This window comes from Oncorhynchus keta, unplaced genomic scaffold (genome assembly GCF_023373465.1).
Source record: "Oncorhynchus keta strain PuntledgeMale-10-30-2019 unplaced genomic scaffold, Oket_V2 Un_scaffold_17407_pilon_pilon, whole genome shotgun sequence".
In the NCBI taxonomy this organism is placed as follows: Eukaryota; Metazoa; Chordata; class Actinopteri; order Salmoniformes; family Salmonidae; genus Oncorhynchus; species Oncorhynchus keta.
This window is the reverse complement of record NW_026290822.1, coordinates 276462-419757: the sequence shown is the minus strand read 5'-3', so window position 1 is coordinate 419757 and position 143296 is coordinate 276462. Positions and strand designations below refer to the sequence as shown.

Sequence of the window (143296 nt, the reverse complement as noted above, 5' to 3'; positions counted from 1 at the left end):
AGAGTGGCAGGTAGTAGAGGTCATGACATAAACAAACCAATAGAGAGAGTGGCAGGTAGTTGAGGTCATGATATAAACAAACCAATAGAGAGAGTGGCAGGTAGTAGAGGTCATGACATAAACAAACCAATAGAGAGAGTGGCAGGTAGTAGAGGTCATGACATAAACTAACCAATAGAGAGAGTGGCAGGTAGTAGAGGTCATGACATAAACTAACCAATAGAGAGAGTGGCAGGTAGTAGAGGTCATGACATAAACAAACCAATAGAGAGAGTGGCAGGTAGTAGAGGTCATGACATAAACTAACCAATAGAGAGTGGCAGGTAGTAGAGGTCATGACATAAACAAACCAATAGAGAGAGTGGCAGGTAGTAGAGGTCATGACATAAACTAACCAATAGAGAGAGTGGCAGGTAGTAGAGGTCATGACATAAACAAACCAATAGAGAGTGGCAGGTAGTAGAGGTCATGACATAAACTAACCAATAGAGAGAGTGGCAGGTAGTAGAGGTCATGACATAAACAAACCAATAGAGAGAGTGGCAGGTAGTAGAGGTCATGACATAAACAAACCAATAGAGAGAGTGGCAGGTAGTAGCATGACATAAACTAACCAATAGAGAGAGTGGCAGGTAGTAGAGGTCATGACATAAACAAACCAATAGAGAGAGTGGCAGGTAGTAGAGGTCATGACATAAACTAACCAATAGAGAGAGTGGCAGGTAGTAGAGGTCATGACATAAACAAACCAATAGAGAGAGTGGCAGGTAGTAGAGGTCATGACATAAACTAACCAATAGAGAGAGTGGCAGGTAGTAGAGGTCATGACATAAACAAACCAATAGAGAGAGTGGCAGGTAGTAGAGGTCATGACATAAACAAACACATTTAGAGTTTGGGACCAAAAGGTTCTGTCTGCATAAAGATTATTCTGAGATAATTGGCTTTACATTTTCCTCGTTGATTTGAATGGTGTCAGCTATTTTTTATCTTGTATTCTTTTGAACTTAACATGAATTGGGGTATTTAGAGTAATATATATATATATATATATATATATATATATATATATATGTTGAGAACATTGAAAAGAACAAGGCTAAATGTCAATAACTCAATTTGAACAAAAATACAGATAGACGCTTAACAAACATTGAAGTAAAACAAGCATATATTTGGGGTTCTGATAGGGGTATAACACTTGAACTACACTCATGAGGAATTTATAAACATTCAAGAATCAATAAATATCATACATTTATTAGTCATAAAATGATTGCCCCTTTAAAGCAATAAATCATGTTTGAATGAGTGGTGAGGCAGAGAACAGTATAAAAGAGTACTTTTGCCTAAAATGTATTTGATCAATACAGACTTATTTGCATAACAGGATTCTCAACAACAAACAATTTCTTCCACTTTCTTGAGTCACAGGAGCAACAAACAGTTGATGCAAATGTCTATATCACAGAAAAGTGAATAAGAATGAACCAACTGCATTTGTGTCGTAACGTTACAGTATTCAGTATGTAAACTAGTGTTCATTTGTGTAGTTAATGTTACCGTATTCAGTATGTAAACTAGTGTTAATTTGTGTAGTTAATGTTACCGTATTCAGTATGTAAACTAGTGTTAATTTGTGTAGTTAATGTTACCGTATTCAGTATGTAAACTCGTGTTAATTTGTGTAGTTAATGTTACCGTATTCATTATGTAAACTAGTGTTAATTTGTGTAGTTAATGTTACCGTATTCAGTATGTAAACTAGTGTTAATTTGTGTAGTTAATGTTACCGTATTCAGTATGTAAACTAGTGTTAATTTGTGTAGTTAATGTTATTGTATTCAGTATGTAAACTAGTGTTCATTTGTATTAATGTTAATTCACTAGTGTTAATTTGTGTAGTTAATGTTACCGTATTCAGTATGTAAACTAGTGTTCATTTGTGTAGTTAATGTTATTGTATTCAGTATGTAAACTAGTGTTAATTTGTGTAGTTAATGTTATTGTATTCAGTATGTAAACTAGTGTTAATTTGTGTAGTTAATGTTACCGTATTCAGTATGTAAACTAGTGTTAATTTGTGTAGTTAATGTTATTGTATTCAGTATGTAAACTAGTGTTAATTTGTGTAGTTAATGTTATTGTATTCAGTATGTAAACTAGTGTTCATTTGTGTAGTTAATGTTACCGTATTCAGTATGTAAACTAGTGTTAATTTGTGTAGTTAATGTTACCGTATTCAGTATGTAAACTAGTGTTAATTTGTGTAGTTAATGTTATTGTATTCAGTATGTATAGTGTTCATTTGTGTAGTTAATGTTAAACAGTATGTAAACTAGTGTTAATTTGTGTAGTTAATGTTACCGTATTCAGTATGTAAACTAGTGTTAATTTGTGTAGTTAATGTTATTGTATTCAGTATGTAAACTAGTGTTAATTTGTGTAGTTAATGTTACCGTATTCAGTATGTAAACTAGTGTTAATTTGTGTAGTTAATGTTATTGTATTCAGTATGTAAACTAGTGTTCATTTGTTAGTTAATGTTAAAGTTATGTAAACTAAATTTGAAATGGTGTATGCTTTTCATTTGTTGTTTAAAAACTAAAAGAAAGGTGTGCTTTTTTGGTAAACCAGAAGTGACCCTGGTCAGGCACAAATCCAGTTACATTTCTCTAATCATATGCAATGAGAGCCTCATGTTCTTCAGCTCTGCTCTTCTTCAAAAAATAGACCACGACCACTGTCAGCAGAATCAAGGTCATGATGAACAGCCCCAGCGAAGGCGATGGTTCCCCATGTCCGATCTGAGAAAATATGTAGCTTCCACATCTACAACAGGAGCTGCAATCAACAGCAAAAACAACCAAATAATGTCATCAGAGTAATGGGAGTTTATATTTGTTTAGGAAAAAGCAGGCAAGGAAAAGCAGTCATGAAAAAGTATTGGGACACAGACCATCAAGTCAGCATGTTCAGAGTTCAGGGTTATGTTTTAGGTCTGGTTAACCCTATAACCTCATCCTAAATGCTTCAACATAATTGTCTGGGACATACTGGTGTTTTTCTGGTCTAATCCTGATCGGAATGAATCCTTTACTAAGAGGGTGAACGTTATTTATAATAACGGTTACATGGAGAAAATCAGACCACTCTGAAAGGAAAATGGATGGCCCTCCCTTCAGCAAAAGATACACTACGAGGCCAAAAGTATGTGGACACCTGCTCGTCAAACATCTCATTCCAAAATCATAGGCATTAATATGGAGTTGGTCCCCATTTGCAGCTATAACAGCCTCCACTCTTCTGAGAAGGCTTTCCACTAGATGTTGGTACATTGCTGCAGGGACTTGCTTCCATTCAGCCACAAGAGCATTAGTGAGGTCGGGCACTGATGTTGGGCGATTAGGCCTGGCTCGCAATCGGCATTCCAATTCATCCCAAAGGTGTTCAATGAGGTTGAGGTCAGGGCTCTGTGCAGGCCAGTCAAGTTTTCAACACCAATCTTGACAAATAATTTCTGTATGGACCTCACTTCATCATTGTCGTGATGAAACAGGAAAAGAGCCTTCCCCAAACTGTGCCACAGAATTGGAAGCACAGAATCGTCTAGAATGTCATTGTATGCTGTAGCGTTAAGATTTCCCTTCACTGGAACTAAGGGGCCAAACCATGAAAAACAGCCCCAGACCATTATTTCTCCTACACCAAACTTTACAGTTGGCCCCACGCATTCAGGCAGGTAGTGCTCTTCTGGCATTCGCCAAACTCAGATTCAACCGTCGGACTGCCAGATGGTGAAGCGTAATTCATCACTCAGAGAGCAGCGTTTCCACAGTTCCAATGGCGGCGAGCTTTACACCACTGCAGCCGACACTTGGTATTGCACATGGTGATCTTAGGCTTGTATGCGGCTGCTCGGCCATGGAAACCCATTTCATGAAGCTCCCAAAAAACAGCTCTTATGCTGACGTTGCTTCCAGAGGCAGTTTGGATCTCGGTTGTGAGTGTTGCAACTGAGGAGAGACGATTTTAGGCGCTTCAGCAGTCGCTGGTCCGTTCTGTGAGCTTGTTTTGCCTTCCACTTCCCGGCTGAGCCGTTGTTGCTCCTAGGTGTTTCTACTTCACAATAACAGCACCTATAGTTGACCTTTAGCAATGCAGTAACTTGACGGACTGACTTGTTGGAAAGGTGGCATCCTACGACGGTGCCTCTTCAGTAAGGCCATTCTACTGCCAATGTTTGTCTATGGAGATTGCATGGCGGTGTGCTCAATTTTATACACCTGTTAGCAACGGTGTGGCTGAAATAGCAAAATCCACTCATTTGAAGGGGTTCCACATACTTTTGAATATATTGTGTATTTTCAACGATTTCAGTTATTTTACAGAGTTACAGTAAATCAGTCAATTTAAATCAATTAATTTCCTCCCTAATCTATGGATTTCACGACTGGACAAGAACAGAATCTCCATATCAAGCTGAACAGAACAGAACATAGGCTATAGGGGCGGCAGGGTAGCCTAGTGGTTAGAGCGTTGGACTAGTAACCGGAAGGTTATAAATTCAATCCCTGAGCTGACAAGGTACAAATCTGTCGTTCTGCCCCTGAACAGGCAGTTAACCCACTGTTCCTAGGCCGTCGTTGAAAATAAGAATTTGTTCTTGACTGACTTGCCTAGTTAAATAAAGGTAAATGAAATAGGCTAGTCTGACCGCAAGTTGGTGCATTTGTTGGACTAGGCCTAATCAAACAAAACATTTCAGAGGAAGCCTTTGACTCTCTTCCTGAACTGCCACAATAGGCCTACAGAGCACAGCCATTGGTTAGGATAGGCCTACAGAGCACAGCCATTGGTTAGGATGGGCCTACAGAGCACAGCCATTGGTTAGGATAGGCCTACAGAGCACAGCCATTGGTTAGGATGGGCCTACAGAGCACAGCCATTGGTTAGGATAGGCCTACAGAGCACAGCCATTGGTTAGGATGGGCCTACAGAGCACAGCCATTGGTTAGGATGGGCCTACAGAGCACAGCCATTGGTTAGGATGGGCCTACAGAGCACAGCCATTGGTTAGGATGGGCCTACAGAGCACAGCCATTGGTTAGGATAGGCCTACAGAGCACAGCCATTGGTTAGGATGGGCCTACAGAGCACAGCCATTGGTTAGGATGGGCCTACAGAGCACAGCCATTGGTTAGGATGGGCCTACAGAGCACAGCCATTGGTTAGGATGGGCCTACAGAGCACAGCCATTGGTTAGGCAGAACACCGTTTTTTGGGGGGAAGGGATGGTCAACAAGAACAGAGCAGGCCGGGGCTCAGGGTTGGAATATCCATTGCAGTGTGTAATGCAGCCTAGTTTGATTTACACCATCCCATCAGCTATCTGTGCTTCTCCCAGCATGCACTTCGTTGCCTATAGACTATGGATCATTTGATTGAGACCACTCTAAACAGCCTATAGGCTACGGATCATTTGATTGAGACCACTCTAAACAGCCTATAGGCTAGGATCATTTGATTGAGACCACTCTAAACAGCCTATAGGCTATGGATCATTTGATTGAGACCACTCTAAACAGCCTATAGGCTATGGATCATTTGATTGAGACCACTCTAAACAGCCTATAGGCCTTTGATTGAGACCACTCTAAACAGCCTAGGCTATGGATCATTTGATTGAGACCACTCTAAACAGCCTATAGGCTATGGATCATTTGATTGAGACCACTCTAAACAGCCTATAGGCTAGGGATCATTTGATTGAGACCACTCTAAACAGCCTATAGGCTATGGATCATTTGATTGAGACCACTCTAAACAGCCTATAGGCTATGGATCATTTGATTGAGACCACTCTAAACAGCCTATAGGCTATGGATCATTTGATTGAGACCACTCTAAACAGCCTATAGGCTATGGATCATTTGATTGAGACCACTCTAAACAGCCTATAGGCTATGGATCATTTGATTGAGACCATTGAGACTCTAAACAGCCTATAGGCTATGGATCATTTGATTGAGACCACTCTAAACAGCCTATAGACTATGGATCATTTGATTGAGACCACTCTAAACAGCCTATAGGCTATGGATCATTTGATTGAGACCACTCTAAACAGCCTATAGGCTATGGATCATTTGATTGAGACCACTCTAAACAGCCTATAGGCTATGGATCATTTGATTGAGACCACTCTAAACAGCCTATAGGCTATGGATCATTTGATTGAGACCACTCTAAACAGCCTATAGGCTACGGATCATTTGATTGAGACCACTCTAAACAGCCTATAGGCTATGGATCATTTGATTGAGACCACTCTAAACAGCCTATAGGCTACGGATCATTTGATTGAGACCACTCTAAACAGCCTATAGACTATGGATCATTTGATTGAGACCACTCTAAACAGCCTATAGGCTATGGATCATTTGATTGAGACCACTCTAAACAGCCTATAGGCTATGGATCATTTGATTGAGACCACTCTAAACAGCCTATAGACTATGGATCATTTGATTGAGACCACTCTAAACAGCCTATAGGCTATGGATCATTTGATTGAGACCACTCTAAACAGCCTATAGGCTATGGATCATTTGATTGAGACCACTCTAAACAGCCTATAGGCTATGGATCATTTGATTGAGACCACTCTAAACAGCCTATAGGCTATGGATCATTTGATTGAGACCACTCTAAACAGCCTATAGGCTATGGATCATTTGATTGAGACCACTCTAAACAGCCTATAGGCTATGGATCATTTGATTGAGACCACTCTAAACAGCCTATAGGCTATGGATCATTTGATTGAGACCACTCTAAACAGCCTATAGGCTATGGATCATTTGATTGAGACCACTCTAAACAGCCTATAGACTATGGATCATTTGATTGAGACCACTCTAAACAGCCTATAGGCTACGGATCATTTGATTGAGACCACTCTAAACAGCCTATAGACTATGGATCATTTGATTGAGACCACTCTAAACAGCCTATAGGCTACGGATCATTTGATTGAGACCACTCTAAACAGCCTATAGGCTATGGATCATTTGATTGAGACCACTCTAAACAGCCTATAGACTATGGATCATTTGATTGAGACCACTCTAAACAGCCTATAGACTATGGATCATTTGATTGAGACCACTCTAAACAGCCTATAGACTATGGATCATTTGATTGAGACCACTCTAAACAGCCTATAGGCTACGGATCATTTGATTGAGACCACTCTAAACAGCCTATAGGCTATGGATCATTTGATTGAGACCACTCTAAACAGCCTATAGGCTACGGATCATTTGATTGAGACCACTCTAAACAGCCTATAGGCTATGGATCATTTGATTGAGACCACTCTAAACAGCCTATAGCCTCACTTGATATTGCGTGTCCAGTGGAGAATCAGAGATGAGGGGTGGCATCAGGCACACATCGATATACAGCCTAATAAGAAACTAATTCAAAAACACTGAGAAATATTTACATTTCATCAATTACATGACCCTCCCCTGGACTAAACCTCAAAAACCTTCCCCTTGACTGAAATAGAAAAAGCATAACCCTCCCCCTTTTCCTCCAGGTACCAATTCTGTACATTTCGATCCATCACTAACAGTGGGGTAATTACCTGCACGGGTCTTTTCACCTGCACCTGTCTTCTGGTCTGCACTGGGCTGGGTCTCTCTGACCACACGGAAAGGACCCTGGGTAATGTAGTGCCTGTCTGTCTCTCCGTTGGGGAGATCTCGCCTGCGCCTCCGCGAGGCTTTGTTCAGGCAGCCCTGGTCACACCTAGAGTTGGGGTTTCCTACCTCACACAGGATGACGGTACAGGTGAGGAACACCTGGAGGAGGGTCATGGGATGTGAAAGGGGAGATGATCATCCAAGAAGATGTTCCTAATACCGGATCAACATCCACAATCAACCAGTTGGATTGATATTTGTGAAATAAACATTGAGGTTGAAATCTGTGTCTGAATAAGACCAAACCTGTGCGCCTTGATGTCGTCAGGTAAATTCCACATTGACGCAACATGATTATTCTCTAATAATGTCAGTAAATATAACAAAAGTAAGAAAGAATGTGAAGTCAAGTCATTTTGATGTTGGGTTTTACCTGGTCGTAGCTCCCAGTGAATTTGAAGGCCTGGACCTCAAAGTAGAATTGGGTTCGGTTCCCGGGATAAACCTTGACTGTCTCGTCCTTTAGACACCTTCATTGTAAAAGAAAGAAAGGAAGTACATTTTTACTGAGACAGGATGGAGACAAATTCATTCATGATTACGTTTGTGTAATCTCTCAGTCCCATTTGAAGCTTGCCAATAGCATTATGTGCTTCTCTTAGTCAATAAAGACTGGTAGACAAATAGCAACTGTGGAAAACAAAACAAAAATATTAGGGAAAACAAAACAACATTGTTTACCATTTAGGAAGGTGACATTATGTTGACTGTTACCTGTTGTTTACCATTTAGGAATACAACATTATGTTGACTGTTACCTGTTGTTTACCATTTAGGAAGGTGACATTATGTTGACTGTAACCTGTTGTTTACCATTTAGGAAGGTGACATTATGTTGACTGTAACCTGTTGTTTACCATTTAGGAATACAACATTATGTTGACTGTTACCTGTTGTTTACCATTTAGGAAGGTGACATTATGTTGACTGTAACCTGTTGTTTACCATTTAGGAATACAACATTATGTTGACTGTTACCTGTTGTTTACCATTTAGGAATACAACATTATGTTGACTGTTATCTGTTGTCACACATTCTTTACTCTTGCAGGTAAACAAAATAAGATGAGCTTTTCAGGCCACATAATGCAACAGGGGTGGTAAACAAGGAAAAAGGTTGTGTGTTTCCTATGCTGCCTTGAGTGTGTAATAGTTTGTCATGCAGGGCTCCCTTGTAAAGCAGACCTTGGTCTCACCGGGACTCCACCCTGCCTAAATAAAGGTTCAACATGTCAGAAATACAGCACGACGGCAGATTCCTGCAATTCCACTTTCACAGCTTCAAGCCCACAGCCTTTCTGTGGGACCCCTGCCTCACCCGTCTTTGATGAGGTCATAGAAGAGACTGCTGCTGGCGCTGTCATCCGGAGTGGCTTTGCAAGACTCCACCAACAGCTGTACCTTGGGCAGATCGGCCTGGGCCTGGATGCCCATGTACAGCCTGTCCATTAGCTTCACCTTCACTGGGTAAGCACTGGGATCCACCTTCTGGGTGAACTTACTGTCCTTGAAGACCTCAAAGGTGTAGCCGAAGCTCCCAAAGTTGGACTCTGTGAACATGTAGTTGGAGCTGTGGATCTGGTAATAGTTGGAAATGCTGACGGTCTTGGGATACCGGCAGGAGAAGCCGATGTTGATCCGGTTACGTCGCGTGATGGTCGCGTTGACCGCGTCGAAGGAGTTTATTTCGTTTTTGAACACCATGAAGTCACCTGCATCCTAGATAGAAGCAGAGAGAGAAACCAGATTTAGGAAGATAAGAAACAAAACACAAGAAAGGAGAAAGAGATGGCACACCTCCAAGTATGTGTGTGAGTGTGTGTGTGTGTGTGTGTGTGTGTGTGTGTGTGTGTGTGTGTGTGTGTGTGTGTGTGTGTGTGTGTGTGTGTGTGTGTGTGTGTGTGTGTGTGTGTGTGTGTGTGTGTGTGTGTGTGTGTGTGTGTGTGTGTGTGTGTGTGTTCGAATATTTCTCATACCTCCATCTTTGTGCCACAGGTTTTGAGTGACATGGTGCCCATGATGTGTGTTTGGTTGGAGGTTAGGGAGCAGGATGAGTCGGCTAGCCGCAGCCACTTCATGTCCACCCCAGGCAGATAGGCCTTGCTCACGGCGATGCTGATCCTATTCTCTGTGCACGAAACAATCGCCTCACCTGTACACAGAGGAAATGATGTGTTATGTGTGTGTCATCACGTTAGGATTGGATCTTACCCTGTAACATACATGGAAGTCTATCTAGCAACAGTGCAATGATTGAAGGGGGTGAAAATCAACTTACCTGTAAGTGCGAGGGCTTTGGCCACCACCACAACCACACATCTCATCTCTGACTGGCTGAAATGAAGAACAAATGAGAACAACAATGACCACAACAACAACAACAACAACACGTACTGTAAATGTCCCTTCAACGTACCTCTCGTTTGTCTCGGCAGTGAAACAGATGGGAATGTTTTGTCTCAGGTGTCTTTCCTGCGGGATCCAGCCCAGGAAGAGCCTCGTGACACCAAAGCCCTCATCCCTGATCTTCTTGGTCATGTTGGAAGGGCCGCTGACCTGGAAGTCAAATGTCCTTTGAGGAAGCAGAAAGACAGACAAGTTACAACCCCTGGACAAGTGTGAGGATGCCAAGGAGTATTTTGGTTATATCAAACTCTATTCATCTCATTCAGTTTCAATTTTCATGTGCTGTTTTCAAGCTGGTTATAAAAAACAAGCATTGCTAAGTGTTGTGGTCTCTGCAGTCAGTCAGTCCAGAGGTGAGACAATGGGGGAAGTCGATGGACTTTGGACAGTAAGGTGATGTAGGTGAGAGAGGTACTCTTACTTGGCATGAGCGGTTTTTACTCGGGCTTCGAGTTGGTACAGGAGACCCACAGCGGCATGATGGACATCCCCATGTGAAGGTGTTGGAGTCAAGAACTGTGGTCGTATGTAGCCAGGGAGACAGTTGGACAGAGCTGGCTGGACTAAAACCACAGAAAGGACAGGTTGTAGATACAGTACCAGTCAATCATTTAGACACACCTACTCATTCAAGGGTTATTTATTTATTTTTTTACTATTTTCTAAATTGTAGAATAATAGTGAAGACATCAAAACTATGAAATGACACATACGGAATCATGTAGTAACCAAAAAAGTGTTAAACAAATCTAAATATATTTTATATTTGACATTCTTCAAAGTAGCCACCCTTTGCCTTGATGACAGCTTTGCACACTCTTGGCATCCTCTATGTAGCCAGTGAGACAGTTGGCTGGACTAAAACCAGAGAAAGGACAGGTTTTAGACATCTAGTGTGTGTGTTAATAAAGGGGCATTCTGGGATTGCTACATCCATTATTATACTATTAAATTAATGATATATAGACATTGATTCTTCAAGACTATGACTTATAGAAATGCCTCAGGAGCTTAGTTCAACTGTCTTAATAAATCACTAGCTAAAAGACAAGCTTGTTTTATTTAATCTAATGTTTGTATAGTTTTATAGCATGGTTAAAGCTATCATTTTGATCTCATGGATGGTCAGTCCTTGTATCCATAGCTATCATTTTAATCTCATGGATAGCAGTCCTTGTATATCCATTTTAATCTCATGGATTCAGTCCTGATGGATAGTCATTTTGATCTGATGGATAGTCAGTCCTTGTATCCATAGCTATCATTTTGATCTGATGGATAGTCAGTCCTTGTATCCATAGCTATCATTTTGATCTGATGGATGGTCAGTCCTTTTTTAAAAATGTTTAATTTGACATGTCAGTTAAATAAAATTAACTGTGAGACATGCTACTTACTCTCCACGGCAAACTGCAAGGGCACGCGGCTGAACGGGGTCGGAGTCGGGTTATTGGCATAGGACTCGTTCAGGGCCTTTCTGGTATAATTTGATTTATATCCCGTCATGTTGACGTCTACAGTGGGGTGGTCCTGCAGCAGCACCTCAAATACATGCAACCCTGCAGCCAACTGGCCTGTGGCATGCAGAGTGCACTGGACCTGGAGGGATGAGATGATAGTGAATTAACTGCTGATCTAGGAACAGTTTCTCCCTGTCCACTGAATCCTATTCATTATGATCTGAAAAGGAAAAGCTGATCCCAGATCAGTGCACCTACGCCATGTTGGATGTTAATTGTGCTCAATTGGATTGAATGTTTATAATAAATAATAATCAACAAGGGTCTTTCACACTAGACCAGGGATCTTCAACATTATCTTACCCAGGGACCCGTCCCAGGCAAACTGGCGACGCAGGGACCCGTCCCAGGCAAACCAGCAACCCAGGGACCCGTCCCAGGCAAACCGGCAACCCAGGGACCCGTCCCAGGCAAACCAGCAACCCAGGGACCCGTCCCAGGCAAACCAGCAACCCAGGGACCCGTCCCAGGCAAACCGGCGACGCAGGGACCCGTACCATGCAAACCGGCAACCCAGGGACCCGTCCCAGGCAAACCAGCAACCCAGGGACCCGTCCCAGGCAAACCGGCAACCCAGGGACCCGTCCCAGGCAAACCGGCGACGCAGGCACCAGTCCCAGGCAACCGGCGACCCAGGACCCGTCCCAGGCAAACCGCGACGCAGGCACCAGTCCCAGGCAAACCAGCAACAGGGACCCGTCCCAGGCAAACCGGCGACGCCACCAGTCCCAGCCAAACCGGCAACCCAGGGACCCGTCCCAGGCAAACCAGCAACCCAGGGACCCGTCCCAGGCAAACCGCATGGGACCCGTCCCAGGCAAACCGGGGCGACAGGGACCTGTCCCAGGCAAGCCGGGCAACCCAGGTCTCAGGCAAACCGCAACCCAGGGACCCGTCTCAGGCAAACCGAACCCAGGGACCCGTCCCAGGCAAACCGGGCGACGCAGGGACCCGTCCAGGCAAACCGAGACCCAGGGACCCGTCTCAGGCAAACCAGCATACCCAGGGACCCGTCCCAGGCAAACCTGCAACCCAGGGACCCGTCCCAGGCAAACCGGCAACCCAGGGACCCGTCCCAGGCAAACCGGCGACCCAGGGACCTGTCCCAGGCAAACCGGCAACCCAGGACCTGTCCCAGGCAAACCGGTAACCCAGGGACCCGTCTCAGGTGAACCGGGAGGGACCCGTCCCAGGCAAACCGGCACGCAGGGACCCGTTGCAGGCAAACTTTGGCAACCGGCAACCCAGGGACCCGTCCCAGGCAAACCAGCAACCCAGGGACCCGTCCCAGGCAAACCAGCAACCAGGGATCCGTCCCAGGCAAACCCGGCACGCAGGGACCCGTACCATGCAAACCGGCAACCCAGGGACCCGTCCCAGGCAAACCAGCAACCCAGGGACCCGTCCCAAAACCGGCAACCAGGGACCCGTCCCAGGCAAACCGGACGCAGGCACCAGTCCCAGGCAAACCGACAGGGACCCGTCCCAGGCAAACCGGCAACCCAGGGACCCGTCCCAGGCAAACCGGCGACCCAGGGACCCGTCCCAGGCAAACCGGCGACCCAGGGACCTCGTCCCAGGCAAACCCAGGGACCTGTCCCAGGCAAACCGGCAACCCAGGGACCTGTCCCAGGCAAACCGGTAACCCAGGGACCCCTCAGGCAAACCGGCAACCCAGGGACCCGTCCCAGGCAAACCGGCGGCAGGGACCCAGGCAAACTGGCGACGCAGGGACCCGTCCCAGGCAAAGCAGACCCGTCCCAGGCAGGCAACCCAGGGACCCGTCCCAGGCAAACCAGCAACCCAGGGACCGTCCCAGGCAAACCAGCAACCCAGGGATCCGTCCCAGGCAAACCGGCGACGCAGGGACCCGTACCATGCAAACCGGCAACAGGGACCCGTCCCAGGCAAACCAGCAACCCAGGGACCCGTCCCAGGCAAACCGGCACCCAGGGACCCGTCCCAGGCAACCTACGCAGGCACCAGTCCCAGGCAAACCGGCCCCAGGGACCCGTCCCAGGCAAACCGGCAACTCCAGGGACCCGTAGGCAAACCGGCGACCCAGGGACCCGTCCCAGGCAACCGCGAAGGGACCTCGTCCCAGGCAAACCGGCAACCCAGGGACCTGTCCCAGGCAAATCGGTAACCCAGGGACCCGTCTCAGGCAAACCAGCAACCCAGGGACCCGTCCCAGGCAAACCGGCGACGCAGGGACCCGTCCCAGGCAAACCGGCAACCCAGGGACCCCGTCCCAGGCAAACCGGCAACCCAGGGACCCGTCCCAGGCAAACCGGCAACCCAGGCACCAGTCCCAGGCAAACCGGCGACCCAGGGACCTGTCCCAGGCAAGCCGGCAACCCAGGGACCCGTCTCAGGCAAACCGGCAACCCAGGGACCCGTCTCAGGCAAACCGGCAACCCAGGGACCCGTCCCAGGCAAACCGGCGACGCAGGGACCCGTCCAAGGCAAACCGGAGACCCAGGGACCCGTCTCAGGCAAACCAGCAACCCAGGGACCCGTCCCAGGCAAACCTGCAACCCAGGGACCCGTCCCAGGCAAACCGGCAACCCAGGGACCCGTCCCAGGCAAACCGGCGACCCAGGGACCCGTCCCAGGCAAACCGGCACCCAGGGACCTGTCCCAGGCAAACCGGCAACCCAGGGACCCGTCTCAGGCAAACCTGCAACCCAGGGACCCGTCCCAGGCAAACCGGCGACGCAGGGACCCGTTGCAGGCAAACTGGCGACCACAGGACCCGTCCCAGGCAAACCAGGCAACCCAGGGACCCGTCCCAGGCAAACCGAACCCAGGGACCCGTCCCAGGCAAACCAGCAACCCAGGGACCCGTCCCAGGCAAACCAGCAACCCAGGGATCCGTCCCAGGCAAACCGTTGCAAACCGGCAACCAGGGACCCGTCCCAGGCAAACCAGCAACCCAGGGACCCGTCCCAGGCAAACCGGCAACCCAGGGACCCGTAGGCAAACCGGCGACGCAGGCACCAGTCCCAGGCAAACCGGCGACCCAGGGACCCGTCCCAGGCAAACCGGCAACCCAGGGACCCGTCCCAGGCAAACCTGTTTGGGACCCGTCCCAGGCAAACCGGCGACCCAGGGACCTTCCCAGGCAAACCGCAACCCAGGACCTGTCCCAGGCAAACCGGCGACGCAGGGACCCGTCGCAGGCAAACCAGCAACCCAGGGACCCTGTCCCAGGCAAACCGGCGACGCAGGGACCCGTACCAGGCAAACCGGCAACCCAGGGACCCGTCCCAGGCAAACCAGCAACCCAGGGACCCGTCCCAGGCAAACCGGCAACCCAGGGACCCGTCCCAGGCAAACCAGCAACCCAGGCACCAGTCCCAGGCAAACCGGCGACCCAGGGACCCGTCCCAGGCAAACCGGCGACGCAGGGACCCGTCCCAGGCAAACCGGCAACCCAGGGACCCGTCCCAGGCAAACCGGCAACCCAGGGACCCGTCCCAGGCAAACCGGCAACCCAGGGACCCGTCCCAGGCAAACCGGCGACGCAGGCACCAGTCCCAGGCAAACCGGCGACCCAGGGACCTGTCCCAGGCAAACCGGCAACCCAGGGACCCGTCCAGGCAAACCGGCAACCCAGGGACCCGTCTCAGGCAAACCGGCAACCCAGGGACCAGTCCCAGGCAAACCTGCAACCCAGGGACCCGTCCCAGGCAAACCGGCAACCCAGGGACCCGTCCCAGGCAAACCGCGAAGGGACCCGTCCCAGGCAAACCGGCGACCCAGGACCTCGTCCCAGGCAAACCGGTTTACCCAGGGACCCGTCCCAGGCAAACCGGCAACCCAGGGACCCGTCCCAGGCAAACCGGCGACCCAGGGACCCGTCCCAGGCAAACCGGCGACCCAGGGACCTCGTCCCAGGCAAACCGGCGACCCAGGGACCCGTCCCAGGCAAACCGGTGACCCAGGGACCCGTCCCAGGCAAACTGGCGACCCAGGGACCCGTCCCAGGCAAACCGGCGACCAACATCATACAGTTAGCAAAAAGTGGTTTTCCTTCACATCAGGTAAATGATAATGGAAAGGAGAAGTAATCAACATTTTAAAATGAAAATATTACGTAGATAATTTTCATTATTTTGATCTCCCCACATTATAATTGGAAGAGGAAGTGTAAACTCTAACATAGCCTATTAGCTAGAAAGGTAATTCCAAACACATTTTTGCTAAGAGCGACTGTTTATCTGGTTAAACAAAGGTCAGCCATGTGTTGGCAAAGCATTATGTCCAAGTCAAGAAAGCAGCAGTGGCACTGGTAGCCTGTGCCGCATTCACATGCTATCAGAGTTATCGGAAGTGGGAACGGCCTTCTAAGTCGGAGTTACAAGTGGGAACGGCCTTCTAAGTCGGAGTTACAAGTGGGAACGGCCTTCTAAGTCGGAGTTACAAGTGGGAAGCTTGTTGTTTCCCGAATTGCCATGTAGCGACGTTTCACCACTGACATTTCAGCTTTTCAACCAAAAAATGACAACAAATCCCTTTTTGACAATTACAACATTATCAATGTGGATAATGTAGCTAGTTTGACCATATCGTCAATGTTAAGCAAGCTAATTTTATAATTAGCAACGTTAGCTAGCTTATCAAGCTAGCTAAAATCGTATTTGTTAAAGAATCGATCTAACTTCAAAGGCATGTGAACACATTCATGTCGGACTTACGACTTCCCACTTCCCAGTTTCCCATTTCCCACGAGCACATGAAGCCACCCCTATTCGCGTGTGCTTTTTAAAATCCGAAATCAGATACTCCAGTGAGTGTCATTGGATACCATGAGTGTAATTTGCTTAATGTTCAGAGTTGAGAAATAAAGTTGACATCGTTAGAAATAAGATATTCTCCTCTTGTCTACTGTGGGTATGTAATAATAAATGTGTTTATTCTGTTGTTGCTATAGCGATATTCATAAAAACATTGAGAGGGGGAGCCTTCTGCAGTACCTCCGCAGGGATTGTTCACGTGCCTTTGAAGTCGGAACAATTCTTCAACCGATCTGATTTTAGCTATCTTAATAATACCCCACGCACTAAACCGTTAATAAACGGGCTTGATTTCATCTACATCAATCTGCAGGGAGGGATATTGTTAATTTTATTACCCTGTCAAGTGTAATGTTGGGGTGTGCGACGTTCACAGGGAAGTGGCACCTCACGTCATCTCCATCCGGGTCATAGGCCAAGAGAGGAAGAGTGGAAAAGCAGTTCTGAGGAACTCTACTCATGACATCACAGAGAGAAACAAAAAAAAAACACTTTCATTAGTAGTTCATAATCCCAGATAACAGCGACGTGACTGTAGTGTTATATAGATGTAGAATAAAACAGAATGTATTGTTTAACCCTTTAGACGACAATAGAATTCTAGAATGCTGCTGTAGATGACTGAGACGGCCCCTATGGGTTCTAAAGGGCTCAGGTTGAAATATGCCACTAAGTTTAGTGTGTGGTTATTTGGCAGAAGCTCTTTTTGGTACATTCAGTTTGCTTCCCTCGTGGTCGTACCGCAGGGTTGGGACAGTTGCCGTGACAGGAGGTGTGTTTTGGGTTGGAGGCCCCGGGCTGACCCGTAACCCCAAATCCACCTCGGTGTGTATTGTCCAGTTGGTCTTTCCATTGACATTGGAGCCCCAACAGCAACCTGAGTCACTACAATGAGAGGTTGAATCAGTGCATTGAAGTGGTAGATCAGCATGACATCATTCTGACAGATACCAGTATTTTCTAGTGATTCCATCCACATCATCAATATAACTGTTATTTCCACAGTGGTCAGATTGCAATGTTATGTCTTTCCAACATTAAAATCCAGCAAAATGTTGTTTGATGGGATCGAGCACAACAAACACAGCAACAGTAACTATACAGGGTTTGTGTGTGTGTCGGGGGTGGCTTGGGGGTGGGGGGCGGAGCACAACAAACACAGCAACAGTAACTACACAGGGTTTGTGTGTGTGTCGGGGGTGGCTTGGGGGTGGGGGGCGGAGCACAACAGACACAGCAACAGTAACTACACAGGGTTTGTGTGTGTGTCGGGGGGTGGCTTGGGGGGGTGGGGGGCGGAGCACAACAGACACAGCAACAGTAACTACACAGGGTTTGTGTGTGTGTCGGGGGTGGTGGCTTGGGGAGGTGGGGGGTGGCGGAGCACAACAAACACAGCAACAGTAACTACACAGGGTTTGTGTGTGTGTCGGGGGTGGCTTGGGGGTGGGGGGCGGAGCACAACAAACACAGCAACAGTAACTATACAGGGTTTGTGTGTGTGTCGGGGGGTGGCTTGGGGGGAGGGGTGGGGGCAACAGTGGGTTTGTGTGTGTGTCGGAGGTGGCACAACAGACACAGCAACAGTAACTATACAGGGTTTGTGTGTGTGTCGGGGGGTGGCTTGGGGGGGGGGGCGGAGCACAACAAACACAGCAACAGTAACTATACAGGGTTTGTGTGTGTGTCGGGGGGTGGCTTGGGGGTGGGGGGCGGAGCACAACAGACACAGCAACAGTAACTATACAGGGTTTGTGTGTGTGTCGGGGGGGTGGCTTGGGGGTGGGGGGCGGAGCACAACAGACACAGCAACAGTAACTACACAGTGTTTGTGTGTGTGTCGGGGGGGGGAGGGGGGTGTCAAGATGCCTGGATGATGTGCTTATTACTCTTCAAAACAGCATTCAACAGATGACTTCCTGTCTCTAACACCCAGAGGCTGACGACAACCCCCGCCCCTTCCTCCACCACACCCAGAAAATCCAAGTTTACCTCAGGGTGTAGGATTGGGTTTTCTGGTCCCTAGTGAAGTTTCTAGTGAAGTGTCCCTCCGACTGGCACCAGAGGCTTTGGCCGGACTGGTCCTTGTCGGTGGTCTGCACGACAGGTCCTTGTCGGTTGGCACTGCCATTACAGTAGCCGCTGGTGCACTCCCAGGAGAACTGCTGTTCACACCTGTCCCGGCCATTCTCACGGTAATGGAATTGTACCTGCCAGCACACAGGTTAGGATCCATACTCACAGACAGCCTCAGAGTAGGAGTGCTGATACAGGATCAGTTTTGCCTGTTAGATCATAATGAATAAGAGTATACGGACAGGGGGACCCTGATCCTAGATCAGCACTACCACTCTGAGAAGCTTTTTGAATATATGGCCCTGCTAGGGGAGATAGGTCGGTTTGCATTAAGAATGTTTAGAAATGGTTGCATCCAGACAGAATGAATAATGTTTACATCAAGATAGAAAGAATGGTTACATCAAGATAGAAAGAATGGTTACATCCAGACAGAATGAATAATGTTTACATCAAGATAGAAAGAATGGTTACATCCAGACAGAATGAATAATGGTTACATCAAGATAGAAAGAATGGTTACATCAAGATAGAAAGAATGGTTGCATCAAGACAGAACGAAAAACGGTTGCACCAAGACAGAATGAATAATGGTTACATCAAGATAGAAAGAATGGTTACATCAAGACAGAATGAATAATGGTTACATCAAGATAGAAAGAATGGTTACATCAAGACAGAATGAATAATGGTTACATCAAGATAGAAAGAATGGTTACATCAAGACAGAATTAATAATGGTTACATCAAGATAGAAATAATGGTTACATCAAGATAGAAAGAATGGTTACATCAAGACAGAACGAAAAACGGTTGCACCAAGACAGAACAAATAATTAATACATGTTTGATATAATATATTAGTTAATATTGTTGAATAGTTATCAAGAGTGCATTAGATGGTAAATGTACTGTAATATTGTCCCATGACTCAAGCTATTTCTCAACTTGAAGATCTTTCCCCCAAATTCTTCCACAGAGTTTACGTAAAGAAACTGCTAAATCAATTTCCTCCATCACCTAGTTTATGTAGAAAAGCTGCTAAATCAATGTCCTCCATCACCTAGTTTATGTAGAAAAGCTGCTAAATCAATTTCCTGCATCACCTAGTTTATGTAGAAAAGCTGCTAAATCAATGTTCCATCACCTAGTTTATGTAGAAAAGCAAATCAATTTCCATCAGTTTATGTAGAAAAGCTGCTAAATCAATGTCCTCCATCACCTAGTTTATGTAGAAAAGCTGCTAAATCAATTTCCTCCATCACCTAGTTTATGTAGAAAAGCTGCTAAATCAATGGTCCATCACCTAGTTTATGTAGAAAAGCTGCAAATCAATTTCCTCCATCACCTAGTTTATGTAGAAAAGCTGCTAAATCAATTTCCTCCATCACCTAGTTTATGTAGAAAAGCTGCTAAATCAATATCACCTAGTTTATGTAGAAAAGCTGCTAAATCAATTTCCTCCATCACCTAGTTTATGTAGAAAAGCTGCTAAATCAATGTCCTCCATCACCTAGTTTATGTAGAAAAGCTGCTAAATCAATTTCCTCCATCACCTAGTTTATGTAGAAAAAGCTGCTAAATCAATGTCCTCCATCACCTAGTTTATGTAGAAAAGCTGCTAAATCAATTTCCTCCATCACCTAGTTTATGTAGAAAAGCTGCTAAATCAATTTCCTCCATCACCTAGTTTATGTAGAAAAGCTGCTAAATCAATGTCCTCCATCACCTAGTTTATGTAGAAAAGCTGCTAAATCAATTTCCTCCATCACCTAGTTTATGTAGAAAAGCTGCTAAATCAATGTCCTCCATCACCTAGTTTATGTAGAAAAGCTGCTAAATCAATGTCCTCCATCACCTAGTTTATGTAGAAAAGCTGCTAAATCAATTTCCTCCATCACCTAGTTTATGTAGAAAAGCTGCTAAATCAATTTCCTCCATCACCTAGTTTATGTAGAAAAGCTGCTAAATCAATGTCCTCCATCACCTAGTTTATGTAGAAAAGCTGCTAAATCAATTTCCTCCATCACCTAGTTTATGTAGAAAAGCTGCTAAATCAATTTCCTCCATCACCTAGTTTATGTAGAAAAGCTGCTAAATCAATTTCCTCCATCACCTAGTTTATGTAGAAAAGCTGCTAAATCAATGTCCTCCATCACCTAGTTTATGTAGAAAAGCTGCTAAATCAATTTCCTCCATCACCTAGTTTATGTAGAAAAGCTGCTAAATCAATTTCCTCCATCACCTAGTTTATGTAGAAAAGCTGCTAAATCAATTTCCTCCATCACCTAGTTTATGTAGAAAAGCTGCTAAATCAATTTCCTCCATCACCTAGTTTATGTAGAAAAGCTGCTAAATCAATGTCCTCCATCACCTAGTTTATGTAGAAAAGCTGCTAAATCAATTTCCTCCATCACCTAGTTTATGTAGAAAAGCTGCTAAATCAATTTCCTCCATCACCTAGTTTATGTAGAAAAGCTGCTAAATCAATTTCCTCCATCACCTAGTTTATGTAGAAAAGCTGCTAAATCAATGTCCTCCATCACCTAGTTTATGTAGAAAAGCTGCTAAATCAATGTCCTCCATCACCTAGTTTATGTAAAGAAACTGCTAAATCAATTTCCTCCATCACCTAGTTTATGTAGAAAAGCTGCTAAATCAATGTCCTCCATCACCTAGTTTATGTAGAAAAGCTGCTAAATCAATGTCCTCCATCACCTAGTTTATGTAGAAAAGCTGCTAAATCAATGTCCTCCATCACCTAGTTTATGTAAAGAAACTGCTAAATCAATTTCCTCCATCACCTAGTTTATGTAGAAAAGCTGCTAAATCAATTTCCTCCATCACCTAGTTTATGTAGAAAAGCTGCTAAATCAATGTCCTCCATCACCTAGTTTATGTAGAAAAGCTGCTAAATCAATTTCTTCCATCACCTAGTTTATGTAGAAAAGCTGCTAAATCAATTTCCTCCATCACCTAGTTTATGTAGAAAAGCTGCTAAATCAATTTCCTCCATCACCTAGTTTATGTAGAAAAGCTGCTAAATCAATTTCCTCCATCACCTAGTTTATGTAGAAAAGCTGCTAAATCAATGTCCTCCATCACCTAGTTTATGTAGAAAAGCTGCTAAATCAATTTATGTAGAAAGCTCCATCACACCTAGTTTATGTAGAAAAGCTGCTAAATCAATTTCCTCCATCACCTAGTTTATGTAGAAAAGCTGCTAAATCAATTTCCTCCATCACCTAGTTTATGTAGAAAAGTTGCTAAATCAATTTCCTCCATCACCTAGTTTATGTAGAAAAGCTGCTAAATCAATGTCTTACTTTCATTGGACGTGGAATTGATGCGTAGTGTTGTTTTCATTTTTTATAAATTGCACTTAAGATTTTCCATTTGCAAATCTACTAACAGGAAATAACTTGGAATTGACCACAAACTACACTGTAAAACCCAAGGCATTTTAACTCAAATACTACTCGTAAGTTGAACTCAATGAAAAGTCATTAGTGCTTTAAATGTTTATGTAGTACTGACTCAAAACTAAATGATAAGTCACATCAACTCCATTAAAAAAAAGAATACATCTGGGAATTTGGGGAAAGTTACCGGAATTTTGCAAATCTACTTGAAGGCCTTATGTGGCCTGTAAACCATGAGTTTCATGCCAATGTATTAAAGTATAGCTAGGATTCATAATAAGGCTTTATGAGATATGTAATGTATTGTCATAATGAGTTTTATTATAATGATAACATTCACCTAGGAACTCACTTGGTGAAGGCCACAGGACTGAAAATGAACGAATTCAACAATCATGTCTCTGTCACTAACAAGTACTGTCATGGGTGGTAAGTCTACACTTCACTCTGAAAGGCAAGGTATGCTGGTAAATTATATTGGAGGTGTGGCTTAGTGGGGGCATTACTCTAAATGTTCATGTTGATACAACTCAAATCTATTGTCACAGTGACAATATCACTTTAAGTAACTGTACTGAGATACAGCGGTGAAAAAAGTACTAAATTGTCATACTTGAGTACAAGATACCTTAACAGAAAAGTAATAGTCACCCAGTAAAATAATACTTGAGTAAAAATCTACAATGATTTGGTTTTAAAAATACTTAAGTAAATGGAATTGCTAAAATGTACTTAAATATCAAAAGTAAAAGTATAAATCATTTCAAATTCCTTATATTAATCAAACCAGATGACACAATTGTCTTTTCATTTTTAAATGTATGTATAGCCAGGGGCACACTACAACACTCAGACATCATTAACAAATGAAGCAGTTGTGTTTAGTGAGTCCGCCAGATCAGAGGGAAAAGGGGATGATGACCAGAGATGTTCTTTTGACAAGTGTGTGAATTGGACAATTCTCCTGTCAAAATGTTATTTCGGAATGTATTGAAGTAAAAGTAAAAGTTGCCAAAAATATAAATAGTAAAGTAAAGTACATAGACCCCACAAAATACTTAAGTAGTCATTTTTTAAAGTATTGTTTACTTAAGTACTTTACACCACTGCTCAGATATATTAAGTGCAATGAGTTTCCTCACAAGTTTTGAGTATCTGGATTTACAGTGTACTGTTATCAACCCTAGCTTTATCTCCTTTCTCTCTTCCTCCCCTCTATCTTCCTTTCCCTCTTCTTCCTCCTCTATCTTCCTTTCTCTCTTCTATCTTCCTTTCTCTCTTCCTCCCCCTCTATCTTCCTTTCTCTCTTCCTCCCCCTTCTATCTTCCTTTCTCTCTTCCTCCTCCTCTATCTTCCTTTCCCTCTTCCTCCTCCTCTATCTTCCTTTCTCTCTTCCTCCCCTCTTCTATCTTCCTTTCCCTCTTCCTCCCCCTCTATCTTCCTTTCTCTCCTCCTCCTCCTCTCTCTTCCTTTCTCTCATCCTCCTCTTCTATCTTCCTTTCTCTCTTCCTCCCCCTCTATCTTCCTGTCTCTCTTCCTCACCCTTCTATCTTCCGTTCTCTCTTCCTGTCTCTCTTCCTCCTCCTCTATCTTCCTGTCTCTCTTCCTCACCCTTCTATCTTCCGTTCTCTCTTCCTGTCTCTCTTCCTCCTCCTCTATCTTCCTGTCTCTTTTCCTCACCCTTCTATCTTCCTGTCTCTCTTCCTCCTCCTATATCTTCCTGTCTCTCTTCCTCACCCTTCTATCTTCCGTTCTCTCTTCCTTTCTCTCTTCCTCCTCCTCTATCTTCCTGTCTCTCTTCCTCACCCTTCTATCTTCCGTTCTCTCTTCCTTTCTCTCTTCCTCCTCCTCTATCTTCCTGTCTCTCTTCCTCCTCCTCTATCTTCCTGTCTCTCTTCCTCACCCTTCTATCTTCCGTTCTCTCTTCCTTTCTCTCTTCCTCCTCCTCTATCTTCCTGTCTCTCTTCCTCACCCTTCTATCTTCCGTTCTCTCTTCCTGTCTCTCTTCCTCCTCCTCTATCTTCCTGTCTCTCTTCCTCACCCTTCTATCTTCCGTTCTCTCTTCCTGTCTCTCTTCCTCCTCCTCTATCTTCCTGTCTCTCTTCCTCACCCTTCTATCTTCCGTTCTCTCTTCCTGTCTCTCTTCCTCCTCCTCTATCTTCCTGTCTCTCTTCCTCACCCTTCTATCTTCCGTTCTCCTCACCCTTCCTGTCTCTTCTTCCTCCTCCTCTATCTTCCTGTCTCTCTTCCTCACCCTTCTATCTTCCTGTCTCTCTTCCTGTCTCTCTTCCTCCTCCTCTATCTTCCTGTCTCTTTTCTCTTCTATCTTCTTCCTGTCTCTCTTCCTCCTCCTCTATCTTCCTGTCTCTCTTCCTCACCCTTCTATCTTCCGTTCTCTCTTCCTCCTCCTCTATCTTCCTGTCTCTCTTCCTCACCCTTCTATCTTCCTGTCTCTCTTCCTCCTCTCTCTTCCTGTCTCTCTTCCTCACCCTTCTATCTTCCGTTCTCTCTTCCTGTCTCTCTTCCTCCTCCTCTCTCTTCCTGTCTCTTTTCCTCACCCTTCTATCTTCCTGTCTCTCTTCCTCCTCCTATATCTTCCTGTCTCTCTTCCTCCCCCTTCTCTCTTCCTGTCTCTCTCCTCCTCCTCTATCTTCCTGTCTCTCTTCCTCCTCCTCTATCTTCCTGTCTCTCTTCCTCACCCTTCTATCTTCCTGTCTCTCTTCCTGTCTCTCTTCCTCCTCCTCTCTCTTCCTGTCTCTCTTCCTCCTCCTATATCTTTCTTCCTTTATTATTTTACCTGATACTCCATCAATTGATAAAGATTGGTCAGACTTCTGTTTTACATGTCTGACCAGTTTTCTTTAAGAGTTGCTAAAGAAAAGGCATTTATGAACACCACCTGTGTCATTCAGAATCAGAGCTCGTTTATAGATCAGTGTATTTCTTGGATGTGCATGTCAAACCTGTATGATCACATGATCTCCTGACATTCATTTTCATTTCCATATAAAAAAAATATTTAAAAAAATCTCTTCCTCCTCCTCCGCTACATAATTTCAACAGTTTTATTCCCAAACATAGAAGCAAGACAGAAATGGTGTGTTTCTTTCACTGCCAGAAATGGTAAATGTACCTTGTGAAATTGGTTATGAGCAGTGGTGTAAAGTAACTAAGCAAAAACAATGTTTTGGTTAAAGTGTAGACAGTCAGCTTGAGTGAGAAAGATGCACAAATATCGTGATTCATTCAGGATTATCCGTAACCATAGTAGCATCCACAATGTGTTTATAAACATGTTATATGCTTATTTCAATAAAAGTGACTCCAAAATGACACAATACATTTTTTTCCCGTTTCCCCTGTTAAAAAAAATATGTACTTTTTACTCGCTTTACATTTTCCTTGACACCCAAAAGCACTCATTTCGAATGCTTAGCAGGACAGGAAAATGGTCGGATCGGGAACAAGCGGTCATCACTACTGCCTCTGATCAGACCGACTCCCTCGACGCAAAAGCTTCGTTTGTAAATTATGTCTGACTGTTGGAGTGTGCCGCTGGCTATTCATAAGTTTTTTTTAAAAATTGTGCTGTCTGGTTTAAAAAGTCATTTGAAATGATACATAGCATTTACTTGTACTTTTGATACTTCAGTATATTTAAAACCAAATACTTTTAGGACTTTTACTCAAATATTATTTTACTGGATTACTTCACTTGAGTCGTTTACTATGTTTACTTTGACTTAAGTACGACACTTGGGTACTTTTCCCACCACTGGTTAGGAGTGTTATAGTATTAAAGGCACTGGCAGGTTTGGCATGTACTTTGTAGACTATTTATTGACTATTTATTGCAAATCAAGTTATTCAGTCATAGGAACCTACCTCCCCTGTCCATTTCGAGTCTGGGGGCATGTATCCCGGCACTGTACAGCGCACAGTCCCGCCATAATACGTTGAATCCGCGCTGTGGCAGACGGCACTGCTGAGTACCAGCAGGAGCAGCATACCAAGGTCCATGATGTCTTTCTCTTAGCCTATCTGTCTGTCTGTCTGTCTAATCATCTCCTTCAAGTTCCTCGTTCCTATTCATTTATATAGTGGAGGCGTGGGGTAATTCAATGACTGGAATAACCGGGTTTGTGATGCACTTTTTTTTTTAGAAAAAAAATCGCATTGTTTGATCCTGTGTTGCCTCACTTCATAATTAGATTGCTATAATCATTATATATATATATATATTCCTTTACAATGAAAGGATGCCATTGAGACTATAATCTTATTGGTGATTTGGTTGTTGTTGTTGCAGTGACCTATGAGCTTCACTTGTTTAGACCGGCTTGCAAGGCTGGGCTGGTTAGACCAAACCTACACATTTGAAAAGTATTACTATGCATGTTTTTTAAACGCTAAAGACTTGTTTTTAAAATTGTAATTATGATGAATAATGGCTGTGGATATATGATTCGGCTATTGGTATATAGCCTGTACATATGCCTATTCTTGTGACAATTATTATTTCGGCTTGTACATATATTTGATTTGAAGAATTATAAATATGGTCCAATTCTTAAAAAAAAAAAAACGTAATGCACAAACGCACTCTCTCACCCCAGCCGTTTTCAAAACGAATGCAATTAAGTTTAACCTTGACTAAACTCCTCTCACAGGGTGAACCGAGCGAGCTAAATTGCAACTTCCTCTGAGTTGGCTCGTCGTTCAATAGGGCGCTGTTGCTCGGTGTCATGATTGGGCCTTCTGTCGCATTTAAGTCCTAGTCGGAACTAGGAAACTCGGAACTTTCCGATTTGCTAACTGGTTGTAGTTATACACTTGCCGCGATCAACTAGTTAACAAGTCGGACATTTCCGGGTTTCCTAGCATGTGAAAGCGGCTTTAAATCGAAGAACGGAGTCCTCAGTGTTTTCACATTCAAAAGTTTTTGCTCTTATAAAAACTTATATAGGCCTATCCCAAGGAAAACTACTTTCAAAATTGTAACATGTGTCACATATGTTTCTGAATGATTTATCATGCTGTTTTGTTGACATTATGGCCCGGTGATGCTCGATTTGAACTGGGCCCTTCCTCGAAGTAACAAGCCAACGCCAGATTGAAACGCTATTAGCGCGCACCACCGCTAACTAGCTAGCCATTTCACATCTGTTATATGAGCTGACAAGTAAAAAATCTGTTGTTCTGCCCCTGAATAAAGCAGTCAAAGAACCCTTTGGGGTTCATTTTTTAACTACACTCCATTTTAATAATATAATGCATAACAATAATGACAATATTTTAGTTGTCAGTGCTTATTATGATTTTAGTGGCAAAGCAGAATATTTTTATATTTTTTAAATGAGGTAAACTCCCAGCAGAGTCAAGTCTGGGTATTTGTTCTTAAATGACTTGCCTAGTTACATAAAATGTAAAAAAATATTCACCACATAAACCAAGGTATGAATAGTGTCGCGTGGATGTTAAAAAAAAAGAATCTGTACAATGACTCTTTTTGGGATATAACAGGGAACCTGTTCAATCACCATGTACTGAAAAACCCTTCTGGCTGTGGATACGGAGAACATCAACACATGTACTGAAAACCAACACATGTACTGAAAAACCCTTCTGGCTGTGGATACGGAGAACATCAACACATGTACTGAAAAACCCTTCTGGCTGTGGATACGGAGAACATCAACACATGTACTGAAAAACCCTTCTGGCTGTGGATACGGAGAACATCAACACATGTACTGAAAAACCCTTCTGGCTGTGGATACGGAGAACATCAACACATGTACTGAAAATACCAACTTACTGGCTGTGGATACGGAGAACATCAACACAAAAACCCTGGCTGTGGATACGAGAACATCAACACATGTACTGAAAACCCTTCTGGCTGTGGATACGGAGAACATCAACACATGTACTGAAAAACCCTTCTGGCTGTGGATACGGAGAACATCAACACATGTACTGAAAAACCCTTCTGGCTGTGGATACGGAGAACATCAACACATGTACTGAAAAACCCTTCTGGCTGTGGATACGGAGAACATCAACACATGTACATCAACACATGTACATCAACACATGTACATCAACACATGAACATCAACACATGTACATCAACACATGTACATCAACACATGAACATCAACACATGAACATCAACACATGTACATCAACACATGTACATCAACACATGTACATCAACACATGTACATCAACACATGTACATCAACACATGAACATCAACACATGAACATCAACACATGAACATCAACACATGTACATCAACACATGTACATCAACACATGTACATCAACACATGTACATCAACACATGTACATCAACACATGAACATCAACACATGAACATCAACACATGAACATCAACACATGAACATCAACACATGAACATCAACACATGTACATCAACACATGTACATCAACACATGAACGTCAACACATGAACGTCAACACATGTACGTCAACACATGTACATCAACACATGTACATCAACACATGTACATCAACACATGTACATCAACACATGTACATCAACACATGTACATCAACACATGAACATCAACACATGAACATCAACACATGAACATCAACACATGAACATCAACACATGAACATCAACACATGAACATCAACACATGAACATCAACACATGTACATCAACACATGAACATCAACACATGTACATCAACACATGAACATCAACACATGAACATCAACACATGTACATCAACACATGAACATCAACACATGAACATCAACACATGAACATCAACACATGAACATCAACACATGAACATCAACACATGAACATCAACACATGTACATCAACACATGTACATCAACACATGTACATCAACACATGTACGTCAACACACCATTGGACTTGGCTCTGCTGGGAGTTTACCTCATATTTAGAAAAAATATATATTCTGCTTTGCCACTAAAATCATAAGAAACACTGACGACTAAAATATTGTTATTGTTATTCATTTTATTATTAATAATAACAGGGGAGGAGGGGGTGTAGTTAGAAATTAATCCCAAAAGGTTCTTTGAGGGGCTCCCGAGTGGCGCAGCAGTCTAAGGCACTGCGTCTAAGGCACTGTTCGGTTCCAGGCTGTTTCACAACTGGTCATGAATGGGAATCCCATAGGGTGGCGCACAATTGGCCCAGCGGCGTCTGGGTTAGGGTTTGGCTGGGATAGGCCGTCATTGTAAATAAGAATTGTTCTTAACTGACTTGCCTAATTAAATAAAAACATATATTTTTAAATCCATTAAAGGGGTTCTTCAAAGACCTTATAGGTGTTCCCCCACAGTTTTAATTTGAAGAACCCCTAAGGATAGTCCAGGAACCTTTTATTTTTAGAGTACACCAAACATGCCAAAATGCGTCGCCAGTTTGTAGAACTGCGGCCAGGCAAATAGGCATACAAAAAGTTTAAACAATCAACGCTCTTACAAAACTCTTTGTTTCCTACTTTACGAGGCGCATATGAACGCAGCATCACCTCTGATCGAACTTCGCGAACAACCCAGCATTTTTGATCCCCACTGGCACCCGTACCTCTAGAAAGGTAGCAAGATGGCTGCGGAGCCGAGCAAGACAGAAATTCTGACCATTTTTAAAAGACTACGGTCTATTCCAACTAACAAGGTAACACGAATAAGTGCTTAGTGTCTATTCACTCGTTTATTGATCCATTATTGGAGGTGGAACGTAGACCAGAAAAATGATCACGTCCATCCGTCTACGGTAGCAAGCTGGTCTCTGCCCGGGCCTTACGACGGCCAGCAAGAAGCTGACACTAGCTCACTAGGCTAGCAGAGCAGCTAACTTTGCTTATCTAAATCGGCCACGTATACTATGCTATGTATCGTCAACGCACCCTGCTTTTCTAACCTAGTTAACCAGTCTGGTGGCTTGTTTATTTGAGCCAGAACGAGTAGGGCCGGGGCCAATGTCTGAAAGAGATTGTCTAACGTTAGCACCAAAGCCAACGTAATTGGATTCCTAGCAAACGTTAGCTAACTAGCCATTAGGTTATTTTCCTTTCAATCCAGATGTCCAGCTAATAAGCTATTACCAAAATGTAAAAGTTGCCTAGCTTAAACGTACCAAGCTAAATTCCCGGGTCGACTAACGTTGCCTCATCCATAGCCGAGAACTACCTTTTGCGACTGATGTGATCTTCTTCCCAGGGGAACTTTAAGAGTATGAACTTGAACACGCATCACTTGCGCTACGGTTTTTGGAAATAAGGAACCTATCTTTCATATCAGCGAGAAATAATTTTCAAAAAGGTAAAGTACTATACACCTTTTTATATTCGTCTCCCCACACGGCGACATCTCCATGTTTACGGCGTGTGTTGACGGAAGACTGAGGCGACCACCTGTGCTTCGTGTGTAATGGAAGAAGGCCACCAGAAACGTGTTGTAACCGAGAAATACTGTCGGCAGCAACTGTGAAGCCGGTTAAAACGGTGTATGTGTATATTTTGCAGATGTGTTATGAACTTAAGGGATTTATGTTTTTAGAACCGTATCACAATTGAGAATCAATTCCTGTTTAGTTTGAGTATTTTGCTGTTCTGGCTGCCAGAGCCAGTTTACCTCTGAAAACATCCTACACTGAACAAAAATATAAACGCAACATATAAAGTGTTGGTCCCATGATTCATGAGCGGAAATAAAACAATCACAGAAATGTTCCATGTACAGGAAAAGCGTCTCTTCTTTGGCACATATTTGTTTTCATCTCTATTGGGGAGCATTTCTGGTTTGCCAAGATAATCCATCAACCTGACAGGTGTGGCATATAAAGAAGCTGATTAAACAGCATGACTACTGCACAGGTGCATCTTGTGCTTAGGACAATAAAAGGCCACTTTAAAAGGAGCAGTTTGATCACACAACACAATGCCACATATGTCTCACGTTTTGAGGGAGTGCGCAATTGCCATGCTGACTGCACTAGAGCTGTTGCCAGAGAATTTAATTTTCATTTCTCTACCATAAGCCGCCTCCCAATGTCGTTTTTTAGAATTTGTCAGTATGTCCAACCATCCTCAACTGCAGACCACCTGTAACCATGCCAGCCCAGGACCTCCACATCTGGCTTCTTCACCTGTGGTGGGAGGGGTTGGGTGCTGAGAAGTATTCCTGTCTGTAATAAAGCCCTTTTGGGTTGGAAAAACTCATTCTGATTGGTTGCCAAGTGGGTGGACCTATGCCCTCCCAGGCCCACCCATGGCGGCACTCCTGCCAAGTCGTGAAATACATTGATTAGGTCCTAATGAATTTATTTAAATTGACTGATTTCCTTAAATGAACTGTAACTCAGTAAAATATTTGGAATTGTTGTGTTTATATTTTTGTTCAGTATATAAGGTCACTCATTGGACCTTAAGGACTAACGGTAGGCTTGCCTACACTCCTTAAGAGTAAATTCTTGGGCTAGGGGTCGACTGGACCAGAAATGGGCCTCACAGGAGACGTTGATATGTCAAATCTCCTTTAAGCCCAGGAAGCAGGCATTCAACTTGCCATTATTGACTATTACAACTCCCATATAGCGGCTACCAGAGGTTACAGACATTACCCGGGTTCTATGAGTGAAGCGCAATTTTGTTGTAGTTTCTTTCGCGACCCCATTTTTTTTCAAATCAAGCAACCCCTAGTTTGGGAAACGCTGCATTATGTTGACCAGATGGTCAAGTGGTCGCTCTGTCATTGGAAATACAGTCGTGAGGAGGCGCGATGAGGTGGGACCATTCTAGCCAATGGCGGCGGCAGAGTAGCCTAGTGGTAGAGCGTTGGGCTAGTAACCGAAAGGTTGCAAGTTCGAAACCCCAAGCTGTCGTTCTGCCCCTGAACAAAATTGTTAACCCACTAGGCCATCATTGAAAATAATATTTTTTTCTTAACTGACTTGCCTAGTTAAATAAAGGTAAAAAAATATATATATATATGAGAGAGGGCAGATGGTCTTTGCTATCTGGGATCATTGGGACGTCCCAACTCTGACGTTACTCCATTGAAGTTGACATTAAATAAGGTTGGGGTTTAGGCAGGGATGTCTGGATAGCACTAAACCAAGCAGAACTCCGATTATAAAGTGTTTTTTCCCCCTCAAAGTTGCCGGATGTCACATGTCCTACTTATATCAGTAGCAACTTAAATATTACAAAACGTCAATTAGATCCATTACGGCTCATGTAGCAAATAAGCCATTACATTTTGTGTTGACCAAATTCAACTCTCATTGACCTTCGACTCTCAACGCCTCGCTTGGTGGGCAAGTTTTTAGTTGAAAATTGCCACCTGATGGAGGAGACAGATTTTTTTTCTAGCAGTTTCCCCTCTCGCTTCGCCTCTTCCTCTGATGGGTTGCATCTCAATAGTCTAAAATATGTTACTTTTCCTCTCGCTTCGCCTCTTCCTCTGCTGGGTTGCATCTCAATAGTCTAAAATATGTTACTTTTCTGTGTAATCTTCCTTAATTAAAACAGCTGATTTAAATAGGATGGAACACTATCAGTCGGTCTTCCTCAGCAGTAGAAAGAACTACTTATTGAGATGAACTCGCGGCCATTTTTAACTCAGCTATACGTTCACTGATAGCCAAGTTTAAAAAGCAGGAAAGCTATTGGACATCCAAACCTTGAGGCGCCGATAATATGTAGGACCTGAGATCTTGTGTAAATAACTCTTGAGTTTAGTCATTGACAATGAACAGGGCTTTATGGTTAATGTACGAGTGTGTCCCATGTCTGTTAACTACACAGCTTGTTCTCTTCCCTGTTTAAGACCACATCCAGACATGTCTGCTGTATGTATGTAGCTAGCTAACTAGGCAGTGTATTGTGTGTTTGTTTCTGTGCAAGGCGTGCTTTGACTGTGCTGCCAAGAACCCCAGCTGGGCCAGTATACCATATGGAGTGTTTCTGTGCATCGACTGCTCTGGCATCCATCGCTCTCTAGGAGTGCACCTCAGCTTTATCAGGTAGCCTGTCTCGTCTGTCTGTCTGTCTCGTCTGTCTGCAGGTCTGTCTGCAGGTCCCTCTGTCTGTCCCTCTGTCTGTCCCTCTGTCTGTTTGTCTGTCTCACACACCATGGCTCGACAATCACAAGTTTTACTGTCATACACGGTCAATGAGAATGATTTGATCCAATCCCCATGTTGTTTTGTTCTTCATCTCAGATCCACTGAGCTCGACTCCAACTGGAACTGGTTTCAGCTGAGATGTATGCAGGTCGGAGGCAACGCCAACGCGGTACGTCAACACCATAACATTCCATTATATATAGACGTTGAACAACACACACCTTTAAACGGGGACCTGCTCTGGATCTGACTCTCTCCCTTCTTGTCTGTGTCCTCCTGGTGAAGACGGCCTTCTTCCGCCAGCATGGCTGCTCCACCAACGACACTACCGCCAAGTACAACAGCCGCGCGGCACAGATGTACCGAGAGAAGATCCGACAGCAAGCCAACACGGCGCTGTCCAAATATGGGTCTGACGTGAGTGTGGGGCTCAGCTTCAACGGTCACCCAAACGTACCATACCTTATGTAACAACACGCCCTTAACCCTGCGTTTTAAACCAGGCTCACAGTGATACATCCAGGCTCACAGTGATACATCCAGGCTCACAGTGATACATCCAGGCTCACAGTGATACATCCCTACTCCCAAGTTGTGGTTGTAACCACTATACCACTGAACATTGAGCTTTTGGAATTACACCATGTTTGTTTAAATTCCTACTGATATTATTATGTCTTATGGTTATCTATATATGTCTATATATTATTATGTCTTATGGTTATCTATATATTATTATTATGTTTTATGGTTATCTATATGTCTATATATTACTACGGTGATATTATTCCTCCACTGAGAAGGCAACGAACTCCCCCTCTCTCGTCCCTCTCACAGCCACCCATATCAGCTCCACATTGGCCTGTTGAGTCACCAGCGAGTGGGCAAACTCCACGTGTGATGTCACCAGCAGCATTAATTCATGTCTTGTGGATAGACCTGTTCTTATTGGTGCAGCTGCATTTAGATGCACTTCCAGGTCCTCACAAGGCTTTTGCAGATACCAAATCAGATTTGAATGTGCTGTGAGTGTGTAGAGGTGTTTCATATTTTAACTCGCTAGTTTCAGAATCATCAACTATGGTCTTCGGTTTGGGCCAAACTGTTTAAGCAGGTGTGATAGAGCTGAGCTGTTTTTAAAATGGGAAATCAATACGGTCCCTATGACCAGCATATTCCTTTCCCAAATCTAGTGGGTATAGACTCATGATGTCTACATCTATAGAGGCCAGGGGTTGATTTGGCTCTGGGCCATCTAAATCACATGTATTTATAAAGCCCTTCTTACATCAGCAGATGTCATAAAGTGCTATACAGAAACCCAGCCTAAAACCTCAAACAGCAAGCAATGCAGGTGTAGAAGCACAGTGGCCAGGAAAAACTCCCTAGAAATGCAGGAACCTAGGAAGAAACCTAGAGAGGAACCAGGCTCTGAGGGGTGGCTAGTCCTCTTCTGGCTGTGCCGGGTGGAGATTATAAGAATACATGGTCATTAAGACCAGATCGTTCTTCAAGATGTTCAAACGTTCATAGACGACCAGCAGGTTCAAATAATAATCACAGTGGTTGCTGAGGGTGTAGCAGGTCAGCACCTCAGGAGTAAATGTCAGTTGTCGGTGTGAATGGCGTCCGTTAACCCTTCGTCTTTCTCTCTCAGCTGTGGATTGACCAATCCAGTGTGAGCAGCCAGCCTGCCGCCCCAGAGAAGAGACAGACAGACTTCTTTACTGAGCATACTCAGGTAGGCCTGAGGGCTACTGTTCAAATCACACCAATCACACAAGTGTTTTGTGCTTCTGTGTTCATTCTGTGGGTGCAGTAGTGTTGTTTCTGTGTGTATGTGTTGTGTTATTTGATGTGACTGAATTGGTGTGTCTGCAGCCTTCAAACAGCTGGGACATGACGGCTCCTTCCCTGACAGAACACAATGGAACCCTCACTCCTCAACTATTGGAGGACACACCCAAAGCCCCCCACACCGCCAGCACTCGTGAGTCTCTTTCACACACACACACACACACACACACACACACACACACACACACACACACACACACACACACACACACACACACACACACACACACAGTCCCCCCTCTCCTATCCTTTCGTCTGGAGCTTTCCCATATGTTTCTAAGGTTGAATTAGACAGTTGATCTGTGATTGTATTTGATATTCTCAGAGCTGGAGGAAGGACCAAGCATTGAGGGACTGAGCACTGAGCAATCTCCCAAAGTCACTATGGGTAAGTCATCAGCCAACATCCTGTTCCTCCTCTGCCTCCTTTCACATGACAACAGCTCCTCCCCTCACCTCTCAATGATCTTTGCTGACCTTAAAAACAAGGAATAGGTGATGGTTACAGCCATTTACAGACCTCAACATCCACAGTAACCCCCCCCGATATTCTGGCAAGGCTGCTCTTGTTGGCTCCTCCCAGAATTGGAGACTCCCCCCCCTTAGACGTTTGGACCAGGCACCAAATTGTCCCGACCCCTCCCATACATAGCCCACCCTGTAATACAGTCACTGGAGGTTTTCCATATGACCGTGGAGCCCTCAGTAACACCTGTGTCTGCTTTGTCCGTAGAGGACTCCATGCGTTTGTCGTCAGATCAACCACAGCTACCCAAAGGTGATTGGAACGCCTTTTTAAAAGCTGCCGTTAGCTCATTGGCTGGCCAGATTTTCAGGAAGCATGGTTGGTTCTGTGCTTGACTGACACCTCACCTGATTGTGACACGCAAGCTTAAGCCCCTCCCTCCCAGCTCTGACTAAAATGTGCGACTGCCAAGGCTTTCTTCGTTCTTCCAGTCTTCTAACATTAATATAACAGTCAGACCACCCCTATTCAACACGTAGCCTCGGTCACAGACCTAGCAGACTTACAGTGCCTTTCATTCAACACGTAGCCTCGGTCACAGACCTAGCAGACTTACAGTGCCTTTCATTCAACATGTAGCCTCGGTCACAGACCCAGCAGACTTACAGTGCCTTTCATTCAACATGTAGCCTCGGTCACAGACCTAGCAGACTTACAGTGCCTTTCATTCAACACGTAGCCTCGGTCACAGACCTAGCAGACTTACAGTGCCTTTCATTCAACATGTAGCCTCGGTCACAGACCTAGCAGACTTACAGTGCCTTTCATTCAACATGTAGCCTCGGTCACAGACCCAGCAGACTTACAGTGCCTTTCATTCAACATGTAGCCTCGGTCACAGACCTAGCAGACTTACAGTGCCTTTCATTCAACACGTAGCCTCGGTCACAGACCCAGCAGACTTACAGTGCCTTTCATTCAACACGTAGCCTCGGTCACAGACCCAGCAGACTTACAGTGCCTTTCATTCAACATGTAGCCTCGGTCACAGACCCAGCAGACTTACAGTGCCTTTCATTCAACACGTAGCCTCGGTCACAGACCCAGCAGACTTACAGTGCCTTTCATTCAACACGTAGCCTCGGTCACAGACCCAGCAGACTTACAGTGCCTTTCATTCAACACGTAGCCTCGGTCACAGACCTAGCAGACTTACAGTGCCTTTCATTCAACATGTAGCCTCGGTCACAGACCCAGCAGACTTACAGTGCCTTTCATTCAACATCTAGCCTCGGTCACAGACCCAGCAGACTTACAGTGCCTTTCATTCAACACGTAGCCTCGGTCACAGACCCAGCAGACTTACAGTGCCTTTCATTCAACATCTAGCCTCGGTCACAGACCCAGCAGACTTACAGTGCCTTTCATTCAACACGTAGCCTCGGTCACAGACCCAGCAGACTTACAGTGCCTTTCATTCAACATGTAGCCTCGGTCACAGACCCAGCAGACTTACAGTGCCTTTCATTCAACATCTAGCCTCGGTCACAGACCCAGCAGACTTACAGTGCCTTTCATTCAACACGTAGCCTCGGTCACAGACCCAGCAGACTTACAGTGCCTTTCATTCAACACGTAGCCTCGGTCACAGACCCAGCAGACTTACAGTGCCTTTCATTCAACATGTAGCCTCGGTCACAGACCCAGCAGACTTACAGTGCCTTTCATTCAACATCTAGCCTCGGTCACAGACCCAGCAGACTTACAGTGCCTTTCATTCAACATGTAGCCTCGGTCACAGACCCAGCAGACTTACAGTGCCTTTCATTCAACATCTAGCCTCGGTCACAGACCCAGCAGACTTACAGTGCCTTTCATTCAACACGTAGCCTCGGTCACAGACCTAGCAGACTGACAGTGCCTTTCATTCAACATCTAGCCTCGGTCACAGACCCAGCAGACTGACAGTGCCTTTCATTCAACATGTAGCCTCGGTCACAGACCCAGCAGACTTACAGTGCCTTTCATTCAACACGTAGCCTCGGTCACAGACCCAGCAGACTTACAGTGCCTTTCATTCAACACGTAGCCTCGGTCACAGACCCAGCAGACTTACAGTGCCTTTCATTCAACACGTAGCCTCGGTCACAGACCCAGCAGACTTACAGTGCCTTTCATTCAACATCTAGCCTCGGTCACAGACCCAGCAGACTTACAGTGCCTTTCATTCAACACGTAGCCTCGGTCACAGACCCAGCAGACTTACAGTGCCTTTCATTCAACATGTAGCCTCGGTCACAGACCCAGCAGACTTACAGTGCCTTTCATTCAACATCTAGCCTCGGTCACAGACCCAGCAGACTTACAGTGCCTTTCATTCAACACGTAGCCTCGGTCACAGACCCAGCAGACTTACAGTGCCTTTCATTCAACATGTAGCCTCGGTCACAGACCTAGCAGACTTACAGTGCCTTTCATTCAACATGTAGCCTCGGTCACAGACCTAGCAGACTTACAGTGCCTTTCATTCAACATGTAGCCTCGGTCACAGACCTAGCAGACTTACAGTGCCTTTCATTCAACATGTAGCCTCGGTCACAGACCTAGCAGACTTACAGTGCCTTTCATTCAACATGTAGCCTCGGTCACAGACCTAGCAGACTTACAGTGCCTTTCATTCAACACGTAGCCTCGGTCACAGACCTAGCAGACTTACAGTGCCTTTCATTCAACACGTAGCCTCGGTCACAGACCTAGCAGACTTACAGTGCCTTTCATTCAACATGTAGCCTCGGTCACAGACCTAGCAGACTTAGTGTCTATCATAGGTTTTCATGATTTGGTGCTTATCATTTCAGTTCTACTGGTATCAAAGTGTGAAAGTCCAATGGGGTGAATAGTCATTATAGTAACTGTGTGTCCCATAACTTTAGAGTAACGTAAACTAATGAAACTATTTCTGTCAGGTGTATGACAATGGTGCTGTCCTTCAGCTGCAGTGATAATAAAACCCTGCTGACTGTAGCACATGGCTTGTCTTCAAACGGCTCTGACTGGATAAGAGGACCGCTGGGATGCTATTTCTCATCTGACTGGATAAGAGGACCGTTGGGATGCTATTTCTCATCTGACTGGATAAGAGGACCGTTGGGATGCTATTTCTCATCTGACTGGATAAGAGGACCGTTGGGATGCTATTTCTCATCTGACTGGATAAGAGGACCGTTGGGATGCTATTTCTCATCTGACTGGATAAGAGGACCGTTGGGATGCTATTTCTCATCTGACTGGATAAGAGGACCGTTGGGATGCTATTTCTCATCTGACTGGATAAGAGGACCGTTGGGATGCTATTTCTCATCTGACTGGATAAGAGGACCGTTGGGATGCTATCTCTCATCTGACTGGATAAGAGGACCGTTGGGATGCTATTTCTCATCTGACTGGATAAGAGGACCGCTGGGATGCTATTTGTCATCTGACTGGATAAGAGGACCGTTAGGATGCTATTTGTCATCTGACTGGATAAGAGGACCGTTAGGATGCTATTTCTCATCTGACTGGATAAGAGGACCGTTGGGATGCTATTTCTCATCTGACTGGATAAGAGGACCGTTAGGATGCTATTTCTCATCTGACTGGATAAGAGGACCGCTGGGATGCTATTTGTCATCTGACTGGATAAGAGGACCGTTGGGATGCTATTTCTCATCTGACTGGATAAGAGGACCGTTGGGATGCTATTTCTCATCTGACTGGATAAGAGGACCGTTAGGATGCTATTTCTCATCTGACTGGATAAGAGGACCGTTGGGATGCTATTTCTCATCTGACTGGATAAGAGGACCGTTGGGATGCTATTTCTCATCTGACTGGATAAGAGGACCGTTGGGATGCTATCTCTCATCTGACTGGATAAGAGGACCGTTGGGATGCTATTTCTCATCTGACTGGATAAGAGGACCGTTGGGATGCTATTTCTCATCTGACTGGATAAGAGGACCGTTGGGATGCTATCTCTCATCTGACTGGATAAGAGGACCGTTGGGATGCTATCTCTCATCTGACTGGATAAGAGGACCGTTGGGATGCTATTTCTCATCTGACTGGATAAGAGGACCGTTGGGATGCTATTTCTCATCTGACTGGATAAGAGGACCGTTGGGATGCTATTTCTCATCTGACTGGATAAGAGGACCGTTGGGATGCTATTTCTCATCTGACTGGATAAGAGGACCGTTGGGATGCTATTTCTCATCTGACTGGATAAGAGGACCGTTGGGATGCTATTTCTCATCTGACTGGATAAGAGGACCGTTGGGATGCTATCTCTCATCTGACTGGATAAGAGGACCGTTGGGATGCTATTTCTCATCTGACTGGATAAGAGGACCGTTGGGATGCTATTTCTCATCTGACTGGATAAGAGGACCGTTGGGATGCTATTTCTCATCTGACTGGATAAGAGGACCGTTGGGATGCTATTTCTCATCTGACTGCGTTGACATGTTCTTCGTGTCGCGTCTGCTAAGGACACTGAATGTTTGCACCTTTTAACAAGAGGGGAAATGTACGGCGGTTTGTGCGTTCACATGTATGGGGGGGGGCACACCTATGCATTTGTAGGGGTAAAACATTGGTGTGTGTGTAGAACTTGCATTCCTTTTTGAAAGTTATGCAGAGCGATTATAACTCGGGAGTCCCTGGTCTGTCGCTGTCCACCAGTGTTCTAATGATGAGCTTTGTGTTACAGATGTGAAGCAATCCATCATTGGGAAAAAGAAGCCCAGCACTACTAAGAAAGGGGTAGGGTTACACCCCCTTTAGCACTCAGACAGGGGGCTCTGCGTGAGGAGCAGGGTTTTGGCTGGTCACGTGATCTGATTAGGAAACACGTGGAGCACTAGATCTGGCATGTAGTTAGGGCTCTGTGTTGTTCCTGGATAAGTCACGTTGACCAGAAAAACAAATGTCCCAAAATCAGAATCACCAAACCTGGCTAATGAATTAAGAGTGTGTTGATCAAACCATGAATGTAATACTACCACTTGTCCACTGGGGGCAAATAATTTCCTCTATCTGTCCCCAGCTGTGTGTAACCATCTCCTCTGTGCTCCTCTCCCCCTCCAGCTGGGTGCTAAGAAGGGCCTGGGGGCCCAGAAGGTGAGCAGTAAGAGCTTCTCGGAGGTGGAGAAACAGGCCCAGGTAGCCGAGAAGCAGAGAGAGGAGCAAGCAGCTGATGCTAAGAAACAGGCAGAGGAGTCCATGTGAGTGAACCACACAGTTTGACAGTCAGAGAGCATGGAAACGCCTCCGCACCAGATTCTGCTCTTCCTGCTGTTTTAGTGTTTACACTAAATTAATATTTGCTGTCTGCCCCCAGCCTTCCTTCTGTAGCACAGTTGGTAGAGCATAGCGCTTGTAGCGCCAGGGTAGTGGGTTCGATTCCCGGGACCACCCATACGTAGAATGTATGCACACATGACTGTAAGTCGCTTTGGATAAAAGCGTTTGCTAAATGGCATATATTATTATTATTATATATTATTCTCATGGCCAGACTGTTCAGAGGTTGGATAAATAATGCAGCCTACTTCTGCGTACAGAAAATGAATGGAAGGGATCCTTTAGGACAGCAAGTAGTGACATCCGCTGGCTCAATAATCGTATTATCGTGTAACTGACAATTATGGACCATAACCGTGGGGAAAAAATATAATTATTGTCTTAATACATTTTACACAGGGAGGGTAATGTTGGTCATCATTTTACGATGAGAACGACATAGTCGGGAGGAGAATTTCCTAAAATTCCAAAATTGTTGCAAATGAATGTAGAACAATTGACAAATGTCTCTTTTTGCAGTGTGGCCTCCATGCGCCTGGCCTACAAGGAGCTGGAGATTGACAGGAAGATGGACAACAAGAAGATGCAGAACATGGAGGGTAAGAAGAGAGAGCAGGCTGAGAGACTGGGCATGGGCTTCGGCAACCGCAGGTAATCAAACCATGTTTTCAAAGAACAGTAATGTTTCTCTCATGGAATAAGCGTTCCTTGAGCACTACAAATAGCAAATGAGTGCTGCCTGTTTGCATGTGCTACTGTAGGCAATAGCATTCCTGCTTAAACAATACTTTGGGATTTTGGCAATGAGGCCCTTTTATCTACTTCCCCAGAGTCAGATGGACTCGTGGACACCATTTTTATAGTCCGTGTCAAGTTTGAAGGAAGTTAGAGAGTTTTGTGAGCTAATGCTAACTAGCGTTAGCGCAATGACTGGAAGTGTATGGGTATCTGCACACAGAGACATAAAAATGGTATCAAGGAGTTGATCTGACTCTGGGGAAGTAGATAAAGGAGTTGATCTGACTCTGGGTAGTAGATAAAGGAGTTGATCTGACTCTGGGGAAGTAGATAAAGGAGTTGATCTGACTCTGGGGTAGTAGATAAAGGAGTTGATCTGACTCTGGGGTAGTAGATAAAGGAGTTGATCTGACTCTGGGGTAGTAGATAAAGGAGTTGATCTGACTCTGGGGTAGTAGATAAAGGAGTTGATCTGACTCTGGGGTAGTAGATAAAGGAGTTGATCTGACTCTGGGGTAGTAGATAAAGGAGTTGATCTGACTGGGGAAGTAGATAAAGGAGTTGATCTGACTCTGGGGTAGTAGATAAAGGAGTTGATCTGACTCTGGGGTAGTAGATAAAGGAGTTGATCTGACTCTGGGGTAGTAGATAAAGGAGTTGATCTGACTCTGGGGTAGTAGATAAAGGAGTTGATCTGACGACTCTGGGGAAGTAGATAAAGGAGTTGATCTGACGACTCTGGGGAAGTAGATAAAGGAGTTGATCTGACTCTGGGGAAGTAGATAAAGGAGTTGATCTGACTCTGGGGTAGTAGATAAAGGTCCTAAAAAAATCCCGAAGTATCCCTCTAATTATTTACGCTTTTGGTTGGTGTCCCACTCTTTGATGGGATGCCATGTTACAGAGTGTGGCTTTACCTTCAGTGGTGTTTATGTCTTTACGGTGTCTGTGTGTGTGTAGATTGTGTTGCAGTACATTATTGTGTGCGGACATGACTTAAGTGAGTGTGTGTTCTGCGTATTCCAGCACCATATCTCACTCAGTGATGTCAGAGATGCAGGTGATTGAGCAGGAGACGCCCTTGGGGGCCAAGTCCTCGCCTCGCTCCAAACTGGACATGTTGGATGAACCGGGCTTCTCCTCCGGACCCCCTAAGTACGTCACACCCCAAACAGATCGGAATGTCTTCTCCTATGGAGTAGTAGTGGAAAAATGGGTTTCTGTCCAATTCCAAATGGACTTCCAACCCCAAGCTAGCTACCTCCCAGGCACGGGGGTTGTTGTATACAGCTGAAAGGATTGGATTGGTATTAACAATATGGTAATGGATCCAACTTGCCTTCAGATAGGCTTGATAGGCTTGATATACCTGTCTTCATCTTGCTAAGATACCCATCCAATCCTTTCATAATTATCTAAGAGTCTTTGGTCTATGGGTTAGGTGTAGAGCCTTGGGTCTATGGGTTAGGTGTAGAGCCTTGGGTCTATGGGTTAGGTGTAGAGCCTTGGGTCTATGGGTTAGGTGTAGAGCCTTGGGTCTATGGGTTAGGTGTAGAGCCTTGGGTCTATGGGTTAAGTGTAGAGCCTTGGGTCTATGGGTTAGGTGTAGAGCCTTGGGTCTATGGGTTAGGTGTAGAGCCTTGGGTCTATGGGTTAGGTGTAGAGCCTTGGGTCTATGGGTTAAGTGTAGAGCCTTGGGTCTATGGGTTAGGTGTAGAGCCTTGGGTCTATGGGTTAGGTGTAGAGCCTTGGGTCTATGGGTTAGGTGTAGAGCCTTGGGTCTATGGGTTAGGGGTGGAGCCTTGGGTCTATGGGTTAGGGGTGGAGCCTTGGGTCTATGGGTTAGGGATAGAGCCTTGGGTCTATGGGTTAGGTGTAGAGCCTTGGGTCTATGGGTTAGGTGTAGAGCCTTGGGTCTATGGGTTAGGGGTAGAGCCTTGGGTCTGTGGGTTAGGGGTAGAGCCTTGGGTCTGTGGGTTAGGGGTAGAGCCTTGGGTCTATGGGTTAGGGATGGAGCCTTGGGTCTATGGGTTAGGGATAGAGCCTTGGGTCTATGGGTTAGGGGTAGAGCCTTGGGTCTGTGGGTTAGGGGTAGAGCCTTGGGTCTGTGGGTTAGGGGTAAAGCCTTGGGTCTGTGGGTTAGGGGTAGAGCCTTGGGTCTGTGGGTTAGGGGTAGAGCCTTGGGTCTGTGGGTTAGGGGTAGAGCCTTGGGTCTGTGGGTTAGGGGTAAAGCCTTGGGTCTATAGGTTAGGGGTAGAGCCTTGGGTCTGTGGGTTAGGGGTAGAGCCTTGGGTCTGTGTAATATATCCCTTCATCTACCTCTGTTTCCTCAGATCTAATCCATTATGAATGTGTCCTTGTGTCCTACCTGACCAACAACATTGGATCTATCCCTACCTGACCAACAACATTGGATCTATCCCTGCCTCTGTGTGTGTTTTGTTGGGACAGGTACAAGGACAACCCGTTTACGGTGGGCGATGGCTTCGGCTCGCGGTGGGACTCTGATGGGGGAGTGGCCTCCTTCACCTCCTCCTGGGCCCTGGAGAATGAGGAGCCTAAAGAGGAGGTGACAATCTCCAGCATCCAGCCTATCGGAGAACGGCCCAGTCGGCGGAAGGCGGAGACGGCGGCGCCCGTGTCCGAGTCGAGCGAGGCCCGGCAGAAGTTTTCCAACGCCAAGGCCATCTCTTCCGACATGTTCTTTGGCCGTGAGAGCTATGCCGAGGTAAAGTTCCACCACTGTATTACCAACAAATACCAAGCCACCTGTCAACTGAACGGAAACTTAGAAAGCAAAGCGTGCCGCATTTAAATTAGCTGGCTATTAAAGCCAGACAGCTAACGTTAGCAAGCTGACATTACAACATCAGATGAGCTAGCATTAGTAACCTAACCAATTCGCTATAGTACTTCTTCAGGCTAGGTCCTTTTTCTCAATTCCCGCCTGACTGATGTGCCCAACGTAAACTGCCTGTTACTTAGGCCCTGAAGCCAGGATATGCATATAATTGGTACCATTGGAAAGAAAACACTTTGAAGTTTGTATAAATGTTAAAATAATGTATGAGACTATAACACAATAGACATGGTAGGAGAAAATCCAAAGACAAACCAACCAGATTTTTTTCAAGAGCCCGTGCTGTTACAATGGAAAGTATAGGGGCATACTCAATTCCAGCTCCCATATTGCAATTCCTGTGGCTTCCACTGGGTGTCGGTCGTCTTTGTTCAAGGTTTCAGGCTTGTTTCTTCCAAAACGAGTAAGAATAATGAGTTTTACTACAGGGACACAGACTTGGAAATTCGTGTATGCGCGCGCGATGAAAAGGACACGCACTTGCAAATATCGTTTTCCTATTGAACATACTTCCTTCTGTATGAAATATTATTAGTTTAATTACATTTTAGGGAATCTGAGGATTAAATATAAACGTATTTTGACTTGTTAAAACAAAGTTTAGGGGTAGATTTTCGGATTCCTGTCCTGCATGTTGAACGAGTGGATTACTCAAATCGATGGCGCCAACTAAACAGACCTTTTGGGATATAAAGAAGGATTTTATCTAAAAAAAACTACACCGCATGTTATAGCTGGGACCCTTTGGATGACAAATCAGAGGAAAATGTTCAAAAAGTAAGTGAATATTTAATCCCTATTTGTGAATTTATGAAACCTGTGCCGGTGTAAAATATTTTGATATGGGCCGCCGTCCTCAAACAATCACATGGCATGCGTTCGCTGTAAAGCCTACTGTAAATCGGACAGTGCAGTTAGTTTAAGCTTTCAACCGATATAAGACATTTGTATGTACCGAAATGTTTAATATCCATAATTTTTATGATTATTTATTTGAATTGCGCGCCCTCCAGTTTCACCGGAAGTTGTGCCATTCCTCAAGTTATAACACTTTAGTTGCTTACTGGACTCTGGCAATCTGTGTGAACTGTTGATTTGTTAACTAGCTAACGAACTAACTGTTAATGTTTTCCCTTTACAATATGTGGTTCATTTTCAGAATGAGAGAATTAGGTGAAAATGAGGCGTTGCTTGTTAAACAAGTGTATTCAGGGATGAAGTGTAGCTGGAGCTGGGCCTGGTTTAAGCTGGATGCCATTATAGAGGTGAAAGGAAGGCCAGGTGTTCTCTCTGCCTGAAAGAGATGTGCCAACAAAGGGTCTCATGCTCTGGGAAAAATTATATAAATCAGGCCAGGTGTTCTCTCTGCCTGAAAGAGATCAATTATGCCAACAAAGGGTCTCATGCTCTGCTGGAAAATTGTAGAACAGATATCCACAGGCAGATAGTGTACAATGCAGTAATGTGTACCCACAGATATGGCTTTGAACTTGACAGTGACACTTGTGTGTGAATGAGGGGGAATTATTACATTTTTTTACTCAGTGAATGTTAGTTTTGCACACATGTAGCCTTGTGCACTTTATTGATTTCTACTATAGTGGCCACTATAATAGAGCAAATATATAATGCCTGTTTGTTTCATTCTATTTCTACTTTTAAGATTAGATGGTGTTGTTGGTGTTGTCGTGTCTTTGGCATCATTACACTGAAGACCTATTCATCAAATAACTCTCTGTAATTATTATTATGCGATTAAACTGATTAGTCATGTAACTGTAATTAACTAGGAAGTCGGGTCACCATAGAAATATTCAGATTACAAAGTTATAATTTTCCTAATATAACTTTTCAGATATTTTCAGATATGATCAACAGTCTTCTGATTAATGAATTGTTCTTTACCTCACGTTAGTCTCATTCCAAACGTCATAAATTGTTGGTTATCTGCACGAACCCAGTCTTCACTATGAGTCATCCATACATCAATTGTCTTAAAATAATTTATTTACTAACTAAATTCACAGAAATGCATAAACAAACAGTAGATAGTTACAAGGAAATGATAACGGAGTTTCCCGAGTGGGATAAACCAGCATCGCAGCTTGGTGGACAAAAGGGAAGTGGGGGTCGACTGAGATAAAAGACACGACAAAGTTGATAATTATAACAATTGAAATGCTAATCCTTTGCACATGAATGCTCACTCATTCGTGAATAATTGCAATCAATATATATATTTACGCTCAGTGTGTCGTCGGGATCTCTGTTGAAAAGTTTGTTTCTGTTGGAGTCTGTCCGATCTCTCTATCGAGGTTAGAATAGATGGTTCAGAGTGACATTCATTCATGTCTTTGTAGAATAGATGTTTCAGCGGTTGTCGGTATTCGCGTTCAATGATACCGAATTCCTAGCTGCAGACTAGTAATTAATATCAAAGACTTGTTCTTATTCTGTCGGTATCGATAGTCTCAGAGTTTAACAACATGGTATGGTTAAAAGATTCAGCAGTCTGGTCTCAAACCTTGGCCCTCTCGTTATCGAGGTGAGCTGGTCTGCAACCTTGGTCCTCTCGTTATCGAGGTGAGCTGGTCTGCAACCTTGGTCCTCTCGTTATCGAGGTGAGCTGGTCTGCAACCTTTGTCCTCTCGTTATCGAGGTGAGCTGGTCTGCAACCTTTGTCCTCTCGTTATCGAGGTGAGCTGGTCTGCAACCTTTGCCCTCTCGTTATCGAGGTGAGCTGGTCTGCAACCTTGGTCCTCTCGTTATCGAGGTGAGCTGGTCTGCAACCTTGGCCCTCTCGTTATCGAGGTGAGCTGGTCTGCAACCTTGGTCCTCTCGTTATCGAGGTGAGCTGGTCTGCAACCTTGGCCCTCTCGTTATCGAGGTGAGCTGGTCTGCAACCTTTGTCCTCTCGTTATCGAGGTGAGCTGGTCTGCAACCTTTGTCCTCTCGTTATCGAGGTGAGCTGGTCTGCAACCTTTGTCCTCTCGTTATCGAGGTGAGCTGGTCTGCAACCTTTGTCCTCTCGTTATCGAGGTGAGCTGGTCTGCAACCTTTGTCCTCTCGTTATCGAGGTGAGCTGGTCTGCAACCTTTGCCCTCTCGTTATCGAGGTGAGCTGGTCTGCAACCTTTGTCCTCTCGTTATCGAGGTGAGCTGGTCTGCAACCTTGGCCCTCTCGTTATCGAGGTGAGCTGGTCTGCAACCTTTGTCCTCTCGTTATCGAGGTGAGCTGGTCTGCAACCTTTGTCCTCTCGTTATCGAGGTGAGCTGGTCTGCATCCTTTGTCCTCTCGTTATCGAGGTGAGCTGGTCTGCAACCTTTGTCCTCTCGTTATCGAGGTGAGCTGGTCTGCAACCTTTGTCCTCTCGTTATCGAGGTGCGCTGGTCTGCAACCTTGGCCCTCTCGTTATCGAGGTGAGCTGGTCTGCAACCTTTGTCCTCTCGTTATCGAGGTGAGCTGGTCTGCAACCTTTGTCCTCTCGTTATCGAGGTGAGCTGGTCTGCAACCTTTGTCCTCTCGTTATCGAGGTGAGCTGGTCTGCAACCTTTGTCCTCTCGTTATCGAGGTGAGCTGGTCTGCAACCTTTGTCCTCTCGTTATCGAGGTGAGCTGGTCTGCAACCTTTGTCCTCTCGTTATCGAGGTGAGCTGGTCTGCAACCTTGGCCCTCTCGTTATCGAGGTGAGCTGGTCTGCAACCTTTGTCCTCTCGTTATCGAGGTGAGCTGGTCTGCAACCTTTGTCTTCTCGTAATTGAGAGAAACATGGTCCGTTGAGAAATTCTCACGGTGGGGGATCGATCCATAGCATCCCACACATACTCAATGGGCAACATGGAATAAGTGGGAAATTTTCAGCTTCCAGGAATTGTGTAAATATCCTTGCGACATGGAGCCGAGGTGATGGCGGTGGATGAATGGCACAACACCAATATGCTGGGTCTCATCACGGTGTCTCTGTGCAGTCAAATTGCCATCGATAAAATGCAATTGTGTTCGTTGTCCGTAGCTTATGCCTGCCCATACCACCCCACCCCCTCATACCATCCCCCCACTACGTGTGGGGCACTCTGTCAACGTTGAGAACATCAGTAAACCGCTCGCCCACAAGACGCCAAACACGTGGTCTGTGGTTGTGAGACAGGATGGACGTACTGACAAATTCTCTAAAACGATGTTGGAGGTGGCTTATGGTAGAGAAATGAACATTAAATTATCTGGCAACAGCTCTGGTGGACTTTCCTGCAGCTAGTATGCCAATTGCACGCTCCCCCATCTTGAGACATCTGTGGCATTGTGTTGAGTGACAAAACGGCATATTTTAGAGTGGCCTTTTTATTCTCCCTAGCACAAGGTGCACCTGTGTAATGATCATGCTGTTTAATCAGCTTCTTGATATGCCACACCTGTCAGGTGGATGGATTATCTTGGCGAAGGAGAAATGCTCACTAACAGGAATGTAAACAAATTTTGGCACAAAATTTGAGAGAAGTAAGGTTGAGTATGAAACATTTCTGGGGCCTTTGTTTGCCCAGTGTAATTAATACCAGAGGCTCATCTAATGAAACACATTCTAAATCCTTTGTTAAAACATAGCAAAGATTTTTTTATTGCCTAATTTGTGAAATTGCTGTATCCGGCATTTTGTGACTAGACAATTTAGGCAAGGGCTGTTTCCTCGTCTTCTCACTCCACTGGGCTGTTTCCTCGTCTTCTCACTCCACTGGGCTGTTTCCTCGTCTCCTCACTCCACTGGGCTGTTTCCTCGTCTCCTCACTCCACTGGGCTGTTTCCTCGTCTTCTCACTCCACTGGGCTGTTTCCTCGTCTCCTCACTCCACTGGGCTGTTTCCTCGTCTCCTCACTCCACTGGGCTGTTTCCTCGTCTCCTCACTCCACTGGGCTGTTTCCTCGTCTTCTCACTCCACTGCTGTCTCCGCCACATTGTTCTCAACACCAATATGCTGGTTAACTCCGCTATTATCTACATAGCAACATGGTCCAGGAAAAGGCACCAATTCAACAGTGCACTGATGTTTCAGAACCGCGGACAGCGACCGCTATCCAAGAGCATTTGTTATAAAATAATATTTTTATTAGTGTTGCACCATTGTTCTTATGTAATGTAATCGTATAGAATTTCAGTTGCACATGTCTTAGTGATGGACTGTTCCATCCCCCACGGCCTCCACAATGGATCAGTCCAATCAGACATGTCTTAGTGATGGACTGTTCCATCCCCCACGGCCTCCACAATGGATCAGTCCAATCAGACATGTCTTAGTGATGGACTGTTCCATCCCCCACGGCCTCCACAATGGATCAGTCCAATCAGACATGTCTTAGTGATGGACTGTTCCATCCCCCACGGCCTCCACAATGGATCAGTCCAATCAGACATGTCTTAGTGATGGACTGTTCCATCCCCCACGGCCACAATAGATCAGTCCAATCAGACATGTCTTAGTGATGGACTGTTCCATCCCCCACGGCCTCCACAATGGATCAGTCCAATCAGACATGTCTTAGTGATGGACTGTTCCATCCCCCACGGCCTCCACAATGGATCAGTCCAATCAGACATGTCTTAGTGATGGACTGTTCCATCCCCCACGGCCACAATAGATCAGTCCAATCAGACATGTCTTAGTGATGGACTGTTCCATCCCCCACGGCCTCCACAATGGATCAGTCCAATCAGACAGGTGTCAATCATCCAGGTGTCTTGTGCACAATTGTAAAAAATATATAATATTGCGACTGACTGCTCAACTAAAGAAATATTGGTCGACCAGCAGCATATTGACCAAACAATCGACCAGTCTAAATGGGATCAACCCTAAACGAATGAGATTGTGTCGTTGGTGTTGCCTAGTCAAGCGAATGCGATGGTGTTGTCTAGTCTAATGAAATGGTGTTCTGTCATTCCCCAGTATGAGGCCAAGACACGTCTGGAGGGCCTGTCTGGCAACACGTCCATCAGCTCTGCTGACCTGTTTGGTGACGGGAGTGACCGTGACACAGGTAAGGGTTAATGTTGTGTGTTTGTGATCTGTCTCTGTAGGGGCAGCAAGTTATGAGAGTGTGTTTGAGTATTTGTTACTGTTTGTTTGTGATAAAATGATTTATGTTTATAGATAATTATTAAATAATTCTACCCTGAAACTGAACCATTTGGGATTATAGTTTATGTAGCATGGACAAGGAATAATTAAAGTATTAAACATAAGTCCAACTAGGTTGGACTGGGAGGGAGAGAAATGTGTGTGTGTGTGTGTGTAAGTGTGTACCTAAGAAAATACAGAGAACAATTAAACTGTGTTTGAACAGACCTGGCTAGAACTCTGAGGAACTTATGAGGACAGGGAGTACTTCTCAAGGTCTCCCTAATCTGGGGGGAATGGAACTGTCGGCTGGGTAGTGATACACAGTGGTGAGAACTATGGATAAACTTATGAGGACAGGGAGTACTTCTCAAGGTCTCCCTAATCTGGGGGAATGGAACTGTCGGCTGGGTAGTGATACACAGTGGTGAGAACTATGGATAAACTTATGAGGACAGGGAGTACTTCTCAAGGTCTCCTAACCTCGGGGAATGGAACTGTCGGCTGGGTAGTGATACACAGTGGTGAGAACTACGGAGAAGGATAAAACTCACCTACTGTTTGTGTGTATGTATGAGCGTAGGATATCTACTGTTTGTGTGTATGTATGTGCGTAGGATATCTACTGTTTGTGTGTATGTATGAGCGTAGGATATCTACTGTTTGTGTGTATGTATGAGCGTAGGATATCTACTGTTTGTGTGTATGTATGAGCGTAGGATATCTACTGTTTGTGTGTATGTATGAGCGTAGGATATCTACTGTTTGTGTGTATGTATGAGCGTAGGATATCTACTGTTTGTGTGTATGTATGAGCGTAGGATATCTACTGTTTGTGTGTATGTATGAGCGTAGGATATCTACTGTTTGTGTGTATGTATGAGCGTAGGATATCTACTGTTTGTGTGTATGTATGAGCGTAGGATATCTACTGTTTGTGTGTATGTATGAGCGTAGGATATCTACTGTTTGTGTGTATGTATGAGCGTAGGATATCTACTGTTTGTGTGTATGTATGAGCGTAGGATATCTACTGTTTGTGTGTATGTATGAGCGTAGGATATCTACTGTTTGTGTGTATGTATGAGCGTAGGATATCTACTGTTTGTGTGTATGTATGAGCGTAGGATATCTACTGTTTGTGTGTATGTATGAGCGTAGGATATCTACTGTTTGTGTGTATGTATGAGCGTAGGATATCTACTGTTTGTGTGTATGTATGAGGATATCTACTGTTTGTGTGTATGTATGAGCGTAGGATACCTACTGTTTGTGTGTATGTATGAGCGTAGGATACCTACTGTTTGTGTGTATGTATGAGCGTAGGATATCTACTGTTTGTGTGTATGTATGAGCGTAGGATACCTACTGTTTGTGTGTATGTATGAGCGTAGGATATCTACTGTTTGTGTGTATGTATGAGCGTAGGATATCTACTGTTTGTGTGTATGTATGAGCGTAGGATATCTACTGTTTGTGTGTATGTATGAGCGTAGGATATCTACTGTTTGTGTGTAAGGATATCTACTGTTTGTGTGTATGTATGAGCGTAGGATATCTACTGTTTGTGTGTATGTATGTGCGTAGGATATCTACTGTTTGTGTGTATGTATGAGCGTAGGATATCTACTGTTTGTGTGTATTTATGAGCGTAGGATATCTACTGTTTGTGTGTATGTATGAGCGTAGGATATCTACTGTTTGTGTGTATGTATGAGCGTAGGATATCTACTGTTTGTGTGAAAGTACGTGAGTAAGTAAGGAGCAAGTATAAAATGGATGTTTTTGTATAATGGACTGGAGAACGTTCCCGTGAATAAACCATTTGACTATTGTAAGCTCTTGTCTGTTTCATTCAACCAGAATCTTACAAACTCTGGGTTGCAGACTGAGTAGATTAATTGAAGTTTATGAACATTGATAACAAAATTCTCAGACCAGTTTGATCTCTGTCTCTGTAGGAGCAGCAGGTTATGAGAGTGTGCTGCCGACGGGGCCAGACATTGCTCAGTTCAAACAGGGGGTGAAGACTGTGGCGGGCAAGATGGCCGTGCTGGCCAACGGGGTCATGAACACCATACAGGTGACAGGACCAGAGACACCTCAACACAATACAATTACACATACAGAGAAACTCTACAGGACCAGAGACACCTCAACACAATACAATTACACATACAGAGAAACTCTACAGGACCAGAGACACCTCAACACAATACAATTACACATACAGAGAAACTCTACAGGACCAGAGACACCTCAACACAATACAATTACACATACAGGACCAGAGAACCTCAACACAATACAATTACACATACAGAGAAACAGGACCAGAGACACCTCAACACAATACAATTACACATACAGAGAAACTCTACAGGACCAGAGACACCTCAACACAATACAATTACACATACAGAGAAACTCTACAGGACCAGAGACACCTCAACACAATACAATTACACATACAGAGAAACTCTACAGGACCAGAGACACCTCAACACAATACAATTACACATACAGAGAAACTCTACAGGACCAGAGACACCTCAACACAATACAATTACACATACAGAGAAACTCTACAGGACCAGAGACACAGACATACAGAGAAACTCTACAGGACCAGAGACACCTCAACACAATACAATTACACATACAGAGAAACCTCAACACAATACAATTACACATACAGAGAAACTCTACAGGACCAGAGACACCTCAACACAATACAATTACACATACAGAGAAACTCTACAGGACCAGAGACACCTCAACACAATACAATTACACATACAGAGAAACTCTACAGGACCAGAGACACCTCAACACAATACAATTACACATACAGAGAAACTCTACAGGACCAGAGACACCTCAACACAATACAATTACACATACAGAGAAACTCTACAGGACCAGAGACACCTCAACACAATACAATTACACATACAGAGAAACTCTACAGGACCAGAGACACCTCAACACAATACAATTACACATACAGAGAAACTCTACAGGACCAGAGACACCTCAACACAATACAATTACACATACAGAGAAACTCTACAGGAAACTCTACAGGACCAGAGACACCTCAACACAATACAATTACACATACAGAGAAACTCTACAGGACCAGAGACACCTCAACACAATACAATTACACATACAGAGAAACTACAGAGAAACTCTACAGGACCAGAGAGACACCTCAACACAATACAATTACACATACAGAGAAACTCTACAGGACCAGAGACACCTCAACACAATACAATTACACATACAGAGAAACTCTACAGACCAGAAACTCAACACAATACAATTACACATACAGAGAAACTCTACAGGACCAGAGACACCTCAACACAATACAATTACACATACAGAGAAACTCTACAGGACCAGAGACACCTCAACACAATACAATTACACATACAGAGAAACTCTACAGGACCAGAGACACCTCAACACAATACAATTACACATACAGAGAAACTCTACAGGACCAGAGACACCTCAACACAATACAATTACACATACAGAGAAACTCTACAGGACCAGAGACACCTCAACACAATACAATTACACATACAGAGAAACTCTACAGGACCAGAGACACCTCAACACAATACAATTACACATACAGAGAAACTCTACAGGACCAGAGACACCTCAACACAATACAATTACACATACAGAGAAACTCTACAGGACCAGAGACACCTCAACACAATACAATTACACATACAGAGAAACTCTACTCCAGAGACACCTCAACACAATACAATTACACATACAGACCAGAGAGACACCTCACAATACACACAGAGACATACTCTAACCAGAGACACCTCAACACAATACAATTACACATACAGAGAAACTCTACAGGACCAGAGACACCTCAAAATACAATTACACATACAGAGAAACTCTACAGGACCAGAGACACCTCAACACAATACAATTACACATACAGAGAAACTCTACAGGACCAGAGACACCTCAACACAATACAATTACACATACAGAGAAACTCTACAGGACCAGAGACACCTCAACACAATACAATTACACATACAGAGAAACTCTACAGGACCAGAGACACCTCAACACAATACAATTACACATACAGAGAAACTCTACAGGACCAGAGACACCTCAACACAATACAATTACACATACAGAGAAAGGACCAGAGACACCTCTACAGGAAACCAGGAGACACCTCAACACAATACAATTACACATACAGAGAAACTCTACAGGACCAGAGACACCTCAACACAATACAATTACACATACAGAGAAACTCTACAGGACCAGAGACACCTCAACACAATACAATTACAGAGAAACTACAGAGAAACTCTACAGGAAACCAGGACCAGAGACACCTCAACACAATACAATTACACATACAGAGAAACTCTACAGGACCAGAGACACCTCAACACAATACAATTACACATACAGAGAAACTCTACAGGACCAGAGACACCTCAACACAATACAATTACACATACAGAAAACTCTACAGGACCAGAGACACCTCAACACAATACAATTACACATACAGAGAAACTCTACAGGACCAGAGACACCTCAACACAATACAATTACACATACAGAGAAACTCTACAGGACCAGAGACACCTCAACACAATACAATTACACATACAGAGAAACTCTACAGGACCAGAGACCTCAACACAATACAATTACACATACAGAGAAACACAATCAATTACAGGACCAGAGACACCCTCAACACAATACAATTACACATACAGAGAAACTCTACAGGACCAGAGACACCTCAACACAATACAATTACACATACAGAGAAACTCAGAGGACCAGAGACACCTCAACACAATACAATTACACATACAGAGAAACTCTACAGGACCAGAGACACCTCAACACAATACAATTACACATACAGAGAAACTCTACAGGACCAGAGACACCTCAACACAATACAATTACACATACAGAGAAACTCTACAGGACCAGAGACACCTCAACACAATACAATTACACATACAGAGAAACTCTACAGGACCAGAGACACCTCAACACAATACAATTACACATACAGAGAAACTCTACAGGACCAGAGACACCAACACAATACAATTACACATACAGAGAAACTCTACAGGACCAGAGACACCTCAACACAATACAATTACACATACACACATACAGAGAAACTCTACAGGACCAGAGACACCTCAACACAATACAATTACACATACAGAGAAACTCTACAGGACCAGAGACACCTCAACACAATACAATTACACATACAGAGAAACTCTACAGGACCAGAGACACCTCAACACAATACAATACAATTAGAGAAACTCTACCAGAGACACAACAGAAATTACACATACAGAGAAACTCTACAGGACCAGAGACACCTCAACACAATACAGGACCAGAGGACCACACTCAACACAATACAATTACACATACAGAGAAACTCTACAGGACCAGAGACACCTCAACACAATACAATTACACATACAGAGAAACTCTACAGGACACAGAGAAACACAGGACCAGAGACAACACAATACAATTACACATACAGAGAAACTCTAGGACCAGAGACACCTGACACAGACAATTACACACAGAGAAACTCTACACCAGAGACACCTACACAATTACACATACAGAGAAACTCTACAGGACCAGAGACACCTCAACACAATACAATTACACATACAGAGAAACTCTACAGGACCAGAGACACCTCAACACAATACAATTACACATACAGAGAAACTCTACAGGACCAGAGACACCTAACACAATACAATTACACATACAGAGAAACTCTACAGGACCAGAGACACAACACAATACAATTACACATACAGAGAAACTCTACAGGACCAGAGACACCTCAACACAATACAATTACACATACAGAGAAACTCTACAGGACCAGAGACACCTCAACACAATACAATTACACATACAGAGAAACTCTACAGGACCATAGACACCTCAACACAATACAATTACACATACAGAGAAACTCTACAGGACCAGAGACACCACAACACAATACAATTACACATACAGAGAAACTCTACAGGACCAGAGACACCACAACACAATTACACATACAGAGAAACTCTATTGTCCTGTCTAGTAGGACACACAACTGAAAAGGGAAATTGATCATTTGTATTGAACAAGTCCAGGTGGTCTCCCCCTGTTTGTCAGTTTGCTTCAGGTTGGTTCTCTAGTATTGGTAGGAAAACATCACGAGATGGATCTTCGTGTGCTGACCCAGCTTCTTGTGTTTGTGTTAGGATCGCTATGGCGCCTACTGAAGAGACCAGGACGACCAACACCCAGCTACAGGGGGAGAGGGAACCATGACGTCATACTGACAGAGAGTGGAGGGGAGGAGGGGGGGGGGGCAGAGCACATCACTACTGACTGGTATCTGTAGTGAGAGAAGGGAAGAGAGATTGCATGAATGGAGAGAGACCCTACACCCTGTCTGTCCATCCACCTTTTAGAGTGAGACAAAGTTTTATTTTCAGTGAAGAAAGCTCTGGAAGGTGTAAAGTATTTTTTTTTTCTGTTCTAACTAGTCTTGTTTTCTATACTGTTTTGGTCTCTGATTTCAAACAAATATGAATGATATAAAGTATTCTCTAAGAATGATATGATAACCAATCCTCTCTCTGTTGAACTATGCTTTTTGACATTGTTTTTACCGTGTGTTTTCAACCGTCTCTCGCTATTTTAACAGACAGAGCCGTTTAACCATTCAGCATTAACATCATCAAAGGGAAGCAGTTGTCCAGTACGGTTGATTATCTCTACATTTTAGTTACCGTGACAACGGATGACATTCTCTGGTCTGAATGGAGTCGAGTTAATCACACAAAGTTCCATTGTAAGAATGTTTTAACTGAACTCCACACAGCACAGCATGAATCAAAACACAACACCACTCGCTGAATGAGTGACGCAATCTACCAAGGTCAGGAGATGGACGGGGAACGGAGGGGGGTTATATTTTAGAAACGTAATGACCTAGCCCATCTTTCAGTGCAATATGAGTTCTTCACCAGGGTCTGAAAGGTTTTCATTCGGGTCAGAAGAAAGGTTGGCTTTCAGCCTTTTTCAATAGAAAGAGTTTGGTGTGTGTGTTTCTTAGGAATGATCGGGTGCTTTGACTGAATGGTCGATGCTGGTAAGAATGTGGATGGTGGTCTCCTTCAGTCCATGCTTATCCAGTCACTGGGTTTACAGAATCACACCACACAAACTTTGGGGAGCCATATTAACCTCTAATGTTGAGAAACACACTTGTATAGAATACATGACGACCTGGATCTGAGTTCACACGGTCTTTTGTTTCTACCCTAAGATAAGTTACTTAGACATGGGAGGGAATGCAACTCAGCTGTGTTTCTGCATAATGCTCTTTTCTATTGAGTTTCTGTTCTAAATGAGAGTTTGATCCCTCATTCTGTTCTAAATGAGAGTTTGATCCCTCATTCTGTTCTAAATGGGAGTTTGATCCCTCATTCTGTTCTAAATGGGAGTTTGATCCCTCATTCTGTTCTAAATGGGAGTTTGATCCCTCATTCTGTACTAAATGGGAGTTTGATCCCTCATTCTGTTCTAAATGGGAGTTTGATCCCTCATTCTGTTCTAAATGGGAGTTTGATCCCTCATTCTGTTCTAAATGGGAGTTTGATCCCTCATTCTGTACTAAATGGGAGTTTGATCCCTCATTCTGTTCTAAATGGGAGTTTGATCCCTCATTCTGTTCTAAATGGGAGTTTGATCCCTCATTCTGTTCTAAATGGGAGTTTGATCCCTCATTCTGTTCTAAATGGGAGTTTGATCCCTCATTCTGTTCTAAATGGGAGTTTGATCCCTCATTCTGTACTAAATGGGAGTTTGATCCCTCATTCTGTACTAAATGGGAGTTTGATCCCTCATTCTGTACTGTCTTGTTGAATGGTAGGATCCCCCATTCTGCAAATGAGTTTGATCCCTCATTCTGTTCTAAATGGAAGATCCCTCATTCTGTACTAAATGGGAGTTTGATCCCCATCTGTATCAGACTGTTGTGAAACCTGTGACTGGACAGAGCCTGGCTGTCACTCGGTCCCTCGTCGTTTGATGTTTATTTCTGGTGACCTGCCTATGAAAATGAGAGACCGGGTAAGAGGAGTCTACCACCGTTGGTCAAATGGAACCCGGGGGGGGGGTAAATTCACTGAGGTGTAACGTCAAGAACAGGGCTACCTCAGTACTATTTGAGACGGTCCGGTCACTAATGTCTTATGTGGCAAAGAAAATATATGAATGGATGTCACAGGTAGAAATGCTATATAATACATATAGAGGTGACGTGATTACCTCTTGTTCCTGATTGGTGTATGTTCTACACAATACATTTCTATCTGATATCTCATCACGAACAGACAGGGTGTCTGGTATCACAGAGCCTGGAAGGTGGAATTGCATAATAACAACGGTTGGTGTTCCAGGTTGTCTCTTTTGCAGTTGCGCTGTGTATCTCAGAAGATTGATATATAGATTCACAATTGTTCTGCAACTACAAAGAAAAGATGACCTTGAATGTCACCATTGGCAGTAGTAGCGGGGGTTGATCTAGCACCTTCCATAGCTCTAGATATGCACTTGGTTCATTACAGAGTTGAGGCTCTCGTTCCCGGGCTGCATCGCAGCAGTAATGGACTGGAGAAGGTTACTCCCTCGTGGACAGTCCCCTTAGTTTGATATACACCACAGGAGGTTGGTGGCACCTTAATCGGGGAGGACAGGCTTGTAGTAATGACTGGAGTGGCATGAAACACATGGTTTCCAGGTGGTTGATGCCATTCCATTCGCTCTGACCATTATGAGCCGTCCTCTCAGCAGCTTCCACTGATGGACATGTTAGATGGTTGTCTGTTGACGGAAAGGATTCTCAAAAGGCAGCTCCTGTTTCTCTAACAGCCGTGTGTTAGTTGGGGTCAGTGTTTTTACGGTAAGCCCCAAACTTGATCCTGGGGCACCGTTTTGGTTTTTGCCCTGACACTACACAGCTGATTTAAAAATATTCAAAGCTTGACAAGTGTTTTTATTATCAGCTGTGTCGTGCAAGGGCAGGACTCAGTTTGGGTTTGAGTGTGTTCACCCATGACTGTCACCATGGGGATGGGTTTGAGTGTGTTCACCCATGACTGTCACCATGGGGATGGGTTTGAGTGTGTTCACCCATGACTGTCACCATGGGGATGGGTTTGAGTGTGTGGCCTGGTCTGTCCCCCTGGATGTCCCACTAGTGATGAAGAATGGCTATCCCAATGTCCCATCAAAACAAGTTATTTATTGTAGGCTACAAAAAGAGTTAGATTTGTGTCAATAAAGATTGAAATCCATCACTGTGGTTGCTGACTTAAGTTCATGGGCTGTGTTTACAAATGCTGCCCAATTCTTATCTTTTGCAGAGCTGATCTCATTGGTCAAAAACTAATCAGATTTGTACTGTGTGTGTAAACGCAGCTGTAGTAGCACATTACATAACAGCAAATGAATGGTCGTTATGAAAACCTACCTAAGATAAACACAATGACTGGGTGGTACATGATTATTATTCTGACGATTTATTTAACACATTTGTAGGATTCATAAATAAAAAAATTGCACAATTTCAAATAAGTAAATTAGACTTTTCCTTTTTCCTCTGGTAAGTGAACTTTTGAAAGGCACTCAGAGCCACAACATTCCACTTCCCCCAATCATCTTAAACAAAAAAATCACACAGGGAAAACTACCTGGTTTCAATGTATTTCCAGATGGTTGTTCTCAAGTACTCTGGATAAACTACAAAAATCGATTCTTAATTCAACCCCAATTAAGTAACAATTAGATGGGATGGCAGGTCGTCAAGTGGTTAGAGCGTTGGGCCAGTAACTGAAAGGTTGCTAGATCGAATCCCCGAGCTGACAAGGTAAAAATCTGTTCTGCCCCTGAACAAGGCAGTTAACCCACTTCCTAGGCCGTCATTGTAAATAAGAATTTGTTCTTAACCGACTTGCCTAGTTTTTAAAAAAGTACATCTATTAGGAACACAATTAGGTAGTTAATATCAATAATTTAGAATACAGCATATTTAATATACAAATGTTAGATTTCTTATCATGGTCACATACATTGGCACAGTGGGAAGAAAAACAAATGAACAATCTGACAAACAGAAGGGCCCAATTCTCTCCTTCCTCCAATTAACTAGTCGAAAGGAAGTGACTAGCATACGAAATATGGTGGAAACTCCCACGAGCCCATGCCAAATGCCAATCTAGATTTGGGAGAAAGGAGATATTAGGACAGCCCCATAGAGAGAACGTCAACCAGCCTCAAAGTCATTCGCTGTAATGCTGTAGGACCAACAGCACAGAACCCATCAGGGCTGGCTGTAGTGGGTTGTTTAACTGGAGACATTTAGGAGGGATTGTTCCCAGTGACAGACAGCAAAACTGACTGGCAAGATGGTGATCATCCCCAGCGGTGCCAAAGATATCTCATACCACTCAGTCAATAACACCGCTGGGTAATGTAGTTTACAAAAGGAGAAAACTAAATCACACAATTCATCATAATCACTGGTTCAAGATCAGTCTGATGGAAGATATGACGGAAATCACTCAAAATATAAAAATAAAGAACAAGGTGGGAATGCAAAAGGCAAGGATCCGTAAGGTACTCTGGCATGCCCTAGCAACAGAACAGAAGGATCCGTAAGGTACTCTGGCATGCCCTAGCAACAGAACAGAAGGATCCGTAAGGGACTCTGGCATGCCCTAGCAACAGAACAGAAGGATCCGTAAGGTACTCTGGCATGCCCTAGCAACAGAACAGAAGGATCCGTAAGGTACTCTGGCATGCCCTAGCAACAGAACAGAAGAATTCGTAAGGTACTCTGGCATGCCCTAGCAACAGAACAGAAGAATCCGTAAGGTACTCTGGCATGCCCTAGCAACAGAACTGCATGTTGGATCTGATTTGAGGGTCCCCAGTTGAAATACAGCAGATTAACCAGCACAGGTTTCCAGTGAGTCTGTGGGGGACTTGAGTCCCTGTGTGTCTCTGGCTCTGTATTTTACTGAGTCTCCCTCTTTAGTGTCGATCCCTATCCAGCTGGCCAGGAGACCTTCAACCACCTCTTGCCCTCAGCCCCAGTTGTAGAAGTAGATCTTCTGCCAGACAGGTAGGTAATCCATTAGAGGGCCTGGAAGGACAAGTGGAGGATAAGGTTAAGCCAATCAGGACAAAGAACACATTGACTGGCAGAATTTGGAAGCCACAGTGCATGTCAGCAGACAGTGGACCACCAACAATAAGGTAAACAACAGAACAAATGCATCCCGTGTTCAGAGACTTGGTTTCTATAAAACGTCAACACTTACGAGCAACCAGCCCGACGCCGGGAACATTGTCTGCCAGAAACCGGAGGAGGAACAGGATCTTTGTCCTACGTGAAACAAAATCAAAAGGTTTAAAAAGCAGCATACGTGATAGAAAATATGCCATGTTTCAATGGTCATCATGGTAAAGACTTTCTCTAGACAGAGAATCTGTTGGTTTTGATTTGACTGGCTCAGAATGCATTTTATTCAGGGGAATTAACGACCAGAGTCTAGTTTACAATGGTGCCCTGAGGACAACAAAATGGTGCCCTGAGGACAACAAATTACAGACCAGAGTCTAGTTTACAATGGTGCCCTGAGGACAACAATACAACAAATTACAGACCAGAGTCTAGTTTACAATGGTGCCCTGACAACAACAAATTACAGACCAGACAACAATGGTGCCCTGAGGACAACAAATTACAGACCAGAGTCTAGTTTACAATGGTGCCCTGAGGAGACCAGAGTCTAGTTTACAATGGTGCCCTGACAACAGACCAGAGTACAACAAATTACAGACCAGAGTCTAGTTTACAATGGTGCCCTGAGGACAACAATACAACAAATTACAGACCAGAGTCTAGTTTACAATGGTGCCCTGAGGACAACAACAAATACAACCAGAGTCTAGTTTACAATTACAGAGACCAGAGTCTAGTTTACAATGGTGCCCTGACAACAATACAACAAATTACAGACCAGAGTCTAGTTTACAATGGTGCCCTGAGGACAACAAATTACAGACCAGAGTCTAGTTTACAATGGTGCCCTGAGGACAACAATACAACAAATTACAGACCAGAGTCTAGTTTACAATGGTGCCCTGAGGACAATACAACAAATTACAGACCAGAGTCTAGTTTACAATGGTGCCCTGAGGACAATACAACAAATTACAGACCAGAGTCTAGTTTACAATGGTGCCCTGAGGACAACAATACAACACATTACAGACCAGAGTCTAGTTTACAATGGTGCCCTGAGGACAACAATACAACACATTACAGACCAGAGTCTAGTTTACAATGGTGCCCTGAGGACAACAATACAACACATTACAGACCAGAGTCTAGTTTACAATGGTGCCCTGAGGACAATACAACACATTACAGACCAGAGTCTAGTTTACAATGGTGCCCTGAGGACAATACAACAAATTACAGACCAGAGTCTAGTTTACAATGGTGCCCTGAGGACAATACAACAAATACAGACAGAGTCTATTACAGACCAGAGTCTTACAGACCAGAGTCTAGTTTACAATGGTGCCCTGAGGACAACAATACAACAAATTACAGACCAGAGTCTAGTTTACAATGGTGCCCTGAGGACAATACAACAAATTACAGACCAGAGTCTAGTTTACAATGGTGCCCTGAGGACAATACAACACATTACAGACCAGTTTAGTCCCTGAGTTTACAGACCAGAGTCTAGTTTACAATGTGCCCTGAGGACAACAATACAACAAATTACTGACCAGAGTCTAGTTTACAATGGTGCCCTGAGGACAATACAACAAATTACAGACCAGAGTCTAGTTTACAATGGTGCCCTGAGGACAATACAACAAATTACAGACCAGAGTCTAGTTTACAATGGTGCCCTGAGGACAACAATACAACACATTACAGACCAGAGTCTAGTTTACAATGGTGCCCTGAGGACAACAATACAACAAATTACAGACCAGAGTCTAGTTTACAATGGTGCCCTGAGGACAACAATACAACAAATTACAGACCAGAGTCTGGTCCTTCTGTAGCTCAGTTGGTAGAGCATGGCGCTTGTAACGCCAGGGTAGTGGGTTCGATTCCCGGGACCACCCATACGTAGAATGTATGCACACATGACTGTAAGTCGCTTTGGATAAAAGCGTCTGCTAAATGGCATATATTATATTATTAGTTTACAATGGTGCCCTGAGGACAATACAACAAATTACAGACCAGAGTCTAGTTTACAATGGTGCCCTGAGGACAACAATACAACAAATTACAGACCAGAGTCTAGTTTACAATGGTGCCCTGAGGACAATACAACAAATTACAGACCAGAGTCTAGTTTACAATGGTGCCCTGAGGACAATACAACACATTACAGACCAGAGTCTAGTTTACAATGGTGCCCTGAGGACAACAATACAACAAATTACAGACCAGAGTCTAGTTTACAATGGTGCCCTGAGGACAATACAACAAATTACAGACCAGAGTCTAGTTTACAATGGTGCCCTGAGGACAACACAACAAATTACAGACCAGAGTCTAGTTTACAATGGTGAGAATCTGTTGTTCTGATTCTACTCACTCAGAGAATCTGTTGTTCTGATTCTACTTACTCAGAGAATCTGTTGTTCTGATTCTACTTACTCAGAGAATCTGTTGTAGTTCTGATTCTACTTACTCAGAGAATCTGTTGTTCTGATTCTACTTACTCAGAGAATCTGTTGTTCTGATTCTACTTACTCAGAGAATCTGTTGTTCTGATTCTACTCACTCAGAGAATCTGTTGTTCTGATTCTACTCACTCAGAGAATCTGTTGTTCTGATTCTACTTACTCAGAGAATCTGTTGTAGTTCTGATTCTACTTACTCAGAGAATCTGTTGTAGTTCTGATTCTACTTACTCAGAGAATCTGTTGTAGTTCTGATTCTACTTACTCAGAGAATCTGTTGTAGTTCTGATTCTACTTACTCAGAGAATCTGTTGTAGTTCTGATTCTACTTACTCAGAGAATCTGTTGTAGTTCTGATTCTACTTACTCAGAGAATCTGTTGTAGTTCTGATTCTACTTACTCAGAGAATCTGTTGTAGTTCTGATTCTACTTACACTCAGAGAATCTGTTGTAGTTCTGATTCTACTCACTCAGAGAATCTGTTGTAGTTCTGATTCTACTTACAGAGAATCTGTTGTAGTTCTGATTCTAGAGAATCTGTTGTAGTTCTGATTCTACTTACTCAGAGAATCTGTTGGTTCTGATTCTACTCACTCAGAGAATCTGTTGTAGTTCTGATTCTACTTACTCAGAGAATCTGTTGTAGTTCTGATTCTACTTACTCAGAGAATCTGTTGTAGTTCTGATTCTACTTACTCAGAGAATCTGTTGTAGTTCTGATTCTACTTACTCAGAGAATCTGTTGTAGTTCTGATTCTACTTACTCAGAGAATCTGTTGTAGTTCTGATTCTACTTACTCAGAGAATCTGTTGTAGTTCTGATTCTACTTACTCAGAGAATCTGTTGTAGTTCTGATTCTACTTACTCAGAGAATCTGTTGTAGTTCTGATTCTACTTACTCAGAGAATCTGTTGTAGTTCTGATTCTACTTACTCAGAGAATCTGTTGTAGTTCTGATTCTACTTACTCAGAGAATCTGTTGTAGTTCTGATTCTACTTACTCAGAGAATCTGTTGTAGTTCTGATTCTACTTACTCAGAGAATCTGTTGTAGTTCTGATTCTACTTACTCAGAGAATCTGTTGTAAATCTGATTCTACTCACTCAGAGAATCTGTTTTGGATCTGATCCTACTCACTCAGAGAATCTGTTGTAGATCTGATTCTACTCTCAGAGAATCTGTTGTAGATCTGTGTAGAAAAGGCCCATGGAGTTGTAGTGGAATACTCCTTTAAGAATCTCTTTGCCATTTACTCAGCTGGGCCAGGGGCGCTTTAATTAGGTCAGAGAAATGTCCGACTGATCTCAACTCCATAAAATCTGGAGTTCTGAAATCTACCATCGCCTGATCTGTTGTTTCTGATTCCTTAACTCAACTCAGAGAAGTTCTGTTGCGTTCATGAATCTACACCACAGACTACTCAGTAAATATACCACTTAATGGTTAAAGGAATTCCTGCCTCAGTCTCATCCATTCCTCTGTCACCTGACACGTGACCACCTGTTCACCTTCACTGTCAGTCATCCTACCTGTCCAGCTACCCACACAGATTCCAATAATCTTTCAATCTGATTCTACTCACTCAGAGAATCTGTTGTAGATCTGATTCTACTTACTCAGAGAATCTGTTGTAGTTCTGATTCTACTCACTCAGAGAATCTGTTGTAGTTCTGATTCTACTCACTCAGAGAATCTGTTGTAGTTCTGATTCTACTCACTCAGAGAATCTGTTGTAGTTCTGATTCTACTCACTCAGAGAATCTGTTGTAGTTCTGATTCTACTCACTCAGAGAATCTGTTGTAGTTCTGATTCTACTCACTCAGAGAATCTGTTGTAGTTCTGATTCTACTCACTCAGAGAATCTGTTGTAGTTCTGATTCTACTCACTCAGAGAATCTGTTGTAGTTCTGATTCTACTCACTCAGAGAATCTGTTGTAGTTCTGATTCTACTCACTCAGAGAATCTGTTGTAGTTCTGATTCTACTCACTCAGAGAATCTGTTGTAGTTCTGATTCTACTCACTCAGAGAATCTGTTGTAGTTCTGATTCTACTCACTCAGAGAATCTGAGAATTGTAGTTCTGATTCTACTCACTCAGAGAATCTGTTGTAGTTCTGATTCTACTCACTCAGAGAATCTGTTGTAGTTCTGATTCTACTCACTCAGAGAATCTGTTGTAGTTCTGATTCTACTCACTCAGAGAATCTGTTGTAGTTCTGATTCTACTCACTCAGAGAATCTGTTGTAGTTCTGATTCTACTTACTCAGAGAATCTGTTGTAGTTCTGATTCTACTTACTCAGAGAATCTGTTGTAAATCTGATTCTACTCACTCAGAGAATCTGTTTTGGATCTGATCCTACTCACTCAGAGAATCTGTTGTAGATCTGATTCTACTCACTCAGAGAATCTGTTGGTTCTGATTCTACTCACTCAGAGAATCTGTTGTAGTTCTGATTCTACTCACTCAGAGAATCTGTTGTAGTTCTGATTCTACTCACTCAGAGAATCTGTTGTAGTTCTGATTCTACTCACTCAGAGAATCTGTTGTAGTTCTGATTCTACTCACTCAGAGAATCTGTTGTAGTTCTGATTCTACTCACTCAGAGAATCTGTTGTAGTTCTGATTCTACTCACTCAGAGAATCTGTTGTAGTTCTGATTCTACTCACTCAGAGAATCTGTTGTAGTTCTGATTCTACTCACTCAGAGAATCTGTTGTAGTTCTGATTCTACTCACTCAGAGAATCTGTTGTAGTTCTGATTCTACTCACTCAGAGAATCTGTTGTAGTTCTGATTCTACTCACTCAGAGAATCTGTTGTAGTTCTGATTCTACTCACTCAGAGAATCTGTTGTAGTTCTGATTCTACTCACTCAGAGAATCTGTTGTAGTTCTGATTCTACTCACTCAGAGAATCTGTTGTAGTTCTGATTCTACTCACTCAGAGAATCTGTTGTAGTTCTGATTCTACTCACTCAGAGAATCTGTTGTAGTTCTGATTCTACTCACTCAGAGAATCTGTTGTAGTTCTGATTCTACTCACTCAGAGAATCTGTTGTAGTTCTGATTCTACTCACTCAGAGAATCTGTTGTAGTTCTGATTCTACTCACTCAGAGAATCTGTTGTAGTTCTGATTCTACTCACTCAGAGAATCTGTTGTAGAGAATCTCTGATTCTACTCACTCAGAGAATCTGTTGTAGAGAATTCTGATTCTACTCACTCAGAGAATCTGTTGTAGTTCTGATTCTACTCACTCAGAGAATCTGTTGTAGTTCTGATTCTACTCACTCAGAGAATCTGAGTTCTGATTCTACTCACTCAGAGAATCTGTGTAGTTCTGATTCTACTCACTCAGAGAATCTGTTGTAGTTCTGATTCTACTCACTCAGAGAATCTGTTGTAGTTCTGATTCTACTCACTCAGAGAATCTGTTGTAGTTCTGATTCTACTCACTCAGAGAATCTGTTGTAGTTCTGATTCTACTCACTCAGAGAATCTGTTGTAGTTCTGATTCTACTCACTCAGAGAATCTGTTGTAGTTCTGATTCTACTCACTCAGAGAATCTGTTGGTTCTGATTCTACTCACTCAGAGAATCTGTTGTAGATCTGATTCTACTCACTCAGAGAATCTGTTGTAGTTCTGATTCTACTCACTCAGAGAATCTGTTGTAGATCTGATTCTACTCACTCAGAGAATCTGTTGTAGTTCTGATTCTACTCACTCAGAGAATCTGTTGGTTCTGATTCTACTCACTCAGAGAATCTGTTGTAGATCTGATTCTACTCACTCAGAGAATCTGTTGTAGTTCTGATTCTACTCACTCAGAGAATCTGTTGTAGTTCTGATTCTACTCACTCAGAGAATCTGTTGTAGAACGGGGAGCGGAGCAGGTAGTACAGAAGCAGAAAGGCTCTCCTCCTCACCTCCGCCCTCTCCCGCCGGTTCAGAGATTTAGTGTCACTCAGCAAACCAAAACTGTGGAGAAAACAGACCAGGGGTAAGAGAACAGACCAGGGGTAAGAGAACAGACCAGGGGTAAGAGAACAGACCAGGGGTAAGAGAACAGACCAGGGGTAGGAGAACAGACCAGGGGTAGGAGAACAGACCAGGGGTAGGAGAACAGACCAGGGGTAGGAGAACAGACCAGGGGTAGGAGAACAGACCAGGGGTAGGAGAACAGACCAGGGGTAGGAGAACAGGCCAGGGGTAAGAGAACAGACCAGGGGTAAGAGAACAGACCAGGGGTAAGAGAACAGACCAGGGGTAAGAGAACAGACCGGGGTAAGAGAACAGACCAGTGGATACCTCTTTATCCCACTCATGTTTCAGTGCCTCCTTCATGACACTGCTTCTAAATGGCCTGTATAGAAGAGTATGTCTATGGCTATTTTGTTTTAATAGTGGAACACATATCATGTGTCCAGTCAGTGTGTGTATTTATTTAGTGATTCCTCTTAGCACGTGTCAGTGTAAAGAGAAGAAAGCATGGTTACCTGGTCATTTCCATGGCTCCAGACACGAGCCATGGTTTCCAGGAGCCTCTCCCACACATTCCCAGGCAGAGCACTGTGTTTAGGAGCAGCGTTGAGGAAAACACACACACACCCTCTGTGTGACAAATCCTTGAGGTTTCATCTACCATTGATTAGGTCAAATACTGGTATACTGTATATACAGTGCAGTGATGTATTCCACTAGTAAGGGACGTGCTGTTGAGATGAACAGAATGCTTCCAGGCCATACAGAGGTATGATATGGAATCATGCAACCATTTCAGCCAATGTACTTTATAGCTGCCGTACCAGCTATCTATAGAGGCAGTAATCATGTGATGACATTGTGCACGTTTAATTCTCTAGTGTCCCTGTGGCAGAGTCCCAGAGTAGGAAGGATACAGTGTACCAGCGGGCGTCCGATGTACATGGACTCTGCTATGGTCTCCTGGACCCCCAGGGCAGTGGGACTAGAGGTCAGATCCTCCTCCACAGCACACCTCTTCTCCCTACTGGGGGCTGCCCACAGACGGGTCTGCACAGAGGGAGCTGAGAGAGAGGAGAGAGTGAGAGAGAGAGAGAGAAGAGAGAGAGAGAGGAGAGAGAGATAAGGGACAGAGTACATTCCTGATAAATAGTATTGGCACTGTCCTAAATGCAAACATTGTACTGGAACATGTGTAGTCTTACCATTGCCCAACGGCCTCATCACCCTCCCTGACCGCTGGCCTACAAAGGAGCTGTCATCCTGGTGGTCATCGTGGTCCTCATCTGTAAGGAGGGAGACGTACAGAAATATATTTATGTCCAAGTAGTAGTTCCAGGTTGTCTGGATTGTAAACTCTGAAGTATATGGTCCGGTCCCGGTGCGACCCAGGACATTGGCACATTGTTTATAGCCAATGAGGTAACAGAACAAGAAGTGGACACAAAACTGTCCCAAAGTTGTTTTGAATCAAATGAACAAAGAGAGTCATGTTTAAGTCATATTGTTTGGATATAGATGTATCTGACAGACACCCTGCATTTTAAACCAAAAAAATAGAGTTAAACATAAAATATGTCTGACGTGCAAACTCTTGACTTGTGTTACCGTTGCCGAGCTGTGCCTCCCTGTCCAGGGGGGTAATAGGAGGGGAAGTCTGCATGCCAGATTTGTACCAGAAGAGCAGTAGGAAGCGCAAGACGGCTCTGGAGAAATGTTGGACAGAGAGAGAAAGAACACAGAGGGGAGTGAGGTGGAAGGAGAGAAATGGAATGTAACACCATGCAACATAACATCCCAGTAACCATGACGTTTTTCAACAATCAGAGACAATCTAAAGAAAAGCACAGGTTATAATATTAGACCTGCAGGCTTGACATTGTCTTTACTAATCCATGTATCACTGCATATCCCATTGTCTTTACTAATCCATGTATCACTGCATATCCCATTGTCTTTACTAATCCATGTATCCCTGCATATATCATTGTCTTTACTAATCCATGTATCACTTCATATCTAATTGTCTTTACTAATCCATGTATCACTGTATGTTTGTTTTACTTAGTGCACTATACAGCATGTTGTAGATCGATCAAAAGGGATGAAGTTAAAGCGTTGGTTAGATATCGCTCCACGAGGGGCTCCTTCATTCCTTACTTAGTGATCTGGATGAGCACTATGACCAGCCAGCGACCTCCCTCCCCCCACAGCTTGGTGGCCCCCATCTCCAGGAACACCTCCATGTACTCCACCACTGACAGCCAGGTGAGAAGCCTCTGCTGAGAGACAGACTGAACAAACAACCACACACACACACGGTCAGGGATTGCACAGTCAGTTCCGATAGCACTTCCCCGTTTCAGAGTGTTTTCTTCCATGTTGTGCCTAATGAACACAACCCAGCACATATTTAGACTAATGTGATTGACCAGGTGGAGGTGGACCTCACCATGGGTAAGGTTAGACTATTGTGATTGACCTCACCATGGGTAAGGTTAGACTAATTGACCTCACCATGGGTAGGGTTCGACACAGCCCTTTACGCAGAATGCCATCATTAAGCAGCACCAGCAGGTTGGAGGCAGAGTACACTGCAAAAACACACACAACAACAAACTGATCCAACAGTTGAGGTTCCTGAATGCTTCTGGTTCATGGTTCTACTGCGGCCAATAAAACATTAACTGTGAGGTAAAGTGAGGTGCTAACCTACCCAATTCAGAGATTTCATGGGAGTCAGTGAAACGCCCTGTGAAACAGACACAAAAACACTTGAGGACTGATGGTATGTCAAACTGTTGTAATGCTGTTTCAACAGAGAACCAATCAAAGAACTTGGCTAGATATTTCAGATAATAATTACATTTCATATGGTAGAGTTTACACCTGCCATGGGCCATGCCAGACTCTACACAGGACTACTGACAACACTATGTGACAAATAGTTATATTTAAAGCTTGCACTCTGAATCATGCATCAGATGCTTGGCTGTGACTGTTTTTCCTATGCTGAATTAGAGAATAACATTCCTTTGTTTTCATGATCAAACACGAGATTGTAGTGTTGAGAGGCACATTCAGGCGATGCATGGGCAATGTTTTGGGAAGAGGTGTAGTGTAGGCAATGAGCTTGGCAACTTGGATACACTTTATGCTTTGCTTAGAACAGATGGGAACTCAGAAATCTCCCACTTCGACTTCCGTGCGTTCAAAACAAATGGGACCTCGGGGGGGAAAAAACTACTTCCGACTTTAAAAACATTTTTGAACGGTCATCCAAACCGGGGAAATCAGGCCTCTTTCTGTAGCTCCGACTTTCCGACAAAAATATCACTGACGTCATGATTTGACCTCGTATTTTTTCCGAGTTCCCAGATGTTTCTGAACGCAGCAAGCTCCTCGCTCTGGCTCTCACTTTTAAACTCACCTGAAATGAGGTACGACAGCGTTCTTACGGTGCTCTCCAGTTGTCCAGTCGCTGCAGGGTTCTTCGTAACGTACTCCCGATACCGCTCGTAGAGCCGGGTCAGTTTATCGGTGTACAGTTTAGACATTGCACTAAACTACTAAATCAAAACATGTACTGAAACGATCACCTATACATTATACTTCCGCAACTTAAGTCTGCTTCCTGTGACGAAAAACACCGGAAGTAACTTTTTAGTATTATGTTAGAATAAACGTAGCAGGTTATTGAGACTATGGTTAATGTTTGGAAAACGTTTAGGGCACATATCTGTATAAGATTGTTATATCTGTGGTTAGGGTTGGCGAAAATAGTCTAATAAGCTGCTACGATAATCACTTCCGGTCGTAGCTTTATCGAAGGAGCGTGAACATAGTATGTCCCTTCTTGTGACAGGGAGAAAACTGACTGCACAGGTCGCCGAAGGCAAATGTTTTGAGTGTGTTCGAGCAGTAAGCAAGGCGAAGCCGACTGTCGACTAAAGTCGGCGAGTGAGGTCAGGGAGGTGCATCTCCGACAGCCAACAGTCGGACACCAGTGGTTTTCCAACAGCAGGGTTCAGATCAACATGGTAGTGTCAACATAGCTGCTATTGTTTATAACCGTTTTTCTGTATAAATGTCAAAATAAACTTGTGTATACCTCCATATCACACACTACAATGCATTGGTTAGAGATAAGTCTCAAATATAACGTTATGTTGTATTCCCTGTAGCTTTAGAATCGCAATAAAGATTTTTCCTGTTCCTTTCAAGTCTTTGGCAACGTTCGCGTGGGTCAAATCAAACACAAAATTATTGGTTTGCACATAGTGCCTCCCACAATGCAGGTGACTGCATGGTGCAGTTGTTGAGAAGCGACTTCATAAATAAAAACGGCATGACCATTGATTACATGATTTGTCAAGTTAATGCAGTCCACATGTAGTTGCAATTTGGTCAAATTTGTACATAATGCAACACCCTGAAAGTTGGTGATCAACATCTTGACAATGGTGATATGCTCTTGTGCTGAAGACATGTTTTGAAGAGACAGGCACAGGGTACATTAAAGACCGACTGTACTCTCATGGAATTTACAATTGAACGATGGGAAGTTATTTTTTGTAAAGGTTTGTTTCATAAGTCTGATATTTTGGCTTATGCGTTCCTCCCAGGTAGTGTTGGAAAAAGTACCCAATTGTCATACTTGAGTAAACGTATAGATACCTTAATAGGAAGTTACTCAAATATAGTTGAAAGTCACCCGGTAAAATAGTACTTTAGTAAAAGTTTTAGGTTTTAAATATACTTAAGTATCAAAAGTAAAAGTATAAATCATTTCATATTCCTTATATTAAGCAAAGCAGACAGTAACAGTTTGTTTTTAAAATGTACGGATAGCCAGGGGCACACTCCAACACTCAGACATTATTTATAAGAGATGCATTTGTGTTTAGTGAGACTGCCAGACCAGAGGCAGTAGGGATGGCCACCTGTTATCTTGATAAGTGTGTGAATTTCACAATTGTCCTGTCATGCTAAGCATTAAAAATGAAACAAGTACTTTGGGTTGTCAGGGAAAATGTATGAAGTAGAAAGTTAGATATTTTCTTTCGTAATGTAGTGAAGTAAAAGTTGTCAAGAATATAAATAGTAAAGTACAGATATCCCAAAAAACGACTTAAGTAGTACTTTAAAGTATTTTTACTTTAGTACTTTACACCATTGCTCCCAGGTGGGCTTCAAGTCATTGAGAGAGTGTGGAACTAACATGTCGTATATATGTTAACCTTATGTCTTAATTCTAATAAAGCTGATAAAATAGGTTATGTTTTGCTGTATCAACATATATCAACTGATTTAAATGGTTGGTATTGAGTGAGGCCCCCCGAAAGGCTCTGACTGCATGTGGGTATGGATTTGGGTATACAGACCCGTGAGACATTGTGCTCCTCAGGATGAGTTCAGATTGTTTTACGACTCCCATCCCTGGTCTAGCCCCCCACACATCCTGTCAGACCAGCAGGCCTTTACACCCGGCCCAGGACCCCTCAACGTTCCCTTTTATAGCAGAGCATGTTTTGTTGTGACAGAATACATTTAGAAAGCTTTACTGACTGAGGTTGTATATCCTGAGCGGTATTTGTTAGGTTGTCAGAGTAACCATGTTTGGGAAGAAGCAATATCGTTAACTTAGCCTACAATACGAACAGTGGCGGTTTTAGCGTGTACATTTTGGTGTGGAAAAAACAAAAATGGGATGCATACCTGCAAAGCCACGACACAACACAACACTAAACAATACATTAATTGCACTATAACGGTGCCAACAAACTGTTAGGGCCTACATAAATCTGTCCCAACAGCAGTCCCAACACCTTACCACTGCTACAACTGGCTATCAGCAGAGCCTTGTCTGGCAGCGAAACAGTTCATTCAGTCTCATTTACTGCCTTTAAAAAAAACATAGCTGATATGGCTGACTTGCTTCAACAAATGTGATTTCTACTGACAATTGAGTTGTACAAACTATGTCATAAAGGAACGACAAGCGGATAAGAGGCAATCTGTCATTTCGATTAAAGACATTAATGAGCGAGCTAGGACGGACGTAGTCAATATAACAATTTGTTCAGTACTTTTGAAATGTACAGAACATGGGCCATTCTTACAGTGTTCTCCCTGTACACCAAGTCAGAATCATAGGATGAAGGGGGCATATAAGCAGACAATGAAAGCTCTTACAATATTCAATGATTACAGTTCTAAAAAACAGGTTATAGGCTACATGTGCACCACCAAGTCAGAACAGTAGGAGAAATTAAGAGGTGAAAATAGACCAAATTATTAGGGTGAGGCACATAGGCTACTAACAGCTTACTACACAACATACATCACATGCTGACATAATGATTATATCTGAATCCTGGCTGTGTGTCTCTGTTCCATGTTCTGTTATCTGGGTATAATGTCTACACAGCAGGCAGAGTGGGTTGAGGAGGAGGTATTGCCATATATGTTAAATGCAACCTAGATGTCACTGTGTCCATTTCAACTTCTGTTCCGAAACCGTATGAATGCTTAGTTCTAAATGTGGTCCTTGGTCATAATGCACTATTAACGCTAGCGGGAGTTTATCGCCGACCCTTAGATCCGTTATCTGCTCTATGCAAATTGTTTGGAGTTAATGTGTAATTATGTAAACTCTGAATGATTGATTATCGGAGATCTCAATCTGGACTGGCTGATGTCAGCATAGTTTAAATTAAAAGATATTTGTAACAAACTCAATCTTACTCAACTAATAACTATACCTACCCATCCTAATCCAAAAGACCCCCAAAAATCTACATTAATAGACCTTATCTTAACAAATACACCTCACAAATATATAGCTAGTGGGTTATTTTCAAATGACATCAGTGACCACTGCCCTATTGCATGTATCAGAGATACTAGGCTAAAAAACCCTGACCCACATATCATTTTAAAGAGAAATTATAAACACTTCTCAGAGCAAGCCTTTATCCATGACCTTTATTATTCAGAGCTTTTATCCGTAAACTGCATAATGGACCCAGTTTTAGCGTTCTCTTTCTTTTCATACATTTTTACCATCATGGCTGAGTTAGGGTAAAAAAATTGAACTAATCCTTGGTTCTCCTGTGATTTGAAAATCCTTTTTCTGCAAAAGAATCAAGCATGGGCCTTGGTGAGGAAAACTGGTGAAACAGCTGATTGGCTGCTTTTTAGGCAATTGAGAAATAAATGGACCGGAGGATTAAAAAAGGCTAAATCTAGGTATTTTCTTGATGCTCTGACAGAGTCTGCTGGTGATCCTTCTACATTCTGGAAAACTGTCAACTCACTTAAACCAGGAAATTCCTTGACATCCCTGCCGAAGCAAATTACATCGGAATCTGGGATCATCAGTGACCGAACTGAAATTTGTGATGTTTTTAATAAGCATTTTATTTCTGCTGGTTTTCTTTTTGAAAGAAAAAATGGCCAACATGATCCTGACCGGTCTATTGTTTCAGCCCCTCAGCCTTTAGCTGATGTGGAGAACAGTAAGTCGGTTTTTAATTTTCAAAAAGTCACAGAAGATGAGGTCTTATCTGCACTATCTGCAATAGATTCTAAGAAATCATTAGGCGCTGACAATCTGGATCCATATTTACTCAAGTGTGTGGCACCTATTATTGCTGGTGTAGTGATGCATATTTTTAACCAAACATTTGTTGTAGGAAAGATGCCTAAATCTTGGAAAACAGCTTTTGTTTTACCACTCCTCAAGGGAGGTGATGGTAGTGAGTTGGATAATTATCGGTCCATCTCTAAGCTCTCCTGTTTGGCAAAAAGTCTAGAGTCATTGGTGGATAGGCAACTACAATCTTTTTTAACTGTTAACAATACTCTTTCTAGTAAATCAATCTGGCTTTAGACCTAAACACAGTACTATTACGGCCATTGTACATGTTGTAAATTATATTACTAATGCCCTAGATAATAGAAAGTACTGTGCCGCCTTGTTCATAGATTTATCTAAAGCTTTTGACAATGTAGACCATGCGATACTTTTGGTATGCTGTCGTCAATAGGATTGGATGCCTGTCGTTGGTTTCATGACTATCTAAAGGATAGAAGTCAGGCTGTTAGAGTCGACGGCATCCAGTCAAAGCCATTGGAGTTGGTTAAAGGGGTCCCACAAGGTTCTATACTTGGTCCATTACTGTTCACTCTCTACATAAACAATATCGGTGATGAGATAAGAAAGTGTCAAATTAATTTATATGCTGATGACACTGTCATGTACTCTATCGCTTCAACGGCCCACCAAGCATTAACACGATTGGAGACACATTTTAAGATATTACAAGGGTCTTTTAAACAGCTGAAACTTGTTTTAAATAAAAAGAAAACACATTTGATGATTTTTAATAGGTTCAAAAAGTTGGTTGAAAATACACTTGCACTTACGAGCTTAGATGGTTCTCGAATTAATCAGGTCTATGCATATAAATACTTAGGGATATGGTTGAATGATAAACTGTCTTTTAAAATGCACATTGATTAACTTTGTTAACGGTGAAAAATCAAGCTAGGCTTCTATAGAAACCGGACATGCTTGTCCTCTTCAAATAGAAGACAAATTGTGCAAGCTACTTTTATGTCTGTTATAGATTATGGGGATATTATTTACATGCATGCTACGGCATCAACACTTAAATCGCTGGACGCTACTTATCACTGCGCACTTAGGTTTATTACGGGTGCTAGCTCCAGAACTCACCACTGTGTTTTATATCATAATGTGGGTTGGACTTCGCTGTCGGTGAGACAAGAACAACATGCTCTCGTGTTTGTCTATAAAGCACTTCTGAATAAGCTACCTTCTTATTTATCATCACTCATCAATATTAGAATTAGAATTCCTAAAACCAGGTCTCAAGCATGGATTACACTTGAGGCCCATGCAGTTTCCACAGAGTTGGGTATGGCTGCCTTTTCCTGTTACGCTCCTTGCCTATGGAATAGCCTGCAGACTAAACTTAAACTTTAGACTCTGGTCCCCCTGTTGCTCATTTTAAATATTTATTGGAGCATTTTTATTTGTGTATTGCTTGTAACTGTTTTTTACAATCATTGTACCTAAACTATGTGTAAACATGTATACACAGGTGTTACGTACATTGTTGGAATGAGACCAAGGCGCAGCGTGGTGAGCGTACATCTTTCTTTATTTGAATGAACACCAAAAAACAACAAAAGATAAATGAACGTAACTTTCCGCAGGCTACACAGTAACTGTACAAAAACAAGATCCCACAATATAAGGTGGGGAAAATGGCTGCCTAAGTATGATCCCCAATCAGAGACAACGATAGACAGCTGCCTCTGATTGGGAACCATACCCGGGCCAACAAAGAAATAGACAAACTAGAATGCCCACTCAAATCACACCCTGACCTAACTAAATATAGAAATAAAAAGGCTCTCTAAGGTCAGGGCGTGACAGCAGCGACCAGCTGTAAAAGAGACCTTGGTCTCAGTCTGTGTTCCTTGTGGATATAAAGGTGTAATAATACACTTAGTATTACATTCTTAGCTACAGTATACATACAGTTGAAGTCGGAGGTTACATACACCTTAGCCAGATACATTTTATCTCCGTTTTTCACAATTCCTGACATTTAATCCTAGTAAAAATTCCCTGTCTTAGGTCAGTTACGATCACCACTTCATTTTAAGAATGTGAAATGTCAGAATAATAGTAGAGAGAATTATTTATTTCAGCTTTTATTTCTTTCATCACATTCACAGTGGGTCAGAAGTTTACATACACTCAATTAGTATTTGGTAGCATTGCCTTTACATTTTTTAACATGGGTCAAATGTTTCAGGTAGCCTTCCACAAACTTCCCACAATAAGTTGTGTGAAGTTTGGCCCATTTCCCCTGACAGAGCTGGTGTAACTGAATCAGGTTTGTAGGCCTCCTTGCTCGCACACGGTTTCTCAGTTCTGTCCACAAATGTTCTATAGGTTTGAGGTCAGGGCTTTGTGATGGCCACTCCAATAACTTGACTTTGTTGTACTTAAGCCATTTTGCCACAACTTTGGAAGCATGCTTGGGGTCATTGTCCATTTGGAAGATCCATTTGCAACCAAGCTTTAACATCCTGACTGATGTCTTGAGATGTTGTTTCAATATATCCACATAATTTTCCTACCTCATGATGCCATCTATTTTGTGAAGTGCACCAGTCCCTCCTGCAGCAAAGCACCCCCACAATATGATAATGCCACCCTTGTGCTTCACAGTTGGGATGGTGTTCTTCAGCTTGCAAGCCACCCCTTTTTCCTCTAATCATAACGATGGTCATTATGGCCAAACAGTTCTATATTTGTTTCATCAGACCAGAGGACATTTCTCCAAAAAGTACAATCTTTGTCCCCATGTGCAGTTGCAAACTGTAGTCTGGCTTTTTTATGGTGGTTTTGGAGCAATGGCTTCTTCCTTGCTGAGCAGCCCTTCAGGTTATGTCGATATAGGACTCATTTTACTGTGGATATAGATACTTTTGTAGCTGTTTCCTCCAGCATCTTCACGAGGTCCTTTGCTGCTGTTCTGGGATTGATTTGCACTTTCGCATCAAAGTACGTTCATCTCAAGGAGACAGAACGCGTCTCGTTCCTGAGCGGTATGACAGCTGCGTGGTCCCATGGTGTTTATACTTGAGTACTATTGTTTGTACAGATGAACATGGTACCTTCAGGCATTTGGAAATAGCTCCCAAGGATGAATCAGACTTGTGAAGGTCTACAATCTTTTTTTCTGAGGTCTTGGCTGATTTCTTTTGATTTTCCCATGATGTCAAGCAAAGAGGCACTGAGTTTGAAGGTAGGCCTTGAAATACATCCACAGGTACATCTCCAATTGACTCAAATTATGTCAATTAGCCTATCAGAAGCTTCTAAAGCCATGACATCATTTTCTGGAATTTTACAAGCTGTTTAAAGGCACAGTCAACTTAGTGTATGTAAACTTCTGACCCACTGGAATTGTGATACAGTGAATTATAAGTGAAATAATCTGTAAACAATTGTTGGAAAAATTACTTGTGTCATGCACACAGAGATGTCCTAAACGACTTGCCAAAACAATAGTTTGTGAATAAGAAATTTGTGGGGTGGTTGAAAAACAAGTTTTAATGACTCCATCCTAAGTGTATGTAAACCTCCGACTTCAACTGTATCTCCCTGGCACTTGAACAGAAAGGTGGCACGGCTGTCCTCTGAGGGCACATTTTGTCTTCAAACTTTGTCAGCAAAGTCTGGCATTCTCTGGATTTATGGTGCTTTCAAAACAACTGGAAACTCAAGAAATGATCAGTGATCTTCTGGTCGTAGCTCTAGAAAGAGGCCTGAGTTCCCGATTTACAATTCTGAGTTGGATGAAAGATCGAAAAGTATTTTCCCAGTCGTAGCTCGTTTATCCGAGGTCTCAGTTGTCTTGAACTCACTAAAGTCAGATTTTACAGTTCAGAGTTAACAGTTGTTTTGAGCATGGCATGGCACAAATAAAACAGTCACTTAATTGACAGCATGGCCCCAGAAGATGTACTGAATTTAATGTTAATAAAACATGTTAAACTCAAAAGGAAAAAGAACAAAGGTAATCCTCCAAGACAAAAAGGTAAATCCACAAGGTAATCTACTAAAAATAAATAAACAAGAACAAAAAACAGAATTGGGACCACACAGCCAGAGTACTCCACTGAATAGCAGGTGAATGATTGCACAATGGGGGCATTGTGACCAAAAACCGGAACAACCCTGGTCAAATCCTGACAGTTAATTGACAGCATGGCCAATGATTCTAGGAAAATAGACTTCTTAGACAAACAACTCATTGAATGATTGCTTTGCAATGCTTGCAGTTAGCCACTGATTCCTTCCAAACAACTCATTGTTGAACATGCGATTTCCAACTTGCTGTGTAATGTTTATGTCCAATGGCCGATGACCACCGATATGTTTTATCTATAATTTCTCTTCATTATTTCTCTTCATATGACAAGGATTAAAAATGATTTGCCAGTAGATTGTCAAATTGATTCATGATGTCATCATCAAGCCAAGATTTTGACATTATGATGTTGACATCAATCAAATCAAAGCTACTGTAGATATAATGTAATTTGACATTTTATCTGTGGCCAATGACCTTGAGGCTTCCTGGATGGGCACTTCTAATGTAACTCTATGGCAGCACCCAAGGGGCTTGAATTTCTGAGCTCTACCCTTAGACTTGGTGTTGACTTAGTGTCCCCATGGGTGACAGAGCACTGAGCCAATCACGGTGCAACACCAGCTATTTTCTGCTGGCTTGCCCCACCACCACAGAAAACACTGAGCTAGGCTGAAACACCTGCATTTTGGCGCTCCCTTACTGAAGAAAACTAAAAAGAGACTTTTTGTCTTTATTAACTCAATTATATATATATATATTCTTTTTACGTTGTTTGCAAACTAATATGTGCCACGTATTAATGCCAAAATAACATAACAATAATAATATATCTTTTTTGCTAAAAATGTGGGGCTCAAAACAGGCTCTGCCCCACCTGTCCTGAATGACGAGTCGTCATTGAATATGAACATAGTCATTCTCAACAATGATGAACTTTAACCAACTCAACACTTGTCACATGTAAGCCTATGTATTTAGGCCTACGCCCTAATAGGAAACTGAAATCTAGTAGTCACGCCACTTGTGGTTGTGTAAAGTGGGAGGACTCTCATGTTGAGTTAGCTGTGTTTCGCCAATGGGTGGGTTAGCTGGGTTTCACCAATGAACTTCTGGTTGAGAAGTCAGAATAAAAGTCCACTACTGAAACTAGAGGAAAATTAACAAATTAATAAAAAATAAAAAGCAAGATTCCCAACTGAAAAAATGTGTTTGATTTTCTTATTAAGAATTTAATATATTTGAACAATATGGCAATCAATTCAATGAGTTCATCATGAATAGGAAGGTCTATTCTCCTATATCCTGACCCCCACTCACTCACACACACAACAGTATAACTGTAAACCATACCCGGGCGCGAACCGGGGACCCTCTGCACACATCAACAACAGTCACCCGCGAAGCATCGTTACCCATCGCTCCAGAAAAGCAGAGCAAGGGGAACCACTACTTCAAGGTCTCAGCGCGCACCACCGCTAACTAGCTAGCCGTTTCACATCCGTTACACACACACACAGTTTGGAGGAATAGCACGGGGTCAGCGCCCCTGGAGCATTTAAGAGGTTAAGTGCCTTGCTCAAGGGCACAACAGCATGAGTTCATGAGAGCTTTTATTTTGAACCCTGAAAACAGGAAGTTCCGTTTTTGTGCTGCCGGCACATAGGGAAATAGAACATAGGGAAATATTTGGCAGGTGAGCAAAACTCTGTTGAATGAAATACATAATCTGTTACATAACCACAGTCTGTATCTTTAATCTCCAACCCTGGTCAAAGACGCACAATTTGCTGCTGGCAAATTGAGCTTTAAAGTGCTGTCACTTAAATCTAATTGAGTTATGGTTCAATGACTTGGGGCAACGAACCATACAGAGAGGGCTTATCAGACCTGAATCCAGACACAAGATCGCAGCTGTTATGTGTTGGTGGCCATATGTTGGCAGGTGTCAATATAGATCAGTGTTATTTTTCTGTTGTCGGTAGGTTTGCAGACCTTTTTGGTGCCAGAGCAGCAATGTGTCTATCCTGCACTGCCTCTGTAGTCTACTATGGGTTACTAGCGATCGCTGACAGTCCCCTCATGCTCTTCATCCACAAACTCCCCGCTGTCTTAACACAGTTTGGAGGAATAGCACGGGGTCAGCGCCCCTGGAGCATTTAAGAGGTTAAGTGCCTTGCTCAAGGGCACAACAGCATGAGTTCATGAGAGCTTTTATTTTGAACCCTGAAAACAGGAAGTTCCGTTTTTGTGCTGCCGGCAAAAATACTACATCCTCTAAAGATCAAAGTACAAGAACATAGGGAAATATTAAGCGTGAGAAATCATTCCTAAAATTAATCCTTACGAATTGCTTTATTGAATGAAGGATGGAGTTTGAGCGTCACCTTTCTTTTCCGGTGGGGCGCTCATAGTGTGAAATCAACATCTGCATCGGTAGTAACACTTTTGACGGATGTATTATGCATTTATAAGAACTCTGTCTTCAGATAAACTAAGGTAAGTGTATTTAATCTCAATACTTGACAGCCACAGTGTCGGCACTATATTGTCTTATGCCGTTGATTGTTATTTCACCATTTATTTATCCTTGTTCCAGGTTTTCCAGGAGGCTACTGTATGCAAGAGGGTGGACCGAATTGGGTTTAGGCTTAACGTTACAGTAAGAATGTCACGAGTTAAATCAGAGTCACCGACCGCCGTTACCAATGTACATACAGGCTCAAAGATGCAGAGAGTAATTTACGTTACTTACCTCATAGCTGTCCTGGATATCACGTGGATGTTTTTACAGTTTTCCATCACTCCTGTAAGTATTTGTGTTTTAATATCTATTCTATTACCCACGTTACAAAAGTGGTTGTTTTTGTTGTTGTATGATTAGCCTATATGGATTGAGATGAGAAAGAAAACAATGCAGTTTATTTCAATATTTCGATATCAGAATGGCTACAGACGTTGGCTACGTGTGCTATGCATTCATTTGCTGTTATTCAAATGTATTGTACATATTTGCCATTTGCTAGTAGGGTTGAACAGTTATAAATGGCCTTGGGATTGTTGACATAGGCCAACATCTCAAAATATATAGAAAAATGGCCTTACCTGGGCCCCCTTGAGGGCACCATCGTTTTTGATAGTGGATTGTGACTATGCGCATTGTAAGCAGTATATCCATGACAATCTAATATGAATGAATTACAGTGGCCATTTTAGCATGTAAATCTTGGTGGGGCAAAAAAGAAAGAATGTGGGTTGCATTCCAGCAAAGCCACTACACAACACTAAACAATACATCAATTACACTATAACGGTGACAAACGATGCCCACCAACTGTTAGGGTTTACATAAAGCACCTTACCACTGCTACACCTGGCTATCAGCGGAGCCTTGTCTGGCAGCGAAACAGTTCATTCAGCCTCATTTAATTCCTTTAAAAAACATAGCTGATGTCTCCCTGGAAAAGCCAGGCTTAAACAAATGTGGTTTCTACTGACAATTGAGATGTACAAACAATGTCATAAGGGGACGACCAGCGAATAAGAGGCAATCCGTAATTTCGATGAAGACATTAATGAGCGATCTAGGATGGACGTAGTCAATATAACTATTTGTTCAGCACTTTTGAAATGTACAATGACAGAATTCAGAACATGGGCTGTTTTTACAGTGTTCTCTCTGTACACCAAGTCAGAACCGTAGGATAAATAAAAGGGGGAACATAATCAGACAATGAAAGCTCTTACAATGTTCGATGATTACATTTCTCAAAAACAGGTCATAGGCTACGTGTGCACCACCAAGTCAGAACAGTAGGCGAAATTAAGAGGGGAAAATAGACCAAATGATTAGGTGGTGAGGCACATGGGCTACTAACAGCTTACTACACAACATACACTTAGTATTATTTTCTTAGCTACAGTATACATATCTCCCAGGCATATTACATAATTTATGCAGCAGCATATAAGACATTTTTGGTCTCACCTTGTTGTGCTGTGCTCACTTGAACAGGAAGGTGGCGCGGCGGTCCTTCGTGGGAAAATTTTGTCATCAAAGTCTGGCATTCTCTGGATTTATGGTGCTTTCAAGACAACTGAGAACTCAAGAAAAACAAGTTTGAATCATGATGACGTCAGTGATCTTCAGGTCGTAGCTCTAGAAAGAGTCCCGAGTTCCGGATTTACAACTCCCGAGTTTGATGAAAGTTCAAAACGTATATTTTCTCAGTCATACCCTTTTTTATCCTCAGTTCCCAGTTGTCTTGAACTCACTGAAGTCAGATTTTGCAGTTCCGAGTTAACAGTTGTTTTGAGCGTGGCACAAATCATGCTTCATTGACAGCATGGCCAATGTTGAATGTTTATAATTTTAAACTAGGAAAAGAGACCTTTAATCTTAGACTTGAGACCACACAGCCACGCCACTGAATAGTAGGCTAATGATTGCTTTGCAATGCTTGCAGTTAGCCACTGATTGCTTCCAAACAAGTCATTGTTGAGTTTGCGGTAATCACGGCTCAACGTCCCTATTTTCCGCTGGCTGCCCCACCACCACAGAAAGTACTGAGCTAGCTGCCCCACCACCACAGAAAGCACTGAGCTAGCTGCCCCACCAACACAGAAAGCACTGAGCTAGCTGCCCCACCACCACCACCACAGAAAGCACTGAGCTAGCTGCCCCACCACCACCACCACAGAAAGCACTGAGCTAGCTGCCCCACCACCACCACCACAGAAAGCACTGAGCTAGCTGCCCCACCACCACCACCACAGAAAGCACTGAGCTAGCTGCCCCACCACCACCACCACAGAAAGCACTGAGCTAGCTGCCCCACCACCACCACAGAAAGCACTGAGCTAGCTGCCCCACCACCACCACAGAAAGCACTGAGCTAGCTGCCCCACCACCACCACAGAAAGCACTGAGCTAGCTGCCCCACCACCACCACAGAAAGCACTGAGCTTGCTGCCCCACCACCACCACAGAAAGCACTGAGCTTGCTGCCCCACCACCACAGAAAGCACTGAGCTAGCTGCCCCACCACCACAGAAAGCACTGAGCTTGCTGCCCCACCACCACAGAAAGCACTGAGCTTGCTGCCCCACCACCACAGAAAGCACTGAGCTAGCTGCCCCACCACCACAGAAAGCACTGAGCTAGCTGCCCTACCACCACAGAAAGCACTGAGCTAGCTGCCCCACCACCACTACAGAAAGCACTGAGCTAGCTGCCCCACCACCACAGAAAGCACTGAGCTAGCTGCCCCACCACCACAGAAAGCACTGAGCTAGCTGCCCCACCAACACAGAAAGCACTGAGCTAGCTGCCCCACCACCACCACCACAGAAAGCACTGAGCTAGCTGCCCCACCACCACCACCACAGAAAGCACTGAGCTAGCTGCCCCACCACCACCACCACAGAAAGCACTGAGCTAGCTGCCCCACCACCACCACCACAGAAAGCACTGAGCTAGCTGCCCCACCACCACCACCACAGAAAGCACTGAGCTAGCTGCCCCACCACCACCACAGAAAGCACTGAGCTAGCTGTCCCACCACCACCACAGAAAGCACTGAGCTAGCTGCCCCACCACCACCACAGAAAGCACTGAGCTAGCTGCCCCACCACCACCACAGAAAGCACTGAGCTTGCTGCCCCACCACCACCACAGAAAGCACTGAGCTTGCTGCCCCACCACCACAGAAAGCACTGAGCTAGCTGCCCCACCACCACAGAAAGCACTGAGCTTGCTGCCCCACCACCACAGAAAGCACTGAGCTTGCTGCCCCACCACCACAGAAAGCACTGAGCTAGCTGCCCCACCACCACAGAAAGCACTGAGCTAGCTGCCCTACCACCACAGAAAGCACTGAGCTAGCTGCCCCACCACCACTACAGAAAGCACTGAGCTAGCTGCCCCACCACCACAGAAAGCACTGAGCTAGCTGCCCCACCACCACAGAAAGCACTGAGCTAGCTGCCCCACCACCACAGAAAGCACTGAGCTAGCTGCCCCACCACCACAGAAAGCACTGAGCTAGCTGCCCTACCACCACAGAAAGCACTGAGCTAGCTGCCCCACCACCACAGAAAGCACTGAGCTAGCTGCCCCACCACCACAGAAAGCACTGAGCTAGCTGCCCCACCACCACAGAAAGCACTGAGCTAGCTGCCCTACCACCACAGAAAGCACTGAGCTAGCTGCCCCACCACCACAGAAAGCACTGAGCTAGCTGCCCCACCACCACAGAAAGCACTGAGCTAGCTGCCCCACCACCACAGAAAGCACTGAGCTAGGCTGAAACATCTGCATTTTGGAGCTGCCTTACTCAAGGAGACCATGTTTGTATGCGGCTTTATTAACTCAATAATAATATATATATATATATATTTACATTGTTTGCAAACTGATATGTTACACGTATTAATGTCACAATAACATGCAAAACAGGCAAGGCCCAAAAAAATAAAAAATAAAAATTATTATATTTAGCAAAAAATGTGGGGCTCAAAACAGTCCTGAATGACAGGTCACCACTGATTAATTATTATTATAATAAAACATTGTATATGTATTAAAGTTTGACCTCTCACCATTCAGTATTTGGCGAAGAAGCTGGGATTTGACACCCTATGGATTGGCTATTTGCAAACCATGGTTGGTGTCGTCCAATTGTTGGGAGGCCCGATATTTGGCAGGTGAGCAAACCTCTGTTGAATGAAATACATAATCTGTTACATAACCACAGTCTGTATCTTTAATCTCCAACCCTGGTCAAAGACGCACAGTTTGCTGCTGGCAAATTGAGCTTTAAAGTGCTGTCACTTAAATCTAATTGAGTTATGGTTCAATGACTTGGGGCAACGAACCATACAGAGAGGGCTTATCAGACCTGAATCCAGACACAAGATCGCAGCTGTTATGTGTTGGTGGCCATATGTTGGCAGGTGTCAATATAGATCAGTGTTATTTTTCTGTTGTCGGTAGGTTTGCAGACCTTTTTGGTGCCAGAGCAGCAATGTGTCTATCCTGCACTGCCTCTGTAGTCTACTATGGGTTACTAGCGATCGCTGACAGTCCTCTCATGCTCTTCATCCACAAACTCCCCGCTGTCTTAATGCATGGCTTGCCTGGTAAGTGCTGCACTGCCTGTTGTTTATCTAACCTTTATTTTAACAGGGAGTCTCATTGAGACCAAAGTCTCTTTTTCAAGGGAGCCCTGCATGACATGATCAGCAGCAATTACACAATCACAGTTAGAGACAAATATACTAACTGTTGTTCCCTTCATACTCAAACTCCCAGATAAGTCCCCAGCGTATGTACCGTGCCTAGGACCTACTGTACTAGACAGCTCCCTAACAGATCCTATAGAACCTACTGTACTAGACAGCTCCCTAACAGATCCTATAGGACCTACTGTACTAGACAGCTCCCTAACAGATCCTATATGATCTACTGTACTAGACAGCTCCCTAACAGATCCTATAGAACCTACTGTACTAGACAGCTCTCTGACAGATCCTATATGATCTACTGTACTAGACAGCCCTTTAACAGATCCTATATGATCTACTGTACTAGACAGCCCTCTAACAGATCCTATAGGACCTACTGTACTAGACAGCCCTCTAACAGATCCATATATGTCTGTCTATACCCCATATTTTCCAGCGCTACTAATGTGTGTATAAGTCTGACTTGTACTAGGATCTACTCTGAGGCAGCCCTCTAACAGATCCATATAAGTCTGACTTGTTGTGCTCCTCTCTCTGCCTCTCACCAGGAGCCCAGATGGTAGTGACTGACCTGACAGAACCTGACAAGCGGGCAGAGGCCCTTGGCAAGCTGGGCCTATGTTTTGGCATTGGCATGGTTGCCGGCTCCACCTTGGGCGGTACACTCAGCACACGCTATGGGTGAGTGAAGCACCTCAATGCTCACCGATTCTAGTCCAATCCAAGAGCTGGAATCCGATTCTAGTCCAATCGGAGAGCTGTAATTTAGCCGTGTGACATCCCTGCTCTGGCTTTTCCAGGGAGACATTTGCTGCTTGTGTAGCTGCTGGAGGGAGCTTCATCAGCTTCCTGTTGGTTTGGATGTTTATCCCGAAACACACTAAGATACAAGCTCCACAGGACAACACAGACAGTAAGACTCTACACCTACCTCACAACACACTATTCACTCTAAAGGGTTTGTGTGTGTGTGGTGCAAAAAAAAATCAAATTTCTGCTTTATCTGACACTTATTGTGGCCTGTGTGACGTGGGGACATCCATAATGTGTGGTATTTGACACGTGACTTCATATGCGAGTTGCTTGTGACATATTCTCCTGGTCCTGCAGAGAAGAGCAATGCCAAGTCAGTCTTTGACCTGGGTGAGATCACCAGACTGATGAAGTACCCTGGTGTGGCCAAAACCTTCATGGTCAAGATCATCTCAGGTCTGCCATCAGGTGGGTGTCCTTCACTGTTACCTAGAAGAGTTGTTTATTCTCCACCTGTGAGGACGTCTGAGTTTAGACTCATCTGAGGGAGAACTCGTCACTGAGCAGGAATGTGTTGCTGTAGAGCGGGAACCAGTGATGTAGTGAAAGGGTAAAAGAAGGTAACACAGTTCACCTACAGATTTGATTTGGAGAAAAGCATTTAACGCAAATCAATGTTCAGCGCTTAATAAAAACTACAACTCCCCATCTCAACCAATGATCAGTGTTTAACAAGCTTTAATAAAAACTACAACTCCCCATCTCAACCAATGATCAGTGTTTAACAAGCTTAATAAAAACTACAACTCCCCATCTCAACCAATGATCAGTGTTTAACAAGCTTTAATAAAAACTACAACTCCCCATCTCAACCAATGATCAGTGTTTAACAAGCTTAATAAAAACTACAACTCCCCATCTCAACCAATGATCAGTGTTTAACAAGCTTAATAAAAACTACAACTCCCCATCTCAACCAATGATCAGTGTTTAACAAGCTTTAATAAAAACTACAACTCCCCATCTCAACCAATGATCAGTGTTTAACAAGCTTAATAAAAACTACAACTCCCCATCTCAACCAATGATCAGTGTTTAACAAGCTTAATAAAAACTACAACTCCCCATCTCAACCAATGATCAGTGTTTAACAAGCTTAATAAAAACTACAACTCCCCATCTCAACCAATGATCAGTGTTTAATGACCTTTATACATATTTTTATTTTTTATTTACACGTAATTGTCTTTTTAGTGTGTCTGTCTGTGTTTGCATGGAGTCCTTTTTAACAACCTCAAGGGATTCTGTCTCAGGTATCTTTCAGGTCATGTTCTCTGTTATCGCCATGAACTTCTTCCAGCTGGCGCCAGAGCAGAATGGCTACCTTATGGCCTACTTTGGGATCGTGTCAATGGTATGGAGCAAGGATGCTCACGACATATACATTTAGTCATTTAGCAGACACTCTTATCCAGAGACACATTCTATTTAGTCATTTAGCAGAGACTCTTATCCAGACACACATTCTATTTAGTCATTTAACAGACACTGTTATCCAGAGACACATTCTATTTAGTCATTTAGCAGAGACTCTTATCCAGACACACATTCTATTTAGTCATTTAGCAGAGACTCTTATCCACACACATTCTATTTAGTCATTTAGCAGAGACTCTTATCCAGACACACATTCTATTTAGTCATTTAGCAGAGACTCTTATCCAGAGACACATTCTATTTAGTCATTTAGCAGAGACTCTTATCCAGAGACACATTCTATTTAGCAGACACTCTTATCCAGAGACACATTCTATTTAGTCATTTAGCAGACACTGTTATCCAGAGTGACTTACAGTTAGTGTAGTCATCTTAATATATATGTGGTTGTCCCACCCAGCTCAGTCATAGTAGGTACATTTTTCCTCAGTGAAGTAGTTAATCAGCTAAGTCAGTGTTAGTAGGAAAAGACAAGTGTTAGTTTGTTTATTTTATACTCTCATTGTGGCCCTAGCCTCTTTTTATTTTGTGGTGTTTTGCACCTGTGCTGCTAAATCAGCGATGATGTTGTTTGCGCGTCAGCTCGACTGGCGATCAGTGTTCACCACGTTATTCGACCACTACGTTCCTGGTTAGGACAACACGATGTATTTACAGTAATTAAAAGTTTAGATGGCTAAATTCTCCTGAAATCTCCAGGACATCAAATCCCCTTCCTTGTGGGAACAGGATTTGATAGAGCAACTCTGGTGAGAAATAAACTTTTTTGGTCCAATTTTTCCAGGTAATCCAAGGAGGAGTGATTGGCCGGCTGACCTCAAAGTACTCTGAGAACTCACTGCTTCTCCTCTCCATCGGCATGTCAAGTCTGGTGGGCCTGGCTCAGGTACAGAGGATTCATTTCATCTTGTGATAAATGCAGGGTTGTGTATATTCACCGTAGCAACAAAAAAAAAAGGGGGGGGGGGTGTTCAGTCTCTCCCCATTTCAGTCGTTTTATTTCCGCTTGGTTCCTAATGAATATGACTCTTTTGTAAAAACCTTTGATCTTAAAAGGCTAACGTTTGGTTCTCTCCTTGGCAGGTCTTCATGACTAACGTTTGGTTCTCTCCTTGGCAGGTCTTCATGGCTAACGTTTGGTTCTCTCCTTGGCAGGTCTTCATGACTAACGTTTGGTTCTCTCCTTGGCAGGTCTTCATGGCTAACGTTTGGTTCTCTCCTTGGCAGGTCTTCATGGCTAACGTTTGGTTCTCTCCTTGGCAGGTCTTCATGACTAACGTTTGGTTCTCTCCTTGGCAGGTCTTCATGGCCAACGTTTGGTTCTCTCCTTGGCAGGTCTTCATGGCTAACGTTTGGTTCTCTCCTTGGCAGGTCTTCATGACTAACGTTTGGTTCTCTCCTTGGCAGGTCTTCATGGCTAACGTTTGGTTCTCTCCTTGGCAGGTCTTCATGGCTAACGTTTGGTTCTCTCCTTGGCAGGTCTTCATGACTAACGTTTGGTTCTCTCCTTGGCAGGTCTTCATGGCTAACGTTTGGTTCTCTCCTTGGCAGGTCTTCATGGCTAACGTTTGGTTCTCTCCTTGGCAGGTCTTCATGGCTAACGTTTGGTTCTCTCCTTGGCAGGTCTTCATGGCTAACGTTTGGTTCTCTCCTTGGCAGGTCTTCATGGCTAACGTTTGGTTCTCTCCTTGGCAGGTCTTCATGGCTAACGTTTGGTTCTCTCCTTGGCAGGTCTTCATGACTAACGTTTGGTTCTCTCCTTGGCAGGTCTTCATGACTAACGTTTGGTTCTCTCCTTGGCAGGTCTTCATGGCCAACGTGTTCCAGTTCTGCTTCATCGTCCTCCCCATGATGTTTTCTCTCAGCGTGTTCAACGTCATCACTGACAGCATGCTGACGAAGACTGTGCCTTCCTCCGATACCGGTGAGACAATTAAGCGTTTCAAACACATATGTTGAGAAATGTGAAGGGGGCATCAGTTAAACAGTAAATCATTGGCTAACCTAACAACAATAACAAAAAATGTTTAAAAAAAATAAAAATAAAATTGCCTACAGAGAAAATCACACTTGGTGTCGTAACATTCTGAGAGAAACAGTTGCAGTGCAACTTCTGGTCTGTTTTTCTGATTGGTTCCATTCACTCTTCTGCAGGCATGATGCTGGGCCTGTGTGCCTCTGTGCAGTCTCTGCTCCGCACCATCGGCCCCACTATTGGAGGCTTCTTGTATCACAACTACGGAGTGGCCTCTTTTGGGTTCATCCAGTTTGCCGTGAACATGGTCGTGTTTGTGTTTATGCTTAGAAATATGGTCAACAGCAAAGACGAGCGCAGAGAATGACATTCCACAGACTTAAATACATAGGGCATTTTAAAAGTGACCTAAATATAATTTTATATTATCAGAGAATGTAATTATATTTCTATAATGGACAAAAATATACAAATGCAACATACAACAATTTCCTAGATTTTACTGAGTTACAGTTCATATGAGGAAACCAGTTGATTGAAATATATTCATTAGGCCCTAATCAATGGATTTCACATGACTGGGAATACAGATATGAATCTCTTGTTCAAAGATGCCTTAAAAAAAAAGGTAGGGACGTGGATCAGAAAACCAGTCAGTATCTGATGTGACCACTATTTGTTGATTGTGGCCTGTGGAATTTTGTCCCACTCCTCTTCAATGGCTGTGTGAAGTAGCTGGATATTGGCTGGGAACTGGAACACGCTGTCGTACACGTCGATCCAGATAATCCCAAACATGCTCAATGGGGTGACATGTCTGGTGAGTATGCAGGCCATGGAAGAACTGGGACAATTTCAGCTTCCAGGACTTGTGTACAGATCCTTGCAACATGGGGCCGTGCATGAATCATGAGGTGATGACGCTGAATGAATGGCACGACAATGTGCCTCAGGATCTCGCTACAGGGATCTTTGTGCATTCAAATTGCCATCGATAAAATGCAATTGTGTTCATTGTCCGTAACTTATGCGTGCCCCCATACCATAACACCACGGAGCACTCTGTTCACATCAGCAAACCGCTCACACACACGCCGCCATACACGTGGTCTGCTGTTGTGAGGGCAGCTGGATGTACTATCAAATTCTCTAAAACGATATTGAGGCGGCTAATGGTAGAGAAATTGACATTCAATTCTCTGGCAAACAGCTCTGGTGGACATTCCTGCAGTCACATGCCAATTGCACACTTCCTCAAAACTTGAGATATCTGTAGTATTTTTCTTATGACAAAAACAAAAAAAAAACGGCACATTTGACTGGCCTTTTATTGTCCTTTGTAATGATCATGCCGTTTAAATCAGCTTCATGACATGTCACACCTGTCAGGTGGATGGGTTATCTTGGCAAAGGAGAAATGCTCACTAACAGGGACGTAAACACATTTGTGCACAACATTTGAGAAATAAGCTCTTTGTGCGTATGGAACATCTCTGGGATCAGGAACGTTCAGAAGACCAGTCGTTTGCTGGAGATGCCACTTACATATAAAATCATTTGTTGATTCTGCAGATGTGATTTTTGTGTTTCTGTCAAACAGAAGGTGGTGTGTGTGTGGAGAGGGGGGGCAATAAACCCAATCTATTAGTAACTAGTAAATGGTCACTGCTGTAGTTGTGTTAGCTCTACAGAATCTCAATTTAGTATTTGCTCAACCATTTCAAAAACTGATGAAACAAAATAATGTTTGGTTAAAAATCTTTATTTTAAATGTTTATTTCAAGGTCTCACAAATTCCATATTCCTATAAAAGATTTCTCATCCCTCTGCTATCGTTGCAACATGCCAAACACCTGCTCAAAGCATATTATTTTGTTATGTGAAAGACCAAAACCCCCAAGGACGCCTCTGGAACAAATGTTTCTGTGATCATCTCTGCATTGCAATCGTGCATTAATTCAACTTCACTGTGTATCAACCTCACTGTGTATCAACCTCACTGTGTATCAACCTCACTGTGTATCAACTTCACTGTGTATCAACCTCACTGTGTATCAACCTCACTGTGTATCAACTTCACTGTGTATCAACTTCACTGTGTATCAACTTCACTGTGTATCAACTTCACTGTGTATCAACTTCACTGTGTATCAACTTCACTGTGTATCAACTTCACTGTCCTCTCAGTCATAATATCAGAATTTAAAAAAGGAATGATATGCAGTCATGGTGGAGAGAGGGAAATGAAACCTCACTGGACGGTTGTAGGACACGCTGCCAACCAATAACAGCCCTCAATAGCAGTTTCCAGTGGAGAGCTGAAACGATCACTGTGTGACGAGTCAATCTACAGCACATGGAAGCCTGGGTCCACAAAGGGTTTCAGAGGACTCATTTCAACAGACAAACTGTTGTCTACAGGGATAGTTCACCTGAATGTCATCATTTTCTTCAGCTTGCAAGGTTGTCGTCGGGCCAGGGAGTGTCTACAACCACAAATAGTAGGTTATTATTACTTTGCTAAAGCAACCACAGACACACTTTAGCGTCGCTATCGACTACCCCCAGGCGTGGTTTTACGCAGAGTTCATTTTGGCACGCAATTTAGTTAAAGCTAAAACAAGTGAAACTGAGGTTATCAATACCAATCTTAGCCGGTGGGAGCTGTAGGAAAGGAACTGAATCCCAACTGTAGTTGCAGTCAATCACAAAAACAAAACAGAAAATTGATCAAATACAGATTTTGATTGAACCAACCCTTTAAAAGTGACCCCATGGAGTACAGTGCAAAGGAGCCCAGGTTGTGTCTCAAGGTCTTAAAGACACTGGGAGGGTGGATGCACCTCAATAGTCGAATGCAGTTTCATCTCATCTTTCACCTGCTCTAATGTAAAAGAGGTGGAGAGGAGAAAGAAAATAACCCTCCACCGTCCTGACCTGTCCACTCAGGATAAGAGGAGACGAGGAGATCATTCTTTAGACTATTGAAACACACCCAGGGTCTCTCTGGCCTCAGCATCACCAATAGTCAGGCCCTCCAGGAATTGACAGTGATTTTTTTTGTGGAATTTTCTGAGAGAGAAAAAAAAAGCTTCATTTTGCTACTGCAATTCTGCATAGCGATATACAATGATTTTGTACAATTGGTCTGGAAAATAGATATAAAAGTTTTGTCGTGTCGCTTGAATGAACTATATTACGCAGTAAATGTGAGGTGATTGGTTGAAATTGCAAGCTCTCTTTTTGTACTGCGGTGATGGGTACATTTTTATGCAATAATATTGCGACGATTTGACTGCTTTATTTGGAGAGTGCGGTGATTGGTCAAATTTGCAAGCCCTCACATAATATGCAGAGAATTGTTGATTTAGCAAAAGAAAATGATTGGAGGAACTGAATAACGACAAATGAGGACAGAACTATCGCTATGGGCGGAGCGCGGGAGGGGGCGGAGCAGCGTCCTCCAGGGGGCGTGTTCAGCAGGACGCAACGTTTCGGGAACGTTCAGATAGAAATATGCAATGTAGAACAAACATGCTTCTCTCTGACGTGTAGATTAAGGAATCATGTTGACTACAATAGTGGCGTAACCATCTGCAACATTCGAGAACGTTTGACAACTGAACGCGGCCCAGGACTCTCAGCAGCCATTTTGATTGGTCTGGAGATACTCTTGGTGCAGTTTCTCCTGGGCCTCGTGGAGTTTCCGCAGCTTCTTGGTCTGTCCCTTACTGAGATCCTTCCCCTCCACGTCATGCGTGGGGAAACCCTGTTGGAGGAGCAGTACGGGTCTGTTAAAACACTCAATGTTCAATAGAGCCTCGTAGCCACTCCAGATATCAAGGAGGTTTACAGTTGTTGGATATTTACCGTCTCATCAAAGCTGGAATACTTGTCGGTTTCAGAGCGGAACATATCGCACGGGGAGATTTTCATCTTCGCAAGTTTGGCCAACTGTGATGAAACAACCATGAACAGAGACACATCAATATACCTGCATCTGGACATGAGGCTGGTAACATTATTACTGCTCTCAGATCAGTTAGCAGAGGGGACACATCAATATACCTGCATCTGGACATGAGGCTGGTAACATTATTACTGCTCTCAGATCAGTTAGCAGAGGGGACACATCAATATACCTGCATCTGGACATGAGGCTGGTAACATTATTACTGCTCTCAGATCAGTTAGCAGAGGGGACACATCAATATACCTGCATCTGGACATGAGGCTGGTAACATTATTACTGCTCTCAGATCAGTTAGCAGAGGGGACACATCAATATACCTGCATCTGGACATGAGGCTGGTAACATTATTACTGCTCTCAGATCAGTTAGCAGAGGGGACACATCAATATACCTGCATCTGGACATGAGGCTGGTAACATTATTACTGCTCTCAGATCAGTTAGCAGAGACGACACATCAATATATCTACATCTGGACATGAGGCTGGTAACATTATTACTGCTCTCAGATCAGTTAGCAGAGGGGACACATCAATATATCTACATCTAGACATGAGGCTGGTAACATCAGTATTACTGTTCTCAGATCAGTTAGCAGAGGGGACACATCAATATATCTACATCTAGACATGAGGCTGGTAACATTATTACTGCTCTCAGATCAGTTAGCAGAGGGGACACATCAATATATCTACATCTAGACATGAGGCTGGTAACATTATTACTGCTCTCAGATCAGTTAGCAGAGGGGACACATCAATATATCTACATCTAGACATGAGGCTGGTAACATCAGTATTACTGTTCTCAGATCAGTTAGCAGAGGATTCACATCAATATACCTACATCTAGACATGAGGCTGGTAACATTATTATTACTGCTCTCAGATCAGTTAGCAGAGGGGACACATCAATATATCTACATCTAGACATGAGGCTGGTAACATCAGTATTACTGTTCTCAGATCAGTTAGCAGAGGGGACACATCAATATATCTACATCTAGACATGAGGCTGCTAACATTATTATTACTGCTCTCAGATCAGTTAGCAGAGGGGACACATCAATATATCTACATCTAGACATGAGGCTGGTAACATCAGTATTACTGTTCTCAGATCAGTTAGCAGAGGGGACACATCAATATATCTACATCTAGACATGAGGCTGGTAACATCAGTATTACTGTTCTCAGATCAGTTAGCAGAGGATTCACATCAATATACCTACATCTAGACATGAGGCTGCTAACATTATTATTACTGCTCTCAGATCAGTTAGCAGAGGGGACACAACAATATACCTGCATCTAGGACAGGAGGCTGGTAACATTATTACTGCTCTCAGATCAGTTAGTGGAGGACTCGGAAGACAGTGGTCCTGCCATAGATAAAGGACTCTCCCATTGAGGGACTTCCAGCAGAGATGAGTCCTCCTCTATCCATCTCTATGGTCCTACTAACCTCCTGCTCCTGTTTCTTCTTGGCAGCCTCCTCTTTCTTGTTCTTCTTCTCGTCCTCCATCTTCATTTTCTCATTCCTCTCCCTCAGCAGGGTCTCTTTGTCCATCAGCTTCACCACAGTGGGAAGGCCTGACAATGACAAGACAACACAGCCAGTCATCACTGTGGCTGCTACTAGTTTTCGCTGATCTATGGAGTGTGTGTGTGTGTGTGTGTGTGTGTGTGTGTGTGTGTGTGTGTGTGTGTGTGTGTGTGTGTGTGTGTGTGTGTGTACATATTGTGGTCAGTGCATTTACCTTCATGGTCTTCTAGACGCACCCCCAGCTCAGGTAAGGTGTCATTACGGACCACGTCACACAGCTGTAGCACCTCTGTCACTGAGAACACAGACAGAGAGAACACAGACAGTCAGAACACAGAGAGAGAACACAGACAGTCAGAACACAGACAGTCAGAACACAGACAGAGAGAACACAGACAGTCAGAACACAGAGAGAGAACACAGACAGTCAGAACACAGACAGACAGTCAAAACACAGACAGAGAGAACACAGACAGTGAGAACACAGACAGTGAGAACACAGACAGTGAGAACACAGACAGACAGTCAGAACACAGACAGTCAGAACACAGACAGACAGTCAAAACACAGACAGAGAGAGAACACAGACAGTGAGAACACAGACAGAGAGAGAACACAGACAGACAGTCAGAACACAGACAGTCAGAACACAGACAGACAGTCAAAACACAGACAGAGAGAGAACACAGACAGAGAGAGAACACAGACAGAGAGAGAACACAGACAGAGAGAGAACACAGACAGACAGTCAGAACACAGACAGACAGTCAGAACACAGACAGACAGTCAGAACACAGACAGTCAGAACACAGACAGAGAGAACACAGACAGTCAGAACACAGAGAGAGAACACAGACAGTCAGAACACAGACAGACAGTCAAAACACAGACAGAGAGAACACAGACAGTGAGAACACAGACAGTGAGAACACAGACAGTGAGAACACAGACAGACAGTCAGAACACAGACAGTCAGAACACAGACAGACAGTCAAAACACAGACAGAGAGAGAACACAGACAGTGAGAACACAGACAGAGAGAGAACACAGACAGAGAGAGAACACAGACAGTCAGAACACAGACAGACAGTCAAAACACAGACAGACAGTCAAAACACAGACAGACAGTCAAAACACAGACAGAGAGAGAACACAGACAGAGAGAGAACACAGACAGTCAGAACACAGACAGTCAGAACACAGACAGACAGTCAAAACACAGACAGAGAGAGAACACAGACAGAGAGAGAACACAGACAGAGAGAACACAGACAGTCAGAACACAGACAGACAGACAGACAGTCAGAACACAGACAGAACACAGAGAGAGAACACAGAGAGAACACAGACACAGAGAGAACACAGACAGAGAGAACACAGACAGAGAGAACACAGACAGTCACCACGTCTACAAGCCTCACATTTCTAGCAGCAGGCAACTGTGTTCAATTATTAGTATTTTTGTTGAATAACTTGGGAGGGAGGAAGTATTTACCATTCTGTTCTCTGGCAATTTTGCGAACAGATTCTCTGAAGTCTGACAGCACCTTCAGATAGGGCATCACTGTGGTCTCCATCTGCAAGCAGCCTCAGTTAGCTTGACTAGAAACATCCACAGAATCACAACGTCTACGAGAACACCGATATAATGATAACAATATGATTCATTTTAAAATCCAAAGTACCTTAGTCATACATACATGCATGCATATGGGTGATCCCGGGAATCAAACCCTCTATCCTGACATTGCAAACACCATACACTACCAACTGAGCAACAGAGGACCACTACAAACTGAGCAACAGAGGACCACTACCAACTGCGCTACAGAGGACCACTACCAACTGCGCTACAGAGGACCACTACCAACTGAGCAACAGAGGACCACTACAAACTAAGGAGAGATGGTGGTGGCCAATCCCAACAGTAGATCATGTTGAAAGCACCTCGACTGCCGAGAAGCAGCCTGGTATCTCCAAGGCAATACTTACATCCACATGGTGACCATCTCCTCCTACTGGGAATCCAATAGCAGCCTGGTATCTCCAGGGCAATACTTACATCCACATGGTGACCATCTCCTCCTACTGGGAATCCAATAGCAGCCTGGTATCTCCAGGGCAATACTTACATCCACATGGTGACCATCTCCTCCTACTGGGAATCCAATAGCAGCCTGGTATCTCCAGGGCAATACTTACATCCACATGGTGACCATCTCCTCCTACTGGGAATCCAATAGCAGCCTGGTATCTCCAGGGCAATACTTACATCCACATGGTGACCATCTCCTCCCACTGGGAATCCAATAGGCTCGGCCCCTTCGATGGCCCCAAAGGTCTACAGCACAGACAGGGTTAGAGAACTTCATCAGAACAAAGGGATGTGGTCTCCTGATAAGTAAAAGGGACTGAATAGGTTTCTATCTTAGCTATAGTGGTGTAAATATCACGTGACCCAGTTTTCACTTTCCACATCGCCGCTTCTCGTTTGTAATACTGAATGTGTTCACGAGATTTATGTGATGGCACCGTTGTTTAGTCATGCCCTTCAAAATGGGTTTATCTGGAACAGCCCACTTCAGCTCTGCTCTTGTGAGTGTAATACTGGGGTGTATTCACTAGGAACCAAATGGAACCAAACGTAACGAAACAGGGAGGAACTGAATTTGTCCAATAGAAACTCATTTTGGTGGCAACAACATTTTGCAACAGTGTGCAATGAATGAATACACCCCCTGGTGTGCTGCACAAGCTCTCCCTCACCTTGAGCATGTCAGTCAGGTAGAGAGCGATGCTCTTCATCAGCATGCGGTTGGGCTGCAGCTTGGAGCTCTTCCTACTGGCTATGTAGGTGTTGCTCTGGGTTACCAGCGCCCTCATCTCCTCCATGGTGCTGCGCGTGTCCACGTTGTCACACAGCGCCGCGTGGACTGCTGCCTTCCTCTCATAGAAACTACAGACAGGGACAGTGGAGGAGTGGGCGGGGTTTACTCTCATAGAAACTACAGACAGGGACAATGGAGGAGTGGGCGGGGTTTACTCTCATAGAAACTACAGACAGGGACAATGGAGGAGTGGGCGGGGTTTACTCTCATAGAAACTACAGACAGGGACAGTGGAGGAGTGGGCGGGGTTTACTCTCATAGAAGCTAGACAGACAAGCCCTATGCTAGTGGGGGTTTACTCTCATAGAAACTACAGACAAGCCCAATGCTAGTGGGGGTTTCCTCTCTAGTCTACACATGGATCTGCCACCAGGGGGCAGTCATTCAGAACAGATGATTAAGTGGTACATTGTGTGAGTACTCCCTCACACCTGCAACACGGGTTTGTCATAAAACATGACATTACATGGAATGACTAATGACTACTAAGGTCATATCAGAACTCTTTACCAAAATCCTGTTATGAAGCTTGAAGCCTTCAGATGTTTCGAAACAAAGTCGTATCGATTATTAACACCAGGCTTGTGACCTCTCACCTCTCGTTGAGCTCCATCTCTGCTGCCTCCCACTTCTCAAACTGTCCGGTGACGTCACAGGGAGCTCGCAGAATGTCTTTGACGTTGAGGAAAAACTCCTGTTGAGGAGAGGAAGAGGACTAAATGAAAAACTCCTGTTGAGGAGAGGAAGAGGACTAAATGAAAAACTCCTGTTGAGGAGAGGAAGAGGACTAAATGAAAAACTCCTGTTGAGGAGAGGAAGAGGACTAAATGAAAAACTCCTGTTGAGGAGAGGAAGAGGACTAAATGAAAAACTCCTGTTGAGGAGAGGAAGAGGACTAAATGAAAAACTCCTGTTGAGGAGAGGAAGAGGACTAAATGAAAAACTCCTGTTGAGGAGAGGAGGAGGACTAAATGAAAAACTCCTGTTGAGGAGAGGAAGAGGACTAAATGAAAAACTCCTGTTGAGGAGAGGAGGAGGACTAAATGAAAAACTCCTGTTGAGGAGAGGAAGAGGACTAAATGAAAAACTCCTGTTGAGGAGAGGAAGAGGACTAAATGAAAAACTCCTGTTGAGGAGAGGACTAAATGAAAAACTCCTGTTGAGGAGAGGACTAAATGAAAAACTCCTGTTGAGGAGAGGAAGAGGACTAAATGAAAAACTCCTGTTGAGGAGAGGAAGAGGACTAAATGAAAAACTCCTGTTGAGGAGAGGAAGAGGACTAAATGAAAAACTCCTGTTGAGGAGAGGAAGAGGACTAAATGAAAAACTCCTGTTGAGGAGAGGAAGAGGACTAAATGAAAAACTCCTGTTGAGGAGAGGAGGACTAAATGAAAAACTCCTGTTGAGGAGAGGAAGAGGACTAAATGAAAAACTCCTGTTGAGGAGAGGAAGAGGACTAAATGAAAAACTCCTGTTGAGGAGAGGAAGAGGACTAAATGAAAAACTCCTGTTGAGGAGAGGAAGAGGACTAAATGAAAAACTCCTGTTGAGGAGAGGAAGAGGACTAAATGAAAACCTCCTGTTGAGGAGAGGAAGAGGACTAAATGAAAAAGAAAGTCCCCTTGTGGTCAGCGGACTCAAACAGGTGCACTTTGAGTCCTCCGAGCCGGAGAGTAGAAGAAAAACTAAAACAATTTCATGAAAATAAACACTCTGACGCTAACACGCTAACACGCTAACACGCTAGCTGCTCCTGTACACTTCCAGTCTGCAGACAGGGACAATGGAGGAGTTGGCGATGGCCCTATCAGAGCCGGCGCCAGAATGAATCAGTTGGACAGGCATTTGACTTCCACAATTGACAGAGATGCGCTCCAACACCCCTCTGTCTAAGTATGTTTAACCCATGTATCTGATGCTATCTGGCCATCTGGTCATAATTTTCTTTTATGGGTTTTATAGTATAGTAGTAAATGTGGCATGAATACAACCAGTCATGATGTTTTCATCCGATTGTTAAACAAATCACTTTTTAAAAAAGTAGGTTACCTACTTTAAGGTAACCTTTAGGTTACCTGTACATTTGTCCCAAATAATTATTCGGGGCGGCAGGGTAGCCTAGTGGTTAGAGCGTTGGACTAGTAACCGGAAGGTTGCAAGTTCAAACCCCTGAGCTGACAAGGTACAAATCTGTCGTTCTGCCCCTGAACAGGCAGTTAACCCACTGTTCCTAGGTCGTCATTGAAAATAAGAATTTGTTCTTAACTGACTTGCCTAGTTAAATAAAAAGGTAAAATAAAAATGACAGCATTCGAACAGTGCACCGGGCAACTTTCCTTCAAGTGTCTGAAACTATCTCACCGGAGAAAACATCTCAGCAGGCTCCTTCTTATATGTAGCCCAGGTATCTGATGCAGTCTGGCCCCAAAAAATGATAACATGGGCCACACATACTGAGACAGAGGTCCGCTCGTTAGCGCCCGTCACTCAAATAAATCATTAACATTGAAATATTTTATTTAGACGGGCAAGGAGGTACGGTAGTAAGGAGGTACGGTAGTGTGGGCCAAGCCCCCTAAGACCTGCCCATAACGCAGGCCCTGGGCTCCAGAAACTACCTTCAAACAAGAGACATAAAAGGACTTAGATGCCAAAATGTTGACCTACCCGTTTAAGAATATATAGAGAAGTACCTCTAGGCTATATGATCACTTACATTCAGGAATTTCTCGTAGTGGACAGCCGACTCCATGGTGTTGGAGGAGTAATCCAGGGTGTCCTTCCAGGAATGCATCAGGAAGGCTAGACGGAGCTGCCGAGCTGAGGGGAACACACAGAGAACAGCTGTTAGCTTGCACACACACACATACACACTCCTGACACCCACATTAACATAATGCTATTGTTTTAATGGCTACTGAGAAGTTTCTTCACCTGTGTTCTTCGCCAGGGCATCCTTGATGGTGATGAAGTTCTTGAGAGATTTGGACATCTTGCAGCCTGCGATGGTCAGGTGACCCGTGTGCAGGAAGTAGCGAACCCAGTGGTCATTCTCAAAGTAAGCCTGCATGGACAGGTATCCTGCTTGTTATTCAACTTGAATACTACGGTTACATTTCAGTTCCCTACCCTTCTCCCCCGAAGTGTACACTCCTTCACTCGCCCTTGTGGACTTTGCTGCTACTATAGGCCAATGCTTTCAAATCCTAGAGGGGGAGTGAACAAGTGCACACTTAGAGTGCACAAACAGATCACTGTCCATGTCATAGAAACAGACCACCGTCCATGTCATAGAAACAGACCACTGTCCATGTCATAGAAACAGACCACCGTCCATGTCATAGAAACAGACCACCGTCCATGTCATAGAAACAGACCACCGTCCATGTCATAGAAACAGACCACTGTCCATGTCATAGAAACAGACCACTGTCCATGTCATAGAAACAGACCACTGTCCATGTCATAGAAACAGACCACTGTCCATGTCATAGAAACAGACCACTGTCCATGTCATAGAAACAGACCACTGTCCATGTCATAGAAACAGACCACTGTCCATGTCATAGAAACAGACCACTGTCCATGTCCATGTCATAGAAACAGACCACTGTCCATGTCATAGAAACAGACCACTGTCCATGTCATAGAAACAGATCACTGTCCATGTCATAGAAACAGACCACTGTCCATGTCATAGAAACAGACCACTGTCCATGTCATAGAAACAGACCACTGTCCATGTCATAGAAACAGACCACTGTCCATGTCATAGAAACATATCACTGTCCATGTCATAGAAACAGACCACTGTCCATGTCATAGAAACAGACCACTGTCCATGTCATAGAAACAGATCACTGTCCATGTCATAGAAACAGACCACTGTCCATGTCATAGAAACAGACCACTGTCATGTCATAGAAACAGACCACTCACTGTCATGTCATAGAAACAGACCACTGTCCATGTCATAGAAACAGACCACTGTCCATGTCATAGAAACAGACCACTGTCCATGTCATAGAAACAGACCACTGTCCATGTCATAGAAACAGACCACTGTCCATGTCATAGAAACAGACCACTGTCCATGTCATAGAAACAGACCACTGTCCATGTCATAGAAACAGACCACTGTCCATGTCATAGAAACAGACCACTGTCCATGTCATAGAAACAGACCACTGTCCATGTCATAGAAACAGACCACCATGTCATAGAAACATGTCCATGTCATAGAAACAGACCACTGTCCATGTCATAGAAACAGACCACTGTCCATGTCATAGAAACAGACCACTGTCCATGTCATAGAAACAGACCACTGTCCATGTCATAGAAACAGACCACTGTCCATGTCATAGAAACAGACCACTGTCCATGTCATAGAAACAGATCACTGTCCATGTCCATGTCATAGAAACAGACCACTGTCCATGTCCATGTCATAGAAACAGACCACTGTCCATGTCATAGAAACAGACCACTGTCCATGTCCATGTCATAGAAACAGACCACTGTCCATGTCCATGTCATAGAAACAGACCACTGTCCATGTCATAGAAACAGACAGACACTGTCCATGTCATAGAAACAGACCACTGTCCATGTCATAGAAACAGACCACTGTCCATGTCATAGAAACAGACCACTGTCCATGTCATAGAAACAGACCACTGTCCATGTCATAGAAACAGACCACTGTCCATGTCATAGAAACAGACCACTGTCCATGTCATAGAAACAGACCACTGTCCATGTCATAGAAACAGATCACTGTCCATGTCATAGAAACAGATCACTGTCCGTGTCATAGAAACAGACCACTGTCCGTGTCATATGAAACAGACCACTGTCCATGTCCATGTCATAGAAACAGACCACTGTCCATGTCATAGAAACAGACCACTGTCCATGTCATAAAACAGACCACTGTCCATGTCAGACCACTAGTCAAAAACAGACCACTGTCCATGTCATAGAAACAGACATGTCCATGTCATAGAAACAGACCACTGTCCATGATCACAGAGACAGACCACTGTCCATGTCCATGTCATAGAAACAGACCACTGTCCATGTCCATGTCATAGAAACAGACCACTGTCCATGTCATAGAAACAGACCACTGTCCATGTCATAGAAACAGACCACTGTCCATGTCATAGAAACAGACCACTGTCCATGTCATAGAAACAGATCACTGTCCATGTCATAGAAACAGACCACTGTCCATGTCCATGTCATAGAGAACAGACCACTGTCCATGTCCATGTCATAGAAACAGACCACTGTCCATGTCATAGAAACAGACCACTGTCCATGTCATAGAAAGACCACTACCCACTGTCCATGTCATAGAAACAGACCACTGTCCATGTCATAGAAACAGACCACTGTCCATGTCCATGTCAGAAACAGACCACTGTCCATGTCATAGAAACAGACCACTGTCCATGTCCATGTCATAGAAACAGACCACTGTCCATGTCAGACAATGTCTAGAAACAGACCACTGTCCATGTCATAGAAACAGACCACTGTCCATGTCATAGAAACAGACCACTGTCCATGTCATAGAAACAGACCACTGTCCATGTCATAGAAACAGACCACTGTCCATGTCATAGAAACAGACCACTGTCCATGTCATAGAAACATGTCCATGTCAAAACAGACCACTGTCCATGTAAAACAGAGAAACAGACCACTGTCCATGTCATAGAAACAGACCACTGTCCATGTCATAGAAACAGACCACTGTCCATGTCATAGAAACAGACCACTGTCCATGTCATAGAAACAGACCACTGTCCATGTCATAGAAACAGACCACTGTCCATGTCATAGAAACAGACCACTGTCCATGTCATAGAAACAGACCACTGTCCATGTCATAGAAACAGACCACTGTCCATGTCATAGAAACAGACCACTGTCCATGTCATAGAAACAGACCACTGTCCATGTCATAGAAACAGACCACTGTCCATGTCATAGAAACAGACCACTGTCCATGTCATAGAAACAGACCACTGTCCATGTCATAAACAGACCACTGTCCATGTCATAGAAACAGACCACTGTCCATGTCATAGAAACAGATCACTGTCCATGTCATAGAAACAGACCACCGTCCATGTCCAGACCACTGTCATAGAAACAGACCACTGTCCATGTCATAGAAACAGATCACTGTCCATGTCATAGAAACAGATCACATGTCCATGTCATAGAAACAGATGTCCATGTCCATAGAAACAGACCACTGTCCATGTCATAGAAACAGATCACTGTCCATGTCATAGAAACAGATCACTGTCCATGTCATAGAAACAGACCACTGTCCATGTCATAGAAACAGACCACTGTCCATGTCATAGAAACAGACCACATGAAACAGAACTCCATGTCATAGAAACAGACCACTGTCCATGTCATAGAAACAGACCACCGTCCATGTCATAGAAACAGACCACCGTCCATGTCATAGAAACAGACCACCGTCCATGTCATAGAAACAGATCACTGTCCATGTCATAGAAACATATCACTGTCCATGTCATAGAAACAGACCACTGTCCATGTCATAGAAACAGACCACTGTCCATGTCATAGAAACAGACCACTGTCCATGTCATAGAAACAGACCACTGTCCATGTCATAGAAACAGACCACTGTCCATGTCATAGAAACAGACCACTGTCCATGTCATAGAAACAGACCACTGTCCATGTCATAGAAACAGACCACTGTCCATGTCAGAAACAGACCACTGTCCATGTCATAGAAACAGACCACTGTCCATGTCATAGAAACAGACCACTGAAACAGACCACTGTCCATGTCATAGAAACAGACCACTGTCCATGTCATAGAAACAGACCACTGTCCATGTCATAGAAACAGACCACTGTCCATGTCATAGAAACAGACCACTCACAGATGTCCATGTCATAAAACAGATCACTGTCCATGTCATAGAAACAGATCACTGTCCATGTCATAGAAACAGATCACCGTCCATGTCCATGTCATAGAAACAGATCACCGTCCATGTCCATGTCATAGAAACAGACCACTGTCCATGTCATAGAAACAGATCACTGTCCATGTCATAGAAACAGATCACTGTCCATGTCATAGAAACAGATCACTGTCCATGTCATAGAAACAGATCACTGTCCATGTCATAGAAACAGACCACTGTCCATGTCATAGAAACAGACCACTGTCCATGTCATAGAAACAGACCACTGTCCATGTCATAGAAACAGACCACTGTCCATGTCCATGTCATAGAAACAGACCACTGTCCATGTCCATGTCATAGAAACAGACCACTGTCCATGTCATAGAAACAGACCACTGTCCATGTCATAGAAACAGATCACTGTCCATGTCATAGAAACAGATCACTGTCCATGTCATAGAAACAGATCACTGTCCATGTCATAGAAACAGACCACTGTCCATGTCATAGAAACAGACCACTGTCCATGTCCATGTCATAGAAACAGACCACTGTCCATGTCATAGAAACAGATCACTGTCCATGTCATAGAAACAGATCACTGTCCATGTCATAGAAACAGATCACTGTCCATGTCATAGAAACAGACCACTGTCCATGTCATAGAAACAGACCACTGTCCATGTCATAGAAACAGACCACTGTCCATGTCATAGAAACAGACCACTGTCCATGTCATAGAAACAGACCACTGTCCATGTCATAGAAACAGACCACTGTCCATGTCATAGAAACAGACCACTGTCCATGTCATAGAAACAGACCACTGTCCATGTCATAGAAACAGACCACTGTCCATGTCATAGAAACAGACCACTGTCCATGTCATAGAAACAGTCACTGTCCATGTCATAGAAACAGACCACTGTCCATGTCATAGAAACAGATCACTGTCCATGTCATAGAAACAGATCACTGTCCATGTCATAGAAACAGATCACTGTCCATGTCATAGAAACAGATCACTGTCCATGTCATAGAAACAGATCACTGTCCATGTCATAGAAACAGATCACTGTCCATGTCATAGAAACAGATCACTGTCCATGTCATAGAAACAGATCACTGTCCATGTCATAGAAACAGACCACTGTCCATGTCATAGAAACAACAGATCACTGTCCATGTCATAGAAACAGACCACTGTCCATGTCATAGAAACAGACCACTGTCCATGTCATAGAAACAGACCACTGTCCATGTCATAGAAACAGACCACTGTCCATGTCATAGAAACAGACCACTGTCCATGTCATAGAAACAGACCACTGTCCATGTCATAGAAACAGACCACTGTCCATGTCATAGAAACAGACCACTGTCCATGTCATAGAAACAGACCACTGTCCATGTCATAGAAACAGACCACTGTCCATGTCATAGAAACAGACCACTGTCCATGTCATAGAAACAGACCACTGTCCATGTCATAGAAACAGATCACTGTCCATGTCATAGAAACAGATCACTGTCCATGTCATAGAAACAGATCACTGTCCATGTCATAGAAACAGACCACTGTCCATGTCATAGAAACAGACCACTGTCCATGTCATAGAAACAGACCACTGTCCATGTCATAGAAACAGATCACTGTCCATGTCATAGAAACAGATCACTGTCCATGTCATAGAAACAGATCACTGTCCATGTCATAGAAACAGATCACTGTCCATGTCATAGAAACAGATCACTGTCCATGTCATAGAAACAGACCACTGTCCATGTCATAGAAACAGACCACTGTCCATGTCCATGTCATAGAAACAGACCACTGTCCATGTCATAGAAACAGATCACTGTCCATGTCATAGAAACAGATCACTGTCCATGTCATAGAAACAGACCACTGTCCATGTCATAGAAACATATCACTGTCCATGTCATAGAAACAGATCACTCGAGACGAAACCCTTACCTCGGACTGAGCCAACTCATTATCGTGATGGGGGAATCGGAGGTCAAAGCCTCCCCCGTGGATGTCCATGGACTCTCCCAAGATGGAACCAGCCATAGCGGAACATTCGATATGCCAGCCAGGCCGTCCCTTTCCCCAGGGTGAGTCCCAGGACGGCTCCCCCGGCTTAGAGGCCTTCCACAGGGCAAAGTCATTCTGCGACCTCTTCTCACTGAGCTGGTCTGCTGAGACACTCAGATCTCCTGCAGGACACAGAGGACGACCAATAACTCACATACATTGTATCACTTTGGGTTTTTAAAAAAAGCTCTTTATAAATGATTGATATTATTACCCTCTCCCTCCTGCAGAGCTTTCATGTCGCCGACCGCCTCAGGTACCAGCTTGCCGTACGCGTGCTTCTGGCTGGTGGCAAACTTGGCTGTGTCAAAATAAACTGAACCGTTGGACTCGTACCTGCCGACGGGAAAATCAAAAGAACCCGACAGAGACAGAAGGATGAACTGAGAGTTGTTTTAAAACTAATTAGAGGAGGGGGGCCTGAATGATAACAGAGACAGAAGGATGAACTGAGAGTTGTTTTAAAACTAATTAGAGGAGGGGGGCCTGAATGATAACAGAGACAGAAGGATGAACTGAGAGTTGTTTTAAAACTAATTAGAGGAGGGGGGCCTGAATGATAACAGAGACAGAAGGATGAACTGAGAGTTGTTTTAAAACTAATTAGAGGAGGGGGGCCTGAATGATAACAGAGACAGAAGGATGAACTGAGAGTTGTTTTAAAACTAATTAGAGGGGGGCCTGAATGATAACAGAGACAGAAGGATGAACTGAGAGTTGTTTTAAAACTAATTAGAGGAGGGGGCCTGAATGATAACAGAGACAGAAGGATGAACTGAGAGTTGTTTTAAAACTAATTAGAGGAGGGGGCCTGAATGATAACAGAGACAGAAGGATGAACTGAGAGTTGTTTTAAAACTAATTAGAGGAGGGGGCCTGAATGATAACAGAGACAGAAGGATGAACTGAGAGTTGTTTTAAAACTAATTAGAGGAGGGGGCCTGAATGATAACAGAGACAGAAGGATGAACTGAGAGTTGTTTTAAAACTAATTAGAGGAGGGGGGCCTGAATGATAACAGAGACAGAAGGATGAACTGAGAGTTGTTTTAAAACTAATTAGAGGAGGGGGCCTGAATGATAACAGACAGACAGAAGGATGAACTGAGAGTTGTTTTAAAACTAATTAGAATAGGGGGCTGAATGATAACAGAGACAGAAGGATGAACTGAGAGTTGTTTTAAAACTAATTAGAGGAGGGGGGCCTGAATGATAACAGAGACAGAAGGATGAACTGAGAGTTGTTTTAAAACTAATTAGAGGAGGGGGGCCTGAATGATAACAGAGACAGAAGGATGAACTGAGAGTTGTTTTAAAACTAATTAGAGGAGGGGGCTGAATGATAACAGAGACAGAAGGATGAACTGAGAGTTGTTTTTAAACTAATTAGAGGAGGGGGGCCTGAATGATAACAGAGACAGAAGGATGAACTGAGAGTTGTTTTAAAACTAATTAGAGGAGGGGGGCCTGAATGATAACAGAGACAGAAGGATGAACTGAGAGTTGTTTTAAAACTAATTAGAGGAGGGGGGCCTGAATGATAACAGAGACAGAAGGATGAACTGAGAGTTGTTTTAAAACTAATTAGAGGGGGGCCTGAATGATAACAGAGACAGAAGGATGAACTGAGAGTTGTTTTAAAACTAATTAGAGGAGGGGGGCCTGAATGATAACAGAGACAGAAGGATGAACTGAGAGTTGTTTTAAAACTAATTAGAGGAGGGGGGCCTGAATGATAACAGAGACAGAAGGATGAACTGAGAGTTGTTTTAAAACTAATTAGAGGAGGGGGGCCTGAATGATAACAGAGACAGAAGGATGAACTGAGAGTTGTTTTAAAACTAATTAGAGGAGGGGGGCCTGAATGATAACAGAGACCATCTCTCCCTTACCCGAAGCCATTGTCTAGGATCTTCTTCACAAAGTCCACGATCTCTGGGCAGTACTCGCTGACGCGGGTGAGTACGTCTGGGGGAAGAACCTAGGGGGGTTAAACACAGAAGAGGTGGGGGAATCAGTCATCAGTCATTTTAATCATCAGATTGGCACTAGAAATTTAGTCATTTTAATAGTAAAATAGGATTAACAATTAGAAATATTCATGTTATATTACTGCTAAAATACTGTATGGTTTATGAGACAGGGCCCTGTGTTTTTTACATTATCGTGTGACATAAGACTTGATCCTGTGTTTTAACTCTTATCCAGAAATGAGAAGACATTATCTGAGGATGGTGCTGAACCACCGGACATAAAAACAACAGAGGACAGTTTGATAAAAACACCTTCAATTAAATAAAAAGGATCAAATTCAGGTCATGTGACACAATAGTTGTGTGCTTCCACCTACATTCATGACGACTCATCTGATAATGAGCATTGACACTAGAAAAGTTCATAGTAAAATACAATTAACAATTAATTATAAATATAAATGTTATATGAATGATAAAATATGGGTTGTGTGTGCTTCCACCTACATTCAAGGCGTCCATGTCGTTGTGGTACTCCCCTTCCCAGAACTTTGGAAGAAGAGAGAAGATGGAGTTCTCGGTCACCTGACTGCCAAATTGAGCATCCAACCAATCAGACAGCAGGTCTTTGGCCTTCTCCAGTAACACCTTCAAAAAGAACCAAAAGAACACATTTGACTTCGGTTGTCTCTGGTGTTCTTTTTCCTACAGTGTCGTCGCACGGGAGGTTGGTGTCACCTTAATCAGGGAGGACAGGCTGGTGGTAATGACTGGAGCGGAATCAGTGGAATGGTATCAAACACACCCAACACATGGTTTCCATGGTTTCCAGGTGTTTCCATGGTTTCCAGGTGTTTGATGCCATTCCACGTGATCCGTTCCGGGCCATTATCATGAGCCTGTCCTCCCCTCGACTGTGTCTAGACAATCAAATGTGACTTGACTAGGTAACTCAGTCCAAACCTCTGGGAGTGTATTAGACTTGTCAGGAACCGTAGAGATCCATGTTGTACAGCAGGGAGGAGATCTTACCTGAGCCAGGCGTTGTATGTCAGCCTCCCCAGCCTTGCTCTCCACCGCCCCCTGCAGGGGTCCCAGAGCAGCAGCGACGGCAGAGTCCAGCCTCTCCAGCATCTGTTTCTTGTCTGGGTCTGTGGTCTCGGCCAGCTTGGCCTGGAAGGGCTGCAAATGATATGGAGTGAATGGGATGTTAGAGGTTGTAATGTGGCACCCAGCGCCCAAGTTCACCACTCTCTCTATATATATGGGACGGTTCATTCTCACCCCCCCCCCATTACAGAGGTGGACTTTAGAACCTGAGAGTATGCCCAGGACATGCCACTGGTCCACAGATGACCAATCACGTAGCCACACCTGTAAATAATGACAGATTCATATGTCATGAACTTTCTAGACACTATAAAGAGTTTGATGTCTTACCCCTCTGGCACTAAGGACATCCTGCAGTACCTGGGCAGCCGCTGGCTTCTTCTCTCTGTACTGTTCCAGCAGGTAGTTCTGTCTGGCCCGCCTGATGATCTGACACACAGACAAATGATCGCTGACCATTCAGCCAACGGTTCAGTTTTCACAACAGAAGGGCGAGACATGTCGTTTTGTACCACTGCTGGTTACCTTGTCGTCTATGTCCGTAATGTTCATGCAGTAGAACACGTCATATTTGAAATAGTTCATCAGAATCCTTCGGAGGATATCAAAAGATATGTAAGATCTGAAAAACAAAAAGGGATCAAATCATTTGATTTGGACGCACATCTTAACACCTAAACACTGAAACTGATCTAAAAGGTTCTACAGCAGGAAATAGTGTTCGTTCTAGACTATTATTTTCCAGAACCAGTTATAGCCAGAAGCCTGAATCTAATGTGACCAGCTAGGACCATTTATGGTTATACTACCGTATTACTGGAAAAGGTTGACTTGCGCTTTCGCTTTCACAATGAATGTCCCCTTTCACTGTACCTTTCACAATGAATGTCCCCTTTCACTGCACCCATCCGGTGTATGTGACAATACATCTATCATTATTATAATCTTCTGGATAAGAGCGTCTGCTAAATGACTTAAATGTAAATGTAAATGAGTCATGACAAGCGATGGAGACAGTAGCTAGGAGTATTCTGTGAAAATAGTCATTACCGTGGTGTACCGAGCATCACGAAGCCAAGGGCAACGGTCAGGAATATTTTATATTGGGCTATAGACTAAACCTATTGGACTATAGACTATACCTATTGTACTATAGACTAAACCTATTGGACTATAGACTAAACCTATTGGACTATAGACTATACCTATTGGACTATAGACTAAACCTATTGGACTATAGACTACACCTATTGGACTATAGACTAAACCTATTGGACTAAATCTATTGGACTATAGACTATACCTATTGGACTAAACCTATTGGACTATAGACTAAACCTATTGAACTAAACCTATTGGACTATAGACTAAACCTATTGGACTATAGACTACACCTATTGGACTAAACCTATTGGACTATAGACTATACCTATTGGACTATAGACTATACCTATTGGACTAAACCTATTGGACTATAGACTAAACCTATTGAACTAAACCTATTGGACTATAGACTATACCTATTGGACTACACCTATTGGACTAAACCTATTGGACTATAGACTACACCTATTGGACTACACCTATTGGACTAAACCTATTGGACTATAGACTATACCTATTGGACTAAACCACCTATTGGACTATAGACTATACCTATTGGACTAAACCTATTGGACTATAGACTATACCTATTGGACTACACCTATTGGACTATACCTATTGGACTACACCTATTGGACTATAGACTAAACCTATTGAACTATAGACTAAACCTATTGGACTATAGACTACACCTATTGTACTATAGACTACACCTATTGGACTAAACCTATTGGACTATAGACTATACCTATTGGACTACACCTATTGGACTATAGACTATACCTATTGGACTAAACCTATTGGACTATAGACTATACCTATTGGACTACACCTATTGGACTATAGACTACACCTATTGTACTATAGACTACACCTATTGGACTAAACATATTGGAGTAAACAGCTCTTTGCTGTGAGGTGTGGCCGTCACAAACTGCTCGTCTTGTTATTTCCTGAAGTGAACTTTACCTGGCATGTCCCATGTGAGAGGCATCATAGACAGTGGGTCCGCAGCAGTACCACGACACCTTGTTTCCATTCTGGGGAACAAACAGCTCCTGCAATAACAACAGTCTGGTATTAATTACAGTACATTTAGCAGACACTTTTATCCAATAATAACAGTCTGGTATTAATTACAGTACATTTAGCAGACACTTTTATCCAATAATAACAGTCTGGTATTAATTACAGTACATTTAGCAGAGACTTTTATCCAATAATAACAGTCTGGTATTAATTACAGTACATTTAGCAGACACTTTTATCCAATAATAACAGTCTGGTATTAATTACAGTACATTTAGCAGACACTTTTATCCAATAATAACAGTCTGGTATTAATTAACTTTTATCCAATAATAACAGTCTGGTATTAATTACAGTACATTTAGCAGACACTTTTATCCAATAATAACAGTCTGGTATTAATTACAGTACATTTAGCAGACACTTTTATCCAATAATAACAGTCTGGTATTAATAACAGTACATTTAGCAGACACTTTTATCCAAAGCGACAGTCATGCGTACATTCTATGTATGGTCTTTGGAATCGAACCCACTACCCTGGCGTCACAAGTGCCATGCTCTACCAACTGAGCTGCAGAGATGGGATCTAAATGTAAACCTTTATGTTGTACATTGACATCCAGTGTCCTTCTTTCCTATTTGATCAGAAGGATTCAGCCATCCAAAATGGCTCTCAAACGAGCAAAACAAAAGAAGGTCAACATGTCACCTTGGTGCGTGTGAGGCTGTTGTAGAGTCGCAGCTTTGGCAGGTTGGACCCGGCTGGGGCAGACCAGGGGTGCTGGACCCTCTTTCCCTTTACTAAAAAAACAGAGGACATATTTAATAACAACATTAGGCAAACTTTTCTCTGAGAGGACAAACTTGATTTGAGCGGGCAACTGTCTCAGGGTATGCAAGCCACCACTGAAGCACAGGACATATGGAATTGAACAACCACCCCTGGTCTCCAGAGCAAAACACCATCAGTCTGATGATTCTAGAGCACAGGAACACCATTTGATGACAACCACCCCTTCTGAGCACAGGAACACCATGCAGTCTGATGACAACCACCCCTGGTCTCCAGAGCACAGGAACACCATGCAGTCTGAGACACCACCCCTGGTCTCCAGATTCTGATGGCAACCACCCCTGGTCTCCAGAGCACAGGAACACCATGCAGTCTGATGACAACCACCCCTGGTCTCCAGAGCACAGGAACACCATGCAGTCTGATGACAACCACCCTGGTCTCCAGACAGGAACACAATGCAGTCTGATGACAACCACCCCTGGTCTCCAGACAGGAACACCATGCAGTCTGATGACAACCACCCCTGGTCTCCAGAGCACAGGAACACCATGCAGTCTGATGACAACCACCCCTGGTCTCCAGACAGGAACACCATGCAGTCTGATGACAACCACCCCTGGTCTCCAGAGCACAGGAACACCATGCAGTCTGATGACAACCACCCCTGGTCTCCAGAGCACAGGAACACCATGCAGTCTGTGGGCCTTCATCAAAGATTACAGGCCTGCTACCAGTAGACTTAGTTTGCGTGGGGTGAGGTGTGGAAAGCAACACACTAGCTAGCCCTCAAAGTGCGTGTCAAAAACAAAACACAAAACCCACACAGGAAGGAACACAAGTGTGATGAAAAAATAAATCAAACAATTCCGGGATGGGAAAGAGTCCAGTGATACCATCAAACGGTGGTCCTCCTGCCACTAGCCGTTAACACTGACAAATCAATACAGGACTAAAAGACAGTTAAGACTTCGATGATTGCAAAACGCTAATCATGCAAATGTTATTATGGGTCCATATTGAACAGGGGCTTGGGCTATATCTGACACTATGAGTCCATATTGAACAGGGGCTTGGGCTATATCTGACACTATGAGTCCATATTGAACAGGGGCTTGGGAAATATCTGACACTATGAGTCCATATTGAACAGGGCCATGGACAATATCTGACACTACAAGTCCATATTGAACAGGGGCTTGGCCTATATCTGACACTATGAGTCCATATTGAACAGGGGCTTAGCCTATATCTGACACTATGAGTCCATATTGAACAGGGGCTTGGCCTATATCTGACACTATTAAGCTTCTATGAAGCTCTTGCCCAATATACTGCTCCTGAAATAATGAAGGAGAGGCCCACCAGCTTTAAATGTAGCAGCTCATTTTAGAGGGTCTGTCAGCAGAACACAAGGGTATTGCCAGAATCCTGAATCTAATGTGACCAGCAAGTACCATTTATGGTTATACTACCGTATTACTGGAAAAGGGTGAATTGCGCTTTCGCTTTCACAATGAATGTCCCCTTTCACTGCACCTTTCACAATGAATGTCCCCTTTCACTGTACCCATCCGGTGTATGTGACAATAAAACAATAAAGACAATAAAAAAGTGCTGGAGACAGTAGCTATATGAGTATTCTGTGAAAATAGTTGTGACTGGTATACCGAGCATCACGAAGCCAACAGTACAACGGTCAGGACTACTCTCACAGAATAATCTTAGCTACGGTCACCGTCTCCAGGACTTGTCATAACTCATGTTCTGGAAAAAAATAACAAATGTTGTATTGTCACATACACCAGATAGGTGCAGTGAAAGGTGACATTCATTGTGAAAGGTGACATTCATTGTGAAAGGTGACATTCATTGTGAAAGGTGCAGTGAAAGGTGACATTCATTGTGAAAGCGAAATTCAACCTTTACCCGCAAACCACTCCAGCCCCTGATGATGAGATGTGTTTTTGTGTGGCCCCCACCCCCACAAAGGTGCCCATCCCTGATTTAAATACATTCGGGATGCCTGATCATAGGTAGAAGAATTACATTAATTTAATTGACTATTTAAATAGCTCGCCTTACCGACATTCCAAAGTGACCATGCACTATCGGTCTAGTCTAGGGGGGCCATGACTGCCCTTGTGCAGTGGACTACTCTAGTCTAAGGGGAGCATCCCTATCCTGTCCATGGACCCTGGACTCTACTCACTGCTGCTATCTGGGCTGGGGGTCTCCCGCTGCAGGGCTGCTATGTGCCTGTACCAGCGCAGAGCGTGCACGTGCTGCGGGGCCGGGGGCCTGTGCAGGAGCTCAAAGACCTCCTGGTCCACCCGAGAGGGGCTGAACCCAGCCAGGTAGCTGCGGGAGCTCAGGTACTCATTCAGAGCCACGGTGGCTGTGGCCTCCTCACTTGTGTGCAGCAAGAAGCCATAATCAAAGGCTGTGGAAAACAAGACGGCACACATTCACCCACAGACAAGACACCATTGAAAAGCCAAAACTAATTTTGGATTGGTTTCGTCTCTAGACAAGGCAAAGAATTGATGCCCAAGAACGTTGTGCTACTGTAAATGTTAATCAACCCTCTTGCTGATCAATGCAATCTGAAAGTTGACAACTGGCTAAGAGCTTTGGCTATTTCATCTGATTTGGTGTATTAACTTAAAGGCCCAAGCTATCATTTCAACAACCTGACCCTGCCACTTTGTTTGGTGAACTGGGGGATGGGAGTCTAACTCGTTCAGAGTTACAGGATCCAATGAGATGTGCCTTATGTACACAGTATATTCATGTTTTATTTACAAATACTCAAATGACAATATAAACAATGCTGTATTAACCTTCCATGTTGGTGTTTTGACCACATCATTGGTTATGTTAGGACACAGCTTTACTAAGATCATAACAGCGCTGGAGGAACTCTGAACGTTAACCCTCCTGTTGTTGTTCCTTCCATGTTAATTCATTCTGTGTTCCCGGTCCAAAATGACCACCCCCATTATAGCTGATTATGAGTCCATATTAATACATATATTATCACCTAATGTTGTGTTAGATCTTTTCATCAAGTTCTTGTGAACATTACAAGTGTTGAACTTCTTTCTATTTATGGCCTGTAGGCCTCATTGACCTGAGCTCATACAACTCATTTTTTGAGTTTAAAAAATGAATAATGTATAGATTATTTTGACTATAACAAACACTCAGATGAAACATATTGTGCTATTTATCACAGACTACTTTGTGTCAAAGTTTAACAAGGACTCCCTCCTCACCAGTGTCATGATCAAATATATGATCAAGAGCCTCACATACAGCATATCGTTTGGCCATTGTGCTGCCACAGAATGAATTGTGAGCAAGGCCTCAAAAAAGCTTTATATACCAGAGCTGTGAGAAAAGCTCTATATATTATTGAAACAATATTGCGATTGTTTGTGAAAATACCAACAGGTGTGGATCCCTTGGGGGAAAGGTTCCCGTGGGGGCTGCCATGGAAACCAAGAAGGGGTGTGGGGTGTGTGTGCTCAAATACACATGGATGCCGGGGTCTGGGAGATGGAAGTGTGTCCTTCTGAGGAATGGACATGTGCCTGAACAAAATGTTATACACTAATTGTAGTCTCACCCATTAATGTCTAATGACCAGTTATTTTTGACCAGGAACACCACAGGTGTACGTACAAAAGTTAAATAAAAACACCAAAAAATGTAATGAAAATCATCAAAAATGGATTTGGTGTGTTCAGATGCCCTGTGTGGACAAAGTTATGGAACCTTATGACAGATTAAATAAACTACATTTTTCAGAGAAACAAAACCTTGTAAATCGGTCCAATTCCACCGGAACACAACAGGAGGGTTACCAATGGAGAGATCCCGATGTCGAGAGACTGTTTGTAGACCACTAGCTAGTAGTAGCATCAGATATTTTCACAAGTCATCTAGCGAGCTGGTACAATTGATTGTTATTCTACAGATTTCCTGGAAAAGGTTGAATTGAATTTTCGCTTTCGAAATGAATGTCACTTTTCACTGTACCTATCCGGTGTATGTGACAATACAGAACATTTTCTTCCCAGCACACGACCAGACATTACGCTATGAGTAACGTTATTCTACTAAAATAGTCGTGACCGGTGTACCGAGCATCACGCAGCCACCAGTACACCGGTCACGACTATTTTCACAGAATATACCCATCTACCGTCACTCTCATGACTCATGTTCTGGACATTCACTGTGAAAGCGAAAGCTTGATTCAGCCCTTTCCAGTAATACGGTAGTATAACCATCAATAGTACTACCAGCTGGACGGCACTTTGATTTAAATACATTCGTGACGCTTGATCACACCGACAGTGTCCACCAGATTGGCTGTTGCATCACGTATGAATCAAATTGGCTACGTAGACCGCTTGATAGAAATGGTAGCGGAAGGTGAATGTTTAACTTTTGTTACACGCATCTCCAGATGATGCTGCGTACCATTTTGCACAATGACGCTATAGATGTGTAGAATGGCATTCATTTCATTGACTATATAAATAGCTAGCCATACCGTAGCCAACATGCAATATTCTGCAATAGTTTATATTCTGAGAACACGCATTTGCCTTGAAGAGACGCTGCTGATATTTGGAAACATGAAAAACATGCATCGATTTTCAGTACTTACCTAACTCTCCCGAGCTTGACATGTCAACAGTCTGCAATTTCTGATGCAACAATAACGTGCCCGGACGTACACTCTCTCTCTCTAGTCTAGTCTAGACCAATGGCTGTATTCTCTGGACACCGGCGTTGCCTCCCGTTTTTAATGGTCGTCACTAGTTACCACAGTCACAACCAATCATTCGAGGGAGTGTGAATACGAGTATGCCCGCTCAGAAGACTCGCTTACCCGACCAATCAGATAAGGGAGTGTGAGGACGCGAATTCCGGTTCACGGGAACCGCCTCGTTTTCGAAATCTGAACCAAATTACTAAAAGACATTCGGCAACACGAATTGGCAATGTCACTAAAATGTATAACATTGAGAAAGGATCAAAGTTTTGGGCAAATGGGTAGTAGGTAAGTTGCACAAAGATGTATGAATGCCACCAGGGGAAAGACAAAAGCCAAAGAGACGTATGCTGCTGAAATGAACAAGGCAGTAAGTTCAAAGACAGAGCACTAATTTATACCATACACTTTTACAACATTCATTTCATTTTAATAACGTTCAAATACTACACTAACAATGGAATGTTCCTCAATAAAACTGAAGATGAGACTTTGAAACGGGTGTTCTAACGTGTAGATCAAACTGTATTCCTATCATGTAATACTGTCTATACAAGTACCGTGTATGAATAATGTATTTGTCGCAATATCTGTAAAAACAAACATTTCAAACAAAGTTACTTTTGTCCTCTGAAGAGGGGGGTGGATGGGCCAATAATTGTATATTTTTTAAATAGTATATAAGTGGGGTTAGGGTGGTGAGTTTTCCCTTACACTATAAAAAGCTTTGGGGGTCTAGAAAAGTGCCATTTAAATCCAATCAATTATTAAATGTTTTGCAAACTTAATCATATGTTTGACATCTTAAATGATCGTGCCCCAGGTTATATGAAAAACCACATTGATATGGTCTATAACCACCACAGTTACAATACCATAGCTAGTGTTATGTCTTGTAAAATCCCAAGAGTAAACAGTACTGCGAGGAGCACGTATCTCTATACAGACATTTGTCTATGGAATAGCCTTTAGCAGTTACACTGGCGACCCCGGTGGCAATAAATTAATAAAACCAAAAGCTTACCTTGACTTGGAAGGGTTCCGGTGTTGGATAGCCATAGCCAGCTAGCTATCATTTCATCCCTCTCTGTTTGAGTAGGCTAAACTAGCTAGCTGGCTTAGTGAAAGGAATACAACTAAATATAGCTAGCTCTCTTCCTCTCGCTTCTACTTCATTTTTAAATAAATAAATGAGTTCAAAACTGTTCAACTGTCTTTCTCTCTCTTTGAGTCAACTATTCACCACATTTTATGCATTGTAGTGCTAGCTAGCTGTAGCTTATGCTTTCAGTACTAGATTCCCTGATCCTTTGATTGGGTGGACAGCATGTCAGTTCATGCAGTAAGAGCTGTGATAGGTTGGAGGACATCCTCCGGAAGTTGTCATAATTACTGTGTAAGTCTATGGAAGGGGGTGAAAACGATGAACCTCCTAGGTTTTGTGTTGAAGTCAATGTACCCAGAGGAGGACGGAAACTAGCTGTCCTCCGGCTACACCCCAGTAATACCCAACAGAGTGCTGTTTAGGCTACTGTAGATCTTCATTGCAAAACAGTGTGTATTAATCAATTATTTAGTGACGTAAATATATTCAGTATAGTTTTATGTGAAAATGATAACTTTTTTAATGTTTCACTATTAAAAAAAAAGAAATTCACTGAGGAGGATTGCCCTCTGAGGAGCCTCCACTGAACCCGTGGTGATATAAAATATTAGAAATAGCCATATTACTGTGCAATGTACACATTCTATTTTCTGGATAGGTATTTTAAGTATCAGCCAACCACATCGTGTTGTCAAGAGTAGTAGGCATTTTAGTGACAGAGGGCATGGGTAGGAAGGACCCACTTGCATACAACCACACACACACACACACACAAAGAAGTTTAACTTTCACTTACACACAGAGCACAATGAAGAATGAACATTGAGAGGGAATTGACATTGATTAAAGAAAAGAAGAAGAAACAAATTGGGACTAGCATTTAGTAAAATAATAATGTAAAGGTTAAATATGTTAAATGTTAGAAAACATGGGGAAATATACAGTAGGAGATATTAAAGGATGATTAGTAAATATACAGTAGGAGATATTAAAGGATGATTAGTAAATATACAGTAGGAGATATTAAAGGATGATTAGTAAATATACAGTAGGAGATATTAAAGGATGATTAGTAAATATACAGTAGGAGATATTAAAGGATGATTAGTAAATATACAGTAGGAGATATTAAAGGGTGATTAGGAAATATACAGTAGGAGATATTAAAGGGTGATTAGTAAATATACAGTAGGAGATATTAAAGGGTGATTAGGAAATATACAGTAGGAGATATTAAAGGGTGATTAGTAAATATACTACAGTAGGAGACTATAAAAATGGGTTTAATACTTATTTTCCACCATAATTTGCAAATAAATTCATTAAAATCCTACAATGTGATTTTCTGGATTTTTTTTCTCATTTTGTCTGTCATAGTTGAAGTGTACCTATGATGACAATTACAGGCCTCTCTCATCTTTTTAAGTGGGAGAACTTGCACAATTGGTGGTTGACAAAATACTTTTTTGCCCCACTGTATTTATGAGAGGTATTGACATGTTGAATGCACCGAGCTGTCTGTCTAAACTACTGGCACACAGCTCGGACACTAGAGGTCGACTGATTAATCGGAATGGCCGATTAATTAGGGCCGATTTCAAGTTATCATAACAATCGGAAATACAAGTGCATGGCGTTTTACTCTATGTTTCTGAAATAGACTTGATTAATTGAGGATTTTTAGCATCTGGTTAATTAGTCTATCGGGAACCCGAGTGGCTGGTATAAAGTAACCTAACTGGAGACCCAACTATAGGTACTAAGTGCATTGGTAGGAATCATCGGGAGGGGTGTCTCAGGGCTAAAATGTGTAAAAACCTGTTTTTGCTTTGTCATTATGGGGTAGTGCGTGTAGATTGATGAGGGAAAAAAACTATTTAATCAATTTTAGAATAAGGCTGTAACCTAACAAAATGTAGAAAAAAGTCATGGGGTCTTAATACTTTCCAAATGCACTGTACTTTGTCAAGGTGTACGGCCTGTCGGACGACCTGGCCAATCAACTGTGTGTAGTGCTGCAGCATGCCATGGGCAAGGCTGGAGGCCACAGTGACGCTGGTGCAGTGCATCCCAACACCTTGGCAGGTTCTTCAAGCTCTACCACAACACGGTGTCCGTGAAGGTGCAGGAACTGGCTACAGAGGACCTGACGGACGACAAGACTGTGTCCCTCAATTAATACCTACAAAAGTAAGTCTATACTACCCTCTCTGTGACTCGTACAGACAATTGTAAATTGTTTGGATTTTACAGTAATCGAAGGGCGGTACAGAATAAAGCCAATGTCAAAGCCAAATAAATTATTTTCTACCTTCAGTCGTGCTTCTACTAAAACTCCAGATCTAACTGGGTGATCATTAAATCATGGGATTTATGTCTGTTACTTGGTCTTAGCAGGTGAATGATTTATTTTCAAATGATTATACTCGTTAGCTAGCTATGGCTCCATACAGAATTAAGCTAGCGTTTTGATAAAAAAAATTAAATAGCTTGCAAAATAACTTTACTTAATCGATTTTGGTAGCTAGTATCAGACTACAACGTTAGTTACAAATCCTTAATAACAATGACGTGCACAATAACTTGCCTAGTTAAATTATGTTCAAAAACAACATTTGCTTCCAAAATGTATTTTGGACAGCATTGCCAATATACCACGTCTAAGGGCTGTATCCAGGCACTCTGCGTTGCGCGCAAGAACAGCCTTTAGCCTTGGTATATCGGCAATATACCGCACCCCCTCGTGCCATTTTGTTTAAACGTAGTGTGACCGATGTGAAATGGCTAGCTAGTTAGCGGTGTTGTGCGCTAATAGCGTTTCAATCGGTGACTTCACTTCAGACCTTGAAGTAGTTGTTCCCCTTGCGGCTTTTTTGGAGCGATGGGTAACGACGAGTCGAGGGTGGCTGTTCTCGATGTGTGCAGAGCCCTGGTTCGAGACCAGGTAGGGGCAAGGAGAGTGACGGAAAGCTATACTGTTACAATGGCATGAGGCTGGTAGCATAGCATGTCTCTTAATTGAATAGAGGCAGTTGTTTTCAACAACCCTCATCAAATATTCAAAATCTAATTACACTAATGAGATGTATCCACCAATCCAAAGAAAGGATAGGCAGGTACTGGACAACCCGCCGTGCCGCAAACAGCGACTACGTCATCCAAAAACATGGCAGACATTGGATGTTTAATATCTTTGGCGGTGAGTGATACATTTTTTAAAATCTGCGTCGGTGACAATTATTTGAATAATTCAATGGATGTTTTGTTCACAAAGCTGATGACTAAAAGTGCAGTGCTTGACTTGGACTGAAATAGGTTCTGGTACAAACTTTAGGTGCACGAGCTCCACAATACTTTCTGAGCTGACATTCTTTACAAGACGAACAGTAGAAAATGTGAGGTGCTGGTACCCATCTCTGGTGATTTCCCTGTACATAGTGTCTTTATTATGCATTTTCAAATCTGACTTCACTATTTGGTCGTGTATGGAAATTCGCTTTCTGGGACGGGTGTCAGTTAAACTGCAGTACCGAAGCCAAACTGTAGGAGCAGTCGAAACGGTGATTCTAGACCGGAACCGTGGCCCCTTGGGAAAGACAGTCAGCCGTGAATATGCCCCCTGGAACGTGCCAGAGCGTCCGACGTAGCCCCACTACCCAGCGTGGAGTAGCTAGCTCACTTGGTGTCGTTGAAATCGCTGCTGAAATGATTTTGAACTAAAACATATTTGAAAAGGAGCTATTTGAAGATACTACGTGAGTTTGATTGTTGATTTAACCTGCTATCACACTATTTAGCTAGCTAGCTGTCTGACTAACGTTAACATAGCTAACTAGCCAGCGCTTCCCACAATTTGCTGCTAGCTAGTTAGCTAATGGCAGTATAAGCGGACAGTTAGTTAACGGATGAATGTCACAACTAGATATATTAACCAAACAAGGCAACTGGCTAGTATCTTTCTGCCTTGGAATTCACAAAGTTGATCCGGCATTAACGTTAGCTAGCTAACGTTAGCTGACATCAAATATATTTATAACTGACCCCTTCTATCTGTGCTGATATCTTGCTTGGAGACCATGATTCAGGTTGGTTGCGTTTCAGGCTGTGTTTTATGCAGTCGTGCTGCGCATCTGTCATTGGCCAAACTCAAATAGCACTGCTTTATCACACCATCACGTTACTAGATTTTTGCTCACTGAATGGAAAAAATGTTTCCCACCCACTTGTCACATCTGTTTGAGAGAAGGTTCTTTCTAAGTTGCTCATGTGAGTGGGTGGGTCCTTTCTACCTAAGTAGCTTACTGAGGGAAGGTCATTTTTATTCTAGTTGCCTGTGTTCTTCAGTTTTTATCATGTGATGATGTTTTGGTGATGTTTTGTCATGTGTTTTCGACTGTATAATACCTCTGGCAGAGTCATGGCAGAAGCTCATCAGGCTGTGGCGTTCCAGTTCACCGTCTCTCCAGATGGCATTGATCTGCAGTTGAGCCACGAGGCCCTGAGACAAATCTACCTGTCTGGCCTGCATTCCTGGAAGAAAAAGTTTATCCGCTTCAAGGTGCTCCAACACTTAAATTGTATCCAAACTTTGTCTCAAGGGAAATTTTCCATCAGGCGTACCAATACCAAGTTATACAGACATTCAACAGCATCAGATCACGTAAATACAACCAACAGTGACGTTGATGTGTCTAAACAGATGAATATCATTTCCTCCACAGAATGGGGTGATGACCGGGGTGTACCCTGGCAGTCCCACCGGCCTGATGTTAGTGGTGGGGCTGTACATGGGGAGGGCAAAGTACGTCCAAGCTGATCCTTCCTTGGCACTGTTCACCAAAGTGGGTGCTCACCTGCCTGTTAGGTAAAGTCTCAACTCGCTATCCCAATGATGCTGACTAAACTTTGAAAAATATAGAATCACCATAGATAAAAACATTTTTTTTAATTTTTTTTACCTTTATTTAACCAGGCATATTCTTATTTTCAATGACGGCCTGGGAACAGTGGGTTAACTGCCTGTTCAGGGGCAGAACGACAGATTTGTACCTTGTCAGCTCAGGGGTTTGAACTCGCAACCTTCCGGTTACTAGTCCAACGCTCTAACCACTAGGCTACGCTGCCGTCCCAAAATGACAATTGCCTGATGTTTATGGGCAGTAAGTGATGCTTTGCCTCTCTCCTTGCAGTCGCTACATGTCCTTTGAGAAACAACAGGTGGTTGGCGGGGTGCTAGTTGGCACAGGGCTCTGGGTGGCTATTTTCTTCACCATGCGAACTGCACTCAAGTGGCTGCTCTCCTGGCATGGATGGATGTATGCCCATCACGGCACCGTGTCATGGAGGACACGCATCTGGCTGGTGAGTCGACTGCAAACGACCATGTCAGTTGTTGCCTCGTGGGAAACCGATGCCGGGTAGAGGTGGAGGCTACAGAAATATTATACCTAGAAGGATCATATGTCAGAAATATCTCCCCCAGACGTGTATGTATGTATGTATGTATGTATGTATGTATGTATGTATGTATGTATGTATGTGATCCTTTTTATTTGAAGGTAGACTTCTCCTTTAACAGACCAGCCCATAATTGTGAGTGCAGGTACTGGTGAAAATCTTCTCCGGGAGGCGGAATCCCCAGTTGTACAGCTTCCAGACATCGTTACCACAGCTCCCTCTGCCCTCAGTGAAAGACACCATCAATAGAGTGAGTGACAGAAACAAAACACAGCTCCACTTAACCATTTAAAAAAATATATATATAATAATTAAAACCATTTACTAGAGGGGTACAATGTGGCTATTTATAGAACTCCTGAAGGTGTGCAATGTTAGATTGTCATCCATGTTTCCTCTGCCAGTACCTTGAATCTGCCCATCCGCTCATGGATGACGAACAGTACTCGAGGATGGAGGGTCTTGCCAAGGATTTTGAGAAAGGCCTGGGTCCTAAACTTCAGTGGTACCTAAAACTCAAATCCTGGTGGGCTACGAACTATGTAAGTCACATTTAATTAAATATTGTTTTCATCAGATTGTCTTAGATAGCTTCATTAATTTTCCATAGCTTTTCGTATGATGCCGACATGTCCATCTTCCTGCTTGTCTTGCTGTTCTCAGGTCAGTGACTGGTGGGAGGAGTACATCTACCTAAGAGGCCGTGGACCAATCATGGTCAACAGCAACTACTATGCAATGGTACGAGTCAGAACTAGCATTACATATAATCAAGCTGCTAGGAATGTAATAATATCACAGACTTCCTGAACCCAGGGGTGCAACATCACGAGACTTCCGGGAACGCTTGTGAAAAGACAGACCAGGCTGGGGTTTGACAAGTGAAAAATGATTCAGAAGTTCTTTATTTTCTCGAAATGTAAAGGCACAAACTAGATTGGAGCCAATGTCTTAAGTAGTTGAACATGTTATTACTCCAACCTCGTGAAACTGACACGTTTTAATTTTCGTCAAAAAACATTAAAACAATACAATCTACCTGCAGCGAAGCTGCTTTAACATTTACATTACATTCAGTCATCTAAAAGACTCTCATCCAGAGCAACTCACAGGAGACACCAGGGCACGTTGACTGTAATTGAACCAGCGACCTGTCGGTCACCGGCCCACGCCCGTCACCGGCCCACGCCCCCAACCACCAGGCCACCAAGACCCCCCACAGTACCTGAGAGCTGCCCCTCAACCATCCAAGACCCCCCATAGCCCCCCACCCTCTGAAAAAAACCTCTCCCACAATTCCACACACCTAAAACCCTCCGAAGCCACCGTCCCCCAATGCCCAAACCAACACAATGAACAAGAGAGAAAACCAAAGGAAAACAACAGACATCAAGGACAACGCTAATCTAAACAGCAAGGCCAACTGGATACATTTCTGTGCATGTGTGGCAATATTCACGTGTGTATGTGTGCATTTGAATGCGTGTGTGTATATGCGTGTGTGTATATGCGTGTGTGTATATGCGTGTGTGTATATGCGTGTGTGTATATGCGTGTGTGTATATGCGTGTGTGTATATGCGTGTGTGTATATGCGTGTGTGTATATGCGTGTGTGTATATGCGTGTGTGTATATGCGTGTGTGTATATGCGTGTGTGTATATGCGTGTGTGTGTATATGCGTGTGTGTATATGCGTGTGTGTATATGCGTGTGTGTATATGCGTGTGTGTATATGCGTGTGTGTATATGCGTGTGTGTATATGTACAAGCACCTGCACGGCATCAGCCTCAGGCAATATCATTTTTTACTTTAGTCCTTGACTGTCATTCTATCCCCCAGTCAGCAACTCCACTCCCACTTGTCTCCAGTTCCTCATCTTAACCCTCAGCTCCCCTCAGCCCATCCCACCTATCTCTGCTGGCCACCCTCTTCAGATTTCTATGCACCATATATCTTTCAACTATGTTGTGATGTCTAACACACTTTGAGTCTATCTAATGGAATAGAATCCACAGATTGCGAGTTGAAGATTAGTAATTGACTGACCTGGTCTCTCCAGATCTTCCAACAATGCTATTTCTAGGGTACATTTGAGATTAATGTTCTGATTTTTCAGCCATTCCTGAACCTGAGACCAGAAACAGGATACTACCTACAATACCAAAACAAATGGTCTATTGATTCTGTATCCTCACAACAAAATCTGCAGAGCTGCGATGATTGTATGCCCCAAATATTCAACATTTTGTTGGTTGCAAGAATTCTGTACAATAGTCTTGAATCTTGCATTGTTTTATATACTCTGTGCCATAGCGAGAGCCGTGACTCTAGCGAGAGCCGTGACGCTAGCGAGAGCCGTGACGCTAGCGAGAGCCGTGACGCTAGCGAGAGCCGTGACGCTAGCGAGAGCCGTGACGCTAGCGAGAGCCGTGACGCTAGCGAGAGCCGTAACGCTAGCGAGAGCCGTAATGCTAGCGAGAGCCGTAATGCTAGCGAGAGCCGTGTGCAGGTTTCTTCTTTTTTTCTCATCTTATTCAACAGTCACCATGCACCTGCAACAGAGACAGCTCAGATGTGCGAGTGGTGTTTTTTTACATGTTATATGGAAGGAGTCCTTTTGAGAGGACAGCCTGCACATGCTCAGTTCGGCGCGAGACGACCGTCAGACCCGATGACGTGTTTCTACTCATGATCTTAGCGAGGCCATCGTCTCCATGACATCGCCTACACGTTTGATCAGGGATTTCTATTGGAGAAGCACTTTTAGCCTGTTTTCATACTGTACTGTCTTTGATCAGTTTGTTATTGATATTGTTATATGTTTATGGGTGTTTACCAATTTGCCAATTTCATCAGACTCTATTTGATCAGATTCTCTTGGCAATATTTCTCTTTATCCATTGTAGATTTTTTTTTTTTTCTCATTCATTCAGTGATTGTCATCTTTTTCTCCATTCTCACTCCTCTCTCTTAGGACTTCCTGTATGTGTTCCCCACCAGTCTGCAGGCTGCTCGGGCAGGCAATGCTATCCATGCCATCATGCTGTACAGGAGAATGCTGGACCGAGCGCAGATCAAACCGGTAAATAGCCTTCACTTTTGGTCACTGCTTCTTATCTATTTGCTTTATGACCATAATGTGTGTTCCTCTTCCCTCTGTATTTAATACCAAATGACATAAATATGGTTGTTTCTGTTTCACACTTGCGGACGGGATGTTTTCTCTGGTGCAGCTCTTTGCACTGGATAAAAGAGTTCCTCTTTGCTCCGCCCAATGGGAGCGCTTGTTCAATACGTCCCGCCTCCCAGGCCTGGAACGGGGTAAGAGGAGGGAACGTTATTGTCACAGACCAACTTTGGATCCAGCTCACCCCTTATCCCTCCCACCCATTCCTGTCCCCATGGAATTCCTGTTTCACCAGCATGTTCCATAAAAACAGACTCGTGTGTCACCCATTTGACCTCTGCATTCATAACTGTTTGGTTCTGTCTGACACTGTAAGTGATTGTAAGTCCTTACTGGAATTACTGTTTTTACACCTCGTGTTTTTGTCCAGAAATATAGTTTATTTTGACCCAGACAACCATATTTCTCAAGTTTGTAACATGCTGGTGAAATTAGGATCAGCTATCTCAAACCCTTCCCCATCCCCTCCAATCATGCCCTTCAATTTTTTGTATTTAAAAAAAATCCCCACCCATCTGTCTTTCTTCTCTTCCGTGGGAGAAATTGTCCCGTGAGCCGTTCTGGTTCCACCACCCCCCCCCCACCCCCACCCCTGTAGCTCCCCTCCCGTCAGTTTCTAGGAGAGCAGGCTTTCGTGCTTTGGTCATTTTTCATTTTTTTTTCTTTTTGCCTTTCAGCTCATGCTTCAAAATACCATTCCAATGTGCTCAGCGCAATATGAGCGTATGTTCAACACCAGTCGTATCCCAGGCGTAGATACAGGTAGATGGCCACTTCTTCCTCCCCAGTCTCTCAATCACACAGACTAAAGCAGTTCTAACAACCAACCAAATTGGTAGAACCAATTGCACATTGAACAGATGATTTGATAATTGTATTTATTTAGCAATGTGAACATTAAATGTACACAGACTTTGCACAAATATTTCCAGGCAATGTGCACTTTCATACTGGCATCGCAGGATGGAGCTGTTTTCTCAATGGCAAGTTGACATAACAGATTGGCTGTTTAGGCCCTGGAATAAAAACGGGCTATTTTTTTTTGTGACCGAGGCTACAAAGTGTCCTGAATTAGACCCCCCGTAGACTCCCATGATTCATTGCAATCCTCTTCATTGTGTTTTTTTTATTTTTTTACTTTTGTTTCATGCCAAAGAATCCCACTGCAGTTCTGACTGCTGCTTGGAAATGACATCAACCATAGTTTGTGCTTTAGAGCCACTCTCACAAGTCTTTCACTTGAAACAACAGTTCAAAGCACATTTAGTCTCTCCAAGGTATCTGCTTGATACTCTGTCTTAGTTGCTAGAAAACGCCTTTTTACACATGTTGTAGTACTGCAGTTTCCACCTGTTTGTTGTGCTAATTATTCAGTAGGTCCATCATTGTGTGAATAGTTTATCAGAGTTCCTTTTTAAGCCATAATCATATTCTTGTTTAGGTTTTAGTTGGAAGTTACACAAAGTTGTCTCTCTCTACCCTTGTGCTTGTCCAGACACCATCCAGCATATGCAGGACAGCAGGCACATCGTGGTGTACCACCGGGGGCGCTACTTCAAGGTGCCCATGTTCTACGACGGTAAGGTGCTGTCGCCCAGGGCCGTAGAGCAACAGATGGAGCGTATCCTGGCTGACCCCTCTGAACCCCAGCCGGGGGAGGAGTGCCTGGCCGCCCTCACTGCTGGGGACAGGTACGCTAACGCTACACATGTAATGTATACCATTTAGCAGAGGCTTTTATCTAACGCGACGTGTCCGTTTTCCTATGGGTAGCCCAGCTGGAATGGAACTGCTAGTTACAAGAGCCATGCTCAACCAACTGAGAGACACCTTAACAAACACACACCATCTCAGATTGTTTTGAAATCGATTCTGAGAAATTAACTTAAATGATTGCACCTGAATTGGCAAAAAAAAATTATGATAGTATTCATATAATATTCAATATAGTACATTTGGATCCAACAATGAGTAAGACATGTGGATTTCACAGAAATGTACAAAGAAAATCGCCCACACCCCCTGCCCCCCCATACCCCACGCCCCCCCTCCATTCCCCGTGCTCCCCCACGCCCCCCCATACCCCACGCCCCCATTCCCCGTGCTCGCCCCCCCATACCCCACTTCAATCCCAACCCCCAAACAGACCCTGAATTGGATAAACCCAACTATTGAAGGTGGTGTGAAAATCCACTGTCAGTAATAAATGATTTGATCAAACAGTTTCCTCAATGGTATGTTCACCCCGCCTGGCAGGGTGCCCTGGGCGGAGGCCCGCGAGGCCTACCTGAGACAGGGCAGGAACCAGCAGGCCCTGGACACTGTGGAGAAGGCTGCCTTCTTTGTGACCCTGGACGACACAGAGCAGCGTTACAAGGCTGACGATCCTGTCCGATCCCTGGACAGCTACGCCAAGTCCCTGCTGCACGGCAAATGTTACGACAGGTGAGACTGAGGGCTCCAATCCTTCATGTTATGCACAGGGAGTGTGAGAAATGCGCTCTACAAATGAAATGTTATTATTATAATCTACCTGAGACCTCATTTATTCTACAGATGACCCTTTACAAACATGTTCAAGAATAAGCTGTTATAACTTCTTATGAATGTTACTGAATGTTTATAAATTGTTTAGACATTTTCATGAATTAAATCACTTTTAAATGCTTGTATAATGAATAAATATTCTATAATGAAATACTAAGAGTTTGTATCTTACTCCATCCTCAAGCACTGGTTTATGTTTGTCTTTTTTCTGTAGGTGGTTTGACAAGTCCTTCAACCTCATCGTGTTCAGGAACGGGACCATGGGTCTGAACGCAGAGCACAGCTGGGCAGATGCCCCTATCATAGGGCACCTCTGGGAGGTAGCTGTCAGAGTAGAGCCCTTCTGCTGCTTTAGTTGTGTTCATGTTTACAGTGTGTCTGTGTAGGTTATCAGGAATCGCTAGCTGGCAGAACAAATGGTGCACGTCTCTAAATTATGTTATTGTCCAATTGTAGCATGTGCTGTCGATGGACCCTGTGAAGCTGGGTTACACAGAGGAAGGCCACTGCAAAGGAAACCCCCACCCGTCCCTCCCAGGCCCTCAGAGGCTGCAGTGGAACATCCCAGCTGAGGTAGCCTACCACAGGGGGTTTGGGTTAAACTACAATGTTGTAGGGATGTTCCCCTTTTCAAATGTGATTTATTGTTTTCAGAATTGTCATCAATTAATGCACATCAGTAATGCACACACACGCCTTTCCATTCTGTTTGATTGTTATAATGATCAAATCTAATCCCCAGTGATCCTGTCTGTTTGGTACAAGTGTGATAATAGATTAGACAGTATAAATACCTTCACATTTCACATCTTTAAGCCACCTGAGCTCTAATCTTTCTGAGGACCCCCCCCCCTTCAACTGTCTCATCTCAAATCTTCAAATGAAATCGAGAACTGAGGCTCTTTGATCAAATACATCAGAGACCCCAAGTGAAATGGGCTGATTCTCCGTGTCTTTGTTCCCCGTGTGCGGTGCCTCAGTGTCAGACGGCCATCGCCAGCTCTCTGATGGTGGCCAAGGCCCTGGCAGACGACGTCGACTCCCACATCATCCCCTTCAATTGCTTCGGGAAGGGCCTGATCAAAAAGTGTCGCACCAGCCCCGATGCCTTCATCCAGATCGCCCTGCAGCTGGCTCACTTCAGGGTAGGGTCCTTATCTCTGCCCCTGTTGACTGGCAACAGTAAAGAGGATCAGCTGATTGGATTAGTCCGTTGGCTGATTAGCCAACTAGGCAATAGGAAGGAAGGAAGGATTGATATAATAACGTGTGAATGAATACCAGTGTTAAGAAATGATGCTGTAAGTAGCTGTCAACAATCTGTAGTTTGATGAGATAAAAATCCTCCTTAACAAGGACGATGGCTATAACAAACATACTTTTATTATTTATTAACCAAACATGACAAGACTCAAATGTGCCAGCAAGAAAAACTGAGTCTGTACTCTAGTTATAATATGTTATAACCACATTACAGGACAGTTAACTGAGTCTTTACTCTAGTTATAATATGTTATAACCACATTACAGGACTGTTAACTGAGTCTTTACTCTAGTTATAATATGTTATAACCACATTACAGGACTGTTAACTGAGTCTTTACTCTAGTTATAATATGTTATAACCACATTACAGGACTGTTAACTGAGTCTTTACTCTAGTTATAACATGTTATAACCACACATTACAGGACTGTTAACTGAGTCTTTACTCTTAAAATAATGTGACCTGACTTTCCTTATTCATCCCTGAGTGGATAAATGTTTTATTGAATTTGATGAAATAGAATTTGTCTTCCAGGACAAGGGGAGGTTCTGTCTAACGTACGAGGCGTCCATGACACGCATGTTCCGAGAGGGTCGCACAGAGACAGTGCGTTCCTGCACCGTGGAGACCTGTGCCTTCGCCCGCTCCATGGTGGAAGACAACCCGGTAAGCATCTTGGTTCAACTGTGATGGTGGATCTGTGAGCGTTACAGGAACTATATATATATGAGACAGATTCCACCTTTTACTTAGTACCTGTCAGGACCCGGTTACGAACCCGGGTCTCCGGAGTGAGAAACAGTCACTTAACCAACTGAGCCACGAATAGTCGGCAGAACCCAGAAGATGAGGCAGACACAGCAGTACTTGAGACGGTGTATTTAATGAAGTAAAAAGTGAAGTTCTTCACGAAAACATGTAACTCCACAACCTCAAAAGGAATCCTCCAAGACAAAAAAGGTAAATCCACAAGGTGGAAGGTAAAGCACAAAAAGCCTCAAAAGATACTCAAAAAACAAACAAACAAGAACAAAAAACAGAATTCCACCAGAGAGTCCACCGGGATCAACAAGAGTTCTCAGAGTACTAGGGCTGGGTGCTAACATACAAACACAGAGCAAAGAACTGAGGAAAACTAAGGGTTTAAATACAATCAGGGGAAACGAGGCACAGGTGCAAATAATAATGGGGATCAAGGGAAAACAAAAGGTCAAAAGGCACAATGGGGGCATCTAGTGACCAAAACCGGAACAACCCTGGCCAAATCCATTGACACCCACACATTTTATATATATATATATATATGAGACAGATTCCACCTTTTACTTAGTACCCACACATTTTATATATATATATGAGACAGATTCCACCTTTTACTTAGTACCCACACATTTTATATATATATATATATGAGACAGATTCCACCTTTTACTTAGTACCCACACATTTTATATATATATATATATATGAGACAGATTCCACCTTTTACTTAGTACCCACACATTTTATATATATATATGAGACAGATTCCACCTTTCACTTAGTACCCACACATTTTATATATATATATGAGACAGATTCCACCTTTTACTTAGTACCCACACATTTTATATATATATATATATGAGACAGATTCCACCTTTTACTTAGTACCCACACATTTTATATATATATATATGAGACAGATTCCACCTTTTACTTAGTACCCACACATTTTATATATATATATGAGACAGATTCCACCTTTTACTTAGTACCCACACATTTTATATATATATGAGACAGATTCCACCTTTTACTTAGTACCCACACATTTTATATATATATGAGACAGATTCCACCTTTCACTTAGTACCCACACATTTTATATATATATGAGACAGATTCCACCTTTCACTTAGTACCCACACATTTTATATATATATATGAGACAGATTCCACCTTTTACTTAGTACCCACACATTTTATATATATATATATATATATGAGACAGATTCCACCTTTTACTTAGTACCCACACATTTTATATATATATATATATGAGACAGATTCCACCTTTTACTTAGTACCCACACATTTTATATATATATATGAGACAGATTCCACCTTTCACTTAGTACCCACACATTTTATATATATATATGAGACAGATTCCACCTTTTACTTAGTACCCACACATTTTATATATATATGAGACAGATTCCACCTTTTACTTAGTACCCACACATTTTATATATATATATATATGATACAGATTCCACCTTTTACTTAGTACCCACACATTTTATATATATATATATGAGACAGATTCCACCTTTTACTTAGTACCCACACATTTTATATATATATATGAGACAGATTCCACTTTTTACTTAGTACCCACACATTTTATATATATATGAGACAGATTCCACCTTTTACTTAGTACCCACACATTTTATATATATATATATATGAGACAGATTCCACCTTTTACTTAGTACCCACACATTTTATATATATATATATGAGACAGATTCCACCTTTTACTTAGTACCCACACATTTTGGTTGAATGCATTCAGTTGTGTAACTGAATAGGTCGGCCCTTTTCATTTGGTCTCCTCCTGCCCTTCCTCGTCTTCTCTGTAGAGAGAGCTGCGGCTGAAACTGTTGAAGGAAGCTGCGACGAGACACCAGCAGCTCTACCGGCTGGCCATGACTGGAGAGGGCATCGACCGCCACCTCTTCTGTCTCTACGTGGTCTCCAAGTACCTGGGGGAGGACTCGGCCTTCCTCAAAGAGGTCACATGCAGTATTTTGACTTGTGGATGTTACTATTCGTCTTTAAAGTGGGAATGGAGGTCTTTGTGTGTTTCTACAGTTAGTTTTCCTTTGAGAGGTTTGTATGTTAAAGCGTGTGTGTGTGTCCTCTCCCCTAGGTGCTGTCGGAGCCCTGGAGGCTGTCCACCAGTCAGACTCCCCTCCAGCAGGTGGAGTTGTTTGACCTGGCCAGACACCCAGAGTATGTGTCCAGTGGGGGAGGCTTTGGTCCGGTGAGTTCCCTGCATGACCTCAAAAGGGCCCTCTACTCAAAATGAATTAGGCTTTAAAGTAGCATTAAAGATTGTCAGATGTTTTCAGACCAGATTCGGGAGTGATATGCCGCCTTAAAACGTAATCGCACAATCTTATTGTCTGTGTTCTTCATCCTGGTGCTCTAAAATCTTACGCAATACATCACACGAAGCAGCCACAACTGTCAGTAAGCGTGTCCATGATTGAGTCTTTGAATGAAGAGATGGAGATAAAACTGTCCAGTTTGAGTGTTTGTTGCTGCTCGTTCTAACTGCAGCGAACTGAAGAGGAGCGACCCAGGGATGTGTGTGCTTTGGGGACGTTTAACAGAATGTGACTGGCAGAACGGGTGTTGTATGTGGAGGATGAGGGCTACAGTAGATATCTCAGATAGGGGGGAGTGAGGCCTAAGAGGGTTTTATAAATAAGGAGTGATATACGATAGAGGAATCCAAGTCTAGTTTTAACTTGAGCCTGCAGCTTGGATATGTGCTGAGAGAAGGACAGTATACCGTCTAGCCATTCTCCCAAGTACCTGTATGAGGTGACTACCTCAAGCGCTAAACCCTCAGAGGTAGTCATCACACCTGTAGGGTAAGGGGCATTCTTCTTACCAAACCACAGCCATGTTTTTTAAGGCATCTTGACCAACAGATGCATATCTGTATTCCCAGTCATGTGAAATCCATAGATTAGGGGCCTAATTAATTCCAATTGTAACTCTGTAAAATCTGCGAAATAGTGGGGGAAAGCCTGTACAACAATTTATTTCTTTTTTTTCTTCTTAAAGGGCCAAAGTTTTCTCTAATTTTAGCAATTGAAAATCCAGTAGGATATAGTGTGATTATCTCTGTGCTGCAGTGTAATCCTTTTCCACACGCTGATTGTGTTTTCTCTCTGTGTGTCAGGTGGCAGATGATGGATATGGTGTGTCCTACATCATCTTGGGAGAAAACCTCATTAACTTCCACATCTCCAGCAAGCACTCGAGTCCTGAGACGGTGAGTTGGCTGATCCACATGGCCTATCTCGAATGTTGCTTTCAATCAGCTGTCCTCACTTGAAACAAAGACATGGCTATCGCCTGGGTAACATACAGACCTGAATTTCATGGCAGACCAGCCACTATTGATTCCAACTGCATATCCATATAGGTTATTTTGCATCAGTTTGCCTTACAATGTGTCCATTCTAAAGTGTTATTCTATCAGTTTGTTATAGAATGTGTCCATTCTAAAGTGTTATTCTATCAGTTTGTTATAGAACGTGTCCATTCTAAAGTGTTATTGTATCAGTTTGTTATAGAATGTGTCCATTCTAAAGTGTTATTGTATCAGCTTGTTATAGAATGTGTCCATTCTAAAGTGTTATTCTATCAGCTTGTTATAGAATGTGTCCATTCTAAAGTGTTATTCTATCAGTTTGTTATAGAATGTGTCCATTCTAAAGTGTTATTCTATCAGTTTGTTATAGAATGTGTCCATTCTAAAGTGTTATTCTATCAGTTTGTTATAGAATGTGTCCATTCTAAAGTGTTATTCTATCAGTTTGTTATAGAATGTGTCCATTCTAAAGTGTTATTCTATCAGTTTGTTATAGAATGTGTCCATTCTAAAGTGTTATTCTATCAGTTTGTTATAGAACGTGTCCATTCTAAAGTGTTATTGTATCAGCTTGTTATAGAACGTGTCCGTTCTATCAGCTTGTTATAGAATGTGTCCATTCTAAAGTGTTATTGTATCAGCTTGTTATAGAATGTGTCCATTCTAAAGTGTTATTCTATCAGCTTGTTATAGAACGTGTCCGTTCTAACTAGTTTCCTCTCTGTCCAATAGGACTCTCATCGTTTTGGAAACCTCATCAAACAGGCCATGCTCGACATCTTGGCCTTATTTCAGCTGGATGCAAATGCCTTGGCGTGATCTTCTCCCCCCCCTACCTGAAAACCTCAACTTGAACTCTTCCATAGGCTTACTCAGACGAAATGCTGTGTTATGATTTTAGAATGTGTTTTAAGATCATAATATTAACAAAATAAGTGTATAGGAATGATTGTAGGGGTGTTTTTTTCCATTTTAAGTTGTGTATTGCATGCTAGCTCACAGACCCATGCTGCCATGTGTTGTCCTGTGTTGAGGTTACGCTCAGCTCATTTCAAAGTGCTGGTGCCTTAATGCACTGTGGTAGTTGAAGTGAGGGTTGGAGAGGTGAAGTGAACATTTCAGTCAGCGCTTACAGTACGCCCGCTGTCTTGCGTGCAGTTCTTTTGAGCTGCTAGCTGCGCAAAAGCATTTTGGTTTCTGGGTTTTAATATCAGTTGTTGTTTTAACTGTTGCTCTGTGTACCACCAAGTAAAGGACTGTTGGCAGGGGTACAGTATCCATTCTAGTACAACTTCCATGGACAGGTGATGCTGTCCTAAAATTGACACCGTAACAGCCTTAGAGTCTGACACATTTCAATAGTATTGATTAGTGACAGTTGAAGGATCATACTTAAGGCCCGGTTGCCCAGAACCGGACATAGGTCCTGGGCTAAAGAGCACTTTATATGGATATTCTCCTTTCAAGTTGTTTTTCTGCCCAGGACTATGCTAAATCTGTGTCCAGGAAACCGGCCCTCTGTACTACAGTATAAATACAGTTGGTAAAGTCTTAAAGGGATAGTTCTACATTTTTGGCAATTAAGCCATTTTTCTACTTACCCAGAGGAACATGAACTCATGGTTACCGTTTTTATGTCTCTGCTAGCTGTACCTATAGACTTACAGTCATTGCGCTAACGCTAGTTAGCAATGCCTCACCGAACTACCTTCAACTTCCTTCAAACTGCACCATGAGGCATTACACGTCACATTTTGTTTGTTAGATGTAAAGTATAATTACAAATATTTAAACTTGATAATTTGAATTTCAAAAGTATTTGAAATATCGTACAGCAATGTAAATGTCTGCTGTAGAAGGGATTCCTTTGTTGCTAAGGCGATAGCGTTACATGTTTCGTTATAAATATGTAAAACAGCTTATATATATACCAAAATAAAGTGTATGTTGCCAGTGGATTAATAGTTGTATACTTGTTTGACATTTTTGCTGCCCTTTCAGGAACAAGTAACACAAGCAATTCACTGCACCCGCTATTAAATCTGATAAACTGTGTACACTACCAATACACTTTGATTTGATGTCAGCCCGACTACCATAGCCGTTCTAACCCAGAAGATGGATCTCTTTAATTGGAATACCAGTACATTCACTTTGGCCTTTCTCCTGTGTCCTCTTCACCCCGAGACTGTAATCTACTAGAAGCCTGGTAGGTATGCCTTGACGGGTGGATGTACAAGTCCTGTCATAGTCCACAGCTGAAAAGCACTGCACTACCACACTGCTAAGGTCCTGACACATATTTCCTGTTGTGGCTTTCCACTTTGAAGACTGATGATACGTAGCCACAGGCTGAACTCAGAAGTCTCCCCGCAGCGAAACTCATATCTACTGTTACTGCTCTACTCAAGAGCTTTTGAAGTCATTACAAACACTGTCTAACTGCCTTTAGAAGTGTATATGAATATACACATTCATTATTAACAACAATGTTAAATGTGCATTCATGTATCCAGGCTTAAACCAGTCCAAGGTGACACAATGACAAATATCTAATTTCGTTTGCTGTTTACCACACCGTTGTAGATGAAGTGAGCATTTTTATTTAAGATATTTACTAATAAAACCAATATAATTTAATGCAAACATAGCAGTCTGTCTCCACCTGCTGCCTCATTTCTCTCCCCTTCTTTCTCAGTCGCTGCACTGTCTGACCTGATAGCTAATCAACATAATACTAATAACACACACAAGGAGATGCAGATGACTCATCAAAATGTCAAGAAGGAGTTGGCCATATGCCATTGTCTGGATAGAGCAACAGGGATTACATTACCCACAGGAAATAAAACGTATGAACTCTGTTGTGTAATTATACAGGGACAGGGATTACATTCTGCACGTCCTCCTCCAAGGCCAGCTGTCTGGACCTCATGGTTTCATCCAGTGTTAATGGTCAACATGCTGTCGTAGTGAGTTTGTGAAGTTGGTTTAAAAGTATCTTGGGACACAAACCTTTCATACAATTATACATAAAAGTCACCATCATTAGTAGGCATGTAGAAAGACTCCATCCTACTCACGGGTTGGTGTGCCGTATACTGCCACGGGTTGGTGTGCTGTATACTGCCACGGGTTGGTGTGCCGTATACTGCCACGGGTTGGTGTGATGTATACTGCCACGGGTTGGTGTGCCGTATACTGCCACGGGTTGGTGTGCCGTATACTGCCACGGGTTGGTGTGCTGTATACTGCCACGGGTTGGTGTGCTGTATACTGCCACGGGTTGGTGTGCCGTATACTGCCACGGGTTGGTGTGCTGTATACTGCCACGGGTTGGTGTGCTGTATACTGCCACGGGTTGGTGTGCCGTATACTGCCACGGGTTGGTGTGCCGTATACTGCCACGGGTTGGTGTGCTGTATACTGCCACGGGTTGGTGTTCCGTATACTGCCACGGGTTGGTGTGCCGTATACTGCCACGGGTTGGTGTGCCGTATACTGCCACGGGTTGGTGTGACGTATACTGCCACGGGTTGGTGTGCTGTATACTGCCACGGGTTGGTGTGCCGTATACTGCCACGGGTTGGTGTGCCGTATACTGCCACGGGTTGGTGTGCTGTATACTGCCACGGGTTGGTGTTCCGTATACTGCCACGGGTTGGTGTGCCGTATACTGCCACGGGTTGGTGTTCCGTATACTGCCACGGGTTGGTGTGCCGTATACTGCCACGGGTTGGTGTGCCGTATACTGCCACGGGTTGGTGTGACGTATACTGCCACGGGTTGGTGTGCCGTATACTGCCACGGGTTGGTGTGCCGTATACTGCCACGGGTTGGTGTGCCGTATACTGCCACGGGTTGGTGTGACGTATACTGCCACGGGTTGGTGTGCCGTATACTGCCACGGGTTGGTGTGCCGTATACTGCCACGGGTTGGTGTGCCGTATACTGCCACGGGTTGGTGTGCCGTATACTGCCACGGGTTGGTGTGCCGTATACTGCAACGGGTTGGTGTGCCGTATACTGCCACGGGTTGGTGTGCCGTATACTGCAACGGGTTGGTGTGATGTATACTGCCACGGGTTGGTGTGCCGTATACTGCCACGGGTTGGTGTGAGGTATACTGCCACGGGTTGGTGTGAGGTATACTGCCACGGGTTGGTGTGCTGTATACTGCCACGGGTTGGTGTGACGTATACTGCCACGGGTTGGTGTGACGTATACTGCCACGGGTTGGTGTGACGTATACTGCCACGGGTTGGTGTGACGTATACTGCCACGGGTTGGTGTGATGTATACTGCCACGGGTTGGTGTGCTGTATACTGCCACGGGTTTGTGTGCCGTATACTGCCACGGGTTGGTGTGCCGTATACTGCCACGGGTTGGTGTGACGTATACTGCCACGGGTTGGTGTGACGTATACTGCCACGGGTTGGTGTGCCGTATACTGCCACGGGTCGGTGTGACGTATACTGCCACGGGTTGGTGTGATGTATACTGCCACGGGTAGGTGTGATGTATACTGCCACGGGTTGGTGTGCCGTATACTGCCACGGGTCGGTGTGCCGTATACTGCCACGGGTCGGTGTGATGTATACTGCCACGGGTAGGTGTGATGTATACTGCCACGAGTTGGTGTGCCGTATACTGCCACGGGTTGGTGTGAGGTATACTGCCACGGGTTGGTGTGTCATATACTGGTTGGTGTGCTCCACCTGGGGGTAAATGTAGTCTCCACCTGGGGGTAAATGTTTTCTTCACCTGGGGGTAAATGTAGTCTCCACCTGGGGTTAAATGTAGTCTCCACCTGGGGGTAAATGTAGTCTCCACCTGGGAATAATGTAGTCTCCACCTGGGGGTAAATGTAGTCTCCACCTGGGGGTAAATGTAGTCTCCACCTGGGGGTAAATGTAGTCTCCACATGGGGGTAAATGTAGTCTCCACCTGGGGGTAAATGTAGTCTCCACATGGGGGTAAATGTCGTCTCCACCTGGGGGTAAATGTCGTCTCCACCTGGGGGTAAATGTAGTCTCCACCTGGGGGTAAATGTAGTCTCCACCTGGGGGTAAATGTAGTCTCCACATGGGGGTAAATGTCGTCTCCACCTGGGGGTAAATGTCGTCTCCACCTGGGGGTAAATGTAGTCTCCACCTGGGGGTAAATGTAGTCTCCACCTGGGGGTAAATGTAGTCTCCACATGGGGGTAAATGTCGTCTCCACCTGGGGGTAAATGCAGTCTCCACCTGGGGGTAAATGTAGTCTCCACCTGGGGGTAAATGTAGTCTCCACATGGGGGTAAATGTAGTCTCCACATGGGGGTAAATGTAGTCTCCACCGGGGAATAATGTAGTCTCCACCTGGGGGTAAATGTAGTCTCCACCTGGGGGTAAATGTTTTCTTCACCTGGGGGTAAATGTCGTCTCCAACTGGGAATTATGTAGTCTCCACCTGGGGGTAAATTTAGTCTCCACCTGGGGGTAAATGTCGTCTCCACCTGGGGGTAAATGCAGTCTCCACTTGGGGGTAAATGTAGTCTCCACCTGGGGGTAAGTTGCCAGAGGATGTTCTCGTTTAGGCTTATTAGTAAGTCCACTAAATGTTTCTACCTCCCAGTCACAGATGTTGATGACGGATAGACATAGGAATAGTCCCAGTACATAGAGGTCTCTGTGACATTTACTGTGCATTTGGCATTTACATCTGAGGAGATCACACAAATGATCTACCGGACATGC

At 43.5% G+C, this 143296-nt stretch overlaps 7 protein-coding genes and 3 long non-coding RNA genes across 119 annotated transcripts in view; 5 read left to right on the top strand and 5 right to left on the bottom strand.

Annotated features, from left to right (window-relative positions):
• LOC127927693 (uncharacterized) overlaps positions 1-1444 on the top strand; it is a 2564-nt gene extending 1120 nt beyond the window's left edge. For 25 of the 50 annotated variants that reach the window (XR_008128566.1, XR_008128561.1, XR_008128550.1 and 22 more), the window contains 4 exons: positions 1-289; positions 333-422; positions 466-591; positions 633-1444. The exon at positions 1-289 is cut by the window's left edge. This is a non-coding gene — a long non-coding RNA (uncharacterized LOC127927693). The remainder of the gene's footprint in view (positions 290-332; positions 423-465; positions 592-632) is intronic. The other 25 variants (XR_008128567.1, XR_008128553.1, XR_008128562.1 and 22 more) reach the window with 24 other exon arrangements.
• Positions 1445-2795: 1351 nt separating this feature from the next.
• Positions 2796-18730, bottom strand: LOC127927700 (oncoprotein-induced transcript 3 protein-like). Its single transcript, XM_052514399.1, has 13 exons — positions 18490-18730; positions 17239-17382; positions 16836-16950; positions 11576-11777; positions 10600-10741; positions 10189-10344; positions 10051-10106; positions 9749-9924; positions 9091-9491; positions 8146-8242; positions 7655-7871; positions 7404-7470; positions 2796-2844 (listed from the first exon to the last, which is right to left on the bottom strand). Exons 4-12 carry the CDS (start codon positions 11682-11684, stop codon positions 7448-7450), a joined length of 1377 nt encoding a protein of 458 aa, XP_052370359.1. The 5' UTR covers positions 11685-11777; positions 16836-16950; positions 17239-17382; positions 18490-18730; the 3' UTR covers positions 2796-2844; positions 7404-7447.
• LOC127927698 (basic salivary proline-rich protein 4-like) lies at positions 13576-17391 on the top strand. The gene is made up of 5 exons (XM_052514397.1): positions 13576-13742; positions 14314-14673; positions 14794-15061; positions 15301-15446; positions 17244-17391. The coding sequence occupies exons 1-5, from the start codon at positions 13576-13578 to the stop codon at positions 17389-17391; spliced, it is 1089 nt and encodes a 362-aa protein (XP_052370357.1).
• Positions 18731-18825: 95 nt separating the features above from the next.
• LOC127927699 (uncharacterized) lies at positions 18826-23255 on the bottom strand. Of its 14 annotated transcripts, XR_008128679.1 has the most exons (8): positions 21862-23255; positions 21733-21818; positions 21507-21678; positions 21206-21334; positions 20174-21162; positions 20001-20129; positions 19796-19838; positions 18826-19679 (listed from the first exon to the last, which is right to left on the bottom strand). It is a non-coding gene; the product is annotated as an uncharacterized LOC127927699 (long non-coding RNA). The 14 variants fall into 14 exon arrangements; XR_008128673.1 differs by lacking the exons at positions 19796-19838; positions 21733-21818 and having other exon boundaries at positions 21507-21635; XR_008128677.1 differs by lacking the exons at positions 19796-19838; positions 21733-21818 and having other exon boundaries at positions 21507-21592.
• Positions 23256-29535: 6280 nt separating this feature from the next.
• On the top strand, positions 29536-57232 carry arfgap2 (ADP-ribosylation factor GTPase activating protein 2). Of its 2 annotated transcripts, XM_052514401.1 has the most exons (16): positions 29536-29687; positions 32920-33038; positions 33237-33309; positions 33426-33557; positions 34798-34881; positions 35022-35130; positions 35323-35385; positions 35731-35775; positions 40217-40269; positions 40594-40730; positions 41329-41460; positions 42574-42702; positions 43999-44275; positions 50342-50432; positions 52474-52595; positions 56860-57232. In XM_052514401.1, exons 1-16 carry the CDS (start codon positions 29616-29618, stop codon positions 56878-56880), a joined length of 1659 nt encoding a protein of 552 aa, XP_052370361.1. In that variant the 5' UTR covers positions 29536-29615; the 3' UTR covers positions 56881-57232. The 2 variants fall into 2 exon arrangements, with proteins under 2 accessions (XP_052370361.1, XP_052370362.1); XM_052514402.1 differs by lacking the exon at positions 35731-35775 and having other exon boundaries at positions 29537-29687.
• A 2941-nt stretch (positions 57233-60173) lies between these two features.
• On the bottom strand, positions 60174-72311 carry pex16 (peroxisomal biogenesis factor 16). The gene is made up of 11 exons (XM_052514403.1): positions 71811-72311; positions 71097-71132; positions 70898-70974; positions 70541-70674; positions 69989-70086; positions 69586-69666; positions 69298-69444; positions 68896-68968; positions 68258-68377; positions 61993-62057; positions 60174-61814 (listed from the first exon to the last, which is right to left on the bottom strand). The coding sequence occupies exons 1-11, from the start codon at positions 71935-71937 to the stop codon at positions 61756-61758; spliced, it is 1017 nt and encodes a 338-aa protein (XP_052370363.1). The 5' UTR covers positions 71938-72311; the 3' UTR covers positions 60174-61755.
• Positions 72312-82339: 10028 nt separating this feature from the next.
• On the top strand, positions 82340-93121 carry slc22a18 (solute carrier family 22 member 18). The gene is made up of 11 exons (XM_052514395.1): positions 82340-82581; positions 82682-82891; positions 86690-86787; positions 87077-87222; positions 87876-88008; positions 88128-88240; positions 88438-88548; positions 89394-89494; positions 90362-90463; positions 91381-91501; positions 91732-93121. The coding sequence occupies exons 2-11, from the start codon at positions 82751-82753 to the stop codon at positions 91917-91919; spliced, it is 1254 nt and encodes a 417-aa protein (XP_052370355.1). The 5' UTR covers positions 82340-82581; positions 82682-82750; the 3' UTR covers positions 91920-93121.
• Positions 93122-93298: 177 nt separating this feature from the next.
• On the bottom strand, positions 93299-125002 carry cars1 (cysteinyl-tRNA synthetase 1). 33 transcript variants are annotated; one of them, XR_008128644.1, is made up of 22 exons: positions 117257-117487; positions 114961-115052; positions 114189-114277; positions 112641-112737; positions 112446-112544; positions 112038-112187; positions 111513-111653; positions 110925-111013; positions 109248-109369; positions 108914-109155; positions 102893-103022; positions 102675-102778; positions 100555-100652; positions 99837-100026; positions 99343-99411; positions 98566-98647; positions 97284-97364; positions 96989-97116; positions 95423-95506; positions 93644-95321; positions 93580-93611; positions 93299-93547 (listed from the first exon to the last, which is right to left on the bottom strand). XR_008128644.1 is itself a non-coding variant. In XM_052514387.1 (21 exons), exons 1-21 carry the CDS (start codon positions 119745-119747, stop codon positions 95193-95195), a joined length of 2469 nt encoding a protein of 822 aa, XP_052370347.1. In that variant the 5' UTR covers positions 119748-119888; the 3' UTR covers positions 93299-95192. The 33 variants fall into 33 exon arrangements, 4 of the variants coding, with proteins under 4 accessions (XP_052370347.1, XP_052370348.1, XP_052370350.1 ...); XR_008128648.1 differs by having other exon boundaries at positions 93660-95321; XR_008128653.1 differs by having other exon boundaries at positions 93676-95321.
• Positions 122898-139515, top strand: LOC118379110 (carnitine O-palmitoyltransferase 1, liver isoform-like). 4 transcript variants are annotated; one of them, XM_052514392.1, is made up of 19 exons: positions 122898-123128; positions 125352-125496; positions 125660-125802; positions 126128-126299; positions 126541-126645; positions 126800-126937; positions 127059-127136; positions 129372-129479; positions 129631-129718; positions 131080-131275; positions 131841-132029; positions 132346-132451; positions 132588-132704; positions 133112-133276; positions 133933-134064; positions 136029-136181; positions 136319-136432; positions 137363-137455; positions 138290-139515. In XM_052514392.1, the coding sequence occupies exons 2-19, from the start codon at positions 125356-125358 to the stop codon at positions 138374-138376; spliced, it is 2325 nt and encodes a 774-aa protein (XP_052370352.1). In that variant the 5' UTR covers positions 122898-123128; positions 125352-125355; the 3' UTR covers positions 138377-139515. The 4 variants fall into 4 exon arrangements, with proteins under 4 accessions (XP_052370352.1, XP_052370353.1, XP_052370351.1 ...); XM_052514393.1 differs by lacking the exon at positions 122898-123128 and adding an exon at positions 124008-124137; XM_052514391.1 differs by lacking the exon at positions 122898-123128 and adding an exon at positions 124206-124693.
• LOC127927697 (uncharacterized) lies at positions 134678-136016 on the bottom strand. 12 transcript variants are annotated; one of them, XR_008128670.1, is made up of 5 exons: positions 135660-136016; positions 135340-135604; positions 135240-135288; positions 135038-135141; positions 134678-134931 (listed from the first exon to the last, which is right to left on the bottom strand). It is a non-coding gene; the product is annotated as an uncharacterized LOC127927697 (long non-coding RNA). The 12 variants fall into 12 exon arrangements; XR_008128666.1 differs by having other exon boundaries at positions 135038-135288; XR_008128667.1 differs by lacking the exon at positions 135038-135141.
• Positions 139516-143296: the final 3781 nt, after the last annotated feature.

Bases quoted from the DNA above. Each gene is read 5' to 3' on its own strand.
- LOC127927700 (XM_052514399.1), bottom strand. From the start codon at position 11,684: ATGACGGGATATAAATCAAATTATACCAGAAAGGCCCTGAACGAGTCC. The intron at 10,345-10,599 runs GTAAGAGTACCT...GCTTCCTCAAAG, and splicing joins GTAAAAACCGCTCATGCCAA to GACATTTGACTTCCAGGTCA. The intron at 7,471-7,654 runs GTAATTACCCCA...GTTTCTTATTAG, and splicing joins AGGTGAAAAGACCCGTGCAG to GCTGTATATCGATGTGTGCC.
- LOC127927698 (XM_052514397.1), top strand. From the start codon at position 13,576: ATGCAAACCGGCAACAGGGACCCGTCCCAGGCAAACCAGCAACCCAGG. The intron at 14,674-14,793 runs GTAGGCAAACCG...GACCCGTCCCAG, and splicing joins AACCGGCAACCCAGGGACCC to GCAAACCGGCGACCCAGGGA. The intron at 15,447-17,243 runs GCAAACCGGCGA...GTCGTACCGCAG, and splicing joins CGCGAAGGGACCCGTCCCAG to GGTTGGGACAGTTGCCGTGA.
- arfgap2 (XM_052514401.1), top strand. From the start codon at position 29,616: ATGGCTGCGGAGCCGAGCAAGACAGAAATTCTGACCATTTTTAAAAGA. The intron at 34,882-35,021 runs GTAGGCCTGAGG...GTGTGTCTGCAG, and splicing joins TCTTTACTGAGCATACTCAG to CCTTCAAACAGCTGGGACAT. The intron at 40,731-41,328 runs GTGAGTGAACCA...CTCTTTTTGCAG, and splicing joins AAACAGGCAGAGGAGTCCAT to TGTGGCCTCCATGCGCCTGG.
- pex16 (XM_052514403.1), bottom strand. From the start codon at position 71,937: ATGTCTAAACTGTACACCGATAAACTGACCCGGCTCTACGAGCGGTAT. The intron at 71,133-71,810 runs GTGAGTTTAAAA...TCTGTTTCACAG, and splicing joins GCTGTCGTACCTCATTTCAG to GGCGTTTCACTGACTCCCAT. The intron at 69,445-69,585 runs GTAAGACTACAC...CCTCTCTCTCAG, and splicing joins GATGAGGCCGTTGGGCAATG to CTCCCTCTGTGCAGACCCGT.
- slc22a18 (XM_052514395.1), top strand. From the start codon at position 82,751: ATGTCACGAGTTAAATCAGAGTCACCGACCGCCGTTACCAATGTACAT. The intron at 88,009-88,127 runs GTGAGTGAAGCA...TGGCTTTTCCAG, and splicing joins ACACTCAGCACACGCTATGG to GGAGACATTTGCTGCTTGTG. The intron at 91,502-91,731 runs GTGAGACAATTA...ACTCTTCTGCAG, and splicing joins TGTGCCTTCCTCCGATACCG to GCATGATGCTGGGCCTGTGT.
- cars1 (XM_052514387.1), bottom strand. From the start codon at position 119,747: ATGTCAAGCTCGGGAGAGTTAG. The intron at 111,654-112,037 runs GTAAGATCTCCT...TTCTTTTTGAAG, and splicing joins ACATACAACGCCTGGCTCAG to GTGTTACTGGAGAAGGCCAA. The intron at 97,117-97,283 runs GTAAATGCACTG...TGTCATTGTCAG, and splicing joins GCGTCTAGAAGACCATGAAG to GCCTTCCCACTGTGGTGAAG.
- LOC118379110 (XM_052514392.1), top strand. From the start codon at position 125,356: ATGGCAGAAGCTCATCAGGCTGTGGCGTTCCAGTTCACCGTCTCTCCA. The intron at 129,719-131,079 runs GTAAGAGGAGGG...GTGCTTGTCCAG, and splicing joins CCTCCCAGGCCTGGAACGGG to ACACCATCCAGCATATGCAG. The intron at 133,277-133,932 runs GTAGGGTCCTTA...TTTGTCTTCCAG, and splicing joins TGCAGCTGGCTCACTTCAGG to GACAAGGGGAGGTTCTGTCT.